This window comes from Hemibagrus wyckioides, linkage group LG13, assembly GCF_019097595.1.
Source record: "Hemibagrus wyckioides isolate EC202008001 linkage group LG13, SWU_Hwy_1.0, whole genome shotgun sequence".
In the NCBI taxonomy this organism is placed as follows: Eukaryota; Metazoa; Chordata; class Actinopteri; order Siluriformes; family Bagridae; genus Hemibagrus; species Hemibagrus wyckioides.
In genome coordinates this window covers 4,245,001-4,355,000 of record NC_080722.1, presented here as the reverse complement: position 1 = coordinate 4,355,000, position 110,000 = coordinate 4,245,001, and the positions used below count along the sequence as shown (strand labels likewise).

The window sequence follows — 110,000 nt, the reverse complement described above, 5'->3', positions numbered from 1 at the left end:
ACACTCGCTGCTCTCGGGTGGCTGATACGGAGGTCCGTCTCTCAGACAGGTGAGCTGAGTGCACAGAGTCAGCTTTGATACATAGACTAACGTTTCCATGTAGCTCGAGAGCAACACGAGTCCACCATGACCCACTGCACCTCCGGTCCGTATCAATCTCCAGCTGAGAGCCGGGGGAAGCCTCGGCGACGGCTCACATCAAGCCTGTTACTCCACCAGAATGGATCACAAGGACACGATGCGGTGGCGTGGGCAGATAGCGAAATTCATACATGCTGCAAGCGGCAGGAAAAATGACTTGCATGTGACAAAATCGAGTCAAGCAAAGTCAGAAGAGCGGAGGATGAAACGTACAGCAGCCATTAGCCGGAAAGTACACAATGGCCAGATCTGCTATAATGCACTTCAAAATAGCCGTGTTTTTTAACGACGCCAAACCAACAGCAGTATCTGCTCTGAGTAATCCACTCTCAGGACCTCATATCACAAACGTACTATAGATACGCCCACAAAAGTACCATCCATGATAATTCTGATGAAAAGACGCAGAAACACAAACAAATCGATTCCAGGACGTCGTTAAGAGCGCTGGAAAAGAGCTCTGAAATCTTAATGGATATCAAGAAGAAAAAAACAAGAAGTAAGATGTCTTCCTCTTCCTGGATAGAACCTGAGCTGGGGTTATGATGCAGCATTTCAGACTGCGTTGAAATCCCAGGTAGAGGAACGTGAAATTCACACGTGTGATGTAAAAACAGGGTTATAAAGCAGAGGTTAAACTCCACATTATATGATCAGACATGTACAATGTGAAACGATGCACTGTTACTGTAAGCTGGTTGCTTAGCAACCGACACCCAATCAGAAACCAAGCGACCTTATATTATGTAAAAAGCTGAAGAATACTTAACAAAAACGGCTCGGTAGATACAGTCAGGTGCAAAAACACCGAAGTACTTAACGTTAGCGAGAAGGAAATACATCACGCTGGAAAATTTGCGGAAGTCGGATAACGAGGAACGAATGGTGGATCGAATAGACGACAAACTTAAAAAGAGCAAAAAAAAACGATAAAGCTGTGTAGGATAACAGAACCTGCTCAGGTGCAGGATGACACGTGAACTTTTTTCCTCACAGATGTGAAAGCGTGAGACGAGCCGTTATTAGATTTATCTAATCAGGGTTGTTAATATGCAAATAAGAAGAAGGTTAAGGCGGGGTTTGGGAATGTGTACTGTATGAAACATCTATTAATGTCTGGGGTTTTAGGGGGGATTTTATCTTTATTTACTTCAAGAGTGAAGAAAGCACACAACACTTTATTAACACATACACTATATTGCCAAAAGTATTTGCTCACCTGCCTTGACTCGCATATGAACTTAAGTGACATCCCATTCCTAATCCATAGGGTTCAATATGACGTCGGTCCACCCTTTGCAGCTATAACAGCTTCAACTCTTCTGGGAAGGCTGTCCACAAGGTTTAGGAGTGTGTTTATGGGAATTTTTGACCATTCTTCCAGAAGCGCATTTGTGAGGTCACACACTGATGTTGGACGAGAAGGTCTGGCTCTCAGTCTCTGCTCTAATTCATCCCAAAGGTGTTCTATCGGGTTGAGGTCAGGACTCTGTGCAGGCCAGTCAAGTTCATCCACACCAGACTCTGTCATCCATGTCTTTATGGACCTTGCTTTGTGCACTGGTGCACAGTCATGTTGGAAGAGGAAGGGGCCAGCTCCAAACTGTTCCCACAAAGTTGGGAGCATGGTATTGTCCAAAATGTCTTGGTATGCTGAAGCATTCAGAGTTCCTTTCACTGGAACTAAGGGGCCAAGCCCAGCTCCTGAAACACAACCCCACACCATAATCCCCCCTCCACCAAACTTTACACTTGGCACAATGCAGTCAGACAAGTACCGTTCTCCTGGCAACCGCCAAACCCAGACTCATCCATCAGATTACCAGATGGAGAAGCACGATTGGTCACTCCAGAGAACGCGTCTCCACTGCTCTAGAGTCCAGTGGCGGCGTGCTTTACACCACTGCATCCGACGCTTTGCATTGCACTTGGTGATGTACGGCTTGGATGCAGCTGCTCGGCCATGGAAACCCATTCCATGAAGCTCTCTGCGGACTGTTCTTGAGCTAATCTGAAGGCCACATGAAGTTTGGAGGTCTGTAGCGATTGACTCTGCAGAAAGTTGGCGACCTCTTCGCACTATGCGCCTCAGCATCCGCTGACCCCGCTCCGTCAGTTTACGTGGCCTACCACTTCGTGGCTGAGTTGCTGTCGTTCCCAAACACTTCCACATTCTTATAATACAGCTGACAGTTGACTGTGGAATATTTAGGAGCGAGGAAATTTCACGACTGGATTTGTTGCACAGGTGGCATCCTATCACAGTTCCACGCTGGAACTCACTGAGCTCCTGAGAGCGACCCATTCTTTCACAAATGTTTGTAAAAACAGTCTGCATGCCTAGGTGCTTGATTTTATACACCTGTGGCCATGGAAGTGATTGGAACACCTGATTCTGATTATTTGGATGGGTGAGCGAATACTTTTGGCAATATAGTGTATGTCGGAACAGGAACTCAAACATTAAAGGCAACTTTAACGTGATAAAAAAAATACGCACATGATGCGTTGTTCTTTAATAAGAAGGAAATAAGGTCTTTAATCATTAATCATTAATCTAATTTAGACCAAATTGTAATATTTTACACGTCACCATTCCGTATCTTACCAGAAAGTCATTCTAGCCTACAGTACATTAGCTAGGAAGGATTTATAACAATCTTATGTCAGGCTTATGTCAGCTTTCTGTATTGTGAGAAATATTACAGAATTCTATTCTATTTAGAAATTCCAATTCTGCATCCTCCCTACCACCAATATTAAAACATATAACCATCATCTAGCATTTAATCTTCTGATTTCTAGATTTATAACGTTTATATGAAAACTTATGACCAGTTCATAACACACAAATTGCAGCTATGGAATTTATATGGTCCTAAATTCTATTGTTTTCCACATCACTTTTCTGTAACTTACAGGAATTCACTCTAGCATACAGTAGGATTTATAGCAATTTTATGTCAACCTTATGTCAGGCTAATGTCAGCTTTCTGTATTGTGAGACTGTCAGATTCCAAACTAAGAGACATTACACAAGCTTCCTCTCAAAGAATCAGTCTTTATAAATGTTGAGAACGTATGCAATAGGTTGGGTGTTATGTAGGGGTTATGAAGTTTACATGTAATGCTATACACAGTTCTCACATGCAAAGAGTATATCTGTTCTCTGTCCATCTACAGATCATTCATCATTATTCAAACCTCCCCCATTATCCCCGCCCCCTGCCCGCATTTATACATCTCTGTGTTATGAAGTGTTCGTTAGCATGAATAAGAAGCTGAGAAGAGGGATATGTGCTGAGTATGGATTAATCAGCTACATGAGCTCTACAGGGACATGTGGTTAAGGTGTTGGACTACTGACCGGAACGTTGTCAGTTCAAACCCCAGGTCCACTGCTGGGCCCCTGAAAAAGGCCCTTAACCCTCAGTTGTATAAAATGAGATAAATGGTAAGTTGCTCTGGATAAGGGTGTCTGTATAAATACCAATAAAGTAAAGCTCTGCTCCATCACTGGAGATCGTCTATTAGGTTCCTGTAACAGCACAACACTGTGTGTGTATGTGTCCCCCCATACAGAAATGCGCACACGCATCTTGTGTTTTTTCCCCAAGGAAAAAAGTCCTGCAGCCTTTTGGGAAGGTGTTTTTTTTTTGCGTCACGCGTCTCATCTCTTAAGCACGTTTAACAGCTCGTTAGCCGGCGCTCGTTTTCCGTGCGATACGCCACTCTCTGTCAGGTGCCATTCGCTAATGTGCTGGAAATGAGCCATGAGGCTGTAGAGCACTGTAGCGAGCGGCGGTGTTTAGCTCAGGGAGACGTTTTAGCTGGGGGTGGGGGGGGGGGGTGACAGGTCTGCGTATTTTTATTTTTTTTAACAAAATAACACAGCGAGAGTAAGCAAATTGTAGGTTCCGCAATTACCGACGGCCTGTCATCCACCGGCGGCGTGCGAGAGCCGACAAAAGAGCGCGAGAGAGGCGGAAAAAAATAATACACAAAGAGAGGCTATGACGCTGACCTCAAGTCCTTTACGGTCCAAGTGGTGGGTCAGTGTCAGGAGAAAATTGCTTTAAGTGTAGAGAGCTTCTGAGAGGAATACACACTGGATGTGAAAGGAGCTCTGTGCCCTATCATTCACCATGACACGCAGCGGGGAAGGAAAGAGAGAGAGAGAGAGAGAGAGAGCGCGAGCTCTGTGTGGGGAGGAATGGAGAGGGGGGTGGAAGAGGGAGAGAGGGGGGTGGAAGGAGGGATGGAGAGAGGGGGGAAGAGAGGGAAGGAGTGAGTGATGGAGAAAGGGGGGGAAGGAGTGAGTGATGGAGAAAGAGAGAGAGAGAGAGAGAGTGAGTGAGTGAGAGAGGGAGAGATGAATAGAGAGAGTGAGTGAGTGAGAGAGGGAGAGATGAATAGAGAGAGAGAGAGAAAGAGAGATGAAGAGAGAGAGAGAGAGATGAAGAGAGAGAGAGAGAGAGAGAGAGAGAAGGTGCACTCTACAGCGTAAATGTGAAGCAGAATAAAAATCACGTCACTCTGAATGAAAACATTTAATAACAAACTGCATAAAAACAAACAGATAAAAACGTAATGTTCATGCCACGGAATCGAGGCTCTGCTGGGGGTCTGATGACATCATCAACAGGTAGATTCGCTTGGACAGCTCTGGACCGATCCTGCGGGTCGTCGAGGTCACGCCTTCACCGCGACGAATCAGAACGTCCGACAGCAAGGCGGCTTTCTCTCGCTCTGACCTGCAGTGTGTATACGCCTGTGAATCAGGAACATGCGCTGGATAAACACACACTATACAACATACTGTATATACAGTGTCTGTGTCACTATAACAATTTAACACAAAAATATATGAGCACAAAAAAACACAAATAAAAATAAATAAATAAATATATACAAAATCAGGCATTAATCCAGAACAATCACAAAAAGTCAGCAATTTTTGGAGGGACCAAATTACACATTAATTGCATATGCTTTCATTCTTTATTTAAATAAATAAATAAATGCATTACAATATCCATGATAATTATCCATGAGTGCCAATGACATCATTAAAACATGTGCAATTATTATTATTATCAGTTATTATTATTATTATTATTTATTTATTTATTTACAGTTACCTACAAATATTAAATAATTCTTTTTTTAACCACCGGAAAGTGAAAACTGTTCCTTCTTTATATGTTTTTTAATTTATTTAAAATTGTTTTTAAATTATTCAAATTAAGTGTTTGCTTAAAATTCATAAGAAATATCACAGAATTTTATTCTATTTTCTATAATATACAATTTTATTCTATTAAGGATTTTTTAATTAATTTATTTAAGATTTACATTTTAAGACGTACATTATTTTTCCTGATTTATATATTTCAAAAACAATTCTGCATACTTTTTTTTCCCCTAAATATTAAAACATATGATGATCATCTTAGCAATTAATCTTCTATAAATTTCTAGATTTATGACGTTTATATGAATACTTATGAAGAGTTCACAGCACAGGAATTGGAGCTACAGAGTTTATTTGGTCCTAAATTAGATTTTAATGTTTTCCACATCACCATTCCTTAATTTACCAGAAAGTCATTCTAGCTACAGTACATTAGCTAGGAAGGTTTTATAACACCCATATGTCATATCTTATGTCAGCTTACTGTATTGTGAGACTGTCAGACCGACTCCAAACTGAGAGACTTCCACCTAAAAAATCAGTCTTTACAAACGTTTAAAAGGTATGCATTATGTTGGGTGTCATGTAGGGGTTATGAAGTTCATATGTAGTTCTATAAACACTGCTCTGTTCATCTCTGTTCTCTATCCATCTACAGACCATTAATCATTATTGGAACCTCCCCCATTATCCCCGCCCCATACCGCTGTGTTTACACATCTACGTGTTATGAAGTGTTCGTTAACCTGAATAAGAAGCTGAGGAGAGGGATATGCGCTGAGGATGGCCGTAGCCATGTCTGCACTGACGCGGTTCAGCTGCTGGATCTGCCTCTTCCACACCTGAAGAAGTCCTTTCCCTGCTCTCTCCACCTTCTGACCACCAGCCCACTCGCTCTCCAGACAGAAACTAAAACCTGTCTTGTCTCGTTCCCGCCTTAAACACACACACACACACACACAGTGAGCAGTAACCCAGTCTGACCTCCCAGATAGAACACAGAGAAGGTAAGATGTAGGGTTGGAGAAAGAGAGAGATGGAGGGAGGGATGGAGAGAGAGAGAGGGATGGACATCTGCCTCCCACTCACTTGAACGGTGCTTCAGCCACTGCCTTGGTTGACATGGTAACGTAATTAGTGAAGTCCTTCCAGCTCGAGTGAAAGTGGACTTGGACCCCTGTGTGCAGCTGGAGGTCGACTAAAGCCTGCAGGACGAGCGAGAGGTGAAGGTTTAGATGTTAGCAGGTTGAGGTTCGGCTCATTTGTGAGTGGTGGTGGTGCTCACAGCAGAAAACTCTCACTCTGGGTCATTATTTGCTCTTAACAAACACAGTGAGGCTGGGGCTGATTTCTTTCTACCCCAGACTGTAGATTAATATTTCCTTATTAATGAATATTTCATTTATAATAGAAATTAGAATTAATCTAGAAACATTACCCTGTATTCACGACTCATCACGATGCACATGTCTATGTCTCTAAATCCAGCATCAACACTAAACTAAAAAAATGAATTAAGAACAACATGGTTATGGCTTTAGACAAAGCAAAGAGGCTAAGAAAGCAGCTATTCCAGTTGTCTTGACCACCTACATCGCCATGACGACCGATCCCAGGACTGTTTTAGATTGGACCAAAATAAGACACGCAATTACTCAGCAGCTCCTCCACTGGGACTAGCCATTAGGTGTCTTTACTAGGTCACAGTTTTCTTCTATTTAAATTATTCCTGGGGTGCCGATACTTTTGGCATGCATATCATTTTCAGACAAAATACTTCCACATAGTGCTTCTAATGGGATTTTGTTTGTGCTTGAACACAAATACATTTCTGGCATTTGGTAGACACATTTATCCAGAGCAACAATTAATCTCATTTTATGCAACTGAGTGTTAAGGGTCTTGCTCAGGGCTCCAGCAGTGGCAGCTCGGTAGACCTGGGATTTGAACTCACAACCTTGTGATCCATAGTCCAACACCTTAAACACTGAGCTAGCACATCCCACATCTCCTATCGTTCAACTATTGCATGTAGTGTTAATTTTAGAGAATGATTTTATTGCTTAATCTAACAAGGGGTGCCAATATTTTTGGAAAACAGTGCAAAATTGACAATAGACAAGTATATGAATACCGAACTCTACGCTAATCTGTTCTTCTTGGCGGGATGCGTTCCTGTACGCGGTGTAGTGCGTGTCTGACCGGCGTCTTCGTGCTTAGATTGGATTCTGTCCGACTTCGCGATTAAAGCTTCATACAAATTAATAAATGTCTGAAGTGACTGACTTGCTGATGAAGTGTGACGGCTAATGAAATTGCACAGAATTCAATTAATAAAGCAGCGTATCTGGATCGCCCTTTAGCCTGACACACACGCGCACACACACACATGCACGCGCACACACACATGCACGCGCACACACACATGCACGCGCACACACACATGCACGCGCACACACACATGCACGCACACACACACATGCACGCACACACACACATGCACGCACACACACACACACACTCTACAGATAAGATCTATCTGTTGTGTAAATGTTAACTTTCACCACTCAGAGAAAGCATTACAAGCCCCTGTGGATGCGGTTGCCATAGAAACGGTAACAGCATTACCACTGTATAAACCGGTGATATGGAGTGACCAGAGCTGCTGTTACAGAAACTACATCAACACCATCTGACCAATCAGAAGCTGGCACTGAATCTGATCAACATACAGTAAAAAAGAGAGAGAAAAAAGAAGCTGGCGAAGGAATAACGGTTAATAGATCAGATATTTATAGAATCTTTTTAATGTTGACTTTTTATTTATTTATTTATTTTGTTTTTTAACTGATTTATGTTGTAAATGTATGTTGTATCGTTACATTAATTAATTAGTTAATTAATTATTAATTTATTAATACTGTGAAACATTTATGAATACTGCTGTTATTATTATTATTATTATTATTATTATTATTATTAAAGGAGATGTTTAACATGCCTCCTCCATCTCCACACGGGAAACATTAGGAAGCTGCTCCACGTCTTTCTTCTTCCTCTTCTTCGTCTCGTCCCCCAGCACCGCGTCCCGAAACTTCTGCTGACCCTTAGTGTTTTGACTCCTGCGAACAAGAGATACAGATGTGTGAGGGAGACATGTGAGGGAGACATGTGAGGGAGACATGTGAGGGAGACATGTGAGGGAGACGTGTGAGGGAGATGTGTGAGGGAGATGTGTGAGGGAGATGTGTGAGGGAGACATGTGAGGGAGATATGTGAGGGAGATGTGTGAGGGAGATGTGTGAGGGAGATGTGTGAGGGAGATGTGCAGACACATGTGAAGGAGATATGTGAGGGAGACGTGTGAGGGAGATGTGCAGACACATGTGAAGGAGATGTGTGAGGGAGACATGTGAGGGAGACATGTGAGGGAGATGTGTGAGGGAGATGTGTGAGGGAGATGTGTGAGGGAGATGTGCAGACACATGTGAAGGAGATATGTGAGGGAGACGTGTGAGGGAGATGTGCAGACACATGTGAAGGAGATGTGTGAGGGAGACATGTGAGGGAGACATGTGAGGGAGATGTGTGAGGGAGATGTGTGAGGGAGATGTGTGAGGGAGACATGCAGCTGTGAGGGAGGCGTGCAAACGTGTGAGGGAGACGTGTTAGGGTGAGCTGTAGACAAATAAAAGAGACGTGCACACGTGATGGAGATGTGCAGATGTGTGAGGGAGGCATGCAGACAAGTGAGGGAGACATGCAGACAGGAGGCATGGAGATGTGTAAGGGAGACATGTGAGGGCAAGGTGCAGATGTGTAAGAGAGACATGCATACATGTGCGGGAGATGTGCAGACACATGAGGGAGATGTGCAGATGAGAGGTATGGAGACATGTGAGGGAGACGTGTGAGAGAGACGTGTGATGGAGACATGCAGATGTGTGAGGGAGACATGCAGACGTGGGGGAAACGTGCAGACGGGAGGCATGGAGACGTGTGAGGGAGATGTGTGAGATGACGTGCAGACGTGTAAGAGAGACGTGCATACACGTGAGGGAGACATGCAGATATGTGGGGGAAACGTGCAGATAGGAGGCATGGAGACGTGTGAGGGAAATGTGTGAGGGTGACGTGCAGACGTGCATACATGTGAGGGAGATGTGCAGACACGTGAGAGAGGGAGCCGTGTGAGTGAGACGTGCGAGGCAGTGACTGGAGTGAATCAGACTGCAGCTGTCTGGGGCAGTGCGGCCTGAGCGTCTCCTCCTTCACTTTTAAAGCCATTACCTTCTCACTGTGTTCATTCTCCTTCAGCTCCTTTTTCTACATGCTTCAATACACACATCTGCATCAGAACACATCTGCAGTGACTGACCTCCTCTTCCTGTCCTCATCTCCCACTGCTGTGTTTACATGTTTCACTGATCTCACAAAGAACAGCAAGAAAACACTCACTTAAAATATTTCTCAGTGTCGATCACAGACAGACTCAGGCTTCTGTCCCTGTTCCTCTCCTGCAGACGCACAACCCAAGAGGTCAGGGTTACACCACGCTCACTCGCTACACCACTCCTCTGCTCCTGTATACACACACACACACATATCACCATAAACACACACACACACCAACATACACACACACACACATCAACATAAACACACACACACACCAACATACACACACACACACACATCAACATAAACACACACACACATATCACCATAAACACACACACACACCAACATACACACACACACACACACACCAACATACACACACACACACACATATCACCATAAACACACACACACACCAACATACACACACACACACATCAACATAAACACACACACACATATCACCATAAACAAACACACACACCAACATACACACACACATCAACATAAACACACACACACATATCACCATAAACAAACACACACACCAACATACACACACACATCACCATAAACACACACACACCAACATACACACACACACATCAACATAAACACACACACACCAACATACACACACACACACATCAACATAAACACACACACACATATCACCATAAACAAACACACACACCAACATACACACACACATCAACATAAACACACACACACATATCACCATAAACAAACACACACACCAACATACACACACACACATCACCATAAACACACACACACCAACATACACACACACACATCAACATAAACACACACACACCAACATACACACACACACATCAACATAAACACACACACACATATCACCATAAACACACACACACACCAACATACACACACACACACCAACATACACACACACATCAACATAAACACACACACACACATATCACCATAAACAAACACACACACCAACATACACACACACACATATCACCATAAACACACACACACCAACATACACACACACACACATCAACATAAACACACACACACATATCACCATAAACACACACACACACCAACATACACACACACACACACCAACATACACACACACATCAACATAAACACACACACACACATATCACCATAAACAAACACACACCAACATACACACACACACATCAACATAAACACACACACACATATCACCATAAACACACACACACCAACATACACACACACACACACACAACATAAACACACACACACACACACACACACACATCACCATAAACACACACACACCAACATACACACACACACACACACACACACATCAACATAAACACACACCAACATACACACACACACATCAACATAAACACACACACATATCACCATAAACACACACACCAACATACACACACACACATCAACATAAACACACACACACACACACACACACACATCACCATAAACACACACACACACACACATCACCATAAACACACACACACACACATCAACATACACACACACACACATCAACATAAACACACACACACACATCACCATAAACACACACACACCAACATACACACACACACACATCAATATAAACACACACACACACACACACACATCACCATAAACACACACACATCAACATAAACACACACACCAACATACATAAACACACATACACCAATATACACACACACACAAACCAACATATACACACCAACATGTACACAATCATGCACACACAAACACCAACATGCACACACCTGCATACACACACCAGCATACATATACTCACACACCAACATGCACACAATCATGCACACACACACACACACACCAGCATACACACAAACGTGCACAGACACACACACCAACGTTCACACAAATGTGCACACACACACACACACACCAGCATATACACAAACTTGCACACACACACACCCACCAGCATACACATACACCAACATACACACAAACAAATGCAGGTAGAAACACACATCAGCAACACAATCACACCAACACACACACACAAACACACACAATAACACACACAATAACACACACAATAACAGACACACACACACAATAACACACACAATAACAGACACACACACAATAACACACACACACAATAACACAGACAATAACACACACAATAACACACACACACACACAATAACACACACAATAACACACACACACAATAACACACACAATAACACACACACACAATAACACACAATAACACACACACACAATAACACACACAATAACACACACACACACACAATAACACACACACACAATAACACACACAATAACACACACACACAATAACACAGACAATAACACACACACACAATAACACACACAATAACACACACACACAATAACACAGACAATAACACACACAATAACACACACAATAACACACACACAATAACACACACAATAACACACACACACAATAACACACACAATAACACACACACAATAACACACAATAACACACACACACAATAACACACACAATAACACACACACACACACAATAATACACACACACACAATAACACACAGACACACAATAACACACACACAATTACACACACATTCACACAATAATACACACACACACACACACAATAACACACACACACAATAACACACACATTCACACAATAACACACACACACAATAACACACACACACAATAACACACACACACTAACACACACACACAATAACACACACACACAATAACACACACACACAATAACACACACACACAATAACACACACAATAACACACACACACACAATAACACACACACACAATAACACACACACAATAACACACACACAATAACACACACACACAATAACACACACACAATAACACACACAATAACACACAATAACACACACACACAATAACACACAATAACACACACAATAACACACACACAATAACACACACACACAATAACACACACAATAACACACACACACAATAACACACACACACAATAACACACACACACAATAACACACACAATAACACACACAATAACACACACACACAATAACACACACACACAATAACACACACAATAACAGACACACACACAATAACACAGACAATAACACACACAATAACACACACACACACACACACACAATAACACACACAATAACACACACACACACAATAACACACACACACATTCACACAATAATACACACACACACACACAATAACACACACATTCACACAATAATACACACACACACAATAACACACACATTCACACAATAATACACACACACACAATAACACACACACACAATAACACACACAATAACACACACACACACACTAACACACACACACAATAACACACACAATAACACACACACACAATAACACACACACAATAACACACACAATAACAACACACACACACAATAACACACAATAACACACACACAATAACACACAATAACACACACACAATAACACACACAATAACACACACACACAATAACACACACACACAATAACACACACAATAACACACACAATAACACACACAATAACACACACACACAATAACACACACACACAATAACACACACAATAACACACACAATAACACACACAATAAGACACACAATAACACACACACACAATAACACACACACACAATAACCCAAAGCCACACAGCTTTAAGCTCTGGAGCCGCTCTACATAGCCTGCAGCAGAGTGACCAGAGCAGGAGATGGTTCTGGCCGTCAGGGAGAACAGCGGTGTGTAATTACATCCATTACTTTTAATCTTCACAGGTCAAATCTAGCACTCCGCTTCACCTTCAGAGTCACGCTGCTAATTTGATCAGAGCGAGCGCCCGCCTCCGCGCGCACGAGAAGGACACGCCGAGTTAATGGCCTCATTAGAGCATTAGCGTTAAAGCGCCAGAGTCTTCAGAGCTAATGAGTGTTAGAGAATAAAGAGCTGCTGCTCACCTGCACGGAGCTGTGAACCATGCTGATGAGGTCTTCCACCGGGACCTGCAACACCACTAGAGCTTCCGGGACACACACCACCTCTCCGCTCTGAGAGCAAAAAAAAACATCACACACACACACACACACACCCCAACCAGCAGGGATAAACTATCTGTGTGTGTGTGTGTGTACCTGAGGACAGGGTGTGTGTCTGAGCCAGGACACACTCCGTGGCAGCGTCTGCTTCTCGATGGCGCAGCTGCATCCCAACGTGTGCAGTGAGGTCAGGAGATCACCACCACCCTCCATCTGCAGCAGGCCTACACACACACACACACACACACACACCAAGATAAACACCAAAATGCACACACACACACACCAGCATACATACCAACATACACACACAAATTCCAACATACACACACAAATTCCAACATACACACACACACACACACCAACCTACACTCACACCACACATACACACAGCAAGATAAACACCAACTTACATACACACCAACATAGACACAAACATTCATACACATACACACCCACACGTGCACACACAAAAACCAACAAACACTCAAGCGTGCAGACACACTAAGAGACACAAACATTCACACACACACCCACACACCAACATACACACAAATGTGCACACACACCAATATACACACAAATGTGAACACACACAAACATGCACACACACAAACATGCACACACACACCAACACACAAATGTGCACACACACCAACACACACACAAATGTGCACACACACCAACACACACAAATGTGCACACACACCAACACACACAAAAATGTGCACACACACCAACACACACACAAATGTGTACACACACACACCAACATACACACATACACACATACACACACACACACACACACACTCATATACAGTCAGTACTGACCCCTGCAGGTTACAGTGTGAGGAAGGTGCTGGAACAACAGCGCCACCTACCAGGATCCACCACTGCCACCACGTGTTTGATGCACTCGTCCGGTCTCATGGCCTTCACAGCATCGGTCAGCGCTTTCCTCTCGACTCTCAGCCTCTCCCTCTCTCCGTGCTGCTTCTCTCGCACAGCTTTCCTACGCAGCGCCTCCTCTCGGCTCGCTTCCATCTCCTCCAGGGTGTGTTTGCGCTTCCGGATCCTGGCGTCTTCGTCCTGTTTTCCGTGAGCACCCGGATCTTCCTCGACCGTTTTAACACTCTGAGCGGTTGAGCTTTTCATCTTCAAGCCTCCGTTCTGACTCACTGACCACTTCTGACTCTCACATCTGACCTTAGCTACAGCTTTCTGTTTCAGTCTGAGAGCCAGAGGAACAAAAACCTCCTCCTCCTCCTCCTCACTGCCACTGCTGACCGTGAAGACATTTCCTCCAGCAGGTCGAGTCGAGACCGGGTGACTCATCGCAGAGTCCGAGGAGTCTGAACGAGGCAAAGTGTTCGTTTTTTGTGAGAAATCGATGACAGGGAGCTGCTCCGAGTCGCTGGAGTCACCATCACTCATACAAAATCCTGCTCGACTGCTGCTCCCCATCCTGAGCTTACAGAAACATCACGCTGTAAATAGATAGATAGATAGATAGATAGATAGATAGATAGATACAGACAGACAGACAGACAGACAGACAGACAGACAGACAGACAGATAGATAGATAGATAGATAGATAGATAGATAGATAGATAGATAGATAGATGAATAAATGAAAAGAGAGAGAGAGAGAGAGAGAGAGAGAGTGAGAGAGAAATAAATGAAAAGAGAGAGAGAGAGAGAGAGATAGAGGAAGAGGAAGAGAGTGGGGGATAGATAGACAATTAGATAGATATTTAAGTGGATGGATGGGTAAAAGTATTGTATGGAAGAATAGGTAGGTAGGTAGATAGATAGATAGATAGATAGATAGATAGATAGATAGATAGATAGATAGATAGATAGATAGATAGATAGATGAATGAATGGACAGAAGGATGGATGGAAGCTAGACAGATGGATAGATTGATAGGCAGACAGACAGACACGCAGTCAGACAGACAGACAGATAGATAGATAGATAGATAGATAGATAGATAGATAGATAGATAGATAGATAGACGAATGAATGGACAGAAGGATGGACGGAAGCTAGACAGATGGATAGATTGATAGGCAGACAGACAGACACGCAGTCAGACAGATAGATAGATAGATAGATAGATAGATAGATAGATAGATAGTAAGACAGGCAGACAGATAGACAGAAAGACAGACAGATAGACAGACAGACAGATTGTAGTGTATGTGTGAACTTTAAAACAGAACAAAAAACAGAGGCTGGTAAAGTAATGATCATTTATAACCGCTACATAACATAGGTAATAACACAAACATGTCTTGTACGTTCCACCTCGTTAACAGTAACTATAAATGGATAAAAATTCATCCAATTCTATTGCAGCTTCTCCTTGATATTAAAGGAATAAAATCACATCATGCGGGACTTTTAGAGGAAAATAAACAGTTATAACATGGTAATAACAACTCTGCATCAATCACACCAACCTGTCGCTGCTTGTTTTCCTGCAGCTGCGCCACACAGAGCGTTTTATTCCTTTATTCCATGAAGGAGGGACGGAACAACATCGTGGATTCAAATAAAAAATAGATGCAGTGAATTTCTTGAGATGAAATTTTACCTTTAAAGTTTTATTTTAGTTTATTTTAAAGAACCTAACTAAAGCTAACTCCAAACAACGCGGGTTTATTTTCATCCTTCTTCCTCTCTTCCTCTTCTTTATGTTGACTTGAACACGGCTATACGCGCTAGGTGCTGCCACCTACCGTCTCAAACCTGTCATTACATCCGAAATATTCTTTCTTAATTATTTATTTAAAAAATATATGAATAATAAACACGTAAACATGTATGCCTTTATGCTAAAACAACGCGTCACTGACATATATATCAATGCATATGGTGAAGAAATGTACATTTTAGCAGTTAAATAGAAAGTAGGTTGACGTTTGAGATTCTGCGTCAAAACAAGCGTCTTTGCGTCACCGCGGCGTGATTACGTACTTCAAAATGGCAGCGCTGGTGTCCTTGTTGTTAAGACCGAGAGCAGGTAAAAAAATGTGTTTCTTTCAAGTATTTAGGAACGCCTAACATTATTTAAAAAGGAACAAACACACGAGAATAGATTGTAGAATAGATCTATATATAAATATTTGTTACGGTTATTTCGCTAAATCTTCCAGAGTTAACGCTTCCTCCGCGCATGCGTACTAGAGTACTAAATAGTATGCATGTGTACGTAATAGCGCATTAAAGATGTCCATACTGTTTAGTACGCTAGTTTCAAGGTACACGTGAGAGTCGATTCATCTGGAAATTGCGTATTTTCCTGAATTTATTTAGATCTTTTTTGGGTGGGATTTGAATTTTTAAAGGTTAGTCTGTAAGATCTGTAAGTTTAGACTGTAAAACGAGCTAAATTTAATATATTTATTATAGAAAATCTTAATCATGTGAATAAACTGCAGTATTCGACCTTGACACGCCATGGATAGAGAACAGATATGAACAGAGCAGTGTTTATAGCACTACATGTAAACTTCATAACCCCTATATGAACATGGTGGTACAGGGCAGGGATAATAGGGGAGGTTTGAATAATGATGAATGATCTGTAGATGGATAGAGAACAGATGTGTAGCATGATCACTCTTTCCTTAAGAGCAGTATTTATATCGCTACATGTAAACTTCATAACCCCTACATGGACCTCTTGACATACTGCATACGTTCTAAATGTTCGTGTAGACTGATTCTTTTAGAGGAAGCTTGTGTAAAGTCTTTCAGTCTGACAGTCTCATAATACAATAAGCTGACATAATCCTGACATAAGGTTTTTATAAAGCCTTCCTAGCTAATGTACTGTATGCTAGAATGACTTTCTGGTAAGTTACGGAAAGGTGGCGTGGAAAATATTAAAATCTAATTTAGGACCAGATAAACTCCGTAGCTGCAATTCCTGTGTTATAAACTTGTCATAGGTTTTCATATATTTTCATAAATGATAAACAATCAGACAACCGATGTAATATCATATAAATACATATGTATAATAATATAAATGTATCTCTTATCAATTGAGAGCTCTGAAACCTCTGTATAATTATTGGTCCTTGCAGGAAAATTAGACAATATATTTATATATATATATATATATATATATATATATATATATATATATATATATATATATATATATATATATATATATGCAGTATATTGGGTTTAAATAGGGGCCTGGAGAAGCATTTCTTAAATTATTTATTTATTTATTTATTTATTTTATTTATTTATTTTTATTTATTTTTATTTTATGTATTTATTTGTTTGTTTAATTGACTTTTTTAATCACAAAGCTCTCCAGGTTTCCTCCATGGACAAAAAACAAAAAAAGCAAAGGAAACCCCTTTGTACCATAATGTCCACTATGGTTGAAGCGGTTTGTGCACATGGGCGTGACTTCCTCTTTATTTCAAAGCGCCGGCTTCTCTGAGATGATTGTCACAACACACAGAATCTGTCCTGTCTGAAGACGTATACAAAATATATACAAAAATAACTCAATTTTTTAGCAGTCTAGTGCTGATATTCCATTTCTGACTTCAAAAGATTCGGATTGATTCGACCATGTCTTCTGGTTCAGAGTGTAACTCCTCAGGCCCGAGGCGGTTCGTCTGGATGAAGCCTTGTGTGTGTGTTTACATGTCTGTTTGTGTGTTTCTGCAGGTTTTCTCGTGTCATGTCAGACACCAGCGGTCCTCACGAGCAGACCTGCGTCTAAGAAGTCTGGAGGCAGCAGCAAGAACCTGGGAGGGAAAAGTCCGGGTCACAGATACGGCTTCAAGAAACAAGACGGTAAATTAGAATGTTTCATATTTGGACACATCGTTATGTCGTTGTGTATCTTCACAGCTTGTGAAGTGGAAAAAATAAATACATTAGGAAAAATAGAGGAATAAAGGACAAAAAAAGGATAAAAAAGGGCAAAAAGTTTCCAAAACAAACTAATACTAATAATTGATTTCTTTTCGGTCCAGTTTGCCGATATAATTTTGCCGATAATAATTAACATGTTAAGCAGATATTTTAAAAACTTCAAGCCTGTTCTATTCACACTCACAAAATATCACTAGGTAATTATTATATTCATTTAAATTGTTGTATCCTCGTAGGAGACTTTGTTCGAGCAGGAAACATCCTTGCCACACAGAGGCTCATGCGCTGGCATCCTGGAGCTCATGTAAGATTTTTGTGCATTTAATGCATTATTATTATTTTTTTTAAACAAAATATCAGTGGTGTAGGAGTGTGTTATTATTAATATATTTCTAGAATATTTTGATATATACTTTTTATATTTTCTAGAATTTATTTGTATATATATATATTCATGTATTCCTATTTTATTTTTATCCTTCTATAAATAATTATGTATAGCTTTAGTTCTAAATAATCTCCAGCTTTGAATATTAGATTTTTGATTCATTTTGTTTTATTATTTTTAATATCGTATTTTTGTTACCTAATCAATCTCTCCAGGATTTAGAGGGGTGTGTTTTGTGATTGTTAAAGCCACAAATGCATAGGGTTTACAAACTTTTGCACTCATGTGTTTACTACCCGACTCTGACTCTGAGTGCTGCCGTTGTCTTTCCTCTGGACAGGTTGGCATGGGGACGAACAACACGCTGTATGCTCTGGAGGACGGGACGGTCCGCTTCACTAAAGAAGTATACATTCCTCTTCCTCGCAGCACCGAAGCACGGGACCTGATCCCCAAACTGCCCAGAGGAGCCGTGCTCTACAAGTCCTTCATCAACATCGTCCCCACCAAGCAGGAGAACAACTTCAAACTAGTGGACATGGTCTGAGACACAGTGATGACCGATGTCCAGACTCTCGGAACTGACAGAAGTGTGAAAGTCACACGTGATGGAGCGATGCCACGTGTGTGATGTCACCAGTGTTTTTTTGTTTGTTTTTTTTTACTGTTAATAAATATGTAATAAATATAAAGAATTAAATGCCATAAATATTAAACCTCCCAGATTTATGATTTCTAAACCAGTCCTGCTTATAAGTTTGTGTACCTCCGCCAGAATCTATAGCAAAAACAGGATGTGATGTCACAGGAAAATAATGCACTTTCATCAATAATAATTCCTACACTTTACAGTATTTATAATAGTGTGTTTACCGTTTTTGAAAATGGTCACAGATCATCAAAAATCACACAAAAACAGGATGTGATGTCACAGGAATCTAATTCACTTCCTTCAGCAATAACTTCTACTCTTTAAAGTACAATATTTCACTGATATAAAATTTTTGTCTCCTTTTCCTGCGCCTGAGGGTGTGTAAACTTATGCTTTAAGAAGAAACCTCTTTGAAAAGGGATGTGGATCTTAGTGCTTAAGGTGTTGGACTACTGATCAGTAGATTGTGAGTTCAAGTCCCAGGTCCAGCAAGCTGCCACTGCTGGGCCCCTGTGCAAGACGCTCAATTACAGACCTGTAAAAAATGTAAGTTGCTCTGGATAAGAGCCTCTGCCAAATGAACTTTTAAACCTCAGCTTGAATGCCGTGTATATCTGGAATATACTGTCCAGTTCAAATTGCTTATTTTGCATACTTGTGTTGGTTAGAGGTCAGAGACGAAGAGCACCAGTGAGAACATTTTGTTAAAACCCTTGATGTTAATTAATGGGGACGGTGGTAGCTCAAGTGGTCATTGACCGGAAGATCGGGATTCAAGTGCCTGCACTGACCCTGTGCTCTGACCCCACGCTCTGACCCCAACCCTCCAAGGATGGGATATGCTAAGAAAGAATTTCACTTTGCAGTAATGTATATGTGACAAATAAAGAACTTAATTAAAGATAAAGTAAAGAAAGTGAGACAACACACTTAGATTAAGATAAATAAAATTAATCTTTCAGTTATGATCAAAGAAACTTTAACAAATGCTTCAACTAACAGATGATTTAGCTATAAACACACAAACACACACGTATATATATACATATATTTAGAGTCAAAATGACTTCTATCTTTCAGCCTTTACCCTGAGAGCTCATTTCGTGCTCCGGATTTTCTGTGTACTTTCCTTTTATGGAGTTTTGTGGGCGTCACCATATGCAAATGAGCTGTGTTACTTGATCGACATCTGTGCAGCTTCTTCTTCTTCTTTGGGCTTTTCCCTTCAGGGGTCTCCACAGCAAATCATCTCTCTCCACCTATCCCTTTCTTCTGCATCCTCAACACTTACACCCACTAGCTTCATATCCTCATTTATTACATCCATATACCTCCTCTTTGACCTTCCTCTTTGCCTCCTGCCTGGCAGCTCCATGTCCAACATTCTCCTACCAATATACTCACTCTCCCTCCTCTGGACATGTCCAAACCACAATCTGGCCTCCCTAACTTTGTCCCCCAAACGTCCAACATGAGCTGTCCCTCTGATGTACTCATTCCAACTGTGTCACTCCCAAAGAGAACCTCAACATCTTCAGCTCTGCTACCTCCAGCTCTGACTCCTGTCTCTTCTTCATTGACACTGCCTCTAAACCATACAGCATGGCCGGTCTCACCACTGTCCTGTACACCTTCCCCTTGATTCTCTCTGATAATTTTCTATCACATCCATGATATCATACCCAGATATCGACATCTGTGCAGCGTTGGAGTTAAAACAAATTCAGGTTCTGAAACTGAAGTTTGTTTGTTTTTGTTTTTTTGAGGTTTTATTGTTTATGCAAACATTTCTTACTAAAAGATTGTTCAATTGGGACAAATTGTGCAAACATTAGAGAGTTTGGACCTGATTTTTTTTTTGTTTGTTTGTTTATTTTACTATTTCATCTGCAAAGTCTTATTTAAAGTGTGCAGAGGCTGTGGATGTGAAAAGAAAGTTAGTGATAAATCAAGAAAAGTAAACTCCTGGGGTTGTGCATTTATTGGAAAAATAATCAACATTGTGCTGATGTTTTTGGGGATGTGTCATGTTTAGGGGCGTGAAAATATAAAGTCCCTACAAAAACAGACCGGTGTACAACCCTAGATCGATTGTTTATTCAAATCCTGCAAATGAATGAGCCTTTTGTGTTTTATAAGCACCAGATGTTCAGCCAGAGGTTCGTGTGTGACGTCTGAGGCTGAGACTAAGCTTCTAATAACAGCACATGCTCTTTTTTTTTTAATTCTCTTAAAATCTTTTGGTACGAGTTTATAGTACAGGAAAATATTTCAGACAAGAGGTGTATTTACTACGTTCCAAGCCAGTCAGGTTGAAAGGAAGACTGAGAAAAGAAGTGGGGAAAAAAGATCAACTGTTAGTGTAGTGGTGATTAGTGAATAGAAAGATTTTGTAACTGAAGATAAATCGTATGTGTGTGTGTTCACCAGTACATGATGATGGCATCTTCGTTACTGTAACTGTCACACTTTTCTAACCAGCTCATTTTCTCTTGAATTTCTGCCTCCGAATCTACAGAGAATTCGAATCCGATCCATTCGTTTAGCTGATTTGTAAGCAGGCTTGGTTACATGAAATTTCCCCGAAGTGTAAAAGCAGCCTTTCGCAGATGACACAGGAAAAGCTCTTTAGTCTTAAAAACAATTTGCTCTGCCTCGGAGGCACTTTTGTCATGTTTGCACTCCGTTGCGTCACCGCTATTGACTCTGTCCCGGCTTTGGCTGAAGATAAATAGCATGAAGAGGTGGAGGAGGAAGAGGAGGAGGATTGTGATTGTGCCTCATCACCATGGAGATTTATTTCTCCGCCGTTGGCTTTGCTGGTATTTTCTCTTTTTCCCCCCCTGAAAGCACTTTACACCCACGTTTGTCGTAATGAGAGCGGTCTTGGACATGTGCGAAAGCCTCTCTGGTGGTATAATGACTGCGAGTGAAAAACAACCCAGACGTAAAATCATGCAGATTTTCTCTCCGGCTCACGAGCGAACGCTTCCGTATCGTGTTTTAAGAGAAACAAAACAAGGCTGTTAACGGAGCTGCTTCAGAGTCGCTCCTGGGCTCATTCATACACTCAGATGAGAAAGAGAAGCTTGATAAAGTATTGGCTCTCGTAAAAACATATTAAACATCCAGGCTGAAACGTAGCAGGAAGATCGTTCCAATCCAATTACCCACCTCTCCTTATTCCACTCCACATGATTACTATCTTCATTGCTTTATCAATAAGAGCTCTTTTCAGCTCTATAACCCTTATTGTTTGAATGAATGTCAAAATTGCCCACGGATGAATGACGACCATTTCTCTGGTTACTCTGTTGCTTGGCAACCAATAATTTCACCTAGCCAGGTTTATCTATTATTAAAGAATTGGGAGCTTATTTGTGACAAATTAAAGGAGATAAAAAGCATCTACTGTGTTTTAGTGGTTTGAGTCACGGCGAAGCCTTTAAAATAGCTTTAATGCTGCTTGGAATTGACTCTGTAAGTCTCTGGAATGTTCTTCAAAAGATATTAGGGATATTGTTTTTTCTTTTGTGGCAATAAAACAGGTAGTTTTGAGTTGTTGTTGTTGTTGTTGTGTTTTATCATAAACATAGCTCTAGAGTTTATTGTGGATTGTGTTGATTTTTTCTTTTAAATTTTTTGTTTTTAATTTTTTGTTTTTTTTTGTTTATATATTTTTTTGTTTTGTGTTTATTGGTTTGTTTTATTTTTGTGTTTATTTTTTGCTTTGTGTTTATTGTTTTCTTTTTAATTGTTTTGTTTTGTGTTTATTGTTTTGTTTTTAATTATTTGTTTTGTGGTTTTTGTTTTGTATTTTGTTTCGGTAGTAGGTAGTAGGATTGATTGGTTGACTGATTGACTCAGGGCTTGTGACCTGCGAAAGGGGGCAGAGTCATTCTGAAAGAGACCACACCCATCTGGATAGAAGCCCCCAAACATATCAAAACAGCATTCCTAATGAACACCATAATCATATTCATATCTAAGAGGATATACAGTATACTGTATATAAGAGGAAGAAGTTAAGTCTGTGGGAGGTATAAATATATTTATGCAAATGATTTCATTATGCAGTAAAGCATTTCTATCTAGATGTTCAATGTTTCCATCGGATGAAGCATTTTTTCAAGTGGATTTAACCACCATGTGACACCAAAAGTTTTTTTAGCAAGGAAACGATTTTAAAATTAAATGGAATATATATATATATGTGTGTGTGTGTGCGTGTGTGTGGAGTTTGCATGTTCTCCCTGTGCTTTACGTTTCCTTTAATTCCTTTAATTATCCGGTTTCTTCCCCTAGTCCAACGGCTTGTGCTTATTGACGTCTCTTGTCTGTAGTGTGTGAATGGGTGTGTGAGTGTGTGATTGTGTTCTGTGATTGGTTGGTACCCTATCCAGGGTGTCCCCCACCTTGTGCCCGAGTCCACTGGGATAGACTCCATGTTCTCCCTGTGACACTCTTTTTGGTAAAATTAAATTTCCAGTAAATATTAAAAAAAAAAACTTCTTTTGCTACTTTGTTGGCGTCAAAAAAGAAATTATTATTATTATTATTATTATTATTATTATTATTATTATTATTATTATTATTATAACAACAACTTCTACTACTACTACTCATAATAATAATAATAATAATAATTTTAAAAAGTAAGCTGCAGAAGTTTGTTGATTATTGATTTGTTCTTTACTCGTGTGTTTCTTTGTTCATTTTTTTGAGGATTTTTTTGTGTTAGAGCTTTTTAGTTACTTGAATTATTTTTATTTTTTTATCATTTCTTTATTTAATTTAATTTTTATTTATTTTATTTATATTATATTTTATTTTATTTTATTTTATTTTTTTTTTTGAATGAACGAGGCTTTAACCTGGCTCTTTAATGACCTCATTTCCCAGGAGACATTTTACAGCATGCTAATGAAGACTCCTCGGTGCTCAGTGCTCTGTTGCTGTGAGACAAACTAAAAGTCATCCAAATAGTTTTAAAAAGGGGGTGAGGTGAGGGGGCAACACTGTGCTGGACACAATGCTAATAAGTCACTGAAGAAAAGAATGAAGGGGGAAAGGGAAAGGGCAGAGAACCGGAGGAGTGATACTGGTTTAAGAGGAGGAGGAGGAGGAGGAGGAGGAAAAGGAAAACAACAGCATAGATGTTCTACACAGAGGAAAGAGATCTGGGTTCTCAGAGGCCTCATGGACAGACGATGACATGGAGCTCATGCACCTGAGTCTCGTCCTGATCCTCAGTACAGTGACCAGATGCTCCAGTGGTGAGATGTGCAAATGACCTTTCTCTATTTTCTATGCACTTTTAATCCAAGTTTGACTAAAGGATTTATATAACAATAATGTCCACTAGATGAAGACTTCTGCCCGAAAGGAGCCCAGATAGACCGAGACGGATCACGCTGTTACTGGATGCCGGCATCTAGGTTAACCTGGCAAGAAGCGAGGACCGATTGTCTGAACGTTAACAGAGGAGATCTCGCCGTAGTGGACACACAGAGCGTCCAGAAGTTTATAGAAAACTCATTTCTGCTGTAAGAAGAACCAATGCTATACATTATTGTTGTAAATATTCAATCATCACACGCTGCTATCTTTTTTGTCTGAAGAGATTTGTTTACAGATGCGTCTTAGATACATTAGATACATTATGTTAGATATTAATAGTGAAAGAACAGAACCAACAAAAGTCTCCAAACAAATAAAAATTAATCTGAAATTTGCTTAAATTTTACTAGTTTGATCTCTTTTACAGCCCCTTTCTGCTCTAAAGTATGAATACTTGTTTTCTTACTGCAGGAAATACCAACATTATACATTAAATCCCACAGAAGTCTCTTTTCAATTTTTGTTTTCAACCAGAAACCATGAGGAAGGAAATGCAGCTGTCTTTGCTATTAAATATAAGCAAAAATACTTATAATAATAATTTTTTCTTTTCATATTTGTAGTTGAGCATTTGTGGGGGGTGGGGAGTTGGCCATACAGCAGGTAGTTTTTTGTTTGTTTGTCTGTTTTGTGTTTTGTTTTATTTTGTTTGGTTATAAATATATTTCTGGGGTTTAAGGTGGATTTTTTTTTCTTTTTAGGCAATATAGCAGATTGTTTTGTTTGTTTGTGTTTTGTTTTGTCGTTGTTGTTTGTTTGTTTTTTGTAGATTTGTTTTTTTTCTTTTTGCCTGTATAGCAGGTTGTTTTTTGCTTGTTTGTTTGTTTGTTTGTTTTGTTTTTGTTTGTTGTGTTTTGTTTTAAAGGTATGTTATAAAGTTTGTGGATATTAATTTCTTTTTTTGGCCATACAGCAGGTTGTTTTGTTTTGTTATAAAGAAGTTTATTGTGGATTTTTGTTTGTTTGTAGGCCATACTTCAGGTAGCTATGAATTTTTCTTGTTTGTTTGTTTTTTGTTTGTATGTTTTGTTTTATTTATTTTTGTTTTGTTTTATATTGTTGTGGTGTGTTTTGCTTTGTTATATGTCTTGTTAATTGTGGATTTGATTTTAGTTAATTCTCATACAGCAGATAGAAGCTGAATTGTTGTTTTTTTTGTTTTGTTTTTGTTTGTTTGGGAAATCCATAAACATAGTTCTGCTGTTTGTTGTGAAATTGTTTTCTTTCCAGGCCATACAGCAAGTAGTTTTGAGTTGTTTTTTGGGTTCTTTTGTTTTGTTTTGTCTATATACAGTAGGTAGTTGTGGATTTGAGTTTTGTTTTTTTGATTGATGAATGGGAGGTTGATGTTGTTTTTTGTAAAATAAATGTAATTTCTTTCTATACAGGAAGTTGTTGTAATTTCTATCTTTCTTTCCAGAGAAGCCCCTGGACTGGTTTGGCTGAAAAATGGACTCCCAAGTCTTTTTGCTGCTGTTAACCCGAATCATGAAGACATTGAGAGAGAGACTTGTCTTCAGATGTCTCTTGGTTCTGGACAGTGGAAAAGGAGCCCATGTAACCAAAAGCATCACTTCATCTGTGAGAAACAGATATCAGGTATTAGAAACTAGCTTTTTAAATATATTACTGCTTCACATAACAAACAGAGAATAAAGTCTACAGAATAAAGAGAGGTCTTATTTTGAATAGACCCGATTGTGTGTGGCTCATGCCTATTTTTGTGCCTGTTTGTCTTGAGAAGATATTCAGAACCCTTTTTACAGACAGTTTATAAATGTGCTTGTTGTGACGATGTTGAAGACAGTTGCCTGGTAGCCATTAACAGAGTTGTTTTTTTTCTCTTTGATTTACTTTATAGAAGAAAATAGATGATGTGTTTCCTTCTGAACTCCTAGGCTAAGCATTAGGAGTGAGGGGTTAGAGTGACTGAGGTTAGGGTTAAGATTGTTGCTGCCTGGGGATTAAGGTTAAAGCAGAGTTCAAGAAGAGTTATGTTAAGGTTACCTTTTGTTTAGTTTTATCATTAAGGTTGAACTATGGTTAAATTTCAGCTTGTTTTACTTTTAATATGGATATGGTTGTGAGTGTTAGGCTAGTCCAGGTTTAGGTTTGATCTAGGGTTAGGCTTGGGATAGGGTTTGTTTAGGGTTAGGCTTGGGATAGGGTTTGTTTAAGGCTAGGTTTTGGCTAGGGTAAGGATTTAGCCATGTTTAGAGTTGGGCTAGGGTTGTAGATATCCTGGGAATAGTGTTGAGCAAGGGGTAAGTTGGGCTAGTGTTTAAGGTTAGGATTTGGCTAGCCCTGGGCTTGAGCTGGGGTTGCAGTTGGCTTCTAGTTAATGTTTGCATAAGGTTAGTGTTGGGCTAATGGTAATGGTTGAGTTAGGTTTAGGGTTGGGCTAGGGTTAGGGTTAGGCCTGAAATAGGGTTTGCTTAGGGTTAGATTTGGGCTAGGGTAAGGGTGAAGTTAGGGTAAGGATAGAGTTTCTTTAGGGTTAGGTTTAGGCTTGGGTTAGGGTTGATCTATGTTTAGGGATCTATGTTTAGGGTTGCCGTTATCCTAGGGATAGTGTTGAGCAAGGGTTAAGTTGGGCTAGGGTTTAAGGTTAGGATTTGGCTAGCCATGGGCTTGAACAGTTAGCTTCCAGATAATGTTTGCATACAATTAGTGTTGGGCTAGGGCTTTGGGTTAAGTGAGGTTTAGGTTTGGCCTAAAGTTAGGGTTAGGACTGTGGTAGGGTTTCTTTAGGGTGAGATTTTAGGGATTTAGGGATAGGATTTGCTTAGGGTTAGGTTTGGGCTAGCATTAGGCCAGGTATAGGGTTAGGCTAGGGTTGTAGTTATCCTTGAGGATAGTGTTGAGGAAGGGTTAAGTTGGACTAAGGTTTAGGGTCAGGATTTGGCTAACTATGGGCTTCAGCTGGGGCTGCAGTTGACTTTCACTTAATGTTTCATAGGTTTAGTGTTGGGATAGGGGTTAAGTGTTGAGTTAGGTTTAGGGTTAGTGTCAGGTTAGGGCTAGGTTTGGGCTAAGTTTAAAGTCATATTAGGATTAGGGTGGGGCTAGGGTTACAATTGGCTTAAGTTAAGGTTGGGATAAGGTTGGGTGAGTTTAGGGCTGAGGTATTGTTGATATAGGTTAGGCATGATCCATGGTTACAGTTTGAGATAGGGTCGACTTATGGTTAGAATTAACCTGCATCTAGTGTTGAGCTAAGTTAATTTGGGCTAGAGTTAAGCGAATTTCTAGCCTTGGGCTTAAGCTGGTGTTGCAATTGATGCATGTTACTGTTTGTGTACAGTTAAATAGTGTTGGGCTTTAATTAGACTTGAGGCAAAGGGTAGCATTAGAGTTGTCTTAGACCTAGGATGGAGCTTGGATTGAGGTTAAGCTAGGGTTAAGGCTGTGCTAGAGCCAGACTAGGTGTATTTCCTCTTAATTATTACACATCTCTATTCAGCTTCTACACTTCCTCGAGCGACTGATTTGAATTTCATCCTTTATATGGAAAAAGAAAACATCAGAAATAGGTTTAGGGTGAAAAATACCTATCTTGCCATTTAACAAAGATCATTAAACCCATGTTTTTTTTTTCTTTCCTGAAGTATCTTTGCCATCGTCTGACAGTTATGTCATCGGGGTGCCGCTAATGTCCGGCGTATACACACATACCCAGCTACATGCACTGCCTTCACAAACAGACATACAGCATCAACGAGCTGAGGTAGAAACACGTGAAGTATCTACTATACAAAGTGATGTAACTACTGATAATTATTTAGCCGTATGTTTCTTCTGGCCTTGTGCAACTGAACCTCTTTGTTCTGTAATAATGCTTTTAAACTTTACCTTTATTCTTACACAGATGATGCTGTTCCCAGGACTATGGGTCAGTCATGGAGGCCAGGTGCTCTCTGTAGAGCTGGTAGCTCAGCCCAGTCAGCAGCTTACCATTGCCAAAGTTCAGATTTTGCGGCCGTATTGCAGCCCGAACCTTCACTTAGTGCCCCCAGGTAGGTGCGAATTACAAACTTTTTCTGAAAAACTCATTTTTAGCTGAGAAGTTACTTAATTCTTTTATTCAAGAGTGGGTTTTATCTATTGAGCCACCACTTATACATTCCCATATACAGTATTTAAGCAATAAAATAATCTTGCTTTAATTAAGGTATGATTGATAACAACAATAATAATTAAATTATTATTATTTTAACAATGCTATATTTGAGAAAGAAAATTCTGTAAACAAGATATTTATTTATTTATTTACTTATTAAATTTTCCACAATTAATAAATAATGAAAAACCCTTTAAAAAGGTAGACTATCCGTATTCATTTATTTATTTATTGAACTATTATATACTGTTCATTCTGTTTAATTTATTTATTTCAATTTGGTTCGGCAATGCACTATTTATTATTAATTAATTATTAGTTAAATATATAGTAAATTATATAAATTATATCATAATAATATATTATTCATTAATTATTCATAAAATTCATAATAAATTTATAATACATTTTAATTAATTAAAATTTCTAAATTAATTATTTCTTTAAACTGCATGTTTCTATTAATTAAAGTAAAGTTTGACAGTGAAAATAGCAGATCGGGGCACAGGGGGCGGAGCTTGCAGTCTGGTGTGTGTGTGTGTGTGTGTGTGATTAAATATTTAAACTACTTGTTATTTATTTGTATTTTAATTCCAAACCTTAAATTCCAAAGATGTAAATATCACATATAATGGCTAAAAAGTGGGAAATTAATTAATTAATTAATTAATTAAGCAACAATTGTTAGAAGCGCTAAATTAATAAAATTGCATTTTATTAAAGTTTCCAATAATTGAGACTCTAAGGTTTGGTCAGAATTGAAGGTCTTGTATTTAAGATAAAGGTCACACAGTGTGTATACCTCATCATCCTCTGTGTCAGGCTGCAGCTCCATCCTCAATCCATTCACCTGCTGCTCACTGAAGCCTCTGTGCAACACCACCGGCGGATGTCCGAGCGGTCAGTACTGGTGCCACCTAGTGGAAAGCTGCCTGCCGGTCACCAGCTCCTGCAGCCCTTATCACTCGTCTGTTGATGGACACGTCTTCACATTGCCTCCACGCTACACTGCAGTGACTCCTTTCTACCACATGGTGGCAGACATAGCATTGGAAATACCTCCAGCTTCTGAGCCTGTTCATGTCAATGTAATCCTTGCCTTCTTTTTTATATATATTTTGCATTCTTCTACACTGAAGCTCTTTAATTAAGAAACGCTTTAATTAGTCCTCATAGTGCTACACAACATCTATATAAGCCCTTCATAATAATGAGTCTGCTTAAAAAAATTATTAGGGTTTATTCTAATCGATTTAGGTCCAACAGTCGTCAAAGCAGTTATTACAAATTGGTTGTCAACTTGATTTAATGCCAAGTGACATAAATGTTGGATGGCATAAAGGTGTTATAACAATTTCCCAGGTGACTTAACTCAGCTCAGTGTACTTCTAATATACCAGTCATATTACTGTATATATCAAACATAAAAAACAAACTCCCTTTATTTTAGATCAAATTCAGATCATATATACATAACAGTGTCATTACAGTGTCAGAGCATTATCAAATTATCATGTTCATAAGCATGTTATAATCGCATATTTGAACTTTTCTTTGCACCGGTCTTTATATATCACCTCAAAACTCTCACTCTCACAGCTGATGCCTGCTGGAATAAACCTGTACTAATATTTAGGTAGATTTCCATCAGAAAGGCTGTCATGAAAGGCTAATGAAGCCCTTATAAACACAGCATTAGGTAAAATGTTATCAAAACTGTAAACTGTAATGACCAGACATAATGATTTATTACTTGTAATATAACCTAAGTTGTATATAGCTTAAGAAAAAAAGGTTTATGTTATAATGCATTATAGCGTGCATACATACTATGTGTGCTATGTAGTGTGTACTTTATGTGACATTATGAAGAATACAGTGTTACGCCTGTAACTATTATGGCAGTTATGCATGCTGTATAACATGTCATAAATGCATTTATAATAGATGCAGTGCAGTCATAACACAACTTGGTGTATGTTATAATGCATTATAACCTGTATACACTAAGTTGTCTATATGTACACAGTTATATGAATGATGCGATATGAATGATATGAAAAGTTTCGTTTTAGCAGTGTCCTTATGAACAGTTACAACACTTTGTAATGTTACATAATGAGGTTACATATACCTGTATTCATGCTTTATAAACTGTTGTATTCTGCCAGTCAAATATACTGTTTATTATGTTATACATGTATTTATAATGCATGCAGTAATAAGGCAACCTGGTGTGTGCTGCAACTTGTGTACATACCCTATGTATACCATATGCACACTGTTATAGCGCTTTATAAATTAAGGCTTATGAACAGTTAATATAATGTTAATTATTTGACAATATTAAGTGTTTTATTGCACTAGTCATATATGTTGTGTACCATGTTATAGATGCATTTTTCAAAATATTGCTTAACATAACCAGGAGTGTGTCATAATGCATTATAACTTGTGCCTATATCCTGCACTTTATGTACAGTTATAGTGCATTACAATAACCTTGTTAATGTTTTTACAAACAGCTATGTTATGTGAAATAATGTACATATATACATATCATTATAATGCTATTATGCCAGTTATCTATGCTATATGTTATAACATATATATGCTAAACATCTTATAACTGTATTATTAACATTCATTTTAAATGCCACTTTTCTCACACACAGGTCACATTAAAAGGCAAAGAATTCCCAGTATTCCCTGACGATATTCTTGCTGTTCAGCACACCGGACAATCCGGAGAGTTCCTGCGTTGTTCAAGAATCTCTGACTCCGCCTGGCGCCAGAGCTACATCTCCATTCCTGGACCTGCCTGGGGTGGCTGGGTCGATGTTGCCGTGTCTGCTCTGACAGACGGAGGTCGCTGGATGGACGACGTGTCATGTGACCTACGCCTGATCTACGAAGACGCGGGACATCTGTACGGTCCTTCCAACAGCACACCAAACGAAATGGGCACCATAGACGCCAGCACACCAATTAGCGTTCTATCCGACTCTCAGACCCCAGTGACAGGATTGCAGCTCCTTTATCCTTTACTGACCAAAGAAACCCAAATAAATTTAGCAGTAAATATCCAAACGTTAATGATAATCAAGATCCTTTCTGGAACAAACGTGACAAGTTCATGGTCTGCCCCAGTGTCCAGAGCAGGAGTCCCGTTCCTAAAGTCTTGTCCTGAAGAGATCTCTGAAATTCAGTCAGTTTGTCAGAGGGATTCTCCTGATACATGGTTCTCTTATGTATACCTCATGCCTACTAGTCAAGGAGAACAAACTCTGAACATCACAGCTTCGAACCAGCTCAGCTCTCAGATGCTGAGTGTGAAGATTCAAGCTTATATTATTATCACAGGACTGAAAATACAACCGCAAGGGTTTCACAGGATTCTAGTGGACATCCCACAGGTACAGTTAAATATACATATGACATTTTTAAAGCTGCCATTTGTCACATTTAAGTGTTTTAATGCAATAGTTATAGAAATAGTAAGAAATTAATTCCTACAGGGGTAGCATATTTTTTTGTAGGCCAACCAGGAAGTGATTATCACCCTGGGTTCCCTTTGACAAAAAGTCAAAAGGATGCTCCCATTGGTTTAAGGATTGTTGTGACCAAAAAAGTTTAGGATTCTTCCACTTTTTGTTCATCGAGATAATCTTTACAAAAGAACACAACTTTTATGAATTTTGAAGCCTATTTTGAAGTGGTTTTTGGCCAAAAAGTGATGGGCTTTCTCAGAGATTTCATATAATCGAGGCTAAATCTAAACAATTCTTAAGTCTTAAAGTCTTAATCCCATTATTCAAGACCGGGTTTTATCTACTGAGGCACTGCTTATAGATTCCCATATTACAATATTTAAAGAATAAAATATATCAGGTCATGCTTTAATTAAGGCATGACTGACGACAAGTCGTTGAATTAATAGAATAACAATGCTATATTTGAGAAAGAAAATTTTGTAAACAAGTTATTTATTTATTTATTTATTATATTTTCCACAGTTGATAAATAATGAAAAAACATGTGACTATTAGTCACACTATTACATACACTATTACACTATTACATATTATTAAGTACACTATTAGTATCTACTTATTTATTTATTCATTTATTTATTTATTTATTTATTTATTGTTGAGCTATTATATACTATTCATTCTGTTTAATTAATTAATTTATATTTCTTTATTGTTTATTTTGTTTCATTGCAATAGTTGCAGAAATTGATTCCAATTGTGTGTTGCAAAGATGACATTGCAAAGGAGACTTCCTTTCTCCTAAGAAGAGATGATGATTCTTAGCAGACTTCCTTTCTCCACCTCTCTCTTTACAGATGTTCACCACAGCAGTGGTCACTGGTTCGTCTGTGAAGTATACCTGGGTTATTGATAATCTCGTCCAGTCTGCTCACACAGGAGAGGCTTACAGTGTCACTTTCACCAAACCAGCAGAGTACATGCTCAGGGTAAACACTGATAAACAAATAAATATCAACCGGAAATCTTCTGACCAACCTGAAAGTGACTGCAGCAGAATGTCTGTGCATAGAGCTCTGATGTATCATTTCTGTAATAGGTAACTGCTGAGAATCCTGTTAGCACTCAGGTCACAGAGGTCAAACTCATAGCAGATGTAATGACCCCGTTAGCCGAGCTCACGTTCCTGTCCAGGACCGAGGCCGTTGCTGTAAACACCTCGAACATTTACACCATTAGAGTGAAGCTGGATGTCTCCATCGGTGTCACAATAAGGTTAGTACACTACCGCTTTTAAAAAATGTTCATGCTTGGTATGCTCGATTAGACTGAAATTAGATAATGCTCTTCTCTGGAGCGCTACAGATGGGATTTTGGCGATCGGTCAAGCTGGGTTAATCATACAGTCATCGCTCCATTAGAAAGGAACCACGATGTTCAGCTGGATCGGACCGCAACACAGATATACCTGCAGGATAACGCACATCATATCTACACAACACCAGGTAAAGCCTGTGTGGTCATGTTACATTATGCCATGTTTATGTTTATCAAGTAAAGAAAAAGACATTTTTTCAAATTAAGCTCTCTTGGCAGGTTATGTCACATTGTGTCACGTTATGTCACTATGTACATTAAGCTACAACAACAGCTGTCATGACATTCTAGCATAAGTCATCACACAACACGGTATCACCTTCTATCAAGGCCTTGCCCTATACTGTACATAATGCCTTATGACTACATTCATAGCCTCTTATAATGCATTAGATTTATGTATAATTAATGAATACATTAGACTTCATTGTCAAGCTTATTGATGAAGCTTATGTGAATTGATTGCTTACTGCATTTTATATAGAATTTATAAGAATTCATTTCACCATACACTCTTAGAAGAAAAGGTTCTATCTGAAAGGGTTCCTCCAGGCTCGTCATATTTGGAACCTGTATAAAGTTCTGTGTAGAAACCTTTTTAAGAACTCCACAGGGTTCTTTCTAGCCCGTGAAAAGATTATGTGTATATAAAACCTTTTATGAATTAAATTTTTTTTGTCCTTAAAAAATTATGGATACATGAACTAAATGCTACATATTATTGGCAGCTCAAATAACCACAGTATTATTATTATTATTATTATTATTATTATTATTATTATTATTATTATTATTATTATTATTGTTGTTGTTGCTTAATAAATTATTTTTAATAAATAAATAATATTTAATAGTGTTGCATGGTGTAGATGTCAAATATCACTCAAATTAAATGAGGAAAATAAAAATAAAAATAAAAACATCTAAATTAATTTTATTTTGTGTAGGAATTTTTCTGATTTCATATTTCTATTATTATTATTATTATTATTATTATTATTATTATTATTATTATTATTATTATTATTTTAATATACCTAATATAGTATTATTACTTTGCAAACAACACACGTCATTTTAGCATTAAAGCATTCAACACTAATATTAAGTCCTTAAATGGCATTAAAACATTAACCAACAGTATGAAAGATCAACATTACTTATGTTATGAAACAATATTTGCAAAGATTATTTTACAAAGCAACCAAGCAATGTAAAAGAATTTGAAAATATAGAAGAATACTGGTAATACATGCAGTTAGCCTAAAGAACTCTGTGCAAAATGGGTTCTTTGTTGTTATGTAAGTAACCCAAATCAAGAAGCTATATGGAACCCTAATGAACTTTTTAAGAGTGTAGAAGCTAAACACAAACATGTACTTTCTTACAAACAGTGCAAATTTTTGAGGAACATCCTATATTCATGATATTTATAAAATCCTGCATGTAACTACAACTATTTATAAGCATTTATAAGCAGGCACATCCAGTTAAATCCCAGTAACTGAATGAATGCCTATAGTCATATCTAACACATAATATTTATATCTATGTCCTGTATATTTTTCATTTCTGCAAAGGTGACTATACACTGAGGATACAAACCCAAAATAAATACGACTTCATCCAAACGTCAGTGCTGCTGAAAGTAAGATCTCCACTGACCAAAGTGCTAGTCTCATCAAAGCCTGCTCTACCAAAAGTCAACCAAACGATTCTTTTTGAAGCCTCATCACAGCCATCTTCATATGGAATTGTTTACATGTGGAACTTTGGAGATGGTTCATCAGAGGTTGAAGGACCTCATAAGATAACCAGGCATGCTTTTAAGAAAGCCGGTGTGTTCAATGTTTCTGTGTGCTCCAACAACACCCTGTCAAAACTGAATTCCTGGACGGTTGTGGAAGTTTTTGAAACGATCTCAGGTGTACATCTGAGATATAATGGACCCAGTGAACTCAGTTCCATCACTGAAATCAGTGGAAGTGTATCAACAGGGACCGATCTCAGGTGGACCTTTGATCTTGGTGATGGGACTGTGTTTAAAGATCTGGAGAAGAACTCAGTCTCCCATGTCTATAGGTCTATGGGAAACTACACTGTCCAAGTAACGGTCTGGAATGCTGTGAGCAGCGTGAGACGTTCTGTCAATGTAGAGATTTATCAACTTGCTGTGACTGGAATCCTGCCATTGGATTGCATCGTGAGTGGAAAGGAAGTAAATCTTCAGGCGCTAGTGAGAGGAAATGTTTCTCAGCTAATTTTCCATTGGAGTTTCGGAGACGATACTGGCATGTCCGTGAAGAAAGGAACACCGTCTGTTGCTCATACGTTCTCAGGTACTGGGAGTTACCTCATCGATGTGACCATCTATAGCCAAGCAGGATCTGCACGCTATCAGAAAAACATATGTGTGCAGACTTTAATTACAGATATAAACCTACACTCGTCTCTAAACGTTGCAGCGGTAGGGGAAGAGGTATGTTTTGATGTGTCAGTGCTTCCAACTGGTGGTGAAAGCTACCAATTTCTCTGGTATAACAGCTCTTTATTTGACTGCCCCATCAATGGGACGTCACATCACTGCTTCATTTTTTCAAAAGAAGGCCAGCATGAAATTATGGTAATCACACGAAACCAGGTCAGCAAGAGATCTGCAGTGACAACGATTTTTGTCTATAGACCTATATCAAAACTGTCAGTACAACACAACGGAGATGGCGATATGGATGCTCTTACCGTCAATCAGTCGTATTTCTTTTGGACTGAGCCAAGCCAAAATGGTGTTGAGATCGAGTGGAATTTCGGCGATGGTTCGTTGAAGAATGGAGGTCACAATGTGTCACATGCTTTCATTTCAGCTGGTCAGTATCATGTTAGTGCTTCAGTTTTTAATGCAGTTAGCAAAGAGATCATCAGTGTTGATGTGGAAGTTCAGGTTCCTGTTTCTGATGTAGTAATTCATGCCAACCAGCCATTTGCAGAAGCTCTCCAAGAAGCAGTTTTCACTGCTTCAAGCAATGTCATGGATGGCAATGTCAAGTTTTATTGGTCTGTAGACTCCCTGACTGACTCACACCTTGGATCATCAGAGTATAAATTTGTGTTTCCTAAAGCAGGGATCTTTCACGTTAGAGTCCTAGTACAGAATCTTGTCAGTAAAATGGAAACCTCAACAACAATTGAGGTTTTAGAGAGAATACGAGATGTACAGATTCTAAAATCTGCAAGCTGTTTCCCCACAAACGAGACCATCACTTTGATCGCTTCTGTAAATCGTGGCACTAGCTTGGCTTATCAGTGGTTAGTGCATCAAGATGGAGGTAATGACATAGCTGGTGTTGGTGAGCAGTTTAAATTTTCTACAAATCATCCTGGTAATGTATCTGTCAAGCTTATAGTTGCCAATGTTCTTGGTAAAGTGTATAGTAATATTTCTTTAAGGGCAGTTGAACGTATTTCTGGTGTAAATATCTTAGCGTTAAATGTAATAGCAAAAGGAAAACCTATTGAGATAGCAGTGACTATGAAAACTGGGACAGATCTTTACTATATTTGGTTTTTAGACACTGATCGCTCTCCCATAAAAACAAATGAACCTTTTATCCAACATATTTTCGATGCTGTTGGCGTTTTTACGCTAAGAGTGTCAGTAGGAAATGTTTTGGCCTCCGTCAATGCCACTAAACACGTCACAATTCAGGAGCCTGTTTCAGAGATCAACTTTGAGGTAAATGGACGATTGAATCCCTTCTTTGTAGCATCAAGCAGTGTCTTGAAGTTTCATGGATCTGTCAGAAAAGGAACTGATTTATACTGGGAGTGGACCACCATTTCCTGGGAAGGTAGTGCAATTATTTTAGGTAAAAATCAAACCATCAGCTACTCCTTTAGGGATGCCGGAGATCATCGAATAACTCTTAACATCTCGAATGAGATTAGCTGGCAGGCCGTGTCGCATGTTGTAACAGTGCAAGATGCTATTACAGGTCTTAGTCTAAGAGTCAGTGATGTGATTATCTGTGAGAATGATCCAGTGACTTTCACACCATCCATCACTCAGGGAAGCGGTGTTTTATTCAGCCTGGAATTTCCAGGAGGGAATACATCCCTAAAAGATCAGGAGGATTTCATCACCTCATCCATTCCCGTCGGAAATCACACCATCCGAGCAGTTGCAAGGAATCTTGTTAGCAACTTATCAGTAAACGTTACTGTGAAGGTAGTAGAACGAGTTAAAGGTCTTCATTTGGTTAACTGCTGCTCTTCTGTCTTGGAAGCCTCAAAACCGGTCAATTTCCAAGCATCAGTAAGGACAGGATCTAATGTCACTTACCATTGGAATTTCCACTTGGACGGCCTTAAAACTATACATCAGACTGGTCAAAGTGTCCAGTATTCCCCATTGGGCAATGGATCCCTGTCTGTGAAGGTAGAAGCTACGACTGACTTCTGTTTGCAGTCCATGACTGAGATAGTACAAGTTCAGTGGCCGGTGAAAAACGTGAAGCTGTCTATCTTGTCTGATGGACCTTTTGTAGATCACAAGGTCACATTTTTCGCCCTTGTTGATGGTGGGAGTGACCTTTTGTTCAACTGGAACTTTGGCGATGATAACAAGGGGATCCGAGTTACAAAAACCAATAAGGAAGTCTACAAATATAACGTTGAAGGCAGATTTATGATGCAAGTAACTGCTTTCAACAACATCAGCCAAGTCTCGGCACAATTCCCAGTTCTGGTAAGGAAACTGGAATGCACCCTGCCTCGTCTCACCCTCATCCAAGAACAGGCAAAAGTTCTTAAATCAAGGCCAAACTATTTCGAAGCAAGTGTGGATCTGAATGATTGTGCTTCTTACAAGACAAACTACCTCTGGGAGATTTTTATGGATCCAGACTGCATGGAAAGGAAAGTCTTTTTAAATGGCTCAGTGGATGTTACCACACCGCTCCTGACTCTCCCAAAGCATACACTAGAAGTGGGAGACTATTGTCTAAAGTTTACCACTAGGTTTGAAGGAACACCTTTACACAAGTACAAGACTACAGGGTTCTCCGTAGTGAACAGTCCATTGGTTCCCCTGATTAAAGGTGGCTCTTTCCAAATTTGGTCAAACCAAAGAGATCTGATACTGGATGGAACTGAATCTTATGATCCTGACGCTGCAGTCCAGGAGGTTGATCTGTTGGAGTTTCGATGGGATATTACAGTGGTGAGTATTATGAGTCAAATCATACCTCCAATGCCATGCTTTGCATATATTTGCAAGTATTTACCCTCTTTTCCAAATTGTGTTAAGGTTACAACATGGAAGTGAAATGGACTCAGTTTACAGAAAATAGCCCAAAAATGACACTTAGAAAAATTGGGTCTTTGTGCAAATCAATCCTTTAAGACTATGCAAACAGGAAGTGCTATGATAGACCTTAATGGGCTCCTGCTGATAAGGAGAAGACACCTCAGTTGATGTTTCACTTACAGTTGCTAAATTTACAAGTATTTCTGTTTTTCCGTAGCCTACTAGGGATTATATATTCATAGAAAAGTACTAATATCATGAAGACCGCAGAGCTCTCAAAAGAATGTTCTGGAAATGTACCAAGCATGTTTCAGTCATCAAAAAATCAACCTTAATAGAACCTGTACCTCCATTAATTAATACCAATGATCCATTTCATTTCCATGTTCCTACACTACAAAAACTGAAAGGCAAGACACTGTATTGCCTTGTTTAGTTGCTTTTATGAGCCAATCCAAGTAGCAAAACCATCACAGCATAAACAAATCTTATAATAATGTGCATCATGTAAGGTCTAGTCTAACACAGATCCTATAACGAGCATGTTTATGTTAATAGGAGCAGAATACCAGGACATCTCACTCTTCAGCATCCTTCCTCGATAATTATCCAATTCAGCACAACAGCAGCAAGCTTATCCTCCCCAGGCATGTACTAGAGCCAGAAAGAGTGTACCACTTCACACTAACAATTCAAAAGCATGGTAGATCACCGGTCTCGACTGTCCAGAAGGTGAGTATCATCTGTTATTCAGACCCTTCAGGAGTTTGATTTTGTAATTGTGGAGATTTGCACAAAATCAGGCTTGATATTTGGAGAAGCTTGCAATTTTGCAAAATTACCTCAGGTTTTGTGGAGATTTGGGACGTCAGCAATAACATGTATTCAGCCAAAGACGTCTTCGATGCATGTACATCCAACATGAGTACAGTGATCGTAGAAAGTAGTTAGAAATGTGTCTTCACTGGTTTAGAAGAAGAATCCTATGCTTGGAGTAGGTAAAAATAAATAAATAAAAACTAATTTTAAATTTTAATAAAAATCTTTTTTGGCTAAATCAATAAAAAAAAACCTTACACAATTATTACACATTGAATAAAGTATTTCTGATTTTTTATTATTAGTATATTAGCATTTCTGATTTTTTACCTATAGTTCTGAGCCTTGTCTTGTTATCCAGGTTGAAGTTCATGAAGCTGAAGTGTTGCCTGTGACTGTAAAGTGTGTATCCTGCAGACTGGTGTTTTCTTCATCTGTCAGTTACAGCCGTCCTCTCACTTTGTCTGGACGCTGTCCTCAGTGTAATGGCATTGTTCAGGTATTCTAAGCACTTATTTATGCAGATATTGTACAGACTTCATTTATCAACAATTCAAATAAGTCATTTTTAAGCATCATTTCTTGCATGAGCGCATATAAACTACCCACCTTCAGACGATTAATGCACCTCAATTTTATTTGCAATTACAAATCTCTGTCCCAAGTATAATTGGACTGCAGAAAACACAAAAGGGGATGTTTTATTGCTGAATGAAGTCACAACCTCAACGGGACATGGCTCTACAGATCTGGTCGTCAGAGCTAATACGCTAAAACCTGGATTTGAGTACATATTCAGGCTTAATGTGTCTCAACCGGCTACTGGACTATGGGGATCAGCGAGTATTGCTTTAATCCAGAATCAGCCACCTAAAGCTGGGAACTGCACACTGTCTCCAGAAGATTCTGTGCAACTTCTGCAAAATGTAGTTTCATTCAACTGCTCAGGTAATACAGCTTGTAGAGTTACACAGATCAGGCATAACATTCTGAGCAGTGCCAGGTGAAGTGGATAAGACTGATGATCTCCTCATCATGGCACCTGTTAGTGGGTGGGATATATTAGCCAGCAAGTGAATATTTTGTCCTCAAAGTTGATGTGTTAGAAGCACGAAAAATGGGCAAGCATACGGATTTGAGCGAGTTTGACGAAGGGCCAGATTGTAATGGCTAGACCACTGAATCAGAGCATCTCCATAACTGCAGCTCTTGTGGGGTGTTCCTGGTCTGCAGTGGTCAGTATCTATCAAAAGTGGTCCAAGGAAGGGACAGTGATGAACCAGCGACAGGGTCATGGGCGGCCAAGGCTCAGGTTGGCCCGTGTGATCTGATACAACAGACGAGCTACTGTTGCTCAAATTGCTGAAGAAGTTAATGCTGGTTCTGATAGAAAGGTGTCAGAATACACAGTGCAGGACAGGTCAGGGCTGTTTTGGCAGGAAAAGGGGGACCAACACAATATTATGGTGGTCATAATGTTATGCCTGGTTGGTGTAAATAGGGAATTAATTTTTTTTTTTTTTTGAAAGTCATCTAAAATGTTATTCATGTAGATTTCTGACATTTGGAAGATGCCCTTTTCCAGATCATCTTAAATTTTAATCTAATTTCATACAACTGAGATTTAAGGGCCTTGCTCAAAGTCCCAGCAGTGGCAGCTTCTGGGATTTGAACTCACAACCTTCTGATATACAACTTCAGTCAGCTATTATCTTTATTTTTCCGTACCTACAGGCTGGATGGATGAAGACGCTAACTGTGCTCAGTTGATATACGCTCTCCAAGTTGCACAATGTGAGAACCCAGGAACACAGTGTTCCTTGATAACCCTATACCGAGGAACGCAAAACACATATGGCACACTGGTACCCCTGGGTAGAACAAGACCAGGCTATGATGCTTCTATTATTACTGTAATGGTCACCATTGAGGATAACCTGGGAGCCAAAGTCACTGCAATCAAAAGGTGTGTGAGATGCTGCTGCAAGAACATTTGTTCTTTCTAATATGGTGTTGTATTTTGGAATTTTTCATATGCCATAACTTGCCATGCAGGAATCTGGTAGTCATGGCACCGGTGAGTGATCATAACAAAACAGAATGGTTCAAGAAAAAGAGTCAGGAGGAACTGTGGGCTTTACTCAAACGAGGCAACCCTCAGGATGTTATACCATATGCCACGGCTCTGACCAGCCAGCTCAATCAGGTGGGTATAGAGCATTATGTCTGGTTATTACAGACTTTAAGTGAAGTGAGCTCATTTAAATGTCTTTTAATATGAGTAAAACCTTTGTTCAAAACATAACAGCATAGAAATCACTACAGATCCTATCATCAAGTGTTATTAACAGTACATAATGAGTTATAAAGTGTTATTTCAGGTGATGGCAGTTTTTATGTGAAGTGAACTTATGTGACTGTCTAGTTATATAACTTAAATTTTATTTATTCTGTACACAATACCTTATGAAGCATTATAAGACCTAAGGTTAAGTGTTATTAAAAGTGCATAATACATTAAAGAGCAGCTCTTTCAAATTTGTATTCAATGCACAATACCTTATGAAGCACTATAAGGCCTTATGTCAAGTGTTATTAAGAGCACACACGCATTATAGAACATCATGTCAAGGGATTATAGACCTTATGTGATTGAGCTCATTAAATGTCTTTTTAAATGATTTAAATTTAATACACAATACCTTATGAAGCACTATAAGGCTTAACGTCAAGTGTTATTAAGAGTACAATATGCATTATAGAACACTATGTCAAGGAATTATAGATTTTATGTGAATTGAGCTCATTTAAATGTCTTTTGATATGATTTAAATTCAATGAGTTTAATACACAATGGCTTATAATGGCTTATAAAGAACTATAAGGCCTAATGTCAAGCACACAATGCGTTATAGAACATTATGCCAGGTGATTACAGACAATGTGAACTGAGCTCATTTAAAAGTCTTTTGATATGATTTATGTTTTGAATTATGCAATACACAATACCTTATGAAGCATTATAAGTCTTAATGTCAAGTGTTATTAAACATACATTATAGAACATTATGCCAGGTGATTATAGACAATGTGAATTAGTTAAAAGTCTTTTAATATGATTTAAATTCAATGTATACATGCATACATAGTATGATCGAGCTTTAATTAAGCTCATTACAGTTTACAACTTATATAAATGCTTTTTGACTTAAATTCCATTGATATCCTGTTGCTGTAGTTAGCATTAAAATAATTTAAGGTACAAAACTAGACCAGTGTTATTTCAGGGGTAAAGTTTTAACATGAAACAGTTCAAATACATCCTAAAGGTTTATGCTTAAGGGACCAGGTACCAGCAGAGCGACCATTTAAAGTGCAGTTTATTACCCCTTTTTCTGCGAATGTACAGATAATATACTAAAACTTGCTTTATAGGGCATTATATTGCATCACTGGACCATGATTTAGGAGCACATCACTTCCACGAGTGACTGAATAGACAAGCCATTTCTATTTCTAGGGCAGTTTGCTCAGCAGTGCAGCATAAATGTAGACTGTAACCAATGTCTCTATAATTTCTGTGTCATTAACTACATTATCTATCTGCTTTTGTCTCAGTTAAAGGCCACTAGCATGCAGGAGTTTAAGGACAAAGTCCAGATGCGAGGCAATGTGACCCAGGCCTTGGCCTCTCTCTCAGTGTCTTCGCTCCAGGATGCAGCGCAGATCAGCTCAGCTTTGGCTCATTCTACAGTACGTCTAAATTTATTCATGATAACTGAAAAAGACAGGCATCAGAAAATGGTGGCTATCTGCCATGGCCTACAGGCTATCACCAAGGGCTTAATAATTTATCTAGCAATTGTGCTATGTGCAAGAAATAAATAGAAAATGAATAAGCTGCACAGGTTTTTCATGAGTATTAAAAGAATTTTCACTCTTTTACAGGCCATTACGTCTGAGATTCAATGTGGAGAGTGTACCTCTCAAGTCGTGGAGGCTGTAGGGAAGATGATCAACGTGATCAGAGAGCAAACTAGACAAGGAGATGTCACTCCTATAGACACCGGAAGGAATATTCTGAATGTTCTAAGTATGAAATTTCCTTATCCATGAACATCACGATCGAAAGCTTTTTATGACTTTATAAAAACTGGTCTTTGTTTTCTTTAGGTAGCTCGATGTCTGTTCAGAATCCGGCGAACACTTCAGGTTCACTCAGAACTCGACATCAAGACACCGCAATATCAGCGTTTTACCAAGTCGGACAGCTGATGCGTAGCTTAATGAGGTCACAGATGCCTGGCGAGGAAGCACTCTCCATCGAATCTCCACAAATCAGAGCAGTAGGGAAACGCGGTGACCCGACTTCAGACCTCCTCTGTAGCGAGCCGTCGAGCCCATGCGCCTTCCACATCCCCCTGAACCTGAGCTCACGCCTGAAGACTGAAAGACAGGAAGTCGTTCAGATTCTCCTGGTCATGGAGAGCGAGGAGATCCCATTCATCTCCGCCGCAGTTCCACCTATTTCCACTACGCTAGCTGCGATGGAGTTCGCCACACCTCAGGGTCTGGTCATCCCCATTGCCAACCTGACGGCTGAAAGTGCCATTCGTGTGACGCTACAAAACAGGAAGACGGAGGTCTCAGGAAGCGTTAATTTCACTCTGGTGTCAGAAGGAAGCGTGAACTTCACAGTCAGAGCTGTGGAGGTGGAGCCGAATGCTGGGCTCTTTATCGGCTTTAACTTCAGCTTGACTCAAGGTACTGTTTACTAACTTAAAAATAAGTAGTAGGAATAAAACACACTTGGGATGACATGCTGTTTTAGGAAATTAATCAACTTCCTCACAGCTGGTCATTGGTCATTTTACTATAGCTGCACAACCACAAGTGATTTATTCCTTACTTATTCATGTATCTTAAGCATTTAGACATTTATACCTTCATGAATGATCTAATAATTGATAACATTCATAAAGAATTGTTATAATTATCCACAGCAATTTTGTTATAATTATCCACAGGCAGTCTGAATCTTTAACATTAGAATTCTAAGTAGTCTACATAAAGCATTACATCACACTACAATGTTGCACTTTGTGTAGTGCATTATGAGAGCATATAAAAGCTTTATAATGCATTATAAGCAGTAGTTATACATGCCTTATAAGCAATGTTACAAATTGTAATAGTTTTGCATTAGTAATAATAATGTTGTGTAAGCCTTAAACATATATATATATATATATATATATATATATATATATATATATATATATATATATATATATATATATATATATATATATGTGTGTGTGTGTGTCTGTGTGTGTTTGTGTGTGTTGACAGGAAGTGGTAAGCTGAGCTCTGGAAAAGTCAGCATCACTATAACAGATGAACAAACATCTCAACCGTCCCAGCACTCTCATGTTAAAGATCTGACCCTCACCTTCTCAAGCACGAGTCCTTCACTGGAAGAATCCATCTTCCTCACGCCGATGTACGTTCTCACCGTGTAGCCAATACTCACTGTTTTGCATTAAATCATCATCTAACACCAAATCATGTCTATATCCAGCTTGAATGGCTCTGCTAAGGAGCTGTATGTGACCCTGAAGAACAGTGCAGGTGTGGAGTTGTGTGTCTCAGTGTGTGTGTTCAGCTCGCTCTGCCAGTTCTTCAGCATGGAACAGAGCCGCTGGAGCACAGCCGGTCTCAGCGTGCTCAGTACTAGCAGCCCTGAGACTGCTCACTGCCTCACTGAACACTTGACCCTTTTCGGGGCCAGTCTGTTCATTCACCCAGACGCCATTGTACTTCTCGCACCAGTACGTCGATCTCTTAAATATCATCTTTTTAGAATAAATAGTATGTGTGCTTTAAAGACAATATCAGTTGCCATTTAACCCTTTGTATCTCAAACAATAATATAATGTTTTGTCATCATTGACAAAACTTTTTTAAAATTTATTTTAGATAATAATTTCTTTATTTTCTACTGTTTTTTCCTCTTAAATGAGTAACAACATTGGGTTTTTAATGTACAATTAGCTAATAAGAAAAATTGCTAACTAGAATCTACAGAACTGGGAACAAATTCTGGTGAATAGTTTAATTTTATTATATTAATAATTTCTTTTCAATCGGTATCAGGGTTGTGCTTTCAAAGTGACCTTGTCAGTCAATATCAGAAAAAAATGAGGTTCTCTTCTTTCCATGAGCTTCAGGAAATTCATGATTCATGATGTGTAGAACATGTGACCTCTTATCATGTAGAATATTCCAAAGTTGAGTTAAATGAATTAAAGTTTTAATTAAAATTTTTCATAACCTCATGGAAAATCATGTTTCAAAGGACCCAGAGATTTGTGCAAAAATAATAAGATTTTTTAATTTAATAACCATATGTTCCATAGATTTTTTTTAGGTTTTAGAAACATGCACATAAGCTGCGTTTTTTAAATGTTTTTCAGTCAGATATAAGTGATTTCAGTCAGATATAAGTAATTTCAGTCAGATATAAGTGGTAACATAACTGTGGAATCACCTTGAAAGGAATAATCCAGAATTTTCCAGCCTAATCTCTACTGCTGTATAAATACTAAACTAGAGGATTTCTTAGTGCTAAGAAGAGACTAAAGGAAGAGGAGGTCTAAAGCTAAAGGCAGACCTCCTTTAGGTCCCTAGTATGAACTTGAACCAACCATGTCTTAAGATACATGGAAGACATGCATCAATACTTAAGATCCACCTGTGTAACAGGTTTGATGGTGTTTTTAGTTCCTGATCTACTGTACTACTGTGCAATCCATGTGCCCTCCAGTTGCCCTTAGTGGTGTAGTGTAAATATGCTTGCTGATTGGTGTTGATGCTGACGTTGGTCAGGTTTGGGCTGTGTGATTGGTGGTTATTGACCTGTAGGATGAGGTATTTGAACGAAATCCTCCTGGAGGAGGTGTAAAGGAAGCCACAAAGGGAATTATTTTTATTTGCTATTTCCTTGTTTATTTAAAAACTTATCCTTAAGAACCCCTAGCTTGACTCTTATCCTCCTTTAGGCCTTCATTGTACCACACAACCTCAGGGTCAAGCTCTGCACCTCCAGATATTTGATTTGCAAACATTACCCAGGATTCAACCCAGGACAAACCAACATTGGTACCAACACCACAGCTCATGCCATTGAATCACACCAAATCATTCTAGACATGCTTTTTAAAAATATATATATATATATATATATATATATATATATATATAAATGTTTATCTTTTGTTTGTGGGTGCCGCAATTGTGCCAAGAGGCTAAATTAAACCCTGAACCTTTAACACACTAAACCATGGGTTTGACCACTACCCCAAACGGTGAATGGTGAAGAGCCCAATTTTGTGTGGATTTGATTCTAAATAAGGAGTGTGGTACCCTGAACCAACAACTTAAGGTACTGCTTAATAACTTAAGGTAGTTTCCTCTTTGGATCTGACAGTCTGTGGAGGCTTGTGTGGAGAGTCAAGGGATTCTGAGTTTAAGTTTGCTTGTCATCTAAAACAGTCTACTAAAAAGAGACAGGTCTGGATTTTAGTCTTTGTTCTAGGAACTCGGCCCCAGCTCCTGGTCATCCTATATCTGAGACCAAGAGTGTGATGCTTCAGATTACACTCACTGTTTCTCAAACTGGTCCATAATACCATATCCCCAATATGACTAAACAACAGGTTCCCTCAGTATCCCTAGAACCAGTGTTTTGATCCTGTGGACAAAATCATATAACTGGCTATACACTCTCAGAAAGAAAGATACAAAACTATACCTTTTAAGGTACAAGTGGCTGATGCTGGGGTGGTACCCTTAAGGGTACAATTTTCTACCTCTAGTCAGTAACTTTATAACTCGTTTTGGAAATATAATTGTACCTTAAGGACCTATTGTGTACCTTTAAATGTACCACTATATTATTTATTCCCCTAGGAACAAAATTGTACCTCCACATTATCCTTTTTTCTGACAGTGTACTGGATTCTGAGAGATAGCAAATATGGGATCAGCTGAGGAAACAGTGTCATGAGCACACTAAGGTGGCTCCATCAGACCACAGGAGAGATGCATTTTGCATTGGTATAGAGCAGTGATGCCATCAGGGTGGTGGAGTTGATGTTTCTTTAGGCAGTGCTTTAACCTCTAACAGTGTCTGAAAAAGTGAAACTGTTGGATTTTGGTATTTTTTCTCAAAAACTCACTTGTGCACCACATCCTAATCTTGACTTTCTGTCTTAGACCAATGGTGTAATGTTTCCTTGGAGCACTCCAACCTGTGTCTCCCAAGTTGGTCCCTAAGAATCCCAATATATCTAAACTGCAGGTTCCTTAACTTGGCTCTGGAGTACCTGCTGAACCATGGTTCAAATCTTGTGGGCAAAACCAAACAATTTAATATGTAGTTTGTGCTGGATTCTGAGTGATTGGAAAAATCTGGACTGGCCTGGTACCTCAGAGAGTTCAGTGTCTTCTTCAAATTGTGAAAGTAGTGGTGTTGTTTCTCAAAGAGAGAGTTGCCCAGTGCCTTAACTTCTAGCAGTGTCCTAAAAGGGACAGCGTTGCAGCATCAACATATATAGGGTGTGATTTTTTTTAAAAGAATTGTGCATTTTAATTTGGATTTTTAATGACACTATTTTTCATATCATACCCAAGTCCCAATCTGTAGGCTAAAACTACAGACAATAATTGGCTCAACTATAGTATACCTCCATAACTGGATTAATCTTGTTCAAAACACAAGTCACTTTCATTGAACTGTCATTTAACATCCAGACCACAGATATGGCCTAAAGAAAGGTGTACTGTTAAATCTTACTGTTTCAGTCAGATGGACCAAGCAGAAACATAGTGGTGGGGATAGTGTGTGGTGTTCTTCTCCTGATTCATCTGCTGCTTGGTCTCATCGCTCACAAGCTAGACCATCTGGAGAGCACACGCTTGAGCTGCATCCCGCTGTGTGGCCAGTCAGGACGCCATCGTTATAGAGTACTGGTCAAAACTGGCTGGTACAGAGAGGCCGGTAAGTGAAGACTGAATGTGTGTAAACATGAGTGTATTTCCGGTCCAATTTTATCCATGAAGGGGTGATGTGGGTGCAGGTGCAGGAACAATACCTGGTTCCATAAAAGTAGCCTTCATTTGTCACACATTACTGCACATTGAAATGCTTTCTTCACATATCACATTCTTGGAGGGCTGGGATCAGAGTGCAGGGTCAGCCATGATGTAGTGCCCCTGCATCATGCAGGGTTGAGGGTCCTTGCTCAAAGGACCAATGGTGGCAGTGTGGTGGTGCTGGGGCTTGAACCCTGGTCTTCCAAGCAACAATCCTTAACCACTTGAGCTACCACCACCCCACCAGTTGAGCTTGGCTTGGTGTAGCATACCAATTTGCCAGTCCTCTGTTCCCTTTAACAGACCATGCATCACTTGTCCATGTCTTCTCCAGGAACCACTGCTCATGTAGGCATTAGTCTACATGGTCTAAACAAAAGTGGCTCACGTCACCTGCAAAGAGAAGGAGCCTTTCAGAGGAATGGTCTAGATGACTTTCAGGTAGAAACCGACGTCAGCTTGGGAGAAATCTGGAAAATATGCATCTGGCATGATAACACAGGTGGGATATGTTATAGAAATAACTTTTCTTTTATATAAATTGAAAGAATAAAAAATCCAGTGCATTTTCTTCTCCGCTTAGGTCTGGACCCCTCATGGTATGTTCAGCATGTGACAGTATGGGACATGCAGACAGATAACATGTTCTTCTTCATGGTGGAGGACTGGTTGTCTGTGGAGAATGAAAAGAATTCGGGTTTGGTTCAGAAAGTGGTGCTGGCTACATGTAAGAGGCATTAAAATGCTTTTGTGCTATAGTATGAATGTTTATTGGCTTCTGAAGCTTTATCTGATTCAGGGACAGACAAATCCTGGGAGTTTGGAAAAATCAGATTTAATATCTGAATACTGAGTTTCCCAAAGAACTATATCCCTGCAAGTTAGAAAGTTGGGGTCAGAGAACAGGGTCAGCCAAAATACAGCACTCCTGGAGGAGAGAGGGTTAAGGACCTTGCTGAAGGGCTCAACAGATAAATATAACAATAAAATAATCATAATTATAATAATAACAACAACAACAATAATAATAATAATAATAATAATAATAATAATAATAATAATAATAATAATAGTTTGTGCATTCTGTAAATTATTATTATTTTCAGTTTTATCTATAATAATATTATTATTTTCAAGGTCCAAGTATTCAAGGGCACTCATGAAACAAAAAATGTTTTAAAAAATGTTAATACTCATTCTGAAATGAAATAATGAAATAAATAAATAAATAAATAAATAAATAAATAAATAAATAAATAAATAAATAAATAAATAAATAAAATAAAAGTAACTATGAGATAATACAAAGATAGAAAAAATAAAAAGTAGATGAAGTTCTGCATTTAATTCACATTAGTTAACATAGTTGTTTATTTATATATTTATTAAAAAAAATTTAATATACTAGATATATTTTATTTATTTTTGTAAATGATGTATTTAGGCATCATGGTGTTGCAGCAGGTGCCATCTCACAGCTCCCAGGTTATTCCTGGTTCCAAGTGGGTTTATTCACACTTAGCACACAATGTTCCCAGAATAGGCTCCAGATCCATCACCACCCCAACTATAAACCATACCATAAACCATAAGCATACCCCAATCACCCCACTCAGAATAAAGTGCTTACTGATGATGGATACATGAATAAATCTATTATTTATTTTATTTGCAGGTCCCCCAGAGCTGCGTCAGTACAGAAGGATTTTGCGAGCACAGCTGCTATACGGACTGCAGGATCATCACCTCTGGCTGTCTCTATGGGAGCGTCCAGCTCACAGCGCTTTTAGTCGCGCTCAGAGAGTAACCTGCTGTGCTCTGATTCTGCACCTTTATCTGGCAGCAGGGGCAGTTTGGTACGGATCAGTGGCCACGTCAAGCAGCAGGTAACAGATCAGACACCGATCCAGACGATATGTTGTTTTTCAGGAAAATTACTAGAACTACATAATGCTGGTGCTTTCTAGTTGTGATTTATTCAGGTTAAAGATTGGCTGCTGTGTTGAATTGAGTCTGTTAGAATTAGAGGACTCGAACATGCATTTCAGCAGAACTGTGATTGTTTAATGATATACTTTATCAACACGATTACAAGGATAAATAGTTTATATCGTGTTCAGAGGAAGCGATACTAAACTCTATCTTTCAAGACGTAAACTAACGTCACTAACACGGTGCACTTAAGGGTTTGAGGTCTGAGGGGGTAGGTTCAAGTGGTTAAGGCTCTGGGGTGTTGATGGGAAGATTAGGGTTTAAGCCCCAGCACAGCTAAGCTGCCACCGTTGGGCCCTTGTGCAAGGCCCTGCATCCCCTTATGCTCCAGGGGCACAGTATCATGGTTGACCTGTGCTATGACCCCAAACTCCAAGGGTGGGATTTACAAATAAAGAATTTAACCGTGCAGTAATGTATATGTGACAAGTAATGGCTCCTTAACTTCCACTTAATTTAAAGGTAGCGCAAATACATCCGAGAAACAATAATATATGTTTAACTCCAAAAGTATTGGCACCTTTATATTTTTTCAGCTAAAATATACTGATTTTAAAACAATCTACACTTCAACAATTAACATTTAATAAAGCCTCCATTTTAGTAAAACAGCACTAAGCCACTTCCTGCAAAACGTTCTAAACAGCAATACATGTAGAGGATCTCAGACCATCTTCTATGCTCCATTACACAGTATATTCAATATTGATTTCGTGTCCTGCATCCATTTCTGTATAGATTTGCATTGGTATAGATTTGACATTATCTTATTGAAAAACCCATAGATGGTTATTGCAGAAGCTTTCTTGCAGATGTTTCTTGTTGCCAAGTGGCTGAGAAGGTTACTAATGCAGGGGGAATTTAGTTTGTTCAAATAATGAACAAATCCAAATCTACAATAAATACACATACACTGGAAAATTCAAAACTAGAGAACTAGAACAAGATGAAAAAGCAGATAGAGAGAACAAAATACAAACATATAGTTTGGTATTGTCATGAATAAACCCGGCACAAGACCTCACATTGTGTGTAGGTGTATCCAGGATATTCACCTATTCAGTATGCTACCATTAAAAAGTGTGGGGTCACTTAGAAAATTTCCTTGTTTTCCAATTGTGCACCAGGGCTTTCCACTCCTTTTTCTGCTCTGGTTAGGACGAGTTCTATGAAGGTAATGTAGTTCACAGCATGGTAAAGATTAGTTTTTACCATGAAAAGAAAGAGTTCTTTCTTTCCGGTCATTTTAAGCATGTAAACAAACCCTCAACTCCTGACACTCCAGATACTAAACTAACCTAAAGAGGACAGTTGGTAGCTTAGTGGTTATGGTGTTGGAGTACTGCTCAGAAGGTGGTGAGTTCAAATCCCAGGTCCTACAAGCTACCACTGCTGGGTCCCTGAGCAAGGCCCTTAACTATCAATTGCTCAGTTGTATATAATGAAATAAAAGTGTAAGTTGCTCTGGATAAGGGATGCCAAATGTAAAGAAGGCCATTTCTATTGTTCTCTTAATCAGTACTACAGTTTTCAGCTGTGCTAGCACAACTCCTAATAATCAATAATTAATTAGCCTTATAAAATGATTAACTTTTATTAGCAAATATAACATGAGACTGAAACAGAGGACTGATGGTTGCTGATGAAGATAACAGGCCTCTGTGCAACCTGTGAGGTAGATCATTCTTTAAAAATCATCTGATTCATTTTTGAAATGGATTAAAGTGGGATTTTCTTTGGAACGCAGTGACATCTCCAAGTTATCCCAAACTTTTGGTTTTAATATTTTTATTGAATTTTCCAATATACATATACATAGCATTTAACAAATCCCCAGCCCTTAGCAACAAAACCCTAGAGTAGTGTTCATGCTGTCCATTAATTCTGGTAAGAATTACAGGTAAATAATAATAAATAATAATAATTAAAATAATAATAAAATAAAGAAAGAAAGAAAGAAAATAAAAGAAATACATTTTAGGTAATTATTATTAAAAAAAAGTAGCCAACATAATGAAAGGGCGCCATATCTTAAAAAAATTTTTTTTCCAATCCTCTTAATGAGTACCTAATCTTTTTACCTAATCCCCCCACCTCCCCAAGATCTTCAGTGTAAAATTGTTTCATTTTGTTCTCATCACGATCGCAGAGTGTTCAAGACTTTCAAATGAGCCAAAACGTGCTTTCTGAGTGTCACATTTTTGCATAATTTGTATGAAATCCAGGATTCAATACATGCCTTAGAACTTCATTCACTCCTTAATTACAAGCCATTAGAAACATTTTCAAAGAGGAAACAGTCTGTTCTACAGTTATACAAAAAGCCTGCTGTGATTATTAACTATAGCGATATGATAAATCAACATTTGGATATGTGCACACTGTCTCTATGGAAACTAAACGGTATTCAACTATACCTTTGAGGATGTAAACACAGTACACTGAGGTTGTGTACTCAAGAGTGCAGTTCATAAGAAGACAGAGAGAACAGAGTGTACCTTTAATATAGAATCTATTTAAAGCTACACCGATGGAATGAATCTGAAGGACCAAACAGTATACAGTGCCCTTTAACTCCAGAATTATTGGCACCTTCAAGAAACTACAGCTGGTTTTATTTAAGCAGAATATTTTTTGAACGTTTTCTCAGTGATATTTTTTTTCCAGCAGAACAGTATTTTATTTATTTATTTTTTTATAATAATTTTTATTTTATTTTCAAAATGATCCCACAATTAATATTTGGTAAATGTGATATTCTGGATGATTTTTAAACTCTTTGTTTGTGTTTGCATCCTCTTCATTTTTGCAAAATGAAACACTGAAAACTTATGATTTATGGAATTTCTGATAAGTAAACAGTCTGAAGCCCTACCATAGAATCATTAAAGGAGATTATGAAGAACCCTAAGATAAATTGAATGCTGTCATGAAAACTTTGAATGTTTGTTAAAAGATTCAGTTCCTTGGGAACTAGGAGAAAGTAATTTCCTCAAATTCCCTCTAATTGTAGAGGTCCAGTTGCTGAGCAGATGCCGATGACCCCAGAGACCGTACTGGTTGGAATGACCATTGCTGTTCTGATGTTTCCCCTCCAATCCTTCCTCACCTTCCTGTTCAGAAAAACCAAGAGCAAGGCATGAACATTCCTCTCTGTATCATGTTTTGTGTTTCCTCTTATCAAAAATGGATAAGAAATGTTCTCTAGACACCTAATGTTAAAACAACATTGGTTCTTTTTCACTTCTGTAATCAGATTACTTTATCGTCATGTGTACAGTACATGGAGGTTTATTATAATGTTGCAATTGTTCCAGGTTGCCATGGAGATCTCTCTTCCTCCTTCGCCCATGTCTGATATTGTCGAGATGGACGTGTACCTCCGCCACCCAGATATGTCCTGCGCTTCCTTTTTGTCCATGCCCACAGGCCACGAGTCTTCCACCCATGAAGGCTCTTCCTTTGTGAGACTTGATTTGATTTTAGATGATTGAACATGTGGGAAGTAAAACAAGTATGCAAACAGGGAGATTTTTACTTACTCTTACACTACAGCAGCTTCACAGTGATTAAGGAACATGTAGTAACTATTCAAGTAAGAGCTGGTGCGCTAGAGGAAGCTGAGCCAGAGTTTAGTTCACATAGGACGTGTCTACAACAGGAACCATTTTAAGATACTTATTGTATAAACTTTATATGCTTTTCCAGCTATTCATTCATTCATTCATTCATTCATTCATTCATTCATTCATTCATTTATTTATTTATTTATTTATTTATTTATTTATTTACTCGTTCATCTCTTTATTTATTTGTTTGCTTATTTTTATTTATTTAATTATTTATTCATTTATTTATTCTTTCTTTCATTCATTCATTTATTTGATTGCTTGCTTGTTTTATTTATTTATTTAATTATTTATTCATTTATTTATTCTTTCTTTCATTCATTCATTTATTTGATTGCTTGCTTGTTATTTATTTATTTATTTATTTATTTATTTATTCATTTATGCAGTAGGTGTAATGCAGCCTGAAGCTGAATATTTTCCAATAACAACCATTCCTCTTATACTACAGCAAGTTCCCAATGCTTATAATAATAATAATAATAATAATAATAATAATAATAATAATAATAATAATAATAATAATAATAATAATAATAATAATAATAATTTATTAACTAATTTATTAATTAATTTATTTATTTTTATTAATGTATGATATGTTGTATTTTTATTCATTTACAACTACATTTAATATGGATCCTTAGAGAAACAAGTCCATTCCTGGCCTCACTTGCATTCTTCCAAATTTAAACACATACATCTTTCCCTCACCAGCCTCTGTTTATTTTTATCTACTCTTTTGATATTAATAAGGTATAAAATGCAGCTTGTCATATCAGCAAAAAACACAAGTCTCCTTTCACAAAATGTTCTCATAGCAATGATTAGGTTTTCCTTCAATAAATGACACAATTTTTAAAAATCCATTTATTATTAGGATTTAATTGTGACTCATCCACCATACTGTGTAAGCCCCTATAACTCAATCAACTGTTACTATAGCAACAGCAACAGAGCGTATTAGTGACCCTAAACTGGTGATTTGCTCTGCTCTGTCATATCTACTGTTATGTAATAAAATAATCAACAACTTTTAGACCAATCACAATCAAGAATAAGCAAATAATCAGAATCAAGAATAAACTAATGACCAAAATGTTTTCATTTGATTTAGGAGTCCTCAGAGAGCCCGAAACTGGAGTCTGAATTGTGGAACACTTCACAGTTTGGGAGTGAAAGGTATAAGAAATACTACAAGCTACTGCTCTTGCTCTCATGACTGTCATGTAACAGGTTTCAACTAATGAAACATTTAATGTGTAGTCCTCGCTCTAGTGGAGTCGACCAGTGGACATTGAGCGACAGTATTTTAGGTCTTGCTGAGATGATGGGACCTACACGGCTCTTGAAGAGAAAAAGAGCGCTTCTCAAGTTAAGGCTGAATTCTCCAGCATCAGAAATGTCAACCTCTGAACACAGCAGTTCTCCAGATCTGAAGAACCAGCAGACATCATGCTGTGGTGTGTTGTGTTATACTTTTATTATATTTCCACATGCCAATCATTCCAAATTTTCTCTCATTCCCACGGCCCAGGTTCGATTCCCGGGCAGGACACTAAAAAGTTATCTCTCAGTTCTGGTCCCAAGCCTGGATTAAATTGGAGGGTTGCTTCAGGAGCGTCCAGCATAAATCCGGTGCCAAACTAAAACCTGTGGCCCAAATGATCCACTGTGGTGACCCCGGACAGGGAGCAGCTGAAAGAACAATATCATAAACGGCTGTTCCATCACCAGCCTCTAATTTATTCTCTCTAATATTGCAAAAAAAATTACAACTTGTGTCATAAATATTTCACAAAGTGCAAACACCTCTGTTCTAAAGACAGATGTGCTGCCTTGTTAAATAACAGCTCATCTTCCATTTTCACATCAGTGAGGGAAAAAATTCAGGTCTGTCGTCTTGCACTGAGCAGGTTCTGTTATCTTTCACAGCTTTATTATCTTTCTTGTTCTTTTTAAATTCGTCATCTAGTCGACTAACCATTCGTTCACTAATCTCCACTAATCTTCCGTTTCACTGATCTTCACCTACTGTTTCAGCGTGACCATATTTCCTCCTCACTATGGCATGCACTTCCATGATGTTCGGCATTTGGCCACCTGACTGTATCTACTGAGCCGTTTTAGTTAAGTGTTGTTCAGCTAGGTCCTGATTTTCACCTGATATAAGGTTTTCACACAGTTTCTGATTGGGTGTCTGTTACTAAGCAACCAGCTATGAGTATATTCTAGTAGTGTATCATTTCACACTGTACACATCTAATACCATAATGTGGAAATAACAGTGTAAAAGCAGAGTTTCATAACCCTGGGAAAACCTGGGAAACCTTCCTCTACCTGGGTATAAGCTCATTGTGAAAAGCCTTTTACAGCTAGATGCTTTGCAACAGACAACCAATTAGTTAAACCGATCCACATGTTGTATTTATCCAATCAAGGCTGTTGATATACAAATATGTAAATTAGAAGGATAAGCAAGGGTTTAGGAATGTACAGTATGAAACATCAGATTATGAAGAGCCAGGATTCCTTGTTAACACGGGGAAAGTATAAGCAGTGAGAACTGTCAGGCACTAGCAATAACCCAGGATTCTGTTTAGCCAGAGTTTATAATTACCCAGGGGAATTTTTTAGATATGTAAAATGTGAAAAGCTGTATTTTTTGTGCTCAGTTGAACATGTATGTGGTGTATAATTTAACATACAAACCTTCTGACCAATCAGAATCAGGCATTCAGGAGCACTGTTATAGATAAATATCTTTATCTGACATAATTTATATTCTGAAATTTTGCTATAAAAATTGCAATATTTCTTGGAATGTTGTTGCAGGAGACGAGTTACGGCCTGTTTCTGCAGATCACTTCTCATCCAGCGATGCTTCCTCAAGGCCAAGTACGTCTGATAGCGGCCGATATTCACCCAGCGAAACTGTTCTATCTGACACGTGAGTACTCCATCTCATCACAATCTTCATGTTAACACTATTTTACGAAACAAAAAGTTGATGCACTTGTGTCTACTCTAGACTGGAGAGCTCCTCTAGCGAATGGATGGATGCGAGTGTGGAGAAATCTGATTGCGACGCTGGTCTTTATAAGTCTCACTGCTCCATGTCGGTGTGTAGCGTGGCCAGTACCTTTCTCCCCAGTCTTCCCCCAGACTCCTTCAGCACCACCTCCACTACACACATAGGTGAGGCAACAAAAATTGTTCTCTCAAGGAACATTTCCACTACAGGAACCTACTTCTCAATCTAGAAATGTTTTCAGGAACCAAGGCTGTTATGACAGGAAACTTTTTAGTTTCTAAGGCAGGTTTCACAGCAGGAACCATTTCAGAAATTTTGGTTGCTTCTCCACCAAAGGGTTCAGGTTGGCAAAGCCATTCTATAGTTTATAATACAGGAAGTCAAGTACTTTAGATGCATCTCCACCAAAGGAACTAGGACCATTACTTTTTAAGTTTAGAAGAGACATATCCACTTCAGGAGCTTTTTGAAAGGAATGTTTTAAATTGTTATTGTTTCAGTACTTTTTGCAGAACTTGCTGTTCTCTAACAAGGTGCTTAACGGCAAAATCACAACTGGTGGTTGATCCATGAATCGACCGATACATTTTCTGGTTCAATTAGAATTGGTATTTAAACAGTCCTCTTCATCATGCTGTTCACATTTTGACATCATGAGACCAAGACCACACCTAACAATTGATCAACAGTACCTCACCATTGCGAGGCTTCAAACAGGATGTTCTCAGAGGGAAGTGGCCACTGAGCTTAGAGTGTCATCACACAGAGATACAGAGAGACTGGAAGAGACACAGAAAGGCATAGAAGTGGATGTCCTTTGGCCACATCCCACGTTAATGACTGCTTCATTGTGGACAGTGCCCTGAGGAACCCGATGATGAATGCCACTCAACTCCAGGCACATTTAAGGGAGGTGAGAGGCACCCAAGTGTCACGTCAGACCATTCAAAACCATTTACATCAGCGTGGTCTGCGTGCTAGACGACCTGCAAGGGTACCTGACCACACCACTAGGCACAGGCGTCGGGCCAGGGAGCATTTACATTGGACGAGGGACCAGTGGGTCTCAGTGCTGTTCTCTGATGAAAGTCGATTCACGTTGAGCAGAAATGATGGCCGCCAACAATGTTGGAGACGTCAAGGAGAGCGCTATGCATCAGCCACTGTTGTGGTGGTGTTACAGTCTGGGCAGGTGTGTCTACTCAATACAGAACTGCCCTACATCTTGTGAATGGTACAGTGACAAGCCAATACTACCTGAATAACATCATTAATCCAGTCATTGTGCCCCTGCATGAACAACACAGACCTAATTTCATCTTCATGGACGACAGTACTCCAGCTCATCGAGGTTGCATCATTAGGGAATGGCTGCTGGAGGCTGGGGTACCTCAAATAGAGTGGCCTGCACTTTCTCCAGACCTGAATCCCATAGAAAACCTATGGGATCAGCTGAGTCGCCGTGTAGAGGCTCGTAACCCTGCATTCCAGAACCTCAATGACCTGAGGGCTGCCCTTCAAGAAGATTGAAATGCCATGCCTCAGCAGACAATAAGTCGACTCGTGAACAGCATGAGACGTCATTGTCAAGCTGTAATTGATGGTCAAGGGCACATGACAAATTATTGAGACATTGACATTTTTTGTTGTTGGCTTTTGTTTCAATAAATTGTTTGAGATGAGGAAATCACCATTGCCTGCTTCTACTTAAATGCCCTACTTTCATGATATAATATCACTGTAGTGTGAACTTTTTACATTTTCCATAAATTTCACCCAAAAGCCAAATATCCTTAACTTTTTGTGAGTAGTGTATGTCCACCAAAGGAACAAGGACCATTACGTTTTAAATTCAGAAGGCACATATCCACTTCAGGAACTTTTTTAAGTAACTATTCAAGCTATTCAACAAGAGCTGTTGTTACAAACACTAATGCAAGAGTTTCTAAGGCAAGTTTCACAGCAGGAACCTGACAAGATCTTGTACAAGATCTCAGGGACATATGTTCCAGCCAACATTTAAATCCAATTGGTATGTACAGTATCTATAATAGGAACCTTGAGCCACATATTAGAGTAACTATGAAGAATAATTAGGGCTTAGCTCCAGGAACCATTTGAATTTTATTAAGGCACCAGCAGGAACCATCAGGAACCATTTCAGAATCTCAAGAACTTGTTTTAAGGAACCCTTTCACAGACATGGAGAAATCAGGACCATTGCACCAGTAACACTTTTTTGTTTGTCATTTGATTTTAAACAGCAAGAATTTTAAGGAGCTCAAGAACTTTTTTTAAGCAGAGAAGCACAGTTATTGTTCCTGGAACAGGAAGTTCTTAAGGGATTTCCACTGCAAGCCTTAACCTGAAAGGAAGCAGAATCTTTATTCTAGGAAATGTTTGGTTCATAACGGACAGAGAAAAATTCAGGAGCTCAGGAACTTTATCAGGAACCATTTTATCATGATTCCACCAAAAAAAAATGTATAGTTCTAGACCAGGAACTACAGAGTTGGACATTCCTTGGTCAAGTGCATTCATCTCTGGATGACCTGTATGTAGCTAATAAAATCACTTGATTCTGGGTTCCTACAGAGCTTCCATCAATGGAAACATGCCTTATGTGCATTTATATATATAATTAATACAAACAGCTGTAAGAATGTGTAAGAAAAATCTGACGTGATCAATCCCCAGGTGTGTCTCGCAGTAGGCCGGGTCTGATGTTGCCATCTTGGGTGTTGGCTCTGGCTTATCTTCTTGTGGCTGTGCTCTTGGGAACATGTCTTACTTCAGTGGGCTTATACGGGAGCACCTTCTCCAACTCGGTGCTTCTGATGTGGCTCACTTCAGTCCTGTCAGCCTTCTTCACATCAGCCCTGCTACTGGAACCTCTCATGGTTAGTGTGGAAATGCTAGCAATTATGATTCTACATATAAGATTTCTGAATCCTGTAAAAGTTTATCAAATGCATCAGCCATATTTTTGTTCAACATTTCTATAGATTTGTGTTCGGGCCATGTATCTTGCCTCTGTGGTGAAACCAGTAGACCCTGAGGTGGAGGATCGTCTGGCCCAGGAGTCCGTAGTGATGAGGGTATGGAAGGATCAAGGGGTTAAAGTGCGTCCTCTCTGTGGCTATGGCCTGCTGCATGCTAAAGAAGAGGCACGAAAAGTACGAATTCTCCGAAACCTTATGAAGGTAAGGATTTCTTTAGTTCTGTTTAGTTTTGACATGCAGCCTTAAGCATTTTCTGGTCTGTCCCTTTGGGGAAAAGGCTCTTTGCTCCTTGCTTATGTTGCCGGGTTCATCCCCTGATCTAAGGAACGTCACAGAAAGCATAACCAAGCTCCAAGTGTTCTGAGATCCCAGTGTGATTGCTTTTTACTTCTGGACCTGCCTGATCCATCTTGATCTCTACCCCTGGTTGGAGGCTCGTTGCTTGGTGGATAGAGCTGATTGGACAATCCATGACCCAGGGGACTTCTGGGGATAGAACCACTTGGAGACTATGTTTCTATACTTCTATAAAGCTGCTTTGAGAAAATGTCCATTGTTAAAAGCACTATACAAATAAATTGAATTAATTGAATTGAATAATCTTGTGTTCACATAATACATTTAAGCATAATGTAATAACACAGATATCCTAGAAAATTATACTGGTTTGAAGAGTATGCTCTGTAAAACCAGTCCTCAAAATTCCTGACAGTTTTTTGGTATCTTGTTTTCTCTATCACCTTACCCAGAACTGCCTGATCTACATGCTGTTCCTGTTGGTGGTTCTCATGATGAACTATCAGGATAAGATCCAGGAGGTGAACGGCAGATTGCTTCACCCTGCAGTTAAACGTACAATCATCTCAACCTCGGCAGGACGACCTAACCTTACAGCCCTATCAGGGTGAACCACCAAAGCACTACCCTCTGTCAATTCCACACACCTTTTCCACGGCTTCGCTTAGCGCACTGATTAGCTGTCGGTCCGAGTCCAGCCATCTGCATAAACATTTCTATTCAGCAAGTTAAATTCACACAGAGCTCAGGAATCAATGGTGCTTTCAAGTGAAAGACGTTTTTGCTGTTAACCTGTAAAGTTGCGAGAACACTGTTGCTAGGCAACTAGAGAATTATGGATGCTGATCATAAATTGCCAACACTTGTGTGTCCTCTCTTTTATGTACCATAAATCATTTTATTTTGTACTGGCACTTCTTGTAAACATCCAGTACATTACTTAATCCACACAAACTCAAATGGACTATCTAGCTAATGATAAATATTTTTAGCTTCATACTAAACATACTAAACTAAGTTCACATTAAGTTCCCAGTAAATGGAACTGGAGGTTGTTCTTGACTTACTTGTTTAGTTGCATGAATGAAAAAATAGAGAGATAAAATAAAATGGTGAACTGTTTTATGAACTAGATGTTTAATGGAATTAATTACCTTCACATATATATAGGTGGACGGAAGTGTGGAAGTGGATGGACCAAAGCTTAACGGCGCATCTCCACAGAAATCCCTCCCTCTCTCTGATTGGCTTAGCAAGGCTACAGAGAGTGAAGTCAACCAACTGTGAGGATCACATAACAGTTTCACAGATTCACAAAAGTGATGACTGTGAAAACATACTATAACTAGTATAACTGAATATTTTTCTTTTCCAAGTTTGTGGAGGGAATACCAAAGATACAATGAACCATGGGCAGACATTCATGATGGTCAGTGCTGAAAATTCAGGACATCTTAGACATCAAAGAAACAGAACTACCTCCTTCCTCACCTGGTGAGACATCTTCATTAGCCTTGATCTTGCAAAATCTTCATAGTTAGCATTCATAATGGCTTTGTTCTCAGCAGATATGAGTCATTGGATGAATGAATGAATGAATGAATGAATGAATGAATGAGTGAATAGATGGGGATGGATGGATGGATGGATGGATGGATGGATGGAAGGATGGATGGATGGATGGATGGGCAGATTTGGGTGGTTGGATAAATGAATGGGTGGATATGAAAGGATGGATGGATGGATGGATGGACAGATGGATGGATAGATGGATGGATTGATCCCTGTCACTTCCTTGTTATACAAGTATAAACATTTACATACCTAACCACACAAGATGAGTATTAAAGCTAGTATATGTTGCTAACCAGTGATTTGTCTCCTGCGAAGGCCATGGCCCAGATCACAGTCATGTGTCTCCAGTGAGACAGATAAGATGTTGCTTGGAAACAGCAGTTTCTTCACCAGTCACATCCTGGCAGACCTGAAACAAACACATTGGATCACAGCAGAGTGAGTTTCTCACCCGAGGACATTGTTAAAGCTCTTAATTGAATTCTCACAACAGTGTTTTTTTTAAACTTCATCTGCTACATCTGGGGACAGAAATTTAGGAGATTCCCTGTACTGAGAAAGAAATAGAAAACATGTTAACTTAAATTTCAGTTATAAATTTAATCTAAGCACAGTGGGTGGTTATAATGCTTCTTCTTACTATTATTATTAGTAATAAGTTAGTAATATTAGTTATTAGTAATAAGTAATATTTTTAATAACAATTTTATATATATATTATCATTTTAATGAATGAATTCATTAAATAGGTTATTATTTAATAACTATCATTTTAATGAATGAATTCATTAAATAGGTTATTATTATTATTATTATTATTATTATTATTATTATTATTATTATTATTATTATTATTATTATTGTTGTTGTTAATATAAAGATATTAGAAAGATTAGGAAATTTCAGTTACAATTTTAATCTAAGCACAGTGGGCAGTTATAACTCTTCTTCTTACTATTATTATCATTATATTTTACATTTTTAATAACACAATTATATATATACACTATATTGCCAAAAGTATTCGCTCACCCATCCAAATAATCAGAATCAGGTGTTCCAATCACTTCCATGGCCACAGGTGTATAAAATCAAGCACCTAGGCATGCAGACTGTTTTTACAAACATTTGTGAAAGAATGGGTCGCTCTCAGGAGCTCAGTGAATTCCAGAGTGGAACTGTGATAGGATGCCACCTGTGCAACAAATCCAGTCGTGAAATTTCCTCGCTCCTAAATATTCCACAGTCAACTGTCAGCTGTATTATAAGAACATGGAAGTGTTTGGGAACGACAGCAACTCAGCCACGAAGTGGTAGGCCACGTAAACTGACGGAGCGGGGTCAGCGGATGCTGAGGCGCATAGTGCGAAGAGGTCGCCAACTTTCTGCGGGGTCAAGCGCTACAGACCTTCAAACTTCATGTGGCCTTCAGATTAGCTCAAGAACAGTCCGCAGAGAGCTTCATGGAATGGGTTTCCATGGCCGAGCAGCTGCATCCAAGCCATACATCACCAAGTGCAATGCAAAGCGTCGGATGCAGTGGTGTAAAGCACGCCGCCACTGGACTCTAGAGCAGTGGAGACGCGTTCTCTGGAGTGACGAATCGTGCTTCTCCATCTGGCAATCTGATGGACGAGTCTGGGTTTGGCGGTTGCCAGGAGAACGGTACTTGTCTGACTGCATTGTGCCAAGTGTAAAGTTTGGTGGAGGGGGGATTATGGTGTGGGGTTGTTTTTCAGGAGCTGGGCTTGGCCCCTTAGTTCCACTGAAAGGAACTCTGAATGCTTCAGCATACCAAGACATTTTGGAAAATTCCATGCCCCCAACTTTGTGGGAACAGTTTGGAGCTGGCCCCTTCCTCTTCCAACATGACTGTGCACCAGTGACCAAAGCAAGGTCCATAAAGACATGGATGACAGTCTGGTGTGGATGAACTTGACTGGCCTGACCTCAGTCCTGACCTCAACCCGATAGAACACTTTTGGGATGAATTAGAGCGGAGACTGAGAGCCAGGCCTTCTCGTCCAACATCAGCGTGTGACCTCACAAATGCGCTTCTGGAAGAATGGTCAAAAATTCCCATAAACACTCCTAAACCTTGTGGACAGCCTTCCCAGAAGAGTTGAAGCTGTTATAGCCGCAAAGGGTGGACCGACGTCATATTGAACCCTATGGATTAGGAATGGGATGTCACTTAAGTTCATATGTGAGTCAAGGCAGGTGAGCGAATACTTTTGGCAATATAGTGTGTATATATATATATACATATATATATATATATATATATATACATATATATATATATATATATATATATATATATATATATATATATATATATATATATATATATATATATAATGATATATATCATTTTTATTAATGAATTAATTAAATAGGTTATTTTTATTATTGTTGTTGTTATTATAAAGATATTAGGATGCTCTTTAGACTTTTCTGTGGAATAAGACCTCTATTACAAGAGCTAACACTGCTGGTAAAAAATGTAAATAAATAAATAAATAAATAAATAAATAAATAAAGATTTAATCAGCACATTCTCATCCAGTAATCAATTTAATTAAATTCTGATACATTTATTTGTATATAAGTTTAAAGTAAAGTTATTATTTTATCCCTAATCAGAATTAAGAATTCAGCTGGAGTATTCCTATATTTGTGCCATCATCTTTATAAAACTTTCTCAGTTCTCCTGCCTACTCTAGCTGTACTTTTAATTTCTGTACTCAGTGTTCGGCTTTTGCTCTATTGCTATATTCCAGGACCCAAGCCTTGTTAGTGGAGTTTACTCAGTACCACAGAGAGACGGGGATATTCCTGCCTGTCTCCATACTGCTTGAGAAAACCCAGACACAGCGGATTCTCTCCACCGTCTCCATCCAGTCATTCCATATCCCAGGATCTTTCTCTGGACCCGACTTAAACGTCGCCATAACGGTAAAAGGAACCATGCCGATACAGTGGAATTTTTGCCTTAAGAATTTTACGTCTGGGAGCCGTTCAAAACTTGTTTGTGTCAGTGGAAAGCCAAGCAAAAGCAGTCAGCGAAAGCTGTTTGGAAAGAGTCAACCCATGATACTAACGTTGCCTTCGGCATTCGTTCAAAAGCTAGGTGATTTTTCGGTTGTTTTTTTGTTGACAGATTGGTGGCGTGGGTGCTCTGTATTATTTTTAGCCCAAGCTTGGTGGCACGACTTCCTGTGAGGAGCCTTGACATGGAATGCTTGGCTTGAGTCAGTTCTTTGTAAGCAGCCGTACAGTTTACCTACGCTTCCTTTTGGTCATATTGGTCATATTTTTGGGAGGTGAAACAGATAATCTGCATTTACATTATTTGTTATGGGAGAATTCGTTTCACAATACAAATTTTCTCCTTAAGAACTCACCTCCAGATCAAATTATATTCGTATGCCGAGGTTCCACTGTATATTTCACTGACATTGGGATGAAATATTTTGCTAAACCTGGTAATAAAATGTTTGTAAGTATGTCTTACATATCTGTTAAGAGCTCTATTCTTTTGCTAGGCTCTACTGCTGATCTTCTCCGTGTCTTTCCTGAGTGCTGAGCTTTGGAGGATGCTCAGAGAGCGAGCTCAGTATCTAACCCAGGGCTGGCGTCTCTTTCAGCTCTTGGTGGCTTTACTGTCTTTCTCAGCAGCTTCACTGCGCTTTTGTTTCTTGTCCATGGCCACTGCATGTCTGTCTGGTCACGTCTCCCAGCCTGACACCTTCACTGGATTTCACAACATTGCTGCTTTAGCCAAGAGTTCCTCACAGCTCTCGGCTGTGTTACTGATGCTGCTGGTTCTACAGGTAAAATTGACAGCAGGGGCAGGAACATGTTGGCTGTGGTAGGCAGTGCAAATGGATAAGTGGTTGTTGATATTACAAAAATATCTTACTTACTTATTTTTCCAAGCAACAGATATCCCTGTGAATAATATAAATTGCTTAAATAACACAATATATAGTCTAAAATTAGCTAGTGATGTTATCTAGCTTGCTAGTCTACTTGGCTGCTGGTTCAAATAGTTAAGGGGCATTCACAATACACCTTAAGCATGCAAAATTTCTTAAGAGACCGCTATGAGTATGGGCGGCAACCTGATATGACATTGCACACCAAGGCAAGGAGCCAACCCAATAAAATGGAAAGGTTGTATCAGGAAGGGCCAAAAAGGACAACATCAATATATTATCTATTGTTAGCTTCAAGCTAGCTACTAATTTAGTGATCATGCTAATATGTGTCTAATCAAAGTCACTGCAAACTAAAAATCTCGCATGGCCAAACCTTCAGAGGTGTATCTCAGGCTTTCACCTAATCTGATTGATTTCAATTTTGGTCATTCGATACCACTAAATCTGAATTTATTAGCCTCTGATAGTAATATTAAGTCAAAAGTCACAAAAGTTTCATCACACTCTCCTAAAGATTGCTTCCAAAAGAGACAAAAAACCCAGAAAAGCTGGACAGGTGTTTGAATAATTTTAAGAAACTCGAACAGAATCAGAGCAGGTTAGTCTATCCTGTTTTTGTCACCTGGTGCTTGGACCCCTATTTGTGCCTCTGATAACCAGTCCTTAAACAGGTACACACATGTGCTTTTTTGTTGCAGATGGCAGCTTCTCTGCAGTTTGTAAGAAGATGGGTGGTGTTTGGCAGGGTTCTCCATCAGGCCTGCTCTGAGATCTGTGGAGTAGTCCTCCTGTTTGTGCTTCTGCTGCTTCTCTTCTCCCACACAGGCAGCTTGGTACTTTATCTTTGATTCCTTACATTCAATATAATGCTTCTAAAATATAACACATAAAAACATCAAGTCTGATTTTGCCATGATGTGACATTCTTTTCAGCTTTTCTCAGCTTCAGTGGAAGGCTTCAGGACTGTAAGGCAAGCTAGTCAGTCCCTATTGTGCTTACTGAGAAATCGAATAGTTTTACAGCAGCTGTCTGAGGAGCATCCAGTGCTTGGGCCCCTGTTCTGCCTCACTGTATTTGGGCTGGGGTTCTGGCTCCTTGGGCGTCTATGTGGAGCCATATTGCTCCACAGGTACAAGACTATCCGTGAAGAAATGTACCGTCCATCCATGGAACCACAGGACTATGAGATGGTAGAGTTTCTCATCAAGAGGCTTAAGTTATGGATGGGACTCAGCAAGGCCAAGGAGGTATAAACATCTTTAGTCATCATACATGTCAAGAAACTGATTTCAGCAATGTATTCTGTGCTTGACTATACTCTATGTTTGTATTCACATCATTCCCAGTTCAGGCACCGAGTAAAGTTTGAGGGTATGGAGTCACCACCATCTAGATCATCCCAGTGCTCCCAGTTCTCCAGCATCTCCTCACCCATGAGTCCTATTGGACCTCGTCTGGTATCCTCTGCCTCCTCTCAGGTCTCAGAGTCTTCAGTGGTCTCTGAGAGCCATGAGGTCCAGCAGTACCTCGATCGCTTGCTGCCCTCAGTGGAAAGTCTCCTTGCTGGTTTTGATCGTGTCAATCAACTGACCAATGACGTCTTGAACATCGAGGAGCAGCTTCAGAAAGTCCAAAGAAGAATTGTCCAAAACAGAAGGAAGAAAATCGACCCAGAACCAGAGATGCCCCCAACCCCAAAATTGACAAGACCTAGCCAAACTTCCATTCGTATGGGACTGAAGCCTCTTCGGCCTTCCCATGACGGTATCCCTGAAGTCCCCACTCGTCGCCGTGCTACCCACTCCGAGTCATCTCTCCTGGGGCCTTCTGCTCATGTCTCGGCTTATCTACCATTAGCAGGAAAGCAGAAATCTCAGACAGCAGACCCAGAGATTAGGGGTTTCCCTAGACGAAGAGCCTGGCACTCAGGATCCTGTCACTCTGCAGATACCATTCAAAGGTCTGCTAAGTCTCAAAGCCCTGGAGCCATTCCTGTAAGACCTCGCAGTGAAGAAAGGGATTGGACTGAAGCAAATGAAGGCATGCCAATTAAAAAGAGAGCCTGGCACTCTGATCCCTCTGAGGTAGAAAAGGACTAAGTCAGTTTATGCCTCAGACACAAAATTTGGCAGAGTTCTTTAAATGAATGATGTATGTGCTGGCTTGGAATGTGAAAGGGAAGTCAAGTAAGGAGCAGGAAAGTGGAGACACCTGTGTGGGGAAAAGAGTACCTGTCAGTCATTTCTGTGTGTTTAACTTGTACTGGTTCAAATCATTTCTCAGCACTTTGTGACACAAATTTATGCAATGCATACATACAGCTTAAATGACTGTTAAAGAAAGTAGTACTTTTATATATTTTGAATTAATTAGATACCCTTAGGAAGCAGGGGATTGAATCATCAGATATATAAATAACATATTACTCTATTTATCCAAGAACATACTCAGGACAAATTGAGTGGGACAAGAACTGAATATGATTAAGGTATTTCATCCTCAATGTTGTTTTTGCATAGCTTTTTTTCCCCAGTCATGCTTTTCTTTACTGGCTGTTCTCACCAAAAAAGAGTGATTCTTGAATAAAAAGTTGAATAAATCACTGGGTGATGGCAAGTGTGAGCATCTGGATTTCTCATCCATGTCTGTATGATTATACAGTAGCTTCATTTATTTAGCTTGATAAATAAAACCAGATCATTTACCCTCAACTGTAATTTGTACAGAAAACCTGCCAACAGTGCAAAAATATCCTGCTGAGTAATTACGATGGTGCGAACATCCTGCAAGTGTAGCTGTGAAAACAACGTCCTTGACTGGAAGGTGATATTTGAGTGACAGTAATGTAAACTCAGAGTGGGAATGAGGTCGTAATTGAGGAAGAGCTGTCTCAGAAACATCTTAAGGGGAATGGGAATTAGGTGTCATGAAGAGACTATTTAGAAGCAAAGCTGACAAAATATTTCTGTACGTACGGCACGTCGGGATATTTAAAAATGAACAGAGAAGACAGAGAAAGTTCTGTATATTTTTAATGTAGCCTCATTAATGTTATGTTTAGGTACAGTGCTTTGGTAATAGTTAGCTGTTAAAGTGCACAGGGTTTAGAGTTAGTGAGCTGTTTGTGCATTGGTTTTAAAAGGTGAATATTTGGAGTAATGCAACAGAAACAAGGGTTTATTTTAGAAAAATAAAGCTATTTGCAAATGCTCATGCTCCTACTGCTCCTATCAGCAAGTGTGACATAAACAACCATGTTATATTGGGACTAATCACAAACATGATGGTTCAGAGTTCTTTAAGCTTCATCGCTTTAAGAGACATTTATCAGTTATACACAGTCTTCTCCATATGGCACATGTGCACCCTTTATTCCTCATTAACTCCGTAAACTTTATAATTAAGCCATAATTTAATATAAGCACAATATAATGTATCTGACACTGTGTGGATTTATGGATGCTTGATAATCTGAGATTACGATTCAAAATCAGGAAAATCCAAGACTTTCCAAACCATGTGCTGAATTTTGTAAAAGCAAATACTGTTAAAAACAGATTACTATTTACATTTAAAGTACAACGAACCATTAAAGTGTTTTAGAATATATGTAGATATAAGGGGGAAAAGGAGTTTAAATAAATTTTCTTGATTATGTGACAGGTATAAGAAGTGACATAGGAATGCATTCATTACTACTATAAACCCCTGAATTCACTTTACCACTCAGATTCTTATTATTTTAACATGGAAGAATGGACAGAATTGATACTTTATTACCTTCAACTATTGAAAAAAAATATTATGAGTATATACAGCCACTACATGTCTGTACTAGAAATAAAAATACATCAATAGAATATATGTACATTATATTATAAATGTAGGTAAAGAAAGAAAGAAAGAAAGAAAGAAAGAAAGAAAGAAAGAAAGAAAGAAAGAAAGAAAGAAAGAAAGAAAGAAAGAAAGAAAGAAAGAAAGAAAGAAAGAAAGAAAGAAATTGTACCTGTGTTCAGCTGGGTCAGTTGCTGGAGACATCTACAAATATTTTCTTATAGAGCCTGAAAAATGGCCGTTAGACAGGTCTATTTCAGGAGATTTGTTTGTGAAAATTACTAATCTATCTTAGCTCAGAAAATAAGTCAACATGCTACTGTTGCCGTAGTTAGTCGTAACAAGCTAGCAACTTAAATAGTGCTAGCCTAACACTTTTTAGTCAGGATATAAGCAGAAAACTAATTAACCCCTTTCAATTACATCAAACAGCTAAAACAAGAAAAAGGACCAATTGGCTATGTCCAATAAATCATCATTAACTTCTTATTGAAGTTTTGATTCAGATTCTCTCCGACTTATTTATAAATTTTGTTCCACCCCACTCCAGATTCTTTGCGATCTTCTGATATTAGAAGAAGGAGCCTTTATCTTCCACATATCAGGGAAAAGTGAAATTCTTTTGTTCCTATATCCCAGCTTGTTAGGAAGTTGGGGTCAGTCATGGTCTCAGGGTCAGCCATGGTGCAGCGTTTCAGTTAAAAACCTTGATCAAGAGCCCAACAGTGGCACCTTGGTAGTCTTTAACCCTTGACGTTCTGATCAGTACCCCAGAACCTTAACCGTATTGGTTAGGTTACTTGCCTAATTTAGTTACGTTTAGTTGAGTTTCTGTTTTTTTCCCCACACCACAAGGTGGCATCCAGGGAATACCTGATACACACCTTTTCACCAGTTTGTGTATCTATTACAGAAATCATAGGGCCCCCTGGTGGACCTCTGTGGACTCTCATCACAAGAAACAGCCCTGACCATCGAAGTAGCTAATTCAAACGAGACTACAAGTTAAAAATATCTTTAAAAAAAGTTTCTTACCTATGTGGATATTTCTGAAAACCTATTGTAAGTATATTGAAGCCAGCGACTATTTAATAACTGCTAAAACCTAGAACTAATACTGAGAATTTGTTTCTAACACTTCTGCAAGGTTTGCTTTATATTACAAATGGTCCTGATACAATCTCAGGCATTTATTAAAACTTTTATATACTGATTAGAAACTCACATGAATTTCTCATTGGGTTAAATTTAAAACAATTATTTATATATAAATATACAATGAACCTAAATAAAAATGGTCTAAACCTACACATGCCACTGAGCTAAGGTTATGAAAAGTTCTACTGGTCTACTCCTACTCTTACAAGAATAGCAAACACTCCAAGGTATTGTTTGCTAAGTTGTATTTTCCATGTTGTGACTGTTCTTGACATTGTCTGGAGGACATCAGTTTTTGCTAGTCCAAATGATTCCTTATCATGTTCAACCTCTGCAGTTCCTTATCATGGAGATATAATGAAGAGGTGGATGATGTATAAAAAGAACCGGATTCTGAAGGAGTCTCACAGCCTTTGAGCTCAAGCAGCTGAACTCTTCTATGATGAAGTGGGCCGTGGTTCTTTGCGCCATGCTGGCGCTCTCTGAGTGTTTCATCAGGTAGCACTTGTCCTCTATCCTTCTCCAGCATGCACTTTCTAATGTAGTGAACATCAAAGGGTTTTGTTTTTTCTTCATTACTTTCATTGTTTTTCATCATTACTGTGCAGTGGGTCAGGGTATTGTCTCCGAATTTGATTTAAAGCCTGTATGCCAATGACTGAATACATTGTTTTCCAATTCTTTATGGCAGCGTTCCTCTGATAAAGGGGAAGAGTGCTCGTGAAGCACTGGAAGAGAAAGGTCTTTGGGAGAAGTACAGGAAGATGTACCCTTTCAACCCAGCAGCCAAATTTACCCAGAGCTATGCTATTGGATACGAATCCATGACCAACGATGCTGATGTAAGTCCATTTTTCAGCTTCTGCTCTAGCTCAAACAATGTCAAGACAGAAACATTATTAGTATTAGGAGGTTTTAATGGTTAGGGACTCAATCATTAATCATTTCCAAATAAGCAAAACTCCAGGATTTGTTTATAATGGCTTTCTCCTCTTTCTCTTTACAGCTTGCCTACTATGGTGTGATCTCCATTGGTACTCCTCCTCAGTCCTTCGAGGTTATCTTTGACACTGGTTCTTCCAACCTCTGGGTTCCCTCTATCTACTGCAGCAGTGCTGCTTGCAGTATGTAGTAATCATCTGACATTTAGAAATGCACAAGACTCATTAGAAATGTTGCAAGATGCAAGAGCTGATGCCTTTTTCTGTCTTACAGACAACCATGTTAGGTTCAATCCCCAACAATCCAGCACCTTCCAGGCCACCAACCAGCCTCTGTCAATCCAGTATGGCACTGGCAGCATGACTGGCGTCCTTGGCTATGACACTGTTTCGGTTAGAATCTCTCCTAAGCTATTCAGTAATGGAAAGGATATCACTCTATACCTGTACTACTGATACCTAATATCTAGGAATGTTTCTGGGTTTAAATGACTTTATTTGCTGCTTCATGTTTTGGTTGCTTACTTCATGGACTTCTCTCCAGGTGGGCAGTATCAAGGTTCCCCATCAGATCTTTGGACTGAGTCAAACCGAGGCACCTTTCATGGCCCACATGAAGGCTGATGGCATTTTGGGACTGGCCTACCCTCAACTGGCTGTCTCTAATGCCCAGCCCATCTTTGACAACATGGTCCAGCAGGGTCTTGTGCAGGATTACTTCTCTGTCTACCTAAGCAGGTAAGAGAGACTCTGAACTATTTCTTTTTTGTTTTGGTGACTAAAATATATCTGGATTACCAAAATACTTTTAATTGATACCAAGGGTAGTGTCAAGAAATCTGTGCCACTACTTCAGTACAGTTTAACTACAAAAACTCCAATAATTCTTCATGATCAGGGCTAGCTGGTACAAGCAGCAGTGGAATCAACTTAATATGCATAGTTGGGATAAAATAGAATAGGATGCGATAGAGCAAAGGTTTCTGCAACATTCTTTTTTCATTCAAGTCACAAGCCGAACATTGGCATTTCATTTACACAAAGATTCACCACATCAACTGTCAATATAGAATTATTTTGCTCAGAGCAACTAGATGAAAATGGTGTTGATAAGACATACAAATAAACTGACAGTTTGATAGGATAGGATAGGATAGGATAGGATAGGATAGGAGACAATGGGATAGGATCGGATGGGATCAGATGGGATGGGATAAGAGAGGACTGGATAGGATAGGATAGGATAGGATAGGATAGGATAGGATAGGATAGGATAGGATAGGTTAGGATATGATAGGTTAGGATTAGGATAGGACAGGAAAGGACAGGACAGGAAAGGATGGGATGGGATGGGATAGGATAGGATAAAATAGGATAGAGCTGTGTTTCTCAGTTTATCACAGAACTTTTAAGTGCTCATTGTATCCTGTCTCAATTCCAAGTCACTTTAATATATGGTCATGTCTTCCACCCCCAGCAACTCTCAGAGTGGCAGTGAGGTTATTTTTGGTGGATTCAACCCCAACCACTACACTGGTACTCTGGTCTGGATCCCTCTGTCATCCGAGACATACTGGCAGATCACTATGGACAGGTAACAACCCGATTTTACCCAGTTTCTTTAGGGCTATGACTGTTGTATGAGATCCATTTTGCCAATTTACAAACTAGCAACCATGGTCACTGTGTTTGGTGTACTATTTCCCCCCCAAAGCGTCACCATCAACGGACAGGTTGTTGCTTGCAATGGCGGATGCCAGGCTATTGTGGACACTGGTACCTCCCTGATCATTGGTCCTTACAGTGACATCAGCAACATGAACAGCTGGGTGGGAGCTTCAGTGAGCAATGGAGATGTAAGTATAGGCACTCAATGTGTTTTTCATGAAATCTATCTATCTATCTATCTATCTATCTATCTATCTATCTATCTATCTATCTATCTATCTATCTATCTATCTATCTATCTATCTATCTATCTATCTATCTAATAGATTATGCTTATGTTCATTTTAGTCATGTCATGTAGTTATCCAAAAACCTTTTGTGGAAAAATTGTGGTGCTCACTGTGTGAGGAAATTACACTTCAGCTTTTAGACAAGGTTTTGATTTGTAAGTAGACTTTTATTATTGTCATCTTCTAGGCAACGGTGAACTGCAACAACATTGGAAGCATGCCTGCAGTGACCTTCAACATCAATGGCAATGCCTTCACCCTGCCCGCCTCAGCCTACGTCCGTCAGGTGAGTTCCACTAGCACACACCAAACCATTGTAACCTCAGGTCCAGTTTGTTTGGATGAAATGTCTTGGGGATGTGAGGATAAGTCTAATAGGTCTAGCTGTCTGATCCCTTTCTAACCTGCTTAACCATGTCTGTTCTTTACAGTCTTATTACTATGGCTGCCGCACTGGTTTCAGCCCGAGCAGCTCAAGCCTGTGGATCCTGGGTGATGTGTTCATTAGGCAGTACTACACCGTCTTCAACAGGTCCAACAACTCCATCGGTCTGGCCAAGGCTGTGTAATAACTCTCTAGAGGACATCCCAATAAGTCTAATGATTGATAATCCTGAAAATGATACAATAATAACAACATAATAAATGATTGGTTCTAGTAAATACACTGTGGTTGAGTTTGAGTTAATGATTGTATCTTCTGGTCAGGGTGGTCAGGTGGTTCCTCAATTATTTTCAAATTTACTGAGTTTATTAATTAATTAAGACCCCCCTTAACCTTTGTAATCTCTTAGACAATCTGGAGTCACAACACTGCACCATTTATAGAACTTTTCTATGAATATATTGCTCCTAATTTAATATACAGAAATCCTTATGAAAATTCTATTACAAATTCTTGAATTCTCAAAGTCCTGAGTGTCTATGTTCATATGAGCTTCATATTAACCACCACTGTGGAGTTGAATATGACAAAGACATTCAATCATCAACATGAACACAACCTCCACAATCAGGACCATGATCTTCCTTTAGATGAAACTTCCTTTGTTATGTTAAATGATAAACATACACTATATTGCCAAAAGTATTCGCTCACCCATCCAAATAATCAGAATCAGGTGTTCCAATCACTTCCATGGCCACAGGTGTATAAAATCAAGCACCTAGGCATGCAGACTGTTTTTACAAACATTTGTGAAAGAATGGGTCGCTCTCAGGAGCTCAGTGAATTCCAGCGTGGAACTGTGATAGGATGCCACCTGTGCAACAAATCCAGTCGTGAAATTTCCTCGCTCCTAAATATTCCACAGTCAACTGTCAGCTGTATTATAAGAACGTGGAAGTGTTTGGGAACAACAGCAACTCAGCCACGAAGTGGTAGGCCACGTAAACTGACGGAGCGGGGTCAGCGGATGCTGAGGCGCATAGTGCGAAGAGGTCGCCAACTTTCTGCAGAGTCAATCGCTACAGACCTCCAAACTTCATGTGGCCTTCAGATTAGCGCAAGAACAGTGCGCAGAGAGCTTCATGGAATGGGTTTCCATGGCCGAGCAGCTGCATCCAAGCCATACATCACCAATTGCAATGCAAAGCGTCGGATGCAGTGGTGCAAAGCACGCCGCCACTGGACTCTAGAGCAGTGGAGACCCGTTCTCTGGAGTGACGAATCGCGCTTCTCCATCTGGCAATCTGATGGACGAGTCTGGGTTTGGCGGTTGCCAGGAGAACAGTACTTGTCTGAGTGCATTATGCCAAGTGTAAAGTTTGGTGGAGGGGGGATTATGGTGTGGGGTTGTTTTTCAGGAGCTGGGCTTGGCCCCTTAGTTCCAGTGAAAGGAACTCTGAATGCTTCAGCATACCAAGACATTTTGGACAATTCCATGCTCCCAACTTTGTGGGAAGAGTTTGGAGCTGGCCTCTTCCTCTTCCAACATGACTGTGCACCAGTGCACAAAGCAAGGTCCATAAAGACATGGATGACAGAGTCTGGTGTGGAGGAACTTGACTGGCCTGCACAAAGTCCTGACCTCAACCCGATAGAACACCTTTGGGATGAATTAGAGCGGAGACTGAGAGCCAGGCCTTCTCGTCCAACATCAGTGTGTGACCTCACAAATGCACTTCTGGAAGAATGGTCAAAAATTCCCATAAACACACTCCTAAACCTTGTGGACAGCCTTCCCAGAAGAGTTGAAGCTGTTATAGCTGCAAAGGGTGGACCGACGTCATATTGAACCCTATGGATTAGGAATGGGATGTCACCTAAGTTCATATGCGAGTCAAGGCAGGTGAGCGAATACTTTTGGCAATATAGTGTATTTCATACAGTGAATATGTTGAGGCAACAGCATTGAGAGTGAATTGAAAGCCGAAATTTCATTTTCATAACCAATAGTGGACGACTCCTGGAACAGGATTTTTCAGAAATGAAGTATTGAATGGATTCTTGTATTATTTCACATTTTTTCCATACAAGCAAAGTGCTGTAGGATTTGTAGGATTTGATAATGTTTTTATTACATTATTTGTCTAAAATATAGACAGAGATTCTCAGAAAGGAAACTGCCTTCAAATTATACTTTTTTTTCCTTTACTTTACATCCAGTTTTGTAATATCTGTGCGAAACAAATGGCACCCCATTTACGTATACATACCCACATGAATCCTAATGAATAACTGAATAATAACCTGAGAGCACAACAAAATAGACCACATTTTATGCTTCCATTACAGGAAAAAAACACATATAGAACATGATCATCTAACCACTAGATAGGGCTCAAGCTGCACAGTCTGTGATTGTGAGCACGTTTGAGCATGGAGATGTGATGGCCTCCATATTTGACTACGCTTTCACACTCGGTTGAGAAATGCCGAGGTTAAAAAAGCAAGCATCTGCACAGCAGTGTGTCAGTCTGAGGGACGCCTGAGGTGTCTCACGAATGCGTGCTAAGGAAGAGAGAACCATTTAGATTAGACTTTTATGGTGAAAATAAGAAAAATAAAGCCGTAGTATTCCTGCGCCTCGCACACAAGAGTCAGCTTTTATAAGAAGACACGCAACTCGTGAATTATTTATTCAGCTCTACACTGACTAGAACTAATGAAAGTAACATTAAGCAGATTAAAGGCTGAGCTTTAGAGATCTAGCTGTAGGGGAATGGCCAATCTCTCTCTCTCTCTCTTTCTCTCCATTATGTAAGAACAGGGAGCCAGAGGACACAGGAGTGATGTAACAGTCTATATTCTGTCCGTCCCTACATAACCCACTATGTACTCCTTGAGCCCTTATAGGTCTGTTATGCAAGTCATACATGCATATTGTGTCCCTGTTTTCACTGAAGTAACCTTCCACATGTTTCGCTGTTTCAAATCCTTATTGTCCTTTGAATGTTTGTCTAAAAATGTTCTGATTATGTGCATGTCAGATGTGATGATGTATAAAAATGGCACACATTTGTAAACATCACTGAAACAATTTCTATTGGACAGCTTGAGAGCCATGACTTGATTCCCGTATGTTGATGTATTTGGAAACAGGAAGTCAGGTGTACGGTGTGTTGAAGATCTCGACTGAGATACATCGACATTAATGACAGCCTTTTCTCAAAATGAATTCTGACTAATTCAACAGTTTAATCAGGACAATTATATACTTTAAACCAGGGACGTCCAATCTCATCCACAAAGGGCTGGTGTGGGTTCGGGTTTTCATTCCAACCGTTTTGAAGCCACACCCAACAAGATCAGTTGATTAAACAGATGGAATCAGGTGCTCGATTAGAATGAAAACCTGCACCCACACCATCCCTTTGTGGATAAGATTGGACATCCTGCTCTAAAGAACGAGATGCCTTGTGTTGTTGGAGTTATCAGAGGGGCATGAGTATTAATTGGACAATATAGACAAGTACTGAATCTTGACTGGTTTCCTGGAACTGTCATGAAGCTCTTTTATTTAATACGCCTTCATGTTATTAAAAGAAGAAAAAAAAAACACTGCGGTTGATGACCCCTACTGCTTTTACTACTGCAATACAAATTAGTCTTGCACTTCCTCTGTTTTTATTTCTGTTTCTAGTTCACATTCATTTGCAGCTCTACTGTGTTCACCTGTACTATGTCCAGTCCTTGATTAACTTCTTTGTCTGATCACAAACTCTTATCATGCTATTAAGATTGTTCTATGTCTGTCTAGTTCTGGTTTCTAGATGTTTTCCCAAGATTGTAATGATGGATATTTTTTCTTTAACCCTGTTTTTGACCCACATTATGGACTTGTTTCCTGGCTTGACCTCAATAATAAACACATTTCCTCATCCCCTGCCAGAAAAAATTCACTCCTGGCATGCCATTGCGCATCCAATTAACGATGTCCTCTATATTTATCTAAACCTCATTTCCTCTCTCATCTTCGGCTTCATCTTCTGTACCAGCTCCCCATAAAGTCTGTCTCCTCCTATCTGTATGGATCAAAGCCCGAAGCAGCCCATAAAGCAGCGTTTGATCCTGCATGTCCCTCCATCCAGACACAGCTTTGTCCATCGCCGTCCTCTCCTCCAGCGTAAACGTCCTCTCCTGACCCGCACGAGGAGACACGAGGATTTTTGTTAGAGGTGGGGGCTCTTATGTAAGACTTTTTTCCCCCCATGTTTGCCATTCTAAATGAGGAACTGTGTGTGTCAGAGAGTGACAAGTGCTGTCAGAGGCAATTCATTTTGTTTACCAGTGTGACAGAATGGAAAGAAGAGAGTAAGGCTCTGAAAGATCTCAACACAACTCGTTCACTGACATTCATCAAACATTACTGTTTGCATATAGAGAAAAATATGTGAATACTTTGGACTTAAAGTCTAAAAAAATCTACCCAGTGATGCATGATGCTGTGGAATTGCTCACTGAATCCCAGCTAAAATAACAACACATGGACATGTAACTTTTTCTTACCAGCAATTCTATTTTCATGTGGTCTTTTTTGTTGTACACCATCTGCCTCAAGCTTTGTGATGCTTTTCAGCTCACCATGTTTGTAAAGAGTGGTTATTTGTTGGGGCAGTGGTGGTTCAAGTGGTTAAGGCGCTGGGTTGTTGAGCAGTAATAACACAGACACTTTTTTTTTTAAATTAGTGCTAATTTAAGTACTTTAGGAAGAGGCAGGTCTGTTTAAAGACTCAGAAACTCAACTGTTTGGACATCTAGAGGAAGTTCATTCCACCACCGAGGTGCCAGAACAGAGAAGAGTCTTAGCATAAAGTTTTCCTTGTACCCTTAGAGACGGTGGGATCGGTCACGCAGATGATGTGGTAGCTTAGTGGTTAAGGCGTTGGAATACTGATTGAAAGATTGTGAGTTCAAATCCCAGGTTCACCAAGCTGTCCCTGCTGGGCCCCTGAGCAAGGCCCTTGACCCTTAGTTGTATAAAATGAGATAAATTGTAAGTTGCTCTGGATAAGGGTGTCTGCTAAATGCTGTAAATGTAATGATCTTCATGTTATGCAGTGGTAGCTCAGTGGTTAAAGTGTTGGACTACTGATCAGAAGGTTGAGTTGAAATCCCAGAATCACCAAGCTGGGCCCTTGAACAAGGCCCTTATCCCTCAACTGCTCAGCTGTGATAAATGTAAGATGCTGTGGATAAAAGTATCTACCAAATGTTGGAGGATCAGAGGGAGGATGTGAGTGTGGTGGGGTTTGATAAGAGTTTTGAGGTCAGTTTTCGGATTTGTAGGCAAGCATCAGCGTATTAAATCTGATACCGGAGGCTACAGGAAGCCAGTGCAAGGAACATAGTGATGTGGTCATGTAGGAGAATTTAAGCAGGTCGAAAACAACCCATGTGGCACCAACAAACTCCATTCTTGTGTTTGATATGAACATTAACCTGCATGATTCCATGTATTGGACTTCAACTGCAGAGTGTTTAGTAAGCGTAGATTTCCTTTTGTTTTACAAAAAATGTAACATGGAACTAAAGTTGTGTGGTACTAAAGTTGGTATTGATATTAGGAACCATTCAAGCTACCCTTTCAATCACAGTGCACACTCATAGGAAGTGTCTGAATGTGATATGGAAGAGATAGGAAGGGAATGAGAACAAGAAAAAGACAAAGAGTGAGAAAATATAGTACATAAGTTGTGGCAGTAAGGGGCGGGGTCTGGGAGAAGAGGAGGGGTCTCAGGTGCAGGAAGAGCATGCTGTGAGCAGGCTGCTGATCGGTTGGCTGGAAAGCTGCAGTGCAGAGATCATGACTTTCACTAAAAAAAATTCATCTCATTTTCCGTAAGAGTCCGCTTAATGTCCTGTATGTCCATTCTCACATGGACTAGTGATATTTTATTGTTTTATTATATCATGTTCTTTGGATCAGGGAATATTAAATCAGATCGGATTCCTGCATAATGAAGACAAACAATCTGTCCCTGGTTTACAGAAAGTTCATGATCTCTATCAGCAGATGGCACTAATTTCACAGTCACATGACTAACTCCTGATTAATCATTCAGCAGTACATCATAATGCAGGTTTGTTCCTCTCTTCTGCTTCACTTCTCCTTTATTTCAAAAAGATATAACAGTATTTACAGTGGAAACTCAGCATAGGAATTTAATTGGTTCCTTAGGTGAAGATGTGTATTGCGAAACAAATTTTCCCATCAGAAATAATGTAAATGCAGATAATCCGTTTCAGCTCCCAAAAATATGACCAATATTCCCAATATGAAGCGTATGTAAACTGTATGGCTGCTTACAGAGAACTGACCCAAGCCAAACATTCCATGTCAAGGCTCCTCACAGGAAGTCATGCCACCAAGCTTGGGCTAAAAATAGAACAGATCGTCCACACCACCGATCTGTCCACAAAAAAACACCCGAAAAATCACCTAGCTTTTGAATGCATGCTGAAGGCAACATTGGTATCATGTTGGATCTCTTTCCAAACAGCTTTCACTGACAAAAAAATTTGTAAACTTCGTACACTTAATTTGCTTGGCTTTCCACTGACGCTAACAAGTTTTAAACGACTTAGCCACCTCTTAGTTTCATTCGTTCATACGCCGTAAATGCTTCGTATGCCGATGCAAAATTTACATTTTTTAGGTGAAAATTCACAAGGGACGGCATTTGTATGCCGAGGTTCCACTGTATGACCGTTTCCTGTCCGATCAGTGCAGCATCTCTGTTATAAATCTCTGTGTGTTGTGTATGAAGCATGAACTATCGTAAAAAAACAAAAAAAGATTTGTATCATGTCGTTCTTGTGTTTTTAAAAGAGAATGGAGGAGGAACTTAAAGGACAGGTAACAAATGTGTTATGAAGATTAGAGATAAGTTTGAATCACTTAAAGGTGCAGTTTATAATGTTTCAAAGTGTTCTAGACTAATAGAATTTTATAGAATTATAGAATTTTTTTTTTTTTTTAAAGCTGTGCATCAAAAATATTTTCATCCTAAGGATTTGGCTAAATTTTTCATTTCAGGCTTTATTTTAAGATTTTTCTGACCCTGAAATTAGCCCCACCCCCCAAACCAGAATAGAGCTACACAACAACTTAGAGATATTTTCTTTTAAAGCAAATACACAACTTTATGGTGAAGGAGGAATGTTTGAATGTCTGCAATTCACCCCAGAGCCAGCAGAGGGCTGTAAACATTACAAACTGCTCCTTTAAATGCCGTTATAACAGCCAATCCAAACCCCAAACAAAGTCCAGCAAGCACACACACACACACACACACACAGTACGAAGGAGTAATAACAAACGAGGGAGTCCGTGATATAAATTTAGTCACATATTTATTACATAAATATATAGTAAAATAGACCAGCGACAATTACCATAAAAATATCTTCCTTTAAAATCCTGACCATAAAACAAAACAAAACAAGAAAAAACAAAATAAAGAAAAAAAAAAGAAAAAACAAAAAGAAAATAAACAAAATTGGAAAAAAAAATCACACATTGACAATTACAAACACGCTGATTGTCTGGACCTGTTAGAAACAGCCCACCACAAAAAAACCTGACATCACACCACCCACTGGACTCGTATTGGAGGGAGAGTGGGTGGGGGGCGGAGACAGGGGCGGGGAAAAGGATGCTGGTAGTGGAGGTGATGGACATCGGGAGGGAGTGGGTGGTGTGAGAGGAGATCACAGTAAATATTCGGAGGTGTTGTGTTTTTCTCTGTGTGTGTGTGTTTTACCCAGCGCTTGCCTTGCATATAGACATCCTGTGTGTTGCCTAATTACAGATCTGAAAATACTGTTACTGGACTGAGAAGCGCCCTGAAGTCTGATTGACTCGACACGTTCGGATGCTCCGGCTGGATCGCATTTCTTTCACCCGAAACCTTATTTGATGGCTGTGTCCTATTTATATTATGCGCCCTTAATCGTATCACAGTTCACTTGAGTTTGCTAGGATCGGTATCCGAAATGCTTTTTCTTATTGGAAAAATCACCTACAAGCTGACCCTGACCCTGACCCCCCCCAGCCTTGCGATAGGTCAGGACCCCTGAGTGACTGTGAAGTACAACATCTTCGTTTCCCAGCCGCCTCAGCGATCACAGTGAAACTTGGGATTGAGGAGTGAACCGAAAGAAACTAAAAATAAAAAACAGCAGAAAAGGAGAAGAAGAAATAAATCAGCAGTAGTAGAAGACTCGTATTAGTCGAAGTAGTAGTTACATGGTAGTTACAATGTGGTGTTTGTTTGTTTGTTTGTTTGTTTTGTAGTTGTTAAATGCTGGTAGGTTGGAAAATCCACATATACACTGGTTGAAAAGTGTTGGAAAGTCTACAAAGTGTTTGAAAGAAAGATGAGAACATCTGGATAAAACAGAAGGAACCAGGAAAAGAAAAAAAAACTGTAGTTTTTAACTCATAGTGTGTGTGTGTGTTTGTGTGGGTGAGCCTGGTTTTTGTGGACTATAGAGTTCATAGCTTTGCAAAATAAAAGGAAAAGTCGAACAGAATCAGGAATAACGCTGGATTGGTATTTTCCAGAACTGAGAACCGAGAAATTTTGGCTTCTGAAGGGTTTGGAATCATCGTTCCACAAACACCGTATTCCGATCTTCCGCTCGGTCAATCAGAGAAGCGCAGACGACAATCATGCATCAACCCCCCGAAGCGTGAGGAAAGAAAAGGAAGAACGACAAAGCGGGAAAAGGGGGAAATTCAGCACCCTCCGAGGCCCCGAGTTCGAACCTGAGCGAGTGCGATTGGGAAGCTTGGTTGCATAAACGTTTCGAGCTAAAGCGTTACGGGATTACTCGACACCCATTCCCTACTTTCAGCAATCCACGAAAATAATCTCTGACATAAACAAGCTCACGCGCACTTGCATTGCATCCGGGTTTGTGTACATTCCTCGCTGTCTGGGCGCGCAATAAAAATGAAGATAATTTTTTGTTTTGTTAAAAATAAATTGCATCTGGATAAATGGTGAATCTGCGGATCTAGATAAACTGGTATTTGGTCCATGAATGCTTTTGTGTTTCTATGGAAACGGTTAGCGTAACACAATCCAAGCTGAAGTGTAGTGCGAAATACTGTCACGAAATGTAGCTAGCAAGGTTCTCCTGAATTTCTGAACTTTGGTTCTCCGACTCACGTAACGACACGGACGACGTCGACACACACACACACACACACACAGAGAGAGAGTTTGTACAAAATGTATTTTCTTTCGTTAATACGAGGAAATTGGTTAGATTTTCGGACGGAGGCATCGGATAACCTTCACGATTCACGTTATTCACGTCGTCTCTCTCCTTCAGCACGTTCTCCTCATTCCTCATTCTCAGCAGCTACATTCATACTTCTATTGCAAAGCTTTGCTTTATACAGCGATCGGTGGCCTCGAGAGGGGCTGTGAGGACGCGTGAAGAGCACGACACACACACACACACACACACACACCTCAATACACTCACAGGACTGGTTAGTTTGAAAGACGGTGAATGAAGCAAAAATCTCAAGCAGGCTACAGCAGACACAGGAACACTTCTGCTCCAAAGGCATGCAGATCTACTCCTAGTTTCATTTGAATCTCATTTTTCACTCCAGGTTTTCCATTTTCTACACTCCGAGGAAAACTGGGTACTAAATTGTTTCAGCATCATTCCTAAAAGATAAGGATTAGAGATGCTCTCATCCGATCAGATACACAGGAGTGAAAAACAGAGGATATGAGAATGAAGGAATCTGATCTGAACCTGGAACAAATCGAGCCACTCCTAGAGGAATTCCAACTACACTCCTGAAAGAGTTCCTTCTACGCTCCCAATGGAATTCCACCTACAATCATGAAGGAATTTCAACTACGTTCCTCAAGGAATTTCACCTACAATCCTGAAGGAATTCCCCCATATGATGCTGAATGAATTCCACCTACACTCCTAAAGGAATTCCACCTAGGCTCCTGAAAGAATTCCAACTATGCTCCTGAAGGAATCCCACCTACATTCCAGAAAGAATTCACTCTTAAAGGAATTCCAACTACACTCCTGAAGAAATTCCACCTACAATGCTGAACAATCCCGTCTGGTTCTGAAGGAATTCTAAACGGATCCTGCAAGAAGTGCTGAATTAGAGAGGTAAAGTCAGTCATGTGATAACTACAGAACTCACACAAATCCATCCGATAAACACTGAGCTCCGCGTGACTCGTATCAGCTGTGTAGAATTTATTTTGAACAATTTAGTACCCTTTTTTTCCCCAAAGAGTGTAGAACCTTATCCATGAACAAGGAAACAGACATCACACACACACACACACACACAGCCTCAACTCCCAGAACCAAGAAATGATGTATAGATAACAAAATGGCAGTGGCTTTTATTTTCCATCCTTTATTTAAAAATGTGTTTATATCAGTTTCTGTTTATTAGATACCTGAGAGAATTCTTCAAACATTTCCAACCATGACTGAACAACTGAACATCATCCTGCTCTCCTCACACACACACACACACACTCTCATGACTGGGTGTATCATCAGTGTGTGGTCAGCGTGTTTCACACTCGGGAGTAATTCAATTATCTCCTAACAACCTTCAAATCAGACGGACGTTTAGGGTCATGTGACCAGGGTGCCGGGTTAAATATATTGCACTCGCTGATTCGGGTTGTTAAGGGATGAAGTCGCAATTATTGCGGGCAAGGGCGAAGAGTCGAGTCGAGGCATTTTTCTGACATAATTTCCGAACTTTAACACGATTCAAGAATCGGAAATCCGATTAGTTTAAAAATCCGCTTTTAACCAGGGGTCTAAGTGCAGCTGTTGAACTTGGCTGATAAAAATATTAAATATATGGGCTTATAGATTTATAGACCTTGGAGTTTTTTACAGAGTAAAAAAAAAAAACATTCTGGAATTAAAAATATATTAAAAACATAATGATAATAATAATAATAATAATAATAATAATAATAATAATAATAATAATAATAAAATATATATAAAATTATTTTAACTATTTAATGTTATGTAATAAAAAAAATTAAAATAAAATAAGTAAACATAATAATAAAATAAAATAAAAACAATTACAATATTTTTGCTTTTCTGAATGTTTGGTATTATCCGCTATTAACGGTAATTAATGCAAGGCCACGGTTTCTTCCTTTTACAAGCAAAGTTGACAGATTTCACTGTTTCTAACAGTTATTTAATGCAGACTGGATCGAGTCTCAGGAATTTTACGCGGTTAAAGCTGGAGTTAGTGTTTGTACCTTTATCTTACATCTGTATTCCAATTTCTACAGATTTATCAAACCTTTGCCTTCCCTCAGCTCAAACGTCGGGTTATATATCGGTGGCAAAAGGTGAACGTATTCCTTTAATCTCATCAGAGCGAAGTTTAGAGAATTAATCCTGCGTTTAGACGCATAACATGTTTAACACGTTGTTCCATTCTTTATAAAGAGCAGTGCAGGTTTTCTATCCAACCTTCAGAAGCGTCTTCGCTGTTTTTGGTTAGTTTTTACGTAGCAGCGAACCACCGAGCCATGAGAGCGCTGATTACACACACACACACAGACACACAGACACACACACAGCGTAAGAGGTTGTCGAATGTTAAGCTAAGCTCAGAGCTGAGACGGACAGATGGATGGATAGAAAGACGGACAGACGAGAGCGATCCCAGGCAGAAGCAGCTTGTGAGGGTTAAGCTAATCAAAGGAGCAGCCTGCAAGCGCGAGGAAAAACTCATTGCATAGACATTCTTGCTACAAAGCTTTTTTTTTCTCTATCAGGAGGAAAAAGAGAGGATTCTAACAGGACTCGAACAGAATTCTACCAAAATTCTAACAAGATTCTAACAGGATTCTAGCAGAACTCTTCCAGAATTCCAATCAAACTCTAACAGAATTCTATCAGACTACCAGAATTCTCAGAACTATACCAGCACTCTACCAGAATTCCAACCAAACTCTATCAGAACTCTAAAATAATTCTAACAGAACTCTTTCAAAATTCTATCAGAACTCTATCAGAATTCTCAAGCAATCAGAATTCCATCAGAACTCGATGAAAAACTTTACTAGAACTCGATCAGAATTCCATGAGAACTATCAGAATTCTATCAGAACTCTATCAGAATTCTACCAGAACTATCAGAATTCTATCAGAACTCTATCAGAATTCTACCAGAACTATCAGAACTACATTTGGCAAAGAAAAAGAATGCCTGTCTGAGTGCCACACCACTAAGGCTTCACTTTTCTCTCTCTCTCTCTTTTCCCTAAGAATAGAAATTATTATATCTCACTCCACTCTTTTCTATATTTCTATAAATCGATCCATTCACTCCAATACACTAGGCAGAAAGCGTCCACGGCGGCTCCGCGCGAGGGGACGAGGCACGGGGATCGGCTACAAGGGGGACACTTTTCTTTCTTTCTTTCTTTAATGATCTCAACCTCAACAGTGCATGCTAGCACACATCCTGATGTATACAGTGGTTACAGAGCTACGTGTGTGTGTGTGTGTGTATATAGATATATATATAGATATATAATCATCTTTTTAATTTTTTTTTGTACACGATGGTGGGAATCAGAATCAGTCGTCATGACCAGCGGTATTATTTGCATGATGTTCCTGGCCTCTCGAGCGTCCAGTATACGAGTGTTTTGCATATGCGTGACATCACATACTGAAATAATCTTTTCTTTTCTTTTTTTTTTCTTATTTTTTTGTATTTACATCCTTGCTTATGGTCAGAATAAAAACCTAAATTAAAAATAAAAACAAACAAACAAAAAAAAACAAGGTACAAAATAAACAAAAAGAAGAGAAAATTTGAACAATTGCACCTTGCAGGTGGTTTTTTTTATAGACAACAGAATTTCAGTTTGTTTTTGTTGTTGTTGGTTTTTTTTTTTTTTTTCCAGACAGTAAAGTCCACTCTGCTGGTGACCTGAAGTGAGGTTCTGGTTTCTCGGGCTCGCTGAGAAACCCAAGTTCTGTCAGCTACATTCAAGTCCATGACACGTTCTCCGATATCTCACACACACACACACACACACACTGAGTGCATCCTAGCTAAGCTAAAACCTCATCCTCAACATCAGCTTTCGGACCTGCGTGTTTGCATGCCTTGTTTGTGTGTGTGTGTGTGTGTGTGTGTGTGAGATAATATCTGACGATCCTGCACTTTTACCTCGTCGTACATCTCTGTACACAGACACTCCTGCTCCTGGGCAGAGTGCCTCGCCGCTCCTCTCTCTCCGGTTGCGTGAGGTATGAGAAGATTGTGTTTCAGGTTTTTTTGTTTTTTTTTTCTCCATATTTTCAGTCTCTTTTGCATTATTGATTTTTTTTTGTTTTTTTTTACGTTTCAGAGTCTTCGTTCATTAAAAAAAAAAGAAACAAAACATTAAAAAAAATAATTTTTTCCTGTTGTCATATTTTGCTGCTGCTGTAAATTCATCACCTGGACAAAAAGGACGGACATTAGGACAGAAACACGGACAGACAGAGAGACAGGTGGATTATGGGTACAACCTATTGGTGAGGTGAAAAAGGAGGTGAAGTTCATGTTGTCTTGAGGTTGTTTTCTTTTCTTTTTTTTTTCTTTTTTCTTTTTTACATACACTGCACGCATGGTCAGAAAAGTGACTACGGCTGTTTTTTGTTTTTTTTTCTTTTTCTTTCTTTCTTTCTTTCTTTCTTACATAGCAGTTAAGCACCATAAAACTGACGAACGAACGAACGAACAAAAAACATCAAGAGTAAGGGAAAAAAAAACAAACAAACAACAGAAATAGCTCCAATTTTTAAAACTTTGTTCTGGAGTCCTGAAAGTCGTTTTGTTTTCTTTTTCGTTAGAATTTCTCCATAATTTTTTGTCTCTCAAATAAAATTAAATTCGAAAGGTAGAGCAGCTTCATCACCCCCTTCCTTTGCTGTTACGCACACGAACCCGAATACGGAAACCGACGTCGCTGTTGTCGCCGTGGTAACTCCTGGACATTTGGTTTTTTCTTGCCTTTGAGGCGGATGATAGCGGGGCGGCTCGACACGAGCCTCCGTTCCGGTTTGCTCTTCACTTCACAAACGCTCTCCAGGTTGACGTTCACGTTCACTCGGCGGTGGTGAGTGGGCGTGGCCAAGGCTCGATCTGGTCACTTAAGGGTTTATCCAGTGGTGCTGGATGTGATGAGTTACACAAAGTATGAGCATTTGATTTTTTTTTTTTTTTAGTTTTTTTTAAGCAGAAACATGGTGGTGGTAGTTTTAATACTGATTCTGAGAGGAGGCGTGGCTTCAGGTAGAAGTCACCGCCCACATTTATGTGATTAAATGAAAGTATTATAGGATTTTGATTATTTCCTAAGTAGAAAATCGTTTAATGTCGATCGATTCCATGAGGAAGCATGATCACGCCCACTTTCATCACTTTCAAAATTTTTTCGAAAAGATTCCAAATTTTTTAAAACATTTTTTTAGCCAGGCTTCTGTCGGATCTTCCTTTTTTTTCTCTCGTCAAATCCCGTGTTCTCTGCTTTCTGCTTGATTTTACTTACTTTTTTTAAAGCAACAGCAAAAGCTCGCTCTTTCCTTTCTTTGTTTTTGTTTCGATTTCCCTCCCGGTGTCCATTTTGAATGGAATGGAAAATGGGGACTTCTAAACTTTCCAAATGTGGCGATTGGTCCCACTTTTTCTTTCATTTATTTAAAAAAACAAAAAACAAACTTGTCCTCTGTTGTCCTCTCAGCCTGGCTTTGAGAAAAAAAAAAGGTAATAAGCGAGGAAGAAGAGGATGAGGAATGGGGACGAGGATGAGGTCGAGGACGAGGATGAGGAATGGTCGGCCCTCCTGTCTTACAGTGGTATTCGGGACGAGAGCGAGAGCTGAGGGAGAGCGGAGTCAGTGTGTTCGTTTTTTAATATCGAGGGATTTCTTTGTGTTCCTGCCCATGAATACATCAGTGTGTTCAAGCATGTGTGTGTGTGTGTGTGTGAGAGGAGGAGGCTGTGAGGTAGCTGCTCTCTGTTCAGAGGTGAGGTAGAGCCTGTCAGCACAGAGGCAGTTGTGGAGCCACAGCCAGAGGTGTGCCCGAACTGAGGTACAAAAAAAACATCATAATTAAACAACAATACCATAAAACAGCCAGTCCATCGTGTCGCTAACCTGCCTGCTCTGTCTACACTCATCACTGTGTGTGTGTGTGGTGTGTGTGTGTGTGTGTGTGTGTGTGTGTGTGTCACACCCAGAGCGATGTCTGTGCCCAGATAAGGAGAGATGATGGAGATGGTTTTAGAGCAACAGCACTGCAGTGCATTATAGTAATGAGGCTTTACAGGTTTCTGAGGTGTGTGTGTGTGTGTGTGTGTGTGTGTGTGCTCGGTCTGGGAGGAACATAATACTATTCAGTGCTGTTGGAATCAGCCTGGTTACTGCACGAGCCTGAAATCTGAAATTATTCCCCGTTTTCTTCGTTCACGTCGGTTGCTATAGTAACAAGGCGAGCATGATGAGGTTTGGTCAGCTAGCTAGCAAGCAACGTGGATATTTTCAGCGTAGGTTGTGTTATGGTTAATATATATTTTCAATGCAAGATCTATTGGTTTTTCGATTCGATGGCACATAACTATAAAAAATGAAATTTTCCTCTTAAACGATTTTCACAGATGTTTCCAGAACGTCTGGCGGACGACCGGAGCAACACTTGACTCTGTGGTTGAAATTTTCACCATATAACTCATACAGAACGCCCTCGACACATCAGTGCCATGTTCATGTACGTCTGAACCTAGCCTATCTTCTCTTCGCACAGAGATCATGGTGAGGAACCAGTTTAACTAAAACACGCTGCTGTTTTCTCATACACACAATCTGACATGTTCCTCACAGGCTAATCAGGGAGAGCTAATGAAACAGACACATGACTAATTAGTTTAGTTCGCGATCGATTCAAATGTCCTTTCACTCGGAATCAAATCGACCTTGTTTTTGCAAAAACGGAAATCACTGGATTGCAAAAAAAAAAAAATCCAATTATATAGTAAAAATATCTTATGTACAGTTATATGTACCATATTATTATTATTATTATTATTATTATTATTATTATTATTTATTAAACCTGTTTCTAGACATTCTTTATTCATTTCAAGCTTGAATTTTTACTTTTTTCTTTGCTTTATTTTTAAACGAATTTCTGAAGCAAAATAATCTGCCAACAGAATAGAAATATTTAAACTTTGAGTAGAAATGAGTAGAAATGTCTAGAAACAGATTTCTTAATTTTAAATTTGGTGTATGGTAATCATAAAGTCCAGATATTAAAAAAAAAATTATGTTATATTGAATTTCATTTTTTCTACATCATCTTTATTTTATTGTGTCCAGATTCCTCCAGAAATTTAATTTATCTACTTAATTTAAATGTTGAGGTTTTCACGTGACTTACTCACGCAATGCCGCTGTATCTGTATCGGCTTAGTGCCCCGTAGACAAGAAAATTGGGCGTGGCCTGAACAAGATTATATACATTTTTTTTATTTATTTATTTATTTATTTATTTATTTATTTATTTATTTATTTATTTATTTATTTATTTATTTGTTGCTTTTATTTATTCATTTAGTTTTTATTTGTTTATTTATTTATTGATTTTAAATAATTTATTTATTTTTTAAATAAGATCCCTACCACTACACCACCGGAAACACTGGGAAAACCCTGAGAGGTAGAACCGTCAGCAGCATCAGTAGGAAGCGTGAAGTGTGGCTCTCACGGTTCCTCAACATCACTTTACTTCCTATTTAATCTCAACCACAACAACATGTGAAATGCAAGCTGCTCACACGCATGCGGTTTTCATTTCATTACTAGAACAAATTTACTTGGTTCTTTTATTTCCCAAAATATCAACTAACTGTAACCACTGCAGGCCTGACCAGGTCTGTGCAGTCTTTTATGGGTTTTATTCCCTTAAGCATCATATCAGATCATTTGCTCGTGACTCGTGACAAAAAAAAGGCAAAAAATAACGTCTCTAATTTCTCTAACATGAGACACCCAGAACTATGGAACTATCTCGTTAGCCAAAAAAATCGAAATCGTCAACGCTGAACACGACTCTGAGGCTCTGAGTCTGCGTTTATTCTCTGAAGCTGGTTTTAAAACGTCCCAAAATTCATTCAAATCTAGCACCTGATCTCGCTCTGGAATTTTCCTCCCATCCTGCACACGGCTCACTACGGTCAGTGAAATGAGGTCTGTTCGAGTCGCGCTACAACACTACTACTACTACTACAACTGCTGCTACTACGATGACGACTATGACGCCGCCGATCTGCACGTTTGTGTGTGTGAAAGAAAAAGAGTGGTGGTCACTGGTGGTCATCACTAGTGGTTACCAGGATGATTTTAGACGACTGAAATGGCCTGACCACTGGCTAACACGAACCTAGCGCTGGATAAGCGCTTTGTTTCTGTACACACCCTGTGCAACAGAGCTGCTCTGAGTAGCTGGTGTGAGAGTAGTGCGTGTGTGTGTGTGTGTGTTGAAGTGTTCTGACTGGAGGTTAGATCAGTATGTATGTGTGTGTTGAAGTGTTCTGACTTGAGGTTAGACGTGTGTGTGTGTATGTAGGTGTGTATTTGTGTCCATAGCTGCTAAAGGTTCAGTTTCAGGTAGATCAGTCTAAGACGTAGCGCAGAGACAGAAGGGCCACCTGTAAATCGGCTGGCGGAGAAAAATTTAAAGTGGGAGGGGTTTCAACACTCCGTAAAAAGCAAACGTCGAATAAATAGCCTTTTTCTGCATCGAAGGAGAACATGAGCCCCGGAGAAGGTCCTGCCTCTGCCATCATGCTGCTGGTGCGTTTGACGCGTGGGAAGGCGGATGAACCGGGGACCGGGACGTGTGTCGAGGTGTCGTAAAAGGACGGAGATGGTCGGGTGTGTACATAAAAGAGAAAAAAAAAAAGACAATTGCCGTTCCTTTCTAGAGCTCAGACTTCCTGGTCCTCGAAGACCTCGAGGAAGAGAGGAGGGAACAGCTCGGTGGGACACTCCACCTTCATGTGCAGGAAGCGGCTGGCGTGGCACGCCCCGATCATACGCAGGTCCGTCACCTTCATCAGCAGCTTGGGCCAGAAGTGGGGGATGTTGTGCTTGCGATAGTTGATGTAGTGCTCGAACGCCAGCAGGTACGTCTCCTGGCACTTCTCGATCTTCTCCACACACGTCAAACCTGAGCGGTCTGGGAAAAGGGGGCATGAGGGGAGTTAGTGAGTAGTACGTTTCCACTTCTGCCAAGAGACTGAGACTGTGTACTGGTAGATTTAATCCTAATTGTTGCTGCTGCTGTAATCATGAACACTCTGAAGCTCAGACTTTAACACACAAGAGCTTTTTTACTCTGCCCTCAAAAATTGGTCAGAAGGTAAAAAACGTGTGTGTTTTTTTTGTTTGTTTTTTTAAGATAAAGGTCTGGAAGATCTGCATGATTGACACTTTTTTTTTTATGCAAGCTAAAATAAATCGCAAACCCGCAACATTCTATCTAGACAAATAATTCTGTATGAAACAAATCAGAACTATAATATCATCCACATCACTTATAATTCCATACAATTCAACCTTCTTACAAATATTAAGTAAAATAATAAATGAAATAAATAAAATAAAACATTTTATATTTTATTTCAAATAAATAATACATTTTCAAACATTTGGAATATAAGAAAGTTCTGCGTGTTTCAGTATAAAACCTATGACAGTGTTTCAGTGCCAAAAATAAAAATAATAAAATATAGAGATTTTTTGTTTTTGGAGAATTAAATTGTATCAGATACTATAAGGAAAAAATAATAAAAATGATTCATGAAACAATAAAAAATGATTCATGAATCAAATAAAAATGATTCATGAATTGATTTTCAGACTCGGTGCCGTACCTGAGCTCATGAGCAGCACGGCCTGCAGCAGCGCCACCTCCGTGTCGTCTAGGTTGAACTGCGCCAGGCACTTGCCCAGGTCGAAGATGGCGTCAGAGACCACGCCCAGGCCGCCGTTCTTCAGCTGCTCTCTCTTCACGGCCATCTCTCCGTTTAGCGTCAGAGTCTCGCTCTCGGGGTCGTACCTCACCGCCGCCCGCAGAGACATGATCTCCATACAGCAGCCCTTCAGCAGGATGATCTGATCCTCACAAGGCAGCTACACACACAAGTACAGTACAGGTTTATCATATCTTCTCAGATCTGACATAAAATAAAATTTGAGTTCTTATTAAGGCAGAATTTACTAAACGCTAAAAATAAACAACCAGAAGTCATTTTCTTCAGTTAAATTGGATTATTGTGATTACAGCTAGAAATATTCATACAGCAGCATGCTAATCTCTGATCATAAATTTCAATGGCTGAGATCTAGATCTAAATCGCTCAAGTCTAAATTTTTTAAAGTATTTAAATATGTTGTATATCATCAGTCCATAGCTTTTATCCAGTTCAGTCCAGATTGTCTCAATTTTTCTGGTTCTTTTTGCTTATAGTCGCTATTCAGAACCCGATTCAGAACCCGATTCAGACACTGGGTAAAGATTTGATTCCGTCTGAACGGGACGCTCGGAAGAGCCAGGAGGAACACTGTCTTACGAGGAAAATCCATCTTTCTGGAACCTCTGTAAGAACTCTGCTCGGTTTTCCCTTACACAAACACTTTTTACACACAGCTAGTGAAAGACTGATAAATGAGGCCTGATATTTCTGCTCCATCCAGCACCATGGCTATTTTTGTCTTTGACTTATGACTTAGTGAGTCAATATCTGCTGCTACTCTCTGGACCTGGCCCGATTCACCCTCGTGCCCTGATTCTGCTTGGGGTTTTCATCACTTGGCTCCACGTGAACAGCATGAATACATGTATGATTGAGATAATCAGTGTTGAGATAAAAGACCAATAGGGAACAGCAGAGTTGTGCAAAGGTGTAAAATGCAAATGGGTCTTTAGGTGTGAATGTCTCCTGACAAAATCTTTGAGTGGATTACTTGCCATGGCAACAAATGGCTGTACCATGGTAGAATACCTCAGCAAGATACATCCGAATTGGTATCATTCTGGAAGTATCCTAGCTTGGTGGAATTTGATGTATACAGTCAGTGGTACTTGTAGATATGTCCGAAAATCAGTGGTGTATACAGGAGTTTCCTGGTACAGATACACCTCTTTTCATGCAGTGATTGCTGTGGATGGTACAGACGTATGACAGAAACCATGGACTGTGATTGATGCGATCGGTTTCATGCTCAAGTCTCCAGAAGGGAGGGGGTCTTCATAATTTTAAGACAGACTTCAAGTTCAAACTTGAATGAATTCAGAAATTACACTGATGCTCATATTTAGACTAATAAGTTGTTCTAAAGATCCTTCTGACCATTTAGTACACAGTTATAAAAGGGAAACGATTAAAAATCCCACATTTTCCTGTAAAGATGCTTGGCAATAAGGTCTGTTATTAAAAGCACTACACAAATAAAAGTGAATAAAATTATATTTAAATTTCTGAATTTCTCACACAGATTCATCTCAGTTTTAAGCCTTTCTGTGGCGTTTGGTCGAATCGACTGGCTTTATATTTGTATTAATTTAATGAAATAATTCAATAAAATATTTAGCAGTACAAGAAATCTTTTTTCTTAGCTTCTGATCAAGCTACATCTTTTATAACTTACAACAAAATTTTATTTTTTATATTATTTTATTTTATTTTTAAATATCATGAGTAGTTTTATTTTCAAGCAATATTTTATTGGCAATTATATTTTATTTAATTATTATTATTATTATTATTATTATTATTATTATTATTATTCATTTTAAAATATTTTTCAAAAAAAAAATTAATTTTCACTACTACTTGTATTACTTTTATTATTTGTTTTACTTATTTAAAAATATTGATTTTTACTATTATTAAATATATTTTTGAATTATTATTTTCACAAATTAGTGCATATTTAATTATCTATTGCCTCATTTGCAAAATAAATGTATTTTATATATTTTATTTAGAATTTAAACAAAAAAAGAGCTGATTAAAGTGTGGCATTACATTATCTGCTGTTAATTAGTTTTTAAATCATTTTTTAAATGTTCACTACATGTTATGACATGTTTATTACATGTTTATGCCAATTTCACTTAGTTTTAATTTAGGGCACAGAGCAGCATAACACACACACACACACACACACACACACACGCACGCACACACACACACACACATGCACACATCTACCTTCTTCTGCATACATGAAATCCCAGAGGAACACAATTGGCTAGTTTTGCTGTGATTGACAGGGGAGAGACATTAAGCCCCACCCACTCAGAGAATATTAACTAATGTATTAACTAACTAGTCAGATTTATAATATTATTTTAGCTAGGTTTGAGCTAGTACTGCAGATATTTGTCAGTGATTTATTATTATTATTTATTTATTTCTATTCACCAAAAGAGAGAGAAACATCCCACTCTCCTGCTCTCCAAAACGATCTGCAGTCCTTCATCCTCATCAGGAGTGTGTGTGTGTGTGTGTTGGTTGATTATCTTGTGTAACGCGTAGCGCAGTAAAACCACAGACAGCAGGAGTTTCTCGGCTAATGATGTAAATACACACACGGCTGCTTTAAACGTCTCCGAATGAAGACGAGAGATTCACCGCATTCAGCTACAAACATCAGAGTCGGCAGCTGTGCAGAATGGCATCATTATCATAATCATACAGACGGCTAATTTAGTCATGTAGTGCTTACACACACACACACACACACACACACCTCTGAAAACATGGGCAGTTTTTTGGCAAAGTCGACGACGCGGGTGATGGCTGGCGTGATGATCTTGGTAAACTCGCTGAAGGCTTCCAGGTCGACTTTATCCCCGTCTGATGTGGGGGCTACAGGCGACTGGCCAATGTCTTCAGGCTGGAAACACACACACACACACACACACACACACACACATTAGAGATCACTTCATTTGGGCACGTTAGCTCCTGTTCTCCCTTACAGTACAGCTAGAAAGAAAGAAAGAAAGAAAGAAAGAAAGAAAGAAAGAAAGAAAGAAAGAAAGAAAGAAAGAAAGAAAGAAAGAAAGAAAGAAAGAAAGAAAGAAAGAAAGAAAGAAAGAAAGAAAGAAAGAAATGTAATTGTTGGCATATTTTGGTATAAGAGGAAGAAACCCAACTCCCAGTTTCCCATAACTGCACACCTCCAGGGTTTCAACCACCCTTTACCTCATCCTCATGAGCAGCCTCATGTCCTGCTCTTCCTCATGCAGTATAACTCTGTGTTCTTGTTCAATGCACTGAGAACTCAGGCCTCTACAGCAGGGGATTGTGGGATTGTTCGGCTCTTCTCTTCAGGGATCAGTTAGAGGGGATTGATGAGGGTTTATACTCTAACACCAGCCGCTGTGTTCAGATTCAGGAAGGACGAGAAGTACCGGGAATATCGGGAATCACCGCCTCGGAGCCATACACACGTATTTCAGCCATATGGACAGAGCGAAAGAGACGGTGGTGAGGTGGAGGGGGAGGAGGAGGAGTAGGAGGAAGAGGAGGAGAAGGAGGAGGAGGACGAAGAGGAGGAGGAGGAAGAGGAGGAGGAAGAGGAGGAGGAGGAGGAGGTGGAGGAAGAGGAGGAGGAGGAGGAGGAGGAGGAGAAGCAGGACAGACGAGGCTTTAATCAGCCTCAGGATCTGCAATGGGAAGAGAGCCAGCACTGCAGTGACTGCTCCCATATCCCACAATCCTCTGCAGCTGCTCAGGGCTGAGTACTGAGTGTGTGCTATCTGGCACACTCATACACACTTACACACACATACACACGCCCACACACTCTGACACACGCCCACACATTCTTACACACTCTTACACACACTTACACACTATTACACACACTTACACACTTACACACACACACGCTTACACACGCTTACACACTCTTACACACACACACACTTACACACTCTTACACACTCTTACACACACACACGCTTACACACTCTTACACACTCTTACACACACTTACACATACTTACAAACACACGCTTACACACTCCTACACACACTTACACACAAGTACACACATGTTCACACACCCTTACACACACTCATGGTCATGCATGCTTACACACACTTTCATACACTTACACACCCTTACACATGCTTACACACTCTTACACACACTTACACACACTTACAAACACACGCTTACACACTCCTACACACACTTACACACTATTACACACACTTACACACTCTTACACACACACACACGCTTACACACTCTTACACACTATTACACACGCTTACACACTCTTACAATCTTTTACACACTCTTACACACACACACACTTACAAACACACGCTTACACACTCCTACACACACTTACACACAAGTACACACATGTTCACACACCCTTACACACACTCATGCTCATGCATGCTTACACACACTTTCATACACTTACACACCCTTACACATGCTTACACACTCTTACACACACTTACACACACTTACAAACACACGCTTACACACTCCTACACACACTTACACACAAGTACACACATGTTCACACACCCTTACACACACTCATGCTCATGCATGCTTACACACACTTTCATACACTTACACACCCTTACACATGCTTACACACTCTTACACACTCTGTAAAATAATTCAGGTGTTCAGTTTGGAATAAAAATCTTCCAAATAAAACATTCCTGAATTTAGAAATAAAACACTTTGGCACTTGGGAATTTTTGTTACCTTCATAAGTTGGATTATTTTCCTGTAACAGCACAATTTATTTCCTCTTATACACAGTAATTTACAGACACTAAGAATCGTACTGTGTGTATTTCAGGCAGATGGGAACTATATCTGTTCACTACCCTCTTCATTTTTTTTTAATTTTACATATTTTCCCCTTTTCTACTGTTTCTACTTATTGTAATTCTATTCCTCAGAATATTCTATTTATTCTATCTATTTTTATTCATGTTATATTATGTGACCAAAAAATATATATTTATTAGTATTTAATTATTTGTATTATTTATTTATTTATTTATTTTTACAATCAGAACCGAGTACACCCTATGAGTGAATGAATACAAAAGGCACACATTTAGAGCATCATCAGTGCAGTGGGCGTTTACAGTAGAGTCTCTCTCTCTCTCTCTCTCTCTCTCTCTCTCTCTCTCTCTATCAGTCTCTAAGGCAGAAATTCAGAGCAGGATCAGTGCAGTGGGCATTTACAGTACAGCTGAGGCCACTTGGAGTGGAAGTGCTGTGTTTACAGCTTTCATTAAAGTGAGAAAGTGTGTGTGTGTGTGTGTGTGTGTGAGAGAGAGAGAGAGAGAGAGAGAGAGAGAAAGAGAGAGAGACAGAGGAAGAGAGAAACAGAGAGAGAAAGAGAGAGAGAGAAAGAGAGAGAGACAGAGAGAGAGAGACAGAGAGAGAAAGAAAGAGAGAGAGAGAGAGAGAGAGAGAGAGAGAGAGAGAGAGAGACTATTCCACTATTTCAGGAGTTAAGATGGTGGAAATAAAGAAGCGGTTGTCTTTACGACTCTGTAATGTCACTGGTGTGATATGAATGAAAGATGAATGAAAGTTTACAGCATGTTTAACAGCTGCTCTTAAACTCACTCAGTGCTCCTGTGTGTTCTGATTGAAAAAGAAAAAAAAAGAAAAAATATGTGAATATGGCCGATGTGAAGGCGCTCGCCACCGAGTGTGTGCTTCTGAGGAACTTTTACTGCCTGTTTCCTTAATCCAAGCTGGATTAGTGTTTGGATTGGCTGCAGTGTGAGTGTGTGTGTGTGTGTGTGTGTCTGTGTGTGTGTGTCCTAAGAGTGAGTTGGGTAAGCTTTTATGTGTGTGTGTGTGTGTGTGTGTATGTGTGGGCGTGTGTATGTGTGTAGAGGGGTGTTCCCCAATTAGGCACACTTTTGAGGTTTGTCTTTCCACTCTTTCACTACTGAGCTATTCTTTTATTCTGTCCTCTCTCTCTCTCTCTCTCTCTCTCACTTCTCTCTCAGAGAAGACAGTGAGACAGAAAGGCAGAAATAAAGAAAGACGTTCAGTAAGAGTGATGTGTTGTATCTGAGTGACGAGAGAGACAGACAGATAGACAGATGGACAGACAGACAGATAGACAGGCAATGTAAATGTAGTATATGAGAGAGAGGGAGAGAGAGAGAGAGAAAGCAGAGAAAGCACATGTTCAGTAAGAGTAATGTGAGCACTCTGCTAGTGTATCTGAGGGATAAAAGTGTATTAAAGGGATGGACAGGCAGACAGACAGACAGACAGACAGACAGACGGAAATACAGGCAAGACAGACAGAAAGGAAAGCAGACAGACAGACAGACAGGCAGAAATGAAGGCAGACAGACAGCCAGACAGAAAGGAAGGCAGGCAGACAGGCAAACAGACAAGCAGGCAGGCAGACAGATAGAGAGACAGACATGCAGGCAGACAGACAGGCAGATATACAGATAGAGTGAAGTGAGTAGTCAGTTGTTTTATTGCTTATGTAAATGAGTACAATAAATGATGTATATAAAAGAGGGGGGTGCAGAGGGAGAGAGAGAGGATGGATGGATGGATGGATCAGTCAGTCAGAGTGATGAGGAGGAGTACTCGGCTGTGTTATGGCTGATGTATGTGCTCTGAACATGTTCTATATGAAAGCTGAGGTACTTTATGGGCTGTTTAATAGGATTTCTCAACTGGAAAGATAAAAATGGCTTCCTTTTACCCTCACCTTTTCTCTCGTTTTCACAACAGCACTGGGATATCGTGTGGAAAGCCTCAGGAGGTGTGTGTGTGTGTGTGAGAGAGAGAGAGAGAGAGACAGAGACAGAGAGACAGTGAGAGAGAGAGAGAGAGAGCACAGCAGGGTGACACCATCTGAAAATTTAACATTCTAGACTCCATCACTTCTTTCTTTTCTTCCCTACACAACACTCCTCCTTTCTCTCATCCACAGATGAAGCCTTTCCAGTTTCCTCTCAGAGAATCTGTCGTTCACGCGGCCTCTCCTGACTCTTTTTCCCTCAGAGACTCAGAGCGAGGCACGCAATGTTAGACCTCACTCACAGTGTCAGAGCAAGTCAAGCAAAAGTGGAGCAGAGTGGCATAATGAGCAACACACACACACAATCACACACACACACACACACAATCACACACACACACACACACACAAAATTAAAAATAATCTATTTGTACAAATATCATGATTTGACACTGACTGGCTAAGCTTTTTATTGATAAAAAAAATGCATTCATGTTAAAATGCATTAGGATGATTAAAATAATAAAAATATAATATAAAAATATAATAAAAAACAGATTTTTAATTATAATTGTTTTTTTAAAAAAAAATAATTTTCAGTTTCTTTCTTTTTAATTTTTTTCCTCATTTATTTATTTATATGTATATTTATTTAATTTTACTTTCAGCACAGTTTTATCCAGTCTGAAATTTACAATTTATTCTTTAATATACTCTTTTTTTAATTAATTAATTAATTAATTAATTTAATTACTTTTTTAAAATAATCCCAGTCCTAGGATTTAATACAGCTTGCTTGATTTCTTTTTTATTTCATTTTGTGCATTCTGTGCAGGTAAACCTCACTCCCTTGATCTCAAGAGGCACATTAGCGACTAACGCTAGTGGCTGCAGTCTTTAGCCTCCTTGTTAGTGTGCCCGCCTCCCATGCCAGAGAGCCGCTTAGAGAGGGTGTAAGTAGGACCCAGGGGGGGTTACACTTGTGCCTAACAATATCTGTCCATCTGTAGAACAATGTACGAGGAGAGATAATAAAAATCTGAGAGAACACAGAGCAGAAAATAAAAACACATACGTCTAAAGCAAACAGGTGGAAAAGTTTATTTCCTTTTGGCAGATTGCTGACATTTTTTGGTTCGTGAGATATTTTAATACATTTGGCCTATTTTGTAACATGTATAAAGATCCTCACATATAAATGTTGTCGTTCTTTTACTGCTCCCTGTTCGGAGTAGCTACAGTGGATTATCTGGTCTGCAGATTTTGATTTAGCACAGGTTTAATGCCGGATTCCCTTCCTGATGCAACCCTAACAATTTATCCAGGCTTGGGACTGGCGCTGAGAGTTAACTCCTCAGTGGCTGGGTTTGCTCCCTGCCTTAGAATCGAACTCGAGCTGCAGCCACAAGAGGAGGCCCATCCCACATACAAAATATTTTTTGAAATTCTCAAACCAGCCCATCTGAGACCAACAACCATGGCAGGGTTAAAGCCACAGAGGTCAACTTCCTGTGAGGAGCCTTGACATGGAAAGCTTGGCTTGGGTCAGATCTTTGTAAGCAGCCATACAGTTTAAATACGCGTCATATTGGGAATATTGGTCATATTTTTGGGAGCTGGAACGGATTATGTGCATTTACATTATTTCTAATGGAAAAATTTGTTTTGCAAAACAAATTTTCACCTTAAGAACTCGCCTTAAATTCGTATGCCGAGGTTTCACTGTATCTGCATGACTGTACACGCTGTCCTGCAAGCTACGTGATTGGACTGAAGTACATAAATGTGCAAGTGTTCCTAATAAGGTGACCAGGAACTTACCAGGAACTTGCGTTTCTGTTTCCAGTGTGAGCCCTGGGCGTTAGTGTGGCGGTGAGCCTCGGTCACGATGCGGATCAGCTCCCATTCGGTACCCGTGGGCTCGGGCCGGTTCTGCAGCGTCTTCACCATCTCCTCCTTCTTCCTCTTCTCCCGGTTCTCCTCAATGAGACGTCGCTTGGCCACTCGCTTCGCCTCGTCCAAAACCACTGCAGAGAGAGACAGAGAGAGAACGAGAGAGAGAGTGAGAGAGAGAGAGAGAGAGAGAGAGAGAGAGAATATAATTAAATATAGTGTGTATTTGCCAAGTTATTAGATGTTGTTACTGAAAAGCATTTGTTTTTATTTTTTGTTCATTTCTATATATTCACAGCAGGAGCTTGAACTGTCGAAAAGATTTTCTCCTGTGAAAGCAGCCTGAGTGAAAAAAGCTAAATATACCTCTTTTAATGACTAATTAGTGTGAGCTACTGCTTATGTATTTCATTTATTCAGTTAAGTCAAGGCACTAAAGCTAGAACAGAGCGCACAATGAAGCTCTAGCAGGTGATTTTTACCTCTTATGTTTCCTTTTTTGTGGATTTATATCTGTTTATACAAACAGAGCTCAGTCTGAATCTAATAATAATAATAATAATAATAATAATAATAATAATAATAATAAACATAATAAACATAAATAAAAATAATATAATATACAAATATAAAATTAATAGAATAATAAAGAATAGAAATACAAATCTAATAATTAATAATATATCCATATCAAATATGATATACGAATATAATAAATTATAATAAATAAAATTTATATATATTTAATAATGTTTAATAAGAATATTTAAGAATATATAAATATATATTTTTAATATATAAAATATAATAACATTTAGTGGAAACAAAATACATAAAATACAGAGAGACAGTCTATTGTACAAACTACTACTATAATAATATAATAATAATAATAATAATAATAATAATAATAATAATATTTTATACATCAAATTCTACCTTTTTTTAAATCACTGTGATTTCATGTGACTATGGCAGCTCTCTACCTATATCCATTAATCCTGAATGTTTGCATTACATTACAAGCAAATTGTGAGTTTCCTTATTAACCATTCCCTTCTTTTGTGCATTGTGTTTATATATATATATATATCTTGTATATGGTGAATTCTATCTGTGACAAATGAATTTACTTAAAGATCCCTTTTTTTTAGCTGCATTTATCTGCACCCCACATATTAGGTTTTTCCAGAAGTGTTAAATATCACACAAGGTGAAAAAAAGAGGTCAGAAATCGCTAGCAAGCTTAATTGAGCTGGAAAAAAATCTGGTTCCAATAATATCCACACAGCATTTTATACATTCAGGAGGGAGAAGAAGAAAAAATAACACATAATATGACTATTATGACTAGAAACGTAAGGACAGAAAGTGGGTGAAAGATGAGATGTAGACTTCAGTGAACAAACCCAGCTGTGGACTTTCGATTTAAAAGCCGAGACGCTGGCAGACCGACAGAGAGCCGGCTCGAATCTGGATCCTGCTCCTGATCCAGAACAGTTTAGTTATAGAAGCAGGCTGGAGATCCCCACAGATCCCACTCTGCGGTTTCTTTAAGAGAGGAAAGAGTCCCGGGAAAGGAACGACTTCCTTCATAAATCTTCAGGACAAATCGTCCAATTCCCTCAGCTGCCTCGGGATGAAAAGTTACTAATTCTCTTCGGAGGGAAGAAACACAGCAGCTGGAGATGGATGTAAAATATGTTACAGTGTGTAAAATAGCCTGAGGATCAGAGACAGAACTTCCAAGATCTGGAGGCTGTAAGGATTTAGAGGTGAAAATTGAGGAATTGTGGATGGATGATAATGAAATTCAGGCACTATTAGATTAAAATAAGGATATCTTTCATCAGATAGAAACTGAGGGAACATTAAATAAGGGTGGTAGTAGCTCAAGCAGTTAAGGCTCTGGGTTGTTGGTCGGGGTTCAAGCACCAGCACTGGGCCCTTGCTGCCAGTGTTGGGCCCTTGAGCAAGGCCCTTAACCTCCCCTTGTCCAGGGGCGCTGCATTATGAACCTGCGCTCTGAACCTGCGCTCTGACCCCAATCCTCCAAGGAGGAAGGGAAGGAAGGACCAAATTATGATGGCTAGACCACTGGATCAGAGCATCTCCAAAACTGCAGCTCTTGTGGGGTGTTCCCGGCCTGCAGTGGTCAGTATCTATCAAAAATGGTCCAAGGAAGGAACAGTGGTGAACCGGCGACTGGGTCATGGACAGCCAAGACTCACTGATGGACGTGGGGAGAGAAGGCTGGCCCGTGTGATCCGATTCAACAGACAAGCTACTGTTGCTCAGATTGCTGAAGAAGTTAAGTGCAGGACGGGTCAGGGCTGTTTTGACAGCAAAAGGGGGACCAACACAATATTAGGCAGGTGGTCATAATGTTATGCCTGGTCAGTGTATATGTGTGTAGTGACTTTTACCTGAAGCCTCCTCACAAAACTCTCAGTATCAGTAATAAAACCACCATCACCATGTTTCTGTAACTCATCACCCCGGCATCCACACCAGTGGATAAGCCCCGCCCTTAAATGCCAAGCATCAAGTGGGAAAGACTAGCATGTGACTGGTTTGTTTCCTGACCGGTTGATTCACCAGTTCTGCGTGTCAGTGTTCTTTCAGTCTGCCTTTCTTTCATTAAGCCTCGAGTTCTGGTTCCTCGTTTCACATTTTCCCGATTCAGACCCTTGCTTGTTTTCCTGCTTTCTGACTTGTGTCCTGCTTCTCTCCACATGTGGCAGCGTAATCCACCACATCTGGTTTTTAGGTCTGACATTATCCCAGCTGAATTCAACCTCAGTGTCTGACTCCTGTATCGACCTCCAGAGCTTCACGTCACTATTATTTTATTTATTGATAGATTTATCTTTTTTGCTTAAAATGATCTATTTTAGATTAACGTACATTACTTTATATACATATTACTTTAATCCTATATTACATAATAGAGCACACTTCGGTCTAAATGAATGAATAAATAAATAATTAATTAAATAAAGAATCAAACAATTAATCCATTAATGCAATAAATAATAAAGTTGATTATGCTTTCCACCAGCACAAGCTCTAATACTATTATTTATGTATTCATTCATTTATTTATTCATGTATTTATTTATTTTTTGGCTGCAACATGCTGTGTTGCACATATATAACCTTATGTGGGTATATATATATATATGAAAAAGTAACGTTCAGAAATCTTAATCAAATAATATTGCAGGTATCATAGATGACCTAAAAATAAATAAACAATTTAATGTTTAAAAATGTATTTATTTATTTATTTATTTACTTTTATTTATTTATTTATTTACTTACTTACTTACTTACTTACTTACTACAACATGCTGTGTTATATTTTTCATTAACATTAAATTTATTTATTTATTTTTTGAAAAGTAACGTTCAGAAATCTTAATCAAATAATATTGCAGGGATCATAGATGACTTAAAAATATATAAATGACTTAATATTTTTAACTTTTTATTTATTTATTAATTTATTACATTTTCTGAGCAACATATTTGCTTAACAGGTTTCCACTGGTTCCTGACTAGTTGCCCATGCTGTACAGTAGGAGTGAGTGTGTGTGTGTGTGTGTGTGTGTGTGTGTGCGTGTGTGTAGTGACTCACAGTCCATGGCCATGCCCACTGCGATGCATTTCTTGAAGCGGCACAGCTGGCACTGGTTGCGTGTGATCTTGTCGATGATGCAGCAGCCATCGTACTTGCAGGAATACGACGGGTGCAGGTTCTTCTGGATGGTGCGCCGGAAGAAACCCTGAGCGAGAGAGAGAGAGAGAGAGAGAGAGTCTTTCAGAAACTTTGACAATTGCTCATTTCTAAAACCGTGCTGTCATGACGACGGCATTCATCCTGAGACACCGCTGCTGTGACTTACACGTGCAACACGTGGAGATCAAAATAAGAGAACGAGAAAATCAAGACATGTCACAGTCCATCAGATGACTGCACGGTGACAGTGTGTGTGTGTGTGTGACAGTGTGTGTGTGTGTGTGTATGTGTGAGACAGTCTGGTGTTAAATATAGGACAGATATCAGACAGCAGACAGAGCAGGTATGTCTGAAAAAATGTCAGGGTGTCTACAGGAAGCAACAACAAGCTGCACTGAAAAGTTCAATCAGATTTTAAAACCAAAGATACCAAAGATGATAAAATCAGGACAAATATTAAACAGAAGGTTATGTGAATGGAAGGAAGGAAGGAAGGGAGGGAGGGAGGGAGGGAGGGAGGGAGGAAGGAAGAGAAGAGAAGAGAAGAGAAGAGAAGAGAAGAGAAGAGAAGAGAAGAGAAGATAGATAGATAGATAGATAGATAGATAGATAGATAGATAGATAGATAGATAGATAGATAGATAGATAGATAGATAGATAGAAAGCCAGGTGAGTTCCTGGACATTTGGGAACAGGAGCTTGTGGAGATTTATGGAGGTCTGGTTCAGCAGAGCTGTATAGAAATGGAAAGAAAGGATGCATTTTCTCGTCCACTCAGGATCACTGCGGTCTCACGTGAGTCACTTAACCTTGCAGCTAAAGACGAGGAGAGAAACTCATCCTTCTGTGTGTTGGGGTTTTTGTGCTCTATTCTCTTCTTGTATTTTAGTGAACAGATTCTGAGCCAGTGACCTTGGGCCAAATACAGAGCTGTAAAATAGATCAGTCAACAGATTTCTCTTTCTCTGACAACTGCAACGCTGGCTGTTTCACCAGGAACCTCTCCCATCAAATCAATACACATGCACTGACGCCTGGGGAAAATAAAATAAAATAAGATAACGTAAAATAAAATAAATAATAAAAAAATAAAAATAAAATAAAATAAACAGGCAAATAAATAGATATAAAATATAGACAACTGACAAGGCTGGCTGTTTTACCAGGAACCTCTCCCATCAAATAAATACACATTCACTGACACCTGGGGAAAATAAAATAAAATAAAATAAAATAAAATAAAATAAAATAAAATAAAATAAAATAAAATAAAATAAAATAAAATAAAATAAAATGAACAAGCAAATAAATAGATATAAAATATAGACAACTGATAAGGCTAGCTGTTTTTCCATAAACCTCTCTCATCAAATCAATACACATTCACTGACACCTGGGGAAAATAAAATAAAATAAAATAAAATAAAATAAAATAAAATAAAATAAATAACAGATAGATAGATAGATAGATAGATAGATAGATAGATAGATAGATAGATAGATAGATAGATAGATAGATAGATTATTAATTACAAATAAATAAATTAATTAATTAATTAATTAAAAGTGATGTTTAAAGTCTACAAAAAATATAACTTGTACCTTAAAAAAGGTTCTCTATTTATTATTGCAGCACAATATATAATATTTACCCCAAAACCATTTTGAAGTTATTATAATAAATATATAAAATATATATAAAAATGTAATTTTTAATAAAGATATCATCGCATCCATGATATCTCAGAAAAGTGACATAAAATTGTGAAATAATTCATAATTATTTCCTAATATGAGCCAGCCATAATACAGTATGTATACGTGTATAGGTGTGTGTGTGTGTGTGTGTGTGTTTACACACCTTGCAGCCCTCGCAGGTTATACAGCGGTAGTGATAGCCAGTGGCTTTGTCTCCACACACCACACACGGCTCATCCTTCTCTAGATAACTTGGGATGTACCCTAAAAAAAAAAAAAAACAGAAAATGGGGCGGAGTTAAAACACACATATACACACACACACACACACACACACGCGTACCACTGCAAACTAGTCAGATTTAATTTGAACAAACATCTGAACCACTTCCAACAGCTGGACACGAAGCCCTGAAGCTGGCCGCAGCCGGTGGTGAAGCCTAAACACTAGGAAATGTTCCAAGTGTCAAAGTCAAACAATGACATCACAAGCCTGGAGTATCGGTTTACGACAACACACAGAGCACGATGTTTCCATAAAAATGAACGAAGAGAGACGTCCAAGAAAAATATTTCTCTTCTTATTTCCTTAGAAACAGCACAAAATAAGCACAGAACAAACAACATACTTTTTATCCATTTCTAGTTACACGTGTCCCATTTCTTCACCAAGGTGTCTGTTCCCTTTTCTTTAAAATAGACTCGCTCATATTCCTGAGAAACCCCACAGATTCCTTTACCCTTGACACTGGAGACTCCTTCTGTTAACTGTTTGTTTAGCGTTTAAGTCTATGGTAAGGAGTCTCCAGTGTCGAGGTGAAGCTGTAATATTGACATTTTCAATGTCTTCAAGGCAAGACAGAAGACTATGTGGTTTCTTGGTACACAGTCGTTTATAACAGAACTGTTTCTGGCAGGAAATAACTTTATTTCACAGGTGCATAAACATACAATATAACCAGAAATGGATATAAAAAATACAATGTGGTCTGAAAATAAATAAACATTTTGTAATGGTCCAGGAATAAAACACGGTGGGACCTCGGCATACAGATGCCCTCTCTTGTGATTTTTCCCCTTAACAAATTTGCATATAAGGCATTAAAGGCTTACAAACGGACCGAACGGAACGCTGGCTAAGTCACGCGTACGTCCAGGAGACATTCAAATCTTGTTAGTGTCAGTGGAAAGCCAAGCAAAGCCAAACGAAGTTAGTTTACGAATTTTTTTTTCAGTCAGTGAAAGCTGTTTGGAAAGATTCAACCCACGATACCAGCGTTGCCTTCAGCATGCGTTCAAAAGCTAGGTGATTTTTCAGGCGTTTTTTTGTGGACAGATCAGTGGTGTGGGTGCTCTGTTCTATTTTTAGCCCAAGCTTGGTGGCACGACTTCCTGTGAGGAGCCTTGACTTGGAATGCTTGGCTTGGGTCAGTTCTTTGT

The 110,000-nt window shown here is 39.1% G+C and overlaps 5 protein-coding genes across 12 annotated transcripts in view; 3 read left to right on the top strand and 2 right to left on the bottom strand.

Annotated features, from left to right (window-relative positions):
* Positions 1-4,685: 4,685 nt before the first annotated feature.
* On the bottom strand, positions 4,686-16,586 carry eme1 (essential meiotic structure-specific endonuclease 1). 4 transcript variants are annotated; one of them, XM_058405696.1, is made up of 9 exons: positions 16,359-16,586; positions 14,773-15,378; positions 13,985-14,112; positions 13,811-13,900; positions 9,794-9,918; positions 8,337-8,457; positions 6,425-6,540; positions 6,082-6,271; positions 4,686-4,912 (listed from the first exon to the last, which is right to left on the bottom strand). In XM_058405696.1, exons 2-9 carry the CDS (start codon positions 15,353-15,355, stop codon positions 4,736-4,738), a joined length of 1,530 nt encoding a protein of 509 aa, XP_058261679.1. In that variant the 5' UTR covers positions 15,356-15,378; positions 16,359-16,586; the 3' UTR covers positions 4,686-4,735. The 4 variants fall into 4 exon arrangements, with proteins under 4 accessions (XP_058261679.1, XP_058261681.1, XP_058261680.1 ...); XM_058405698.1 differs by having other exon boundaries at positions 14,773-15,361; XM_058405697.1 differs by having other exon boundaries at positions 14,773-15,356.
* Positions 16,587-16,860: 274 nt separating this feature from the next.
* Positions 16,861-19,911, top strand: mrpl27 (mitochondrial ribosomal protein L27). Its single transcript, XM_058405682.1, has 4 exons — positions 16,861-16,921; positions 18,598-18,726; positions 19,044-19,111; positions 19,536-19,911. Exons 1-4 carry the CDS (start codon positions 16,882-16,884, stop codon positions 19,740-19,742), a joined length of 444 nt encoding a protein of 147 aa, XP_058261665.1. The 5' UTR covers positions 16,861-16,881; the 3' UTR covers positions 19,743-19,911.
* A 5,084-nt stretch (positions 19,912-24,995) lies between these two features.
* Positions 24,996-69,545, top strand: pkd1b (polycystic kidney disease 1b). Its single transcript, XM_058405617.1, has 42 exons — positions 24,996-25,123; positions 25,213-25,393; positions 26,668-26,846; positions 28,856-28,974; positions 29,116-29,263; positions 30,190-30,455; positions 32,043-32,783; positions 33,719-33,850; positions 33,961-34,136; positions 34,227-34,366; positions 35,819-39,453; positions 40,099-40,272; positions 40,721-40,858; positions 41,025-41,307; positions 42,094-42,325; positions 42,415-42,565; positions 43,978-44,112; positions 44,308-44,452; positions 44,533-45,123; positions 45,712-45,862; positions 45,941-46,190; positions 49,225-49,420; positions 49,850-50,017; positions 50,099-50,242; positions 51,191-51,401; positions 54,521-54,644; positions 54,825-54,971; positions 56,254-56,318; positions 56,403-56,599; positions 57,972-58,086; positions 58,168-58,334; positions 60,868-61,070; positions 61,176-61,373; positions 61,922-62,076; positions 62,640-62,752; positions 62,846-62,963; positions 63,360-63,482; positions 65,828-66,002; positions 66,593-66,880; positions 67,687-67,821; positions 67,922-68,236; positions 68,336-69,545. The coding sequence occupies exons 1-42, from the start codon at positions 25,063-25,065 to the stop codon at positions 69,086-69,088; spliced, it is 12,138 nt and encodes a 4,045-aa protein (XP_058261600.1). The 5' UTR covers positions 24,996-25,062; the 3' UTR covers positions 69,089-69,545.
* Positions 69,546-72,348: 2,803 nt separating this feature from the next.
* LOC131363808 (pepsin A-like) lies at positions 72,349-75,550 on the top strand. Its single transcript, XM_058406708.1, has 9 exons — positions 72,349-72,479; positions 72,673-72,823; positions 72,988-73,105; positions 73,197-73,315; positions 73,467-73,660; positions 74,400-74,516; positions 74,637-74,778; positions 75,068-75,166; positions 75,312-75,550. Exons 1-9 carry the CDS (start codon positions 72,421-72,423, stop codon positions 75,447-75,449), a joined length of 1,137 nt encoding a protein of 378 aa, XP_058262691.1. The 5' UTR covers positions 72,349-72,420; the 3' UTR covers positions 75,450-75,550.
* A 7,507-nt stretch (positions 75,551-83,057) lies between these two features.
* thrab (thyroid hormone receptor alpha b) overlaps positions 83,058-110,000 on the bottom strand; it is a 159,248-nt gene continuing 132,305 nt past the window's right edge. For all 5 annotated transcript variants that reach the window (XM_058405918.1, XM_058405919.1, XM_058405916.1 and 2 more), the window contains 6 exons: positions 108,724-108,824; positions 106,761-106,908; positions 103,049-103,254; positions 97,198-97,344; positions 94,314-94,572; positions 83,058-93,616 (listed from right to left, as the gene is read on the bottom strand). In XM_058405918.1, coding sequence (XP_058261901.1) covers positions 93,366-93,616; positions 94,314-94,572; positions 97,198-97,344; positions 103,049-103,254; positions 106,761-106,908; positions 108,724-108,824 — 1,112 coding nt within the window. In that variant the 3' untranslated portion in view covers positions 83,058-93,365. The remainder of the gene's footprint in view (positions 93,617-94,313; positions 94,573-97,197; positions 97,345-103,048; positions 103,255-106,760; positions 106,909-108,723; positions 108,825-110,000) is intronic.

Bases quoted from the DNA above. Each gene is read 5' to 3' on its own strand.
- eme1 (XM_058405696.1), bottom strand. From the start codon at position 15,355: ATGGGGAGCAGCAGTCGAGCAGGATTTTGTATGAGTGATGGTGACTCC. The intron at 9,919-13,810 runs GTGAGCAGCAGC...GTGTGTATACAG, and splicing joins TGGTTCACAGCTCCGTGCAG to GAGCAGAGGAGTGGTGTAGC. The intron at 6,541-8,336 runs GCATGTTAAACA...CTCGTCCTGCAG, and splicing joins CCCGTGTGGAGATGGAGGAG to GCTTTAGTCGACCTCCAGCT.
- mrpl27 (XM_058405682.1), top strand. From the start codon at position 16,882: ATGGCAGCGCTGGTGTCCTTGTTGTTAAGACCGAGAGCAG. The intron at 16,922-18,597 runs GTAAAAAAATGT...GTGTTTCTGCAG, and splicing joins GTTGTTAAGACCGAGAGCAG to GTTTTCTCGTGTCATGTCAG. The intron at 19,112-19,535 runs GTAAGATTTTTG...TCCTCTGGACAG, and splicing joins GCTGGCATCCTGGAGCTCAT to GTTGGCATGGGGACGAACAA.
- pkd1b (XM_058405617.1), top strand. From the start codon at position 25,063: ATGGAGCTCATGCACCTGAGTCTCGTCCTGATCCTCAGTACAGTGACC. The intron at 58,335-60,867 runs GTGAGGCAACAA...ATCAATCCCCAG, and splicing joins CACCTCCACTACACACATAG to GTGTGTCTCGCAGTAGGCCG. The intron at 68,237-68,335 runs GTATAAACATCT...CATCATTCCCAG, and splicing joins GACTCAGCAAGGCCAAGGAG to TTCAGGCACCGAGTAAAGTT.
- LOC131363808 (XM_058406708.1), top strand. From the start codon at position 72,421: ATGATGAAGTGGGCCGTGGTTCTTTGCGCCATGCTGGCGCTCTCTGAG. The intron at 73,316-73,466 runs GTTAGAATCTCT...ACTTCTCTCCAG, and splicing joins TTGGCTATGACACTGTTTCG to GTGGGCAGTATCAAGGTTCC. The intron at 74,779-75,067 runs GTAAGTATAGGC...GTCATCTTCTAG, and splicing joins CTTCAGTGAGCAATGGAGAT to GCAACGGTGAACTGCAACAA.